Source organism: Micromys minutus (genome assembly GCF_963924665.1).
Source record: "Micromys minutus genome assembly, chromosome: 21".
In the NCBI taxonomy this organism is placed as follows: Eukaryota; Metazoa; Chordata; class Mammalia; order Rodentia; family Muridae; genus Micromys; species Micromys minutus.
Genome location: NC_137956.1, coordinates 37530643 through 37674821, shown reverse-complemented (window position 1 = coordinate 37674821; position 144179 = coordinate 37530643). Strand labels below are relative to the sequence as shown.

Sequence of the window (144179 nt, the reverse complement as noted above, 5' to 3'; positions counted from 1 at the left end):
TTCAAAATCTTCAAAACACAAAGGTTAAGAGAAGATATGAAAAATGAATGAAGGACAAAAAGAATGGTTTATATGTCAAGATCCTTGACAAGATTTTTTTTTTTTAAGTTCAAATGTAAAAAAAGAAAAGTGAATTAAAACTCTTTACTATGGAAAGAAATCTTTAAGTACTGATATAATGATGCTTTTGTTCAGGTTTCTGATAAGATGTACCTGGTCAGACTCAGGCACCAAATACGCAACAACTCATTCTAAGAAGGTCCTTACCAACTGTGAGTTTTCATCTCTGTAGTTGGCAGCAATATCTTGATTTTCCATAGCACCTCCCAACAGTCCGGTAGAATATGTCCTAAGCGGCTGATCAGCCTCTCTGGCCCATTTGAAAAGATTTTCAACAATTCCTTCCTATAGTAAAGGACAAAAAAATAACACAATTCAGAAAGGGCCTATTTTCATGATTAAAATTATAAGCCAAAGTTTCTACCTCCTGACAAAAAAGAAATTAATGGATTGTTTCAGTGGTGGACTAGAGTGGCATTAAGAGAGCTTGTTACAGCCAGGTGGTGACAGCAAGAGCTTTTAATCCCAGCACTTGGGAGGCAGAAGAGACCAATCTTTGAATTCAAGACCAGCCTGGTCTCCCAAGAAAATTCTAGGACAGCCAAGGCTGCAAAGAAAAACCCTGTCTCCAAAAAACAAACAAACAAACAAACAAAACCAACAACAAAACAGACGAGATTCTGAAAAATATTACTTAACCCATATAGCAAATTAATTATCCAAATAACAGGGTTTTGTGTTCATTTACTTTTGCTTTTGTTGTTTGCAGAGAACACTTTGTGTGTTGTATGGATTGTATTAACTGTCAATTAAAAAAAAAAGCCTACAGCCTACTTAGGCAGGAAATAGAAGGTAAGAAATCTGGGAGGAGAAAGAATTCTGGGATAGAGCCTGGTATGAGATTCACCTAGAAGATGTGATCAGATGGACACATGGTGCCTGAGCACAGGTAAGCAGCCACGTGGCAGAATGTAGGCTGGAATAAATGAAATAATTTAAGTTATATCTGTCAGAGAGGAGCCAGCTATAAGGCCAAGATATTTCTAAATATATTTTGAGTCTGAGTCTTACTTCTGAGAGCATGGGGCTGGGAGGAAGAACCAACTTCAACAATTGTTTTAGGAGAGAGGCATAGATCAGGGTGGCCTTGAACTCCCATTCTGAAATTGCAGCTGTATAATACTGCTTCAATACTGCTTTTTGCATTTTTCTTTTTCAGTCTATAGCATACCCTGCCACTTGAATAAGAAAAGGTTAACACATACTGTAGTAACAAACACAAATCTAACAATTCAATACACTCAATTCAAACAGCAATGACTTTTCTACTACCAAGTACCTTTTCTTGAAAGACAACTGCAGTTTCTAGACCCGGCATGATGTCCAGTAACAGTCTGCAAGCTGCAGTATTTAAAGGGGGTTCTCTACTTGTCATCACATACGCATTCACCAGCTGCGAAGAAAAGGGAGGAAAGGAAAATAAAAGGAGATGAGAAAAAAAAAGGACGATTGACATGATCTTTATATTATATATATATATACACACACACACACACACACACACACACACACACACACATACACACACACAGAAATGTTAACATGAATTCCATCAACTTGTAAAATACATTATCTGTTAATACAAGTTTTAAGGAAGGCATAAAGGTGTACTATTTATCTGAAATTCAATTCAATCAAATTAAGGAAGTTTAATAAATTCTTAATATTGTCCCTATGGCTCTTCTGGAGGTAGGGAAGGGTTGAAACAGGACTTATGTAGCATAATATGACCTCAAAACTACATCCTTGCCCTTCTTCAGCCAAGTGCTAGAATTGTTTACAGACATAAGCCATCATTATGGCTTCCATCATTTTCCACCTTCAACTAATATCCACAATTTCTTGAGTTAGTCCTTTTGAGAAACTAAAATACATCCATAATATGTATACACACATACACTCATTTACTCTTCAAGACAGGCAGAAAGTACCTTCCTATCCACTCATACCAGAGCACACAGAGCATTCATGCAGAATCATACAATATATGTCACTCTCCCTTTTCCATTCAAGAATCTAAAAGAAAATTACATTACCAATCAACACAGACCTGAAGAATACCCTAGAGCCTTTACCAATACTTCACACTAAACACAGTACACACCAAACAGAATAACTGTATTACAACCAGAACTTTGTCAAGAAAGAAGCTCAACTACCTATTCAATAGCCAAATTTTAAAAAGGGAGGTTGAAGAGATGGCTCAGCGGTTAAGAGCACTGACTGCTCTTTCAATTCCCAGCAACCAAGTGGTGGCTCACAACCATCTGTAATGGGATCCAATGTCCCCTTCTGGTGTGTCTGAAGACAGCTACAGTGTACTCATATACATGAAATAAATAAAATAAATCTAAATAAATATATGTGTGTATGTATATGTGTGTATACATACATATATTTTTTTCCTCTACGCTCAATTTTCACAAAGTTTTACATTACAGAAAACTATTAAATAATTGTCTAAAAATCTTCTGACAAAAATTTCTAGAAGAAAAGAAAAAGCAAACCTACCGCATTCATGAAATCATCATTCTTAAAGAGTATTCTCAGCAAATGGCCCAGCATACACTCTGGATCAGCTCGACCTACAAAAATAATATGACACAAAAGAACAGGTAAGCCAACCCCGTCAAACAAATTAGACCTATGAAATAACATCTGTGTTCTTGTAACTATGGCTAATAACTGTCAGCAAAAATAAACAAAAAAAATCTTTAAGATTCTTGTGAGTAAATTTAGTAAGAAACATTTTTAGGGCTAGAAATGGTGGCACACACCTTTAGTCCCAACATTTGGGAGGCAGAGGCAGGCAGATCTCTATGACTAAGAAGCCAGCCTGGTTTGCACAGCCAGTTTTAAGTTATCTAGAACTATATTATACCCTGCCTCAAAAGGAAGAAAAATAAGCAGCAACAATATTTTTTTTCTGTTCTTTTGAGACAGAGTTTCTCTGTGTGGCCCTGACTGTACATCACCACCATTCAGCAATTCTTAAAAAAAGACTCACTCTCTAGGGGCTGAGTAGATAATTAGTCATTAAAGTGTTCCCATGCAAACATGACTGCCAGGACCCTGAGAGTGAGTTACCCATGGAAGGCAGCAATCAGGGCCAAAAGCTCATAACTTTTGGTAATTTGACTCTCTCTCAACTACTCAGGGCCAAAAGCTGATGGCTTCTGACAATTCCTGTTGATAGCAGCAGGAGAAAAGAAACTTAGTTACTTGGGTTTTTTTCTCTGATTCAGGAAGCTCTACCTAGCCAGGAAAGAAATTTAGACTCATTAACTTTTTGTTGAGTCCGAGAGAAGAGAAAGGAAAAGTAAGAGAAAAGAAAGTCAGGCACACATAGACACATGCATAATGGATATAGCAGAAAAAGGCTCTACTTCACTTTTTTATTGTTCTTAATTTTTATTCCTTCTCAGGATAATTTAACACATATTTTAAAGCATTTTTCCATTCTATAATTTCATAGTAAGTTTAAGCCATAGTTCATTTTATAAGTTGATAAAGCTTAAGGAATTAGAGCAGAACTGTTTACATCTTTCCATTAAGACTAGTACCAGGGATGGAGAGATAGTTCAGCAGTTAAGAGCACTGACTGCTCTTCCAGAGGTCTTGAGCTCAATTCCCAGCAACCACATGGTGGCTCATAACCATCTATAATGGGATCCAACGCCCTCTTCTGGTGTGTCTGAAAAGCTACAGTGTACTCACATACATAAAATAAATAATAAAAAAAATGACTAGTACCTGACTAAACATTTATTATCTGTTTTCTAGCCTCCCAATAATTCCATTATAAGTTTAAAACAATAATTTTTATGTCAAAAGTTAGCAGTATTTTTATCAGGAGACAAATCATTGTGTATTATTATTTTGAAGTCTTGTATAGATAAAACTAGTCCATCATTTATTTTCTGTCCTTACACCTACAATAACTCATTCCCAGTTTATGACCTTTAGTTACCAGAGAATGGCCTTATTCCCAACCTAGAAAGAATGTTTTCCTTGATGTAAGTTTGTTCCAAAACTTTTCTTTTCCTAGTGCAATTAGCCTATGACAGAGCTCTATTTGCAGCTTTTATTCTATAAACAGCTTGAAATTACTTGTATCAATTTAGGAGTTCAATAAAGTCATTATCAGAAATTATGAAATCATCAATTTGTCTACACAGCATTACTACATAAAAGTACATCTTCATATTGATTCTGTGGGAAACCTGCCCAATAGGGTGAGTAGGCTGATGCCCAGGAATCATTAGGCTATGTGCAAGAAAGGCATATCAACAGTGAGAAGCAATCCTGGGATAAAATCTTGAGGACCCTGTATTCTCAGAACTCATCCATCAAGCCTTGTAAATCATTGGGCCAGCTCCAAAAAACTCACTTGCTTGCCATAGCCTTTCCTAGATGGCTTCTGACATATGACAATCTGAGTTTGATCCCTAAAACCCATGTAAAAGAACAGGTATGGTGGTACACACTTGAAATCCCAGCAACTGGTAGATGGAGATAAAGTAAATCCTTGGGGCTTGCTGACCAACCATCCTAGCCAAACTGGGAGCACTGGGTCCCAGTGAGAGATCCAATCCCATAAAGAACCAAGTGGATGGCTCCTGAGGGACCACATCTTAAGGTGACTTCTGGCATACACATGCACACGTTCCTCAGGACCTCTGAAAGAGCACTCAGTGCTCTTAACCGCTGAGCCATCTCTCCAACCCCCCAGGTGACAATTTTGAGGAATGGTTCTCTCCTTCTACCTTTATGTGTGTGCTCCAAGGATCAAACCCAGAATTCAAGATTTCAGGATGATAGCAGGCAGTTTTACCCACCAAACCATTTGTAAGGCACAGCAATTTTCTAAGAAACAACACATGAGCACAGTGGAGCATGCTTGTATCTAAGCTACACAAGGGCTATGTAGAATGAAGAGTTTTCGACCTGTCTGAACAACAAAACATGACCCTCTTTCAAAAGAAATAGAAAATATAGAGTCTCAGATGTAGAAGTATGCATCTTACCAGGATGTCGATCGTCAAATGGATCTGGATCTCCTTTACGATATTCTTCAGTTTCTTTTTCAATTAGTTCAGACATCCTAGTACAAAAAGAATCAACAAGTTAACTCTGAACAAGAACACACAAAAATACCAGGTATAGTAACACATACCTGTAATCCTAACATTCAGAAGGTTGAGAATGGAAGCCTGCTTTAAGTTAAACATCATCAGGACAAAGCCATATAGTAAGACTATGTCAGAAAAGAAAAAAAAAGCTAAAGTAAAATTCAAAAAAGTATACCATTCACAATCAATCAATAGTGAAGGGGCAAAACACAAAGTTAGAAAAACATAATTTTCCTGATGAATAACAAAGTCTAAATAATCACATCATAAAATTATTTACTCAGTCTCCTTGCATTACAAAGCACCACCACCTCAGAAACTTAAGCCAACAAATCATCATTAAAACCTTCATTTCCAGACAGGCATGGTAGTATATGCCCACCACCACTATCTGAACTTTCTAATACCAGTTTCTCAGCTCGTTTCCTACTTCTCTGCTTCACCTGGTCTCCAGCTTCCAGGAACTAACTATATTCCTTAAATTAAGTCCAAGTAGTATGATGGCCTGCAATTCTCTGGCTTCTACCAATTTTCTGAAAGCTTCTTCTACTCTTCTATCTCTAATATTTTATTAAATTTCAAACACATGGCCCTCTCTGCTATTCAAAGAATCCAAATTCCTTCCTGCTTCAGAGCCATGCTCTATTTTGTTACTATAAAGTTCCATCCACCCTCTAGGCCTCTATTATGGTCCCAAGTAAATATCCTTTTGCTTTTATAAAAGATTAGGTTTGCCTGTTCCAGAATTTCACTAAAGAAAATCATATAAAGCCTTACTATGCCATGCTCCTTTTAAGAACGCATCCATGTTATGATAACAAATTCCTTTTTATTCATGAACTCCTTATTTTTCTTGTGTATGTCCAGGTGTACATGTGTACATATGTGTAGAGGCTAGAAGACAATCTCAAGTGTCATTCTTCAGGAATACAATTCATGTTGTTTTTCTTTGGGGCAAGGTCTCTCACTGGACTGAACTCACCAAACAGGAAAGGGAGGCTAACTAGCAAGCCTCAGAGATTGTCCTGTCTCTACCTTCCCAACAATGAGACTACATATGTACATCAGCATGTCGAAATTAAAAAAAAAAAAAAAAAGAACCAAGAGGTGTTGGCATACGCCTTTAATCCCAGCGCTCCAGAAGCAGAGGCCAGCAGATCTTTGAGTTCCATCAGCCTGGTCTACAGACTGAGTTCCATGACAGTCAGGGCTACACAGAGAAACCCTGTTTCAAAAACAAAACAAAACAAAACAGTAAAGAGAAGAAAAAAAAATCAGAGTCTGTCAAAATATTCTTATATTTCCCTCCAAAACCTTTTTAAAATCTGTGTGTGTGTGTGTGTGTGTGTGTGTGTGTGTGTGTACACATGCATTAGGGTACCCACAGAGGTGAGAAAAGGGTATGAGAGCTGGAGTTACAGGCAGTTAAAAGCAGCCCAACATGGGTGCTATGAAACAAACTCTATATGAATAACAAGTGTTCTTAACTAATCAGTCATTTTGTTAACCCCAACACATCTACTTTTTAAAATACAGTTTTGTGCATATGAAAAGACTGATATGATTTTTATGAATAAAAACAAATTATTCTTACCTGGTAAGGATAGGTACCATATCCTGCCCACTGCCATGGTCCTTTTCCCACTGCTCCAGCAGGGTAGTGAGCTCAGCTTTGGAGTCCACATGTACCACTACTGTAGTCATGACTTGGCCTAAAGAAGTCAAAACAGTAAGAAATGAACACAACAAACATATTTGACATAGTTCCCACAAAAAGTGTGAGAGTAGGTAAGGGATAAGCTGGACTGGGGAGATGGTGCACTTGTTAGAGTCTGAGGCTAGTCTAGTCTATATCATCAGTTTTACTCAAGCTAGGGCCAAACATAGACATGTCAGAGTGTAGGGGAAAAAAATGCCTGCCAGGCAGTGGTGGTGCACCCCTTTAATCCTAACACTCGGAGGCAAAAAAATTTAAGTTCAAAAGCAGCCTGATCTACCTACTGAGTTTCATGGCCGGCAGGGCTATACAGAAAAACTCTTGTCTGAATAACCAAAGGGGGGGGGGGGGGCTTGAAACTAAAAAAGTGAGGCTGAAACGCATTGTGAATTTACTAAATGCAACTGGACTAAAAGATTTATAATATAATCTCAGCAAGTGCGGAGACAGACTGTCCCTTGTAACTCCAGCTGACTTAGGTATTTCTATGAAGCCACCATACTAGGTTTACTTTTTTTTTTTTTTAAAGACAGGATATGTATCACAGGATACTTCTGAACTCACTTTGTACCCAAGAATGACCTTGGTTTTCTTACCCTCCTACCTCTCTCCCAAGTGCTAAGGATTAAAAATATGTAACCATCACAGTAAGTTATGCAGTCTGAGGCCTGAACCCAGAGCTTCATGGGTGCTGGACCATGTAATAACTCAGCCCTTTTCATTTTTCCATATTTTCAAAGAATTATTTATGTATATAAATACATGGTAGCTGTCTTCAGACACACCAGAAGAGGGCATCAGATCCCATTACAGATGGTTGTGAGCCACCATGTGGTTGCTGGGAATTGAACTCTGAAAGAGCAGTCAGTGCTCTTAATGAGACATCTCTCCAGCCATTTCTTCCACATTTTTAATGGAGGTTTAAGAAAAAAAAGCAGATGTGATATCACAATGTCTTTAATCCCAGCAGGAGCATCTGTGTAAGTTCCAGGACAGCCAAGAAGGACTAGATTAGAGAAAGATCCTATCTCAAAAATAACAAGCTGGGGGTTCGGGGGTGTGTGCATTTAGTTCTGGCACTAAGGAGGCAGAGGCAGGAAGATCACTACGTCTGAGGCTACAAAGAGAGTCAAGGACAGCCAGGGATACAGGACTATGCAGAGAAACCCTATCTTGATTTAAAAAAAAAAAAAAAAAAGGAAAACTATGAAGGAATGCCCCTAAGCAATGAGCCTTCTTGAACACACACACTGTTAGTTTGTGCTGCTTTCACTTGGCACTTTTGTTCTTGACAATGACAGCGATTGAATCCAGGGCTTAGTTCATGTTAAGAACTCTATTATGGAGCTACATCCCTAACCCTGGGTTTATTTGTTCTGTTGTTTGATACTAGGAATTCTAGAGTCAAACATGGAAAGCAATCACTCTAACACTGAGTGATTTGTTTAGCATTGCTGAGATCTTGATTTGGGGTGTGTGTGTGTGTGTGTGTGTGTGTGTGTGTGTGTGTGAGATCTTGATTTGAGGTGTGTGGTGTGTGTGTGTGTGTGTGTGTGTGAGATCTTGATTTGGGGTGTGTGGTGTGTGTGTGTGTGTGTGTGTGTGTGTAGTTGCTCAGGTTGCCCTTAATCTGTCCCCCAGGTAGACCTTGACCCTTCAAAATTCCTAGTTCAGCTTTCTGAGTCCTGGGCCCTTTGGGCCTGTCACACAAGGATCATGTATCCATGGGGTTGGTGTCACTATGCAACTTGGACGTAAACTCAAACCCATGACTGTTCAACTTTAGCCTCTTGAGGACTGGAATAACAAGTGCTGCATTAACATTTCTATACAATTTTTAAAAAATGTTTTCAAAGAACAAGAAAGTAGCTGTAATAAATGTGAATTCATGGGGATTAAAACAGTAAAATTTGGGGCTGGAGATCAGCTGCTAAGAGCGCTGCTTGCTCTTCTAAAGGTGCCAAGTTCAATTCCTAGCAACCACATGGTGGCTCAACCATCTATGAGAGCTGATGTCCTCTTCTGGTATGTAGGTTTACATGAAGATTCAGCACTTATACACATTAAATAAATAAAATCTTAAAAAAGAAAAAAAGCAAAATATTAGAACTCAATTTAGAAACACACACAGGAGTTGCAGATCTAGCTCCACTGTGATAAAGCATTTACCTGTCACCACAAAACCCCAAGTCTGAGCTCTAGTGTATGTGTGTGTGTGTGTGTGTGTTTTTATGTATACTATAAATACATTTATGCATGTAAGAATGTGGTATATTTATATATTATAAAAGTTTATACATACACACTCAGTCTGGTGGCACCATATACCTTTACTTCTAGTACTAGGAGTCAGAGACAGGCAGATTTTCTAAGTTCAAGGACAGCCAGAGCTACAGAAAAACATCTCAAAAAACAAACAGAAAACAGGCTTGATGGAACACACTTGTAAGAGAGACAAGATTATAAATAGTTCACAGTCAAAAGAAACACACATGCAGAAACACACACACAAAAGGAGTACTAAGGAAAACACACAGGAGGAAAGAGTCAAGGTTATTTTTTGACTATATAGTGAGTTTAAATAAAACCAAGGCCTGCTAGGTAACTCAGTAGGTAAATGTGCCTGCTACTGAAACTGATGACCAGTTTGATCCCTGAGATCCACATGGTAGATAGAAAGAACTGAAGCCCAAAAGTTGTCTTACAATCTCTAAAAGCAAGCCACAAATACAAGTGCCCTCCATTACACATACTAAAACCTTTTTATGTGTATGAGTGTTTACCTATATGTATATACTTGCAGAATACAGTGAGCATAGGACATCCTAGAACTAGAACTATGGAGTGGACTGCTGTGAGCTATGAGTGCTGGAAACAAGTGCTTTTAACGCTAAGCCAACTCTCCAGGCCCAGAACTTTAAGAAAAGCTAGCTTTTGACTGCTATAATTAAGTGGGTTACCTAGCATATGGAAAGCCCTGATTAAATCCTGAGTCTGTGAACTTGTGGTATTTTCATAATTTCTAATGATCCGGGTCCAAATGTAACCGTAACTGTGGAAAAATGACTTTTCCGTGAAAAAATACGAACCTAACCTATATTAATGGAAGAGGAAAACGCATATTCCCAAGTTGTTCTCTGCCCTCTACATAAACATGCTCATTCCCATCCGCATAGAAATCCTAAAATATTTTTTAAGCATGAATGTGTTGTGGTAGTGCACACCTTCAATTTCAGCACTCAGGACACAGAAAAACATGGCCAGCCTGGTCTACATAATGAGTTCCAGGACAGCCAGTACTATGTAGAGAATTTGTCTCAATAAATACCTAAATAATACATACATTAAGTACATACATAATAAATATAATAAAGATAAATACTATGAATGTTAACTCATCTTACTATCATCAAGAGGCTTTATTAATATAAAATTTACAAAGTATCATTTTGTTTGTCATAATATAGTAAATATGCATTTCATTCCTCCTTTGTTTTGGAGGGCAAAGGTCTAACTATGTGCTCCTAGCTAGCCCAGAGCTCTCTATAGAACAGGCTAGCCTTGAACTCAAAAGATCTGCCTTGTCTCTGCCTCCCAAGTACTTGAAGAATAAAACACTTAAGTTTTTTGTTTGTTTTAAGTATCATACAGAGCCTGGAGAGATGGCTCCATGGTTAAGAGCACTGGCTGCTCTTCTAGGGGTCTGAGTTCAATTCCCAGAACCCACATGGTGGCTGACAACTATCTGTAATGAGATCTGATACCCTCTTCTGGTGTGTTTGAAGACAGCTACAGTGTACTCATATGCATTAAATCTTTAAAAAATAATAATAAAATAAGGGCTGAAGAGATGGCTCAGCGGTTAAGAGCACTGGCTGCTTTTCCAGAGGTCCTGAGTTCAATTCCCAGTAACCACATAGTGGTTCACAACCATCTGTAATGAGATCTGATGCCCTCTTCTGGTGTGTCCGAAGACAGCTCATACAATAAATAAATAAATAAAATGAGAACCATACAAATGACACATTCCAGAAAAGAATTAACAACTTCAAAGAACTCAAATCCCAATTTTGCTGAAATGTCTGTGAATTCTTAACCTCTCTAAATATCAATTTAAAAAAAAATCAACTTCTCTTTCTATTAAATAGAAACAGTTATGGGGAGCTAATGATAATTCTATATAACAAAATATAAATTTTTAAATAAGTTTAAAATATGTATTTATACACATGGAATTTCCTTACTCATAAGACTATGTACCAAAGTATTTAGAGGTGATGTGCCTACCAGCTCAAACTCACAAAATTAACACAGAAAGACACACCAAGCAGTTAACTGTTGAAACTGAAAGATTATCACTTACTTTCACATTCCTACTTAAAAAGTTTGAGGGGCTTAAGATGTAACTCAGGTATAAAAAGAACTTAAGTCAAGAATCCATGGGTTCCATCTCCAAAACTATCATCACCAAAAAAAAAAAAAAAAAAAAAAAAAAAAAGATTAAAACAAAATGTTGGAACTGAACTCTTTGATCAAACTGATTCGCAAATATACTAAATTTTTGGTTTTGTTTGCAGGTTTTTTGGTTGGTTGGTTGATTGTTTCGAGACATGGCTTCTCTGTGTAGTCCTAGCTGTCCTGGAACTAGCTCTGTAGACCAGACTGAACTCACACAGATCCTCCTGCCTCTGCTTCCTAAGTGCTGGGGTTAAAGGTGTGCACCACCACCACCCAGCTCAAATCCATTGTTAAATTAAAAAAAAAAAAAAAGTAAAAAACATTATGCAGGATTGCTATGTATGAATGAATTTTAAAGTGTATGCATATCCCCCTGAAATGAAAAAAAAATACCCAAGAAATAAGTATTGTATGACAAGAAGTAACTATGTATATGATAAATGGTTTTCATTACACTTCACTCCATTCTACCATTTCTCCCCACCATTTTTCCACTTTTAAGTTAAACCACAAAATAGTTCCTCTTCTAATACACTACACTAAATGGCCAATTCAACAAAAATAATCCCCCTGTCTAAAACAAAAACATGTTAAAATAGATCCTGGGCAGGGGAAAAAAATGTTGGAGGAGCACTCCTTTAGGAAAGTTTCAAACCTTACTTAAAGGGGAAAAGCTGAGAGTATGTATAGCTCAAGGGCAATGCCCTTGCCAAGCATTCTTCCAGGACTAAGGCTTTAAATTCAATTCCTAGTTAAAGTAAGAAGAGAAGGGAGGGAGCTGGAGAGATGGCTCAGTGGTTAAGAGCTTTGGCTGCTCTTCTAGAGGTCCTGAGTTCAAATCCCAGCAACCACATGGCAGCTCATAACCATCTGTAATAAGATCTAATGCCTTAAGACAGCTACAGTATAACACACACACACACACAAAATTTCATATGTGTGTATGTGTATATATACATATATATATATATATATATATATTAAATTTTAAAAGGGGTGGAGGAAAGAGAAATTGAGTAAGCCAATCAGTGCTCAAAGTGCACACCTTCAAGCCTCAAAAGGCTGAGTGTGAAGCATTCACAAGTCTGAGGCCAGCTTGGGCTACACAAAGACTATTTAAAAGGCCTTAGGGAAGGGAAAGAAAATGTTCAACTGCAAAAGGGAAAAGGGGGTAAATTTCAAATTTACAGCTTCAAGCAGAAAGTTAACACTATGATATTCAATTATATTTAACTTTATTATTGCCAATGACTATCTCCTTTACAAAAACAGTGGTAATAAACCAACTCCAATCCCTTTATCAGAGTTCGTTTTATCACATTTTATTATTAAATTTAACAAATAACAACACTATTAACAGTAAATACTATGCTCAAAAAATGTGTAAAAATTCCTCAAATTACCTTAACACCCAAAAATATATCTTTGTTTGAAAATGGTTAATGAATAACTGTTACATACAAACACAAATCTTAAGGTGGACAGTGCTGGTTTACACCTTTAACCCCAGTACTGGGGAGGCAAAGGAAGGCAGATCTCTTGAGTTCAAGGCCAGCCTGGTCTAAGCTGAGTTTCAGGGCAACCAAGGCTATACAAAGAAATTCTGTCTCAAAACACAAAAACACAAATCTTGACAATGGCCTGAAATGTACATATACTTATAAAAAGCCTTGAAGGTAGTAAATGCCAGTAAACCCAAGAGGGTAAAGCCTTCAAAGCCCTTCAGTGACACTATCAATGAACTTCCTACTATACATTAACAAAGATCCTGCAATAGGAAGATAGTGCTACCATAAATTAAAACGTGCAGTCTACTTAAAAGGCTTCGCCACAAAAATTAAGAAAAACAGGGCAAACCTGGCAGTGGTGGTGGCAAATGCCTTTAACTCCAGCACTCTGGAGGCAGAGGTGGGAGGTATCTTAGTTCAAGGGCAGCCTATTCTAAAATGAGTTCCGAGAAGAAAAAAAAAACATAAGATAAACAAAAACGAGTCATTTGTTACTCAAAATCTACTACTACACACATTTCCTCAACAAATGGAAAATCCAGAGAGCTATCACTACAGTAAGAGGAAACGGACCGACACCTTCTAGGAACATTGGACAAAGTATGGCAAACGCCCTACAAAGCCCAACAAAAAACAACCAAAAGCCCTCGAGAAGACTGGCAGGCAACCTTAAGTCAGACTCCGCGTCTGGGCACTCACGTACCTCTCTCCCTCCACTCTACAGCATTGTAGAAGTGGGAGGGGTTCCCGGAGAGCTCCGCCCCCTCGCACGGTCCAAGAGCCCGGAGTGTGCAAGTGGGAGGTGACACGGAGCCGAACTAGAGAAAAGCCCGCCCAGGTGACTGAGGCTGGAGGCGGAGACACAGTCAGGGAAGGGGTCTGTGGTGCGGCAAGGAAGAGCAAGCCCCCTCGTCTCGTGAAGAACAGAGACTTGGAGGTGACGAGAGAAATTCAAAGAGCACCTCCTTCAGGTAGAGGAGAGCACACCCTGCCCCCCCACACACGCCCGGACGGAAGAGTTACTGTGAAGAAGCTTCTTTACAAGACTGAAGGAAGAACCTGGAGGCCCCGCCCCCAGGCCAGGGATCTGATAGAGAAAAGTCTTGTCAGGCCCCCGGCCCAGCTTCCCCGGTGGTCCTGCCCGGCCCCTCGCCGCCCGCAGCCGAAGCAGGTGCCACCCCTCCCCCAGCGCGGCGCCCACTCTCCCGCCCAGCGGGCCGCGCGCTCGGTCTCCTCGTGCCCAGCCTGAGAGCCGGCTCCTTCCTTACTCCGCTCACCTTCGCGAGCGGCTCCGCCGCTTCTCCCCCGACCCCTCCAGCGGCCACGGTTCTCACACACCGCCTCTGGTCCCGCACTCACTCTCCCTCACTCACACACACACAGCGCGACCACGGCTTCTGAGCGGCCCACATATTTTGCGTCACTCGCATGCTACGTGCTGTGCGCGCGCGTAACGTTGGCGCGAGGCTCACAAGCGGGGAGGGGGAGGAGCAGAGGAACATCCAAGCGCTCCTGGGAAATAAAGTTCCGCGTTTAAAGGCGGGGTTGGTGGGGCTCGACCTACCACTAAGCATCACCTCAGCGCAGTGACTTCTGGTATTCGTAGTTTTCTTTAGTAAACGTGAATTGCTGTGTATCCATTGGCTGCCGCCAAAGGCGGAAGTGAAAAGGAAAGACTGAATCTTTCTAAAAGCTGGCCGGATAACTTTGTCCATACCTAATTCTACCCTGTGTCATCGGAAAGGCTCAGTAAGACTCTGTCACATCAGCCCTAGAAGATGCCAGGGTGAAAGAATGCATTTCGCACAAATGTATCAGAAATTACTGTACTCGTTAGACCGAAACTCATTGGTTATTCTTTGTCTTTCTGTTAAAAAAAAAAAAATCGGCAGGAATCAAAAGACATGTTACCATGTATTATATGTGAAGCAGAAAAATGGGGGTGGGGGGGCGGAAGCCCTTCGGCGACAATAATCACGGAGGCCATCTAATTCAAATTAACAATTTTAGAGTTGAGGAAAGTAAATGACTTGCCTAACTTCACAAACCAAAGGGAAGCAGCATCAGAAGGATCTGATTTTGACCCAGCGATTCTGTGTGAGAGCACGGAACATAACGATAACTTCACAGTTGAGCAGAATCTTGACAAAACCTACCCAGACGTCAGGACTCATGCAACTCACTATTGTTCTTGGCGTTCTGAGTGAGTTCTGTGCGTTTCCATAGAGCTCTCATAGAGAGTTTCACTACATTCTTGTGGAAATAATAAGACCCTGTGGACCGATCTATTGTCATGATCAGATTCTATGGCTGTTACTAAGCCTATATCCGAGAAGTGGTAGTGGCAGTGGCGCATGCCTTTCATCCTAGCACTTGGGAAGCAGAGGCAGGCAGATTTCTGCGAGTTCAAGGCCAGCCTGGTTTACTGAGTGAGTTCCAAAACATCTGGGGCTACAAAGGGAAATCCTGCCTCAAAAAAACAAAAAACGAGAAGCCAGTATCTTAGGTCCCAGCTTAAGTCCACCACCAGCCTACCCCACCCACCTGAGCACTCTGTTCCTTCCTCACTCAACTGTGTTCTTGGAGTAACATCTGCTCCAGAACAAATTCTAGAGGGTGATGGCAGTGCTACAGGCATGTGACCCATCTTCACTCTCTTGCTCTTGAGCTATAATGGCCACTATTTAATTAGACTTTATAACAGACTTGAATACAATTACACTCGTTATTCTCATCACCAGGGCAGATAAAGCTAGCCAAGTTTATGGAGGAGAAATAAAAATTAGTAATGTTGAATGAAGAGTTTTGCTGGGTTTAGTGTCATGTACCTTTAATCCCAACACTTGTGAGGTAGAGGCAGGTGGGTCTGTAAGTTAGAGGCCATCCTGGTCTACACATTGAGTTCTAGGATAGCTACATAATAGACACTGTCTCAAAACAAGAAGACAAACAAAAAAGATATGGATTTGGGACCTGGAAAGGGCTCAGCATGAAAAAGCACTGGCTGCTCTTCAGAGGACCAGGATTTGATTTCCAGCACCCATATGGCAGTTCACAACCATCTGTAAATTCAGTTCCAGGGGATCAGATGCCCTCTTTGGGCCTCTGGATATCATGCATGCATGTAGTGCTTGTACACATAAAAATAAATCTTTAATTTTTTTCTCTTTTTTTTCAAGACGGGGCTTCTATCAACATCTAGCTCTGGCTGTCCTGGACTCTCCCCTCAACCCCCGCGCCTCCATGTAGACAAGCTCTGTGATTGAAATCACAGAGATTCACCTGCCTCTGCATTCCAAGTGCCACAATTAAAGGCGTGTACCACTAGGGCCAGCTACGTTTTTATCTTAAAAGAGAGTTCACAATGCCTACAATGCATTTCAGGCAGCTTTCCTGCCATATCTCTCTGGGCTATGAACCCAAAATGTAGAGGGATGGATCCTCTAGGTATGTTCCTCAATCCCTTGGATTCCTTATCTCTGCCTGTGGCCATCAATACAAGAGCCCTTGTGGGAATCCAAAGTACAGTTCATCAAAGCAGGAGTCGCTTCCTCATTCTGTCACCAGATGGCACTACTCCACTTTGGGGGTACTGGGTTGGTGGCCTTAAGGGCCATCAAAGGGAATTAGGAAGCTAAATCTGGGACTTTGTAGTAGAGGAGCAGAAATAAAGGGCCTGTGTAGGAGCAACTCCCTCACGAATCTCTTTCATGCCAGGAAGTGGTGACACACATCTTTAAACCCAGCACTCAGGAGGCAGAGGCAGAGGGATCTCTATGAGTTTGAGGCCAACCTGGTCTATACAGAGAATTCCAGGACACCCAGAGCTACTCACAAAGAAACCTTGTCTTCAAAAACCAAAATCATCATCATCATCACCTCCACCCTAAGCTGGATATGGCAGTGCAAGCCTCCAATCCCAGCACTTGAGTGGAGAGATGGGTTTCAGAAGTTCAAGATCAGGCTGGAGAGATGACTCAGGGGTTAAGAACCAACCACATGGTGGCTTCACAACCGTCTGTAATGAGATCCAATGCCCTCTTCTGGTGTGTCAGCATGTACATATGTGTTCATGTACATAAAATAAATCAATCTTTAAAAAAAAGAAGTTCGAGATCATTCTTGGCTAACACACCTTTGAGGCAAACCTACGACACATGAGACCTTGTCTCCAAAAATAACCAGAACCTCTACCCTATAACTTTTGCAGTCCTCTTTCCTTCACTGTAAACACCATGTAAAACCACAGTCACATACCTTGCAAGCAGCTCCAGACTCCCATTCTGAAAAAGCAGCACACAGGCTTCCCTAGCTACATATTCCACATGTGATCATTGGCATATTTCACAGGAGGAGCATTACCCACATTGCTAGATATGAAAGCACATACATGTGTGTGTTCAGCACCTGTGTTTACAGCCAACACTTTCACACCTAAGCACCTAAACACACAAAACCACAGATAACCCAGGCCTGTACATCTAGCTTAATTCTGGCTCATTGGATCTTAATCCTTAAAAGGAGCATTTTGTCCTGGGGTGTTTGCTTTGGCTTCTTTGTTAGAATATCTGCAGGCTTTGTCCTGCCCTGCTCAACTCTTTCCTCTCCTTGCTGGGACAACTGAGGAATCCCCAACAGAAAAAGGAGAAATCATGCTTACTGAGCTCCCCAGAATCAGAAAGGGCAAGAGGAGCAGGGCATGGTGGTAGGCAGATCTCAGAGTTTGAGGCCAGCCTAGTCTACAGAGTTCCAGGACAGCTAGGACTATTACACAGAGAAACCCTGTCTCAACAACAAAGATAGTTTTAAAAATAAAGGGTTGTGGGGCTGAAGAGATAGCTCAGTGCTTAAGAACACTGGCTGTTCTCCCAGAGGACCTAAGTTCAATTCTCAGCACCCACATGGCAGCTCATAACTCTAATTCCTGTTCCAGGGATCCAGCACCCTCACAGACGCACATGCAGACAGAACACCAGTGTACATAAAGTTTAAAAATTAAATAAGTTGTTTTTAAAAATGATGGGCTGACCTGTACTCTCATACACACACGCATGAATAGAGACAATAAAAGGAAGAAAGACAGGACAAGAGGATCCCCAGCTCCTGCCCCAGGATCAAGAGTAACAAACTTAGACAAACTCTACCTGCCCATTATTTTTAGAAAAATCCATAGTAGCATCCTCTGGACTTCAAGGTCCACCTCCTGTAACTACTTTTCTCCAAGTACCTCTTCTCTATGTTTACCCAACCCAGGTGTTCCTACCCCAGTGCTACCCAATACCTCCTGCTTTCTTCTGGAACTCACTGAAGATAGATGAGTCTTTGATCTGCTTAATGCTCTCCTGTTAATTGAACAAAACTAAACTACCAGCATCACAGTTGTTTCTGAGAGTAGTATCAGTATAACCAGGCTCTGGAGACCCCAGCCTAGGCAAATAAAAACAAAAAACAAAACAAAAAAAATCTCAGTCATGCACTAGTTGACCCACCTAGTAAGCTCCAGCTGGCCTCCAGTTCCCCCAACTCACCCATCCCTCTCAAACTGTGTGCAGAGTGGACACTCCTGCCCAATTATATCTGTGTCCACCACTTCATTTGACAGAGAAATAAACTGAGGTTCTACAAAGATAATAGTTTACTTATTATCTGCCTTATCTGATGAGTTCAACACCACTCCACAGAGGCCAGAAGGAAATAAGACAGTGACCTCTATCCAGTTCTCACATCCATGGGCCCCAGACAGTGAGGAGAGCTCTACATAATTATTAAGCACAATAATAATAAATAATAATTCATTTTCCTGACATTCAAATTGAGTTGACCAACCTGTGCTTTTTAAATTTATGAATTTATTATTGTATGTTGCTGTCTTCAGATACACCAGAAGAGGGTGTAGGATCCCATTACAGATGGTTGTGAGCCACCATGTGGTTGCTGGGAATTGAACTCAGAACCTCTGAGCAGTCAGTGCTCTTAACCGCTGAGCCATCTCTCCAGCTTGACCATCCTATATTTTATCTGACAGCCCCGTGTTGGAAGCTCTACTCAACCACAGACTCCCAGGGACTCCCACCAGGAACAAATGAGTGCCAGCCGGGTAGCACCTACCAGAAGTATGAGCACCAAGGCTAAGGCAAGAGTTCAAAGCTCGGCAGGTGGGATGGCTGAATGGGGGAAAGCTCTTGGTGATAAACCTGATGGTCTGAGTATAATTCCTGGGACCCACATGGAAGGAGATGAACCTAGTTGTCCTCTCCTTTATAGCCATACACGCTCATTTTTTATACAATGTAGTTACATTTTTAAAGAGTTAAAGATAAGCCTTGGCTGTGCGGTAAAACCCTGGGCGACAAGCCTAGGCGATAGCACACGCCTTTAATCCCAGCATTCTGGAGTCAAGGCAGGTGATTCTCTGTGACTTCAAGGCCAGTCTGGTCTACAAAGAGAAACAGGCTACACAGAAAAACCCTATCTTAAAAAAAAAAAAAAACTAGTATAAGGATATTAAGTTCAAAGCCACCCTGAACTATATAGAGAAGTTTGAGAATAACAGGCTGGGTAAATAGCAAGATTCCATCACAAAACAATCCAGGTCCCGTATCAAAAAACTGGGTGATCAATATTCAGGGTCCAATCCTCCTCTCTGACTTAACTATGTCACTATTAGAAATAAGGAAGCTGTTTAGGAGAATTTGAAGAAGTAGATGGCTCTATGATCCCATGCTTCTTTGGAGACAAACAGACTGGTTCCAATACTTCTTGTGCTGGTTAGTTTTATGTGAGCCTGACACAGTCATTTAAAAAGAGGGACTCCTAATCGAGAAAATGTCTCCAATAACGGTGGGCCGATAAGTAAATCTGAAACTTTTTTTTCTTAATTATTGATTGATATTGAAGGGTCCAGCCCATTGTGGACGGTGCCATCCCTAGGCTGGTGGTCCTATAGTTAAGCCATGGGAGAGCAAGACAGCAAGCAATGTTTCTCTATGGCCTCTGTTCATGTTTTACTTCCAGGTTCCTACCCTGATTTTCTGCTCTGGCTTCCCTCAATGATAAACCCATATGCTGTAAGGTAAAATAAACCTCTTCCTCCCTGTTACTTTCTGTCAGGGCGTTTTATCACAATAGAAAAGCAAAAATGCTTTTCTTTTACCAGCTCTGGGGCTTTAAGTTACTTAATCTCTCTTGAGCCTCAATTTTTCTAGCTGAAAAATAAGACTATCTCTTTCCCAGCACTGTTTTGAAAATTAAGTGTTTAACCTGTATCGCATTAAGTACCAGCTCCCTAATTCCCACAACCTTTGCTCTACTTGCTTACTTTGCCCCCTTTGATTACTAAGAGGAGTGCAGGCTTTTCATATTTAAATGAGAAACAAGCTCCATATCAAAATAATTCTAGATCATATTTTCAGCAGCCCTGGGAAGTAGTAGAATGCCATTTTCTTTTGAGGGGAAAGTGGATTTTGAAAACAGCTCTCAGAGCCACCCAGACTAGCCTTGATCTTGTTCTAGATAGATAGGTGATAGATAGATAGATAGATATATAGATAGATAGATAGATAGATAGATAGATAGATAGATAGATAGGTGGGTGGGTGGGTGGGTGGGTGGGTGGGTGGGTGGGTGGGTGGGTGGGTGGATGGATGGATGGATGGATGGATGGATGATGGTGAGTGATTGATAGCCAAGGATGTCTTTGAACTCCTGATCCTCTTGCCTCTACCCCCAAAGTTCCGGGATTATAAGACCACATCCAGCCATATAGAATAGCCACTTCTTGGCCCGTTTCTTCACTCTTTGTCCTAGCAAAGAACTGGAAGTAAGCAATAGAGTCAGAAAGCAGAAGAAAGCCCTCTCTGAGCTTTCTCACCATTGATAGCCACACATCTAATCAAAGTTGAAGAATAAATAGTAAAGGCCAAGGAGTCTCTTGGATGTGAACGTAGACCTGCTTACTCTTCCCACAAACCAGCCCATTCAAAATGATTTCCTATGGGATTGCTGTCTATATTTGGACTCTTTGCCTAAAGCACACTTAACTCCTCCCCTAGGGTTCAATATCAGAACAGTGATGTAGTAATCAGAGAAGAGGCCAAAGGGCATGGCCTGAGATAATATGCCATGGGCCATTCTTCAGTGTACTTGCCCAACACAAGGCAGAAACTGTAGCATGACGAGGACCAAATGCCCTTCCAGGTCCTCCCTCATTCCCACTCCACCCTATTTGATCCCCTTGGGAAGCTATCAGTAATCATGCCCCTGACTTCTGGATTTTGGGCATCCCAGAAACCATGCTGCAGGTGCAGGTTTGGGAGAGGGGTACAGAGAAAGTTAAAAGCAATCATTCCCAATTTCTTTAGCCTCAGGTTCCTTTAGGAGGAAATAGCGGCGGGGTTGACATCAAACAGGCAATACAAGCCTTGCCTTCAAGATCCCAGAAGATTTTGAATTGTTAACAAATATACTTTTAGCTGTAAGATTTCTACAGGACACAGGAAATCACTGGTCTGGCCCATTGAGAAGTACTGTGGGGTTTGTTTGGGCAGACCCGATGGAAGACTCACACCATACGTTCTTGCAATTCAAAGGAATAATAATGTCCAAGGAGAAAACATCTGGATTTACCTGACCTCCCCCTTCATTCCCTGCCCCATTTAGAGACCAACCACCACCATCACCCAGAGTAACCACCACCTGCCTTTCTACAAGTCTGAATTCTATGAGCCTGGATCCCTGACATATTGCCAAATATAGGCTAGAATACTTCCTTAGGCCTGGAAGCCAAAGCTATGAGGAGAGACATTGCTAGATGCAAAGAGTATACTGGCTCTTACCGTAGGGACAGCTCTTTTTCATTCCCTAATTAGTGGGGGTGTACCTCTATGAAAAGTCACATGATGTTCCTGAGGGGAGCCTCTTGTGCCCAGCTCCTGATTCACTGGGTACAGACTTGTCACAAGAGATTTTTGTGAAGTCACAAAGCTAACTCCGCCCATACAGGGCCAAGGATCAGGTCAACCAAGAACAAGTTACAAATGACTAGGACTTCAGAAAACAGCCTTTGGACTAAAAAGAGAAATGTGGATCCTGGGAAACCTCACTGGACCAGCCTCAGTTTGAAGTGGGTGAGGGGATCTGTCAGAGACTTGGGGTTGAAGACATATTCTCAGGGTTCATCAGTAACTTCTGGGAGCTTGGGATTATGAGTCTTACCTGTGTGTCTGCTTCTTTACACTCCTTTGGGGGACTCTTTCCCCAGTTGAATACATATAAGGATCCTGATTACTGGCATTTAGGGTATTCCATGGGAAAGGGAAGTTTAAACTTTGATCCAGAACCACTTCATCCCTTTAATGAGATCCATCTATGATTATCAATTTGTTTGGTCTGATCCCCGGGCAAGCACAGGCCACCATATTCTGCTACATTGAAAAGCAACTCTGCTGATGATGGAAGTGCATACCTATAATCCCAGCACTTGGAATTTAGAGGCAGGAAGATCAGGAGTTCAAGGTCAGCACTATTTGCATAACCATCTTTGGGGGACTTCAACTGACATCAGTCTCTTGTATTTCCAACTTTTACTCTTCAGACCCACAATTCGCTACAGCCCATGAGTCAGTGAACAATAATACATCTGGCCATTTCTTCTTCCAAACAAACTGTAATAACATGTGTACTACCTGAAGTTCTGCCCACTGTGAAGATTTTCCTTCACCTGTATCTTTCAGGATTGTCCCAGAAAGGGGTTGTAATGCTGCAGCTCTCTACTTATGGGTGGTACCTACATATTGTGCAGAGCCATCTTTTCTTCTTCAGTTCATAGGGAACACCCCATGAGGCAATAGGCACATACTAGGCAGCAGATGGCATTGTAACAGGAGTAGAAACCATAGGCATTTGAGCAACTTCTTCATGTAACTTACTTGTGCCTTCAGGACCTGCTGAGGTCCGATCACGTATGTACCACTTCCATTTGATAACAGACTACTGCTGTGCACATCCTACTTTATGCCTTGAAGGGTCTGATAACACCCAGCTTATCATGTTCAGGTCCCATGGTAACTTGGTGTCCTATTGTCAAATGTTCAGTTTCCATTAAGGCTCAATAACAGACCAGGAGCTGTTTTTCAAAGGGAGAATTGTCTACAGATGATAGAGCTTTGCTCCAAAATCCCAAAGGTCTCTTCTGTGATTCATCTACAGGGGCCTGCCAGAGGCTCCAAACAGCATCTCTATCTGCCACCAACACCTCAAGTACCATCCAGTCTGCTCCAAGGGTCATATGCTCCAAGGGGTAGGGCAACCTGAACAGCAAACTGGACTTGTTGAAGAGCCTTCTCATGTTCCAGACCCCACATAAAGCTAGCAGTTTTCTGGGTCACTTGGTAAATGGGCCTGAGTAACACACCTAAGTGCTGTCTCCAGAATCCAAATAGACCCACTAAACATTATGCTTCTTTCTTGGTTGTGGAAGGGGCCAGGTGCAATAACTTATCTTTCACCTTAGAAGGACTATCTCTGCATGCCCTACACCACTGAACTCCTAAGAATTTCTCTGATGTATATGGTTCTTGAATTTTGGTTAGATTTATTTTCCATTCTCTGATATGCATATGTGTTATCAATGAGTCCAAAGTGGTTGCTACTTCCTGCTCATTTGGTCCAATCAGCATGATGTCATCAATATAGTGAACCAATGTGATATTTTGTGGAAGAGAAAAATCATCAAGATTTCTTCTAAGTTATGACACAGGGTAGGAGAGTTTATATATCCTTGAGGCAAAACTGTAAAGGTATACTGCTAGCCTTGCCAACTGAAAGCAAATTGCTTCTGATGGTCCTTATGGACACCCCACTTCTAGTACCAACTTCTGTATTAATTAGGGTTCTCTGGAACCTACATGTTGGAAGGAGAGAACTGATTCCCACAATGTTTCCTTTCATCTTAACATGTTTACAGCGGTGCACATACATGTGTGTGGAAGCACAATACAAAATACAAAATAAATAAATAAATACTGGTTTGTTTTGTATGGTTTGGGTTTTTGTTGTTGTTGTTCATTTTTATTGTTTGTTTTGTTTTTTCAAGATAGGGTTTCTTTGTAGCCTGTCTTAGAACTCTGTTCTAGGCTGGCCTTGAGCTCATAGAGAGCTCCACCTGCCTCCACCTCCCAAGTGCTGGGATTAAAGTTTTGTGCCATCCACCACCCAGCTATAAGTGAATAATGTAATTTTTTTAATAATACAAAGGTTGGAAGTTCAGTTGTAGGATGTTTGCTTAGAATGCTTGATTCCCTTGGTTTGATCGCTAGCATTATATAAAACAAACATACAAATGTACTACTACAGGATGTTAAAAATGGCAATGGCATCACCCTGTGGGAGCAAAGATGGTTACAATCTGATAAAGTCCTCTACAAGATTACATGTGGGTTTGCATATATCATATTAGATAACGGATAGAAAAGGTTTAATTTGGCTCAGATGAGTTTTCTAAGAGGATGGATACTTTAGCTTGGGATGGAGATGTTGCTGTTACATACAAAGCCCTGATTCTGACACACAGAACTGCATAATCTGTTTGTGGTAGTATATGCTTGTAGTCTCAGAACTCAGGAGGTAGAAGCAAGGAGGATCAGAAACTCCAGATCATCCTCAACTCTTTATCAGCTTGATGCCAGCCTGAGATGGCTGAGACTCTGTCTCAAAAGAACAAGAACAAAAAGCTATGGTGGCAAATGCCTTTAATCCCAGGCAGAGGTGGGCAGATCTCTGTCTTAGTTTGGGTAATTTTGCTGTGAGGAGACACCATGACCATGGCAACTCTTAGAGAGGCAAACATTTAATTGGGGCTGGCCGGGACCATATCAGCGTATGGGGCTGGAGAAGAATCTGAGTTCTACATCTTGATCTGAAAGCAGAAGAAGGAGACTGTACCACATTGGGAGTACCTTGAATATAGGAGACCTCAAAACCCAGCCTCACAGTGCCACAGTTCCTCCAACAAGGCCACATCTCTTAATAATGCCACTCTCTATAGGTGAAGCATTTAAACACACAGGTTTATGGGGGCTATACCTATCCAAACCACCAGACACCCATACTGAGTTCCAGGATAGCCAGGACCATGTAAAGAAACTATCAAACAAACAAAAACACAAGACAGAGTATCATCAGACATTGTGGTGCACACCTGTAAATTTCAACACTCAGGAAACTAGGAGGATGGTGAGTTTGAGGCCAGTTGGGAATATATATATATATATATATATATACTATATATATATATAGTAATACACAGTTTTTTTTTCCTTTCTTTCCTTTTTTTTTTTTTTTTTGAGATAGGATTTCTGTTTGTAGCCTTGGCTGTCCCGGAACTTGCTTTGTAGATCAGGCTAGCCACAAATTCAGAGATTCACCTGCCCCTGCCTCTGACATGCTGGGATTAATCCTACCACCATCTCCCATCTTAAGACCTAAAGTAGAATTTTCTGGTTTCTTTGGAGACTCAGTGTGTCATGTGATGTTTTTCTGGAAACCATCTTTTCAAAAGATGTTTTTCCTGAAGCAGGCACATGGGAGGATATTATGCTGCAAACGGACATGTGTTGTTTTTCTGGAAACAACCTGGAAAGAGGGCATGTGATGTTTTGCTAAAGCGGATGCTTGAGAGAACACATGATGTTTGGAAAACCAACAAACAGTGGACAATGCTGGATGGTATTGGTTCGCCTTACCATTCTTTGCTGGTCATTGTCTCAACTTCATAGAGAGAAATGCACCAAAAAAGTTTTTGGTGGTGTTCCATCAGCTTCTTGCCACTTCTGAGGACTCAGGCTGATTGGCAGAGCCTTGAGGTGTCTTCCAGATCCACCTGCCATTGCTGATTCGTGAATGGTGTTTTTGAGTGGATCAAACTGTTACTACTGATTCATCTACTGAATTGATCTGATATCCTGACAATGCAGATTGGATTTGCCCCAAAGATCTATTTCTAATCAGGTACCCATCCTCCTTTGTTCTATTAACCTTTCCTTTTCACTACTTGTGGTGAGTGGTGGACTAGAAGAGAGATTAAAACATTTATGAGCCCTCATTAAAAGTAGGGTTTGAATAATCTAAGCCTACAAAAACCCTTTTCAAAAGAGATAAACAGAAACAGACAAACTACACACACTCATTTTGCTGCCAAGGCTGGCTTAGAACTCTTGAGTACAAAGCAATCCTATCTCAGCCTGCCAAGTAGCTAGGATTACTGGTATATGACACTGCGCCTAGCTGGCTTTTTGTTTCATTGCCCTCTCTGACCCATGTTTACTCTCAGCTGCTACCCATGGGAGGGAAATCCAGAGAATCAGCCTTTTCTCTCGGTATGCTGAAGCATCAGAGCCTTTGTCACTAGCTCAGCTGCAGGGCTTAGCTGGTGCTATTGCAAGCTAGGCCTCGGAGAACAGCCACTGGATCTCTGTCAGGACCAGGGCTCTATACTCTCAGCTCAGATATCTAAAAGGCATGTGTACTTACCCATTCTATGCCATTTCATGCACAGTGTTATGGCTTGACTGTGAAGTAATATCATAGTCTCCTGTATCCATCTTTAATTAATTGGTGATTGAACTAAAGACACATTGCTCTACCATGCTCTCCTGGTCTCACCTCTGAATGGGTGGGTTGTTTTATACAGAGGAGAATGAAGCCAGACACAGTAGTCTAAAAGTGTAATTTCAGAAGTCTGGAGGCTGAAGCAGGGGTACCATGAGTGCTAGGCTAGACTGGATTACATAGTAAGACCCTGTCTTAAACAAGAGAGGGAAGAAAGAAAAGCAAACCCATTAATACAGGAAGTTCATTAGCTTTTTATTCTTACTCAAGTGGTGGCTGTGTTTTTTCCCCATTGGCAGGAATCCTCCCTCATACTCTCATTTGATTATCTAGTTTAAAAAGAATTGGCTCACAGGCTAGAGAGATGACTCAGTGGATAGGAGCACCGACTGCTCTTCCAGAGGTCCGGAGTTCAATTCCCAGCACACCAAATGAAGGATGGGAAAGGGATCACTACTTCTGGGAGAAAAGATCCCAGCTCCAGACCATCAGATTCCAGAATAGAGCAGTGGACCTCTGTATACACAAAGGGGAGAGGGATTGAAACTTTTGCATAAAAGTCTTGCAAGTTCGGGGAGATAAAGAGTGTACTTCCTTGTCCTAAGCACAAGCTTTAGAGTATTTGAAAATGCTATGACTTCTGTTTGACATGTCTTACACTGTGTAGCCAGGGCTAACCTTGAAGTTTCAGTCCGCCTTCCTTAGCATCCTTAACACTAAGATTATAGGCATATCCACCATATACAGACTTAATATGAGTCAAGTGTTTCCTCCCTTGAGTTCCTGCTGATAGTTAAGGTTTTATTATAATTAACATGTGTGTGTTTGTCTCACCCAGAAGCCCAAGGGGTTGTGTGGGTTGTCTTTGTATAACAAATCCCCAGAGTGTTTTGACTGAAACAGAATCCCCTTAGGCATATGAGGGACCAAAATCTCCCCCGAAATACATGCTGTATGGATCCAACCCTGTACCAAACTTTCAGGCTTTTGAGACTGACTCAGCTGGTCCTATCTAGAGCCGACAAAATTCTACTAAAAATGAGATGTTGCAACTAAGATAATTGCTCGTGTGCGCTGAGTCTGGGGAGGTACAGGCAGCCTTACCCTGATTTCATTTTCATTAAGAGCATAGAGGTTGGCTACATTTTATGTGAACTAATAGACTTGTACATACAGTTATCAACCCAAACATCACATTAAGAACTCTTTTAATTTTAATATTGAATTCCACAAACCTACAACTGATAGTTTCGTACCCTTTTAGATATGGAATTAGATACTTAGAAGTACTAACAAAATAGTATTCAAAAGGTTCATTTTTTTTGCTTATAAGAATAAGTTGGTTGAAATTTCAGCTTCGAGCTCAAAGGCTTTCTTTTGATTTAATTTAATTTATTGTCTCTCAACATAGGTTCTAACTCTGTGATCTAGGTTAGTTTAGCCTTTGAACTCATTATGTAGGCCAGGCTGGCCTCAAGTCATAGCATCCTTCTACTTGTGCCTTTTAAATGCTGAGATTATAGGCATCAGGTGTAAGCCACCACGCCTGGCATTGTTGTGTTGTGTTATGTTTTGTTATATTACTTACATTGTTTGCTTGTTTGTGTGAAACAGGGCATCACAGCATCCCTGCCTTGCCTGGAACTTGTGACGTACCTGAAGATAACCTTGAACTTTGACCTTTCCTGATAAAGTTATGTTTTAAGTTTAAAATACAGTGCAGTGCTTAAGATATCTATAAAACAAAGTCCTTCTAACCAGTAGTGCAAGTAGGCTGCACTGCCAGACAGGCAAAAAGAACCAGTGAGGTGGGATGTGCTCAAACCCCAGGAACCTCAGAGATCTGAGAGTAGTAGGAGGGGAGCTGCCCACTCCTACCCTCTCATGCTTGCTGTGGAACACACAACCATAACCACCAACTAGGAGGACCATGGGCAGTCATATAATGCAATCCTTCCCCATGCAAATAGAGCATCACCAATATCCCAAACTCAGCCAATAGAAAACAGTTACCACCCTCCCGAGTCCCATCCCACTCTCAGGATTCATATTGTCACTGTGCAGAGGGAATAAAGCACACAAGCTAATTCACTGAGGATCGTCTGAGAGTGGCTGTCTTTACTGAGCTGTAACACTTGGGGAAGATTCTCTCCTGAAGTATTCCTCATGGATCTTGGACTCGCCTGACTGGCCAGGTTCTCCCTACCTGCAGAGGCTCACATTATAGCAGTGGCTACACAGCCACGATTGCCACTTTCAAGGGGCCCTGAACCTGCCCTCACTGTCCTGAGAGGCCATCCGAACCTCTTTGTTTCTCTTTTAAAAACTCTAACACCTCCAGCATTCCAGGCTCCACTGGAGTCCTGTGGAACCTATTCATCCCAGACTCTGTTTCACCCTCCTCCATCTGGAGTCTCACACCGCAAGGAAAGTGGGCAGACTGAGGACCACACTAACCTGTAAGCCCCACTTCCCAAGAACAAATAACTTCCTGGAATGCAGGAGACTATTCATGTAAGATAACAAGCCACGTGTTTTCACTTCTGTAAACAAGCTTGGTTGCCTCAACTCCACAGGATGAGCTTGATCACATGTAGATGGGAGGTACCTAGGCAGGAAGTACATCAGGATGTATGCTTTCTTCCAATTGGACAAAGGCAGGAGAATGATACCCTGGTGGGTTTTGCCTTTATAAGCACCTAACTACAGTGGTTCTGGTCATTCTCTGAGAGTTCTCGGGGTATGGGCCAGTGAGGGTCCGTTTTCCTGGCTTGTACTAAATAAAGCTTATTTCAGATTTTGTTTAAAAACTCTGGTAGTGGCCTTACTTTCTCTTGGTAAGATTAACAATGTCTCTATCTCCTAAGTGCTAAGATAAGGATCAACCCCTTACTGCAGTACCATAATGGTCCAGGGTTAGAAAGGAAGGAAGGGTCAAGGGGGCTTCAACCCTAGATACCTCAAACATGAAGATGGCAGGCATTGGCTTCCTCCCTGTTCCCAATCTGGCACCATAAAGCCAGCATCAACTCTAATAAGACTTTATTACCCTACAAGCCCCTAAGTATGTAGATGAAGCAACACCCCTGCCCTAGCCAATGGTATATGGCCACACAAACTTTGCTCCAGAGACCCTAGCCACCTCCCCAGGGGCACAGATACCTCCCTGACCTGGATAAATGGAACCAGTTCTCTGAAGCTGTTCCCAGGTGTGTTCACTGCCCACACATTGTCAACCAAAATTCTGCTCCATACTCTCACCTTCACCCAGCTAAGCTTCCCCCTCGGTGATAGGTGAGTGTCCCTGTCCCAGCCTTCTGACATTTGCCCAAAGGCCCTAAGCCTCCCCACACTGAAGGCTTTCAGTCTATCTTTTCCTTCTTTGATTTTGGTTTGCACAGTGACATTGGGTTTAGGCATGTTGAAAGGGCAACTGATGGCCAAGGCTTCTCCTTGGCATTGGTAAAAGGCTCCAAAACCTCTGTCTAAACCTTGACAGTCCATATGGATATTGGCAATAACCCCTGTCTTTTATCTCCACACACACACACACACACACACACACACACACACACACACACACACACATGAACAAAGCAACCCTTAAACACCATCAAAGTAGTTACCAGAACTTTAAAAACTGCAGCCAGGCTGTGTCTGGGACTTTGAAGAGTCCCCTGGTAGCAATAAAGCTATAGGAATATTCTCTAGCCCTGGAGTTTCTTTTCCTCTTCTGTCATTGGAAATACCTTATCCCATCAAAAGAAACCTCAAATCAGGGAAACATGGGTCCTCTGGAAATCCCATAGAATAAAACTTGCCAAAAAAAAAAAAAAAAAACAAAACAAAAAAACAAAAAAACAACAACAACAAAAAAAAAAAACCTCCTTGTTTTGGGAGGAAGTCCTTGAAATAGCACCATGTATGGCCACAGCAGATCCTTACAGCTGTGACTCTCTGACACCAGTCTCTTAGCTCATCTGGTGTGAAGACACCCAGGAAGAGAAAATTCACTCCCCCTATTTTCTGTCTATTTTAGCTCCTATCTGCCCAATGCATATGAACCCTTAAAATGGGACCCAGCAAGGATGCTGCATTCCTCTCATCCAGACACATCCAAGAATGATGGTCCTAAAGACTGCCCTGTTTTTGATCTCACAGCCCTTGAATGGGAAATTACAACCATAGATGAAGCCATCTTCTTCTCAGCCTCTCCAGCATGTTCTTGCCAGGCCCAATCCAGTTTATACCCCACCCCCACCGTATGACTCCTTGGAGAAAGCCCAACATAAGCCCTTGGCCTCATCTATTTTTCTCCTCCTCCAAGTCCCCCCACCCTACCCTTACCCTAACACTCTTGTCCTTACCCATACACTAACTGTACCCTTATCTCTAACCCTAATACTAATCCTAACCCCAACCCTGCAACACTGAAGGAAATGTCTCATAAGCCCTCAGCCTCCTCCCTTCCACCTCATCATACAACATCCCCTTTAATCTCCACGATTCTGTTACAAGGAGAGAGAAAACTCCACTTAAGCATCTGGCTAACTCTGCCTCTCCCTTTACTGTTCATAAACTTCATGATCCTCCCATGAGTCCGGAATTTCAGACATTTCCAGTCAGTGTCCACCCCATGTGGACTAAACCACTTAATTAGTACCCCTATCAAACTACAGATTTAAAAGAATTCAGACAAGCAGTCAAGGAAGATGGTGTTCACGCCCCTTAAACTAAGTCTCTCTTCCAAAGTAAACTTGCCAATCTAAACATGCCCCAAGATTGGCTGGGCTTTTCCCTGTTCAGCCTGGTTTTTCATCTTTATGTCCTAGTAGCAGTCACCGAGGCCATGCACCCTCCACAAGCTTCCCTTTCATCTGTTCTTACGACTGTTTTTGTTATTCTCTATTCTAACTTTGCTACTACTACCCAGCCTCTTCCTAACCCTTCCCATACCCACCAATGGAGATTCTTTGCTAGGGAGCCCTATAATGGATACAAGGAAATCATAGGAATCCAGGACTGCCCATGTGAAGGATGCCAGACCAAGACCGAGATTCCTTGACACTCTGATTCCATCTCCACTGCCCCCAGCCCTTTCCTCTGCTTTCTTTACCAAAACAAAAACAAAAACAAACAAAAAACAAACAAAAACAAAAACAAAAAAAAAAAAAAAAAAAAAAAAAAAAAAAAACAGGCAACTGCCTCCAGGAAGCCTGTCAGAGATGCCAAATTGATGTTAAAGATGCCAAATTGAATTCACCAGTCATGGTGGTGCTATTTTCGCCAATCTTAATACTCATTTTCAGCTTTCCACTGGAGATCCCTGGGACAAATGATGGTGAATGGGAGTCATAGGTAAGCTCTACCTGAATGGTTACAGTGAATACCTCATGGCCGACCTGCACATCTCTCACTTGCTTGTCCCTGCCTCCAAGTTTGTCTTTAACAACGTTAACATCCCTCAACAGGAGCATCAAACTTAGAAGGAGTTCCAATCCACACTCTCCTGGCTACAATACATCCAATATACAGCCACCTTCTTCCCCTGACCACCCACCGTGACTCCTCCTCCCAATGCCTTTTCTTCTGTGCTTCCCTCTTCTAGCCACTATTGGCAGCTATTCCCAATAACATCTCATGAACCCTGTGGACACTTACTCACACAAAACTTATAAAACATTTCTCTTTTTAATCTACCCTTTCCCCACTGCCACATAGGGCTGTCTTCAAGGTCCCATTCTAAAGATCCCATAAGATCACTGTCACCGAGCCAATATGTTACCACCACCACCCTGCTTTCCTCTGGTGCAATATTTACCAGTCCCTGCATTAACAACCCCCGCTTCAAGGTTTCTGAAACCCTATAGTGATTGTTCTCCAGAGATATCTCTGTGAGCCCAGATAACTCAGTTTACAGCTGGGAGGGGACTGGAAGAGAAGGGAGGTCTTCATCCTTCTGTTCATTGGACTGGCTCTCACCATCTCACTGGTTGCCATGGGAACCACTGGAGCAGCCCTTGTCCAAACATACCATCCAGCCTGCCACTTCTAGGATAAGTTTATCCAGGCCATGTTCCCTGTTGAGTCCCCCCAGTGACAATCGCCTCCCTAGCAGGGGTTGTTCTACAAATCTGGAGAGCTCTGAACTTACAGACTATTAAAAAGAGAAGGACTTAAACTGTGTTGGATGCAGGGGAAGAATGTTACTTCCATGTCAATGAACCTGGATTGGTGGAATGAAACATACAAATGTTTAAAGATCTCCAGCAAGATCTCTGGGCATGCTATATGCATCCAGCACCTCTACCCCATAGTGCTCAAGTCCCTATATGTCTTGGTTCGTCCCCTTCCTTGGTCCTGCATTGACTCTTGGGACCCTCCTTCTCTTGGCACCATGCCTCATTGGATTTCTAAAATAAACAAGTAACATTGCAGAAATCTGTTCCAATATCAAACCACCCCCAACATGGATGTTGACTATTATAATACTGCTTCTTTATAAAACAAAAGAGAAGAGCTATGGGACCATGATGGCCCAGGGTTATGGAGGAAGGGTCAGGGAGGCTTCAACCCAGGATACCTCACACATGAGGATGGCAGGAGTTGGCTACCTCCCTGTTCCCAACTTAGCACCCTAAAGCTGGTTACTCCACCATCGCCCCTAGTAAGAATTTATTACCATGACAGTTATCAGGCTCCATTCCTTGTTTGACTTTATAAACCTCACATCATCCTACAAAACCCTGAGTATGTAGAGGAAACAGCTTCCAAGACCCCTGCCCTGGCCAATGGTACATGCCCATACAAACCTTGCCCCAGAGACCCTGGCCACCTCTCCAGGGCCATAAATAGCTCCTTCCCCAGTGAATGGAACCAGTTCTCCAAAGCAGTTCCAAGGTGTGCTCATGGACCTTACACTGCACTCACCTGCAACTCACTAAGCTTCCCTTCTTCCAGTCCAGCTTGGTGCACAACAGGCCTTGATACCCCAAGAGAGAAGCAGATGTGACACAGGGTGGCACCTTACCATGATGGGTGGTTTATAAATCTTTTCCATACCATAGGTTGACATTTCTTTATTAACAGAGCCCTTTGACAGACACGTTTGGTTTTGGTTTTGACAGAATCCAACTTTTCCTCCTTTTGCTTGTGCTTACATTATATATTTTTAAAAGTCTATACATTGTTATATCTTTTTTAAAAAAAAATTGGCTAAATCCAGCTTTTCTCTGTAGTTTTTTTGAACAGCTATTTAGTTTTAGCATTTGTAATTATTTTTCTTGTCAGTTAATGTGATGGTTTGTATATGCTTGACCTAGGGAGTGGCACTAATAGAAGGTGTGACCCTGTTGGAATAGGTGTGTCACTGTGAGCGTGGGCTATAAGACCAACATCGTAGCTACCTGGAAGCCAGTATTCTGTTATCAGTCATCAGGTGAAGTTGCAGAACCCTCAGCTCCTCTTGTAACATGCCTGCCTAAATGATTCCACATTCTTGCCTTGATGATACTAGACTGAACCTCTGAGCCAGTAAGCCAGCTCCAATAAAATTTTGTCCTTTTAAGAGTTGCCTTGGGGGGCTGGAGAGATGGCTGAGTGGTTAAGAGCCACTGACTGCTCTTCCAGAGGTCTTGAGTTCAAATCCCAGCAACCACATGGTAGCTCACAGCCATATGTAATAAGATTTGATGCCCTCTTCTGGTGTGTTTGAAGACAGCTACAGTGTACTCATATACTATAAATAAATAAATACTTAAAAAAAAAAGAGTTGTCTTGGTCATGGTGTCTGTTCAGAGCAGTAAAACCCTAAGTGAGCTGGAGGGATGGCTCAGCAGTTAAGAGCATTGACTGCTCTTTCAGAGGTCCTGAGTTTAATTTCCAGCAACCACATGGTGGCTCACAACTATCTGTAATGGGATCTGATGTCCTCTTCTTGTGTGCCTGAAGACAGCGACAGAATACTCACAGACATAAAATAAATAAATTTCAAAACAAAACAAAACCCTAATGAAGTTAATTTTTGCATGTTGGTTAAGGTAGAGTTCAAATTTGTTTTTCCCATTTGGATATTTTGATTTGCTCAGCTTCACTGGTTGAAATTGTCTGTCCCTTATAGAGATAGTTTAGCTAGCACTCCTCGAGAATTGTATAGGTTTATCTCTGGGCTCTCCATTCTAGTTAATTGTTTTTATTTGGTATCTGCACCAGTATCACACTATTTAGATGATTACAACTTTGTAATAAATGCTCAAACAGAAAATATGAGGCTGCCAACTCTATTTTTTCTAATCTGATATCTATTAATTTATATTGAATTTTTTTTTGTTTCTGAAAAAAATTATGATTTATATAAGAACTGTACTGAACTTTCATATCAGTTTTGGTTAACATAGCCACATTTATGACATCAATTTTCCAAAACTGTAAACATGAAAGTATTTATATCTATGGTCTTCTTTCTTCAGTTTTTAAAAATTCTTTCAATTTAGGGCCAGAAAGATGGCTCAGGAGTTAAGACCATTGACTGCTCTTCCAAGGGACCTGGGTTTAGTTGCCAGCACCCACACATCAGCACACAACTGCCTGTAACTCCAGTTCCCCAGGGGTCTGACACCCTCACACAAACACACATGGAGGCAAAACACCATTGCACATTAAATAAAAGTAAATTATTTTTTAAAAATATTTTAAGTCAATCTCATATTTTTTCAGTTATTATAAGTTTGTTTTCCTGGTTTCTTTCTCTCACAGCAGGTTTTCAAAGCTGCTGTCTATTTGTGTAGTGAATTTTACATCTTGTTACTTTGCTGAAGGTGTTTTTCAGATCTAAGAGGTTTTGGGTATAGTCCATAAGCTCCTTTAAGTATAGGATCACATTGTCTACTTGTCAAGACAACTTGACTTCTTCCTCCCCTGTTTTGGAGGATAAAACCTTACATAACCCACACTAGTCCTGAGCTTGCTATGTAGCATAGCATAATATGATATAGGAACCCCTTACATTTTCCAGGTGTTGAGAGTACAGGTGTGTGTTCCCCAGCATCCTTTTGTATCCTCTTTTCTTTCTTTCTCTTGCCTTATTGCTATAGCTAATGATTCGAGAACTTTTTGGGTTTTTTGCTTGCTTAGTTTTTTATTTATCACTTTTTTTTATGGCAGAAACTCATGATGTAGCTTCAGCTTTTCCGGGACTCATTATGTGTTCCACACTAGCTTCAAACTCACAGTATTTGTCTGCCTCTGCCTCCCTGAGTGCTGAGATTAAAGATGTGCACCATCGTGTTCTGTGCAAGCACTATTTTGTAAAAAGTAGGGGCTGGTGAGATGGTTCAGTGGTTAAGAGCACTGACTGCTCTTCCAGAGGTCCTGAGTTCAATTCCCAGCAACCACATGGTGGCTCACAACCATCTGTAATGGGATCTGATGCTTTCTTCCGGTGTGTCTGAAGACAGCTACAGTGTACTCATATAAATAAAATAAATAAATCTTAAAAAAAAGAAAAAAGATAAAGAGTAGAGAAAGTGGGAACCCTTATTCCTCATCTTAAAGAAATTATTTTAGTAATATTGGCTATGGGTTTGTCATAGATATTATTATATTAGTGAATGATCTTCTTTTTGGTCCTAATTTCTTAATTTTTGTATATATGGAATTAACTCATTTTGACTATAGTGTTATAGTGTGCTTTTGTTTAAAACTGAGTCTCACTGTGTGCCAATATTTATTGAAATTTTTTGTGTCTGTAGTCTTAAAGAGAACATAGGTGTGTAGAGTTTATTTTTTGTGTTATATTCTTTTTTAAAAACATTTATTTATTTATTATACATAGGTACACTGTAGCTGTCTTCAGACACACCGGAAGAAAGCATCAGATCTCATTACAGATGGTTGTGAACCACCATGTGGTTTCTGGGATTTGAACTCAGGATCTCTGGAAGAGCAGTCATTGCTCTTAACCACTGAGCCATCTCTCCAGCCCCTTGTTTTGTATTCTTATTGGTTTTTAGTTTCAGTGTGATAATTGGCTTTTGTAGAATGGACAAATTTGGCAAGGCAGTTCAGTAGGTAAAATGCTTGCTGATTGCTGTCCTTGAATTCATGGAAATCCTCCTGCCTCAGTCTCCAGAGTACAGGCAATAGAGATAAGAGCTACCATGCCCATCTCTCTAGGATGAGTTTGGAAGTACTTTTGTTTCTTTTCTTTCCCTCTCACCCTGTAGTACTGAGGGTTGAACTCAAGGCCGCAAGCATGCTAGGCAAGTAACAATAGCCTGTTTGCTCATTCAGGGTTTATTTGTGTGTTTGTTTGCTTATATTTATTTATTGAGACAAGATCTCATGTTGCCAAGACTGGCTTCAATATTGCTATATAGCTTGAGCTGGCCTTGAATATCCTCCTTCCACTACCTCTTAGACTCTGAAACAATAGGTATCCACCATTAAACCCTGAGACTCTGGAGATTAGAAAAATTATCCTTTGATTTCTTCAATGGCTAACTTCTCATTCAAAAAGTTTTGGTGGTTTTTTTTTTTTGTTTGTTTGTTATTTGCTCTTTGTTTTGGATTTTAGATTTTGGCTTTTCAAGACAGGGTTTCTCTTTGTAATCCCGGCTGTCCTGGAACTTACCTGCCTCTGCCTCCTGAATTCTGGGACTAAAGACATGTGCCACCATTGTCAGGCTTCAACCTTGTTTTCAGTCCCTGATATATATTTTTTTAGTTGATCTACTCTACTGGTGATTCATTCTTTTAAGGTCATCATTATTGTTTTTCATTTTTCTTTTAAGTTTTTTAAGTTCCTTAGTTGATTTATTAATATTCTTGAGCTTTTGGAATTTTTGAGACTGTCTTGTGTAGCCTTTAACTTGAGTATCCACTACTGTCTCCCAAATATTGGGGTTATAGGCATGTTCTACTATGTCTGACCTTATTCTTTTAAATTCACTGATGTCTATGTTTTTAGATTCTCTATTGTTTTGCTGAAGTTGGCTTTATTATTCAGGTCTTTTTTTCCTTATTATTAAACAACAAAATATTGTTAGAAACTCTTTAAAATCTTTTGCCATTGTTTATTAAAGTTACAAGATAGTTTGCACACCAACGCATTTACCAAGGACCAGCCTCATTTGGGAGAGGAGGCCCTGAGAAAGGGGTGTTCAGAAGTGGCAGAAGAAATGACTCATCAAAGTCATGATGGGGTACAAGTTGACAGCTGTGTTCTGCTTGAGATGCCTATCCAGACAAATGTCTAGATAGCTCAGCTCCTGCAGACCAAAATGCAGTCTTTTATTTACATATCAACTAAATCATTACCCCAGGTTCCCTTGTGGTCCCATAAATCAGCATTTTTTGACCTTAGCCCCTTGATTCTTAGAAAAATACAGCAAGGACATCTTTTTTAAAAAATATAGCAATTGTATTCAGAGATCTGTCTGAATTTGTATCTTTCTGACAGGCTGACTCATTAATGCAGCTGTTTTGACCTTTTAGGTCAAAACAAAAACCTCATACAATTCATTATTTCAGCCTTATCTTTTGCATTGGTGGGAAATGATACATTCTTGAACTCATATTTTCAGAGTTATTTCCCACAGCCCATGATAGCTCATAACCATCTGTAATGAGATTTGATGCCCTCTTCTGCTGTGTCTGAAGACAGCTACAGTCTACTTATATATGATAAATAAGTAAATCTTTTTAAAAAGGCATAAGGTATTTTCAATATTACATGATTTTGTTTGTTGAGGGCCTTTAAATGAGATTCATGAGTCCAGAGAATAAAAATCAGTTTCCCCAAAATAGTGTTTCAAATGGTATACATTTTTTTTTGTCTTTTGGTTAGAAGAGTCTTACTATGTAACCCAGGCTGGCCTCAAACTTGGGCACTAACAATCTTCCTGTTTCAGCTGCAGGAGCCTTGGGTGTTCATTACAACATGAATATATTTTGGGCACGCTGTTTCAAGGAGATGGCTGCCAGCTGACTACAAGTAGCTCAGTAAAGACCATGGCATCTTGATTGCCTTTTTTTTTTTTTCACATGTGCACTTTTAGAAATCTTTGGGGTAAAGTGAGTTTAGGTTTGTAACAACTCAGGCTGTACTCTTTGGAAATCTTTAGTCTTGGGGCACTACATCTCACACCAGTTGATGGGAACCATCTGGACACCTGACTCACTGTGGGCCACTACAACTCCTAACTCATTTTCAGCAGTAGTCAGAAGGTAATTGGACTTCGCATCACCCCGGGAGATAACTTTGGCCAAAAGGATGTCATCTGGCCAGAAACTCTTGTAACTTTCTACCTTGTCTTTTTCAGTTGCTCCGATATCTTTTTTGAGGATAGTTTTTAAGTGGTGTGGATCCCACAAACAGGATGTGTACTTTGGCAAAGCTGATGCTAGAGACCTTACAGGTGACAACAGCTCCCACACCTGGAAGTCACTAGGACTCTGTTTGTGCCAGCCATTCTCCGTGATCTGTCAGACAGACTGTCAGCGATGAAAAGATGTAGCCATGCCGAGTGTAGATACCACTGCAGGGGCTGCCTTTCTTCAAGTTACACAGACATTCACCTCACAGGTGGTACCATGCTTGCCAACTATGCACATTCTTATACAAACAAGCACCACGCCCACAGCAACAATCAGCACTGGTGGAGATCCATGTCCTGCTTGCTGGCTCTGCTCTAGGGATGGGAAATGTGTCATGCCGTCCCTTCTACAGCCATGCAGGATGTGGCATAGACTGGTTGCAAACATGGTGAATTTTCACTAAAGAATGAAGTGCTTACTGTAATCTGTTATTTTACAAAAAGTTATTGTAAGGTCTGGAAAGACAACTTAGTGGCTAAAAGTGCCTGCTGTCAATCCTGATGACATGAGTTTGATCCTTGGGACCCACATGGTAAAAATGGAGAACCTGACTCCCACAAGTCATCTTCTGAACCCAGCTTGTATACATCTGCAATAAATAATTTTAATGGTTATTTATGACTTTTCCATAATATTTTTATTATATATCATTATTCTGTGAATATGTATGATGTTGGTGTTAGTGGCATGTATATGTAGAAGTCAGATTCCAAATTTTGGAGTCAGTTCTTTCCTTCAATCTTTATGTGGATTCTGGGGATGAAGGTCATCAGGCTTGTAGAGAAAGCTCTCTACCCATGAAGCCATCTTGGCTGACTCTTACTTTCTTTTCTTTATTTTTTAAAGTTTTATTTATTGATTTCATGTACGTGGGTAAACTGTCTTCAGATACACCAGAAGAAGGCATCAGATCTCATTACAGATGGTTGTGAAGCCACCATGTGGTTGCTGGGAATTGAACTCAGGACCTCTGGAAGAGCAGTCAGTGCTCTTAACCACTGAGCCATCTCTCCAGCCTTAGCCTTTTCTTACACAGTTGTATGCCTTCTCTTCTGCGGCTCTCAGGATTGATATTTCTGCTTCCCTGGCATGGCAATTCTGCTCCTCCCTTGGCTTCCTTGCCCAGGAACCTCAAAGCCCTCTCTCTCTCTCTCTCTCTCTCTCTCTCTCTCTCTCTCTCTCTGCCCACCATGAAACTTTATTTACCAATTAGAGACAACTGGAACAGGGGCCCTCAGTGTCTTACAGGCAGATGTTTGGGGAACTAAATTAATTCAAATAGTATTAGAACTAATTCACAACAGGATTTAGTAAGAATTGTGCCTGGGTTATATGGTGAGTTCCAGGCCAGCCTAAGCCACAAGTAAAATAGTGAGAAAAAAAGGGGTGCTAGAGGGTGGAGAAAGGTAGGGAGAGAAACAGAAAGACCTAACAGAAGTAGAAAATATTCCACCTAGCCAAAAGGAAAACTGCACAACCCTGCTATCATCAAACTGGCAGCTCTATGTACAGATCTTTTGTTGTTTTGTTTTTCTTTTTTTTAGCTCGAGGGCAGTGTATTAGTCAGGGTTCTCTAGAGTCACAGAACTTATGGATAGTTTCTATACAGTAAGGAAATGTGTTGGTGACTTACAGTCTGTAGTCCAACTCCCCAACAATGGTCAGCAGTAGCTGTGAGTGGAAGTCCAAGGATCTAGCAGTTGCTCAGACCCACAAAGCAAAGCAGGTGAAGAAAGAACCTTCCTTCTTCTAATGTCCTTAGGTAGGTCTCCAGCAGAAGGTGTGTCCCAGATTAAAGATGTGTACCACCACACCTGAATTTGGGACTTGCTTTGTTCCAGATGACCTTGAATTCAGCAATCTCCTTGTCTTAGTGTCCTAAGATTAAAAGTCACTATGCCTCAAGATCGCCATGCCAAGATCCCGGTCAGAAACTTGTTGAGAAGACCCAACCAGGACCTCATGATGCATCAGTGGTGGCTACCCAATTTTAGCTTTTTTAAAAAACTGTCTTTGCTTAAGCTATATTAATTTATTTATGTATATGAGTATACTGTAGTTATCTTCAGACACCCAATTCCAAACAACAATGGAATTGAATTCCATTACAGATAGTTGTGAGCCACCACGTGGTTGCTGGGAACTGAATTCAGGACCTCTGGAAGAGCAGTCAGTGTTCTTAATCACTGAGCCATTTCTCCAGCCCCAATTTTAGTTTTTTAACATGGGGTCTTAAAACCAGGTGATATCCCTGCCTTTTTTCTCCCAAGTACTCCTAGTCACAGTTGCTGAGAGAAAAGAAAGATCACAAGCAGCCATCAGTGGGACAAGAGACACTTTTAACAAGTTTGGGGAAACTTTTGGAAGATTCAACAGAAGGTGTAGCTTTTCTTTTCTTTTTCTTTCTTTCTTTCTTTCTTTCTTTCTTTCTTTCTTTCTTTCTTTCTTTCTTTCTTCCTTCCTTCCTTCCTTCCTTCCTTCCTTCCTTCCTTCCTTCCTTTCATTCTTTCTTTCTTTCTTCCTCTCTCTTCTTCTTCTTCTTCTTCTTCTTCTTCTTCTTCTTCTTCTTCTTCTTCTTCTTCTTCTTCTTCTTCTTCCCCTTCTTTTCCTCCTTCTCCTTCCTTCTCCTTCTTCTTCCTCTTTCTTGTTTCATTAGTTGTTTTTGGAATTTTGAGATAAGGTTTCTGAGTAGCCTTAACTGTCCTGGAACTGCTCGGGCTGGCCTTGAACTCACAAAAATCTGCCTGTCTCTGCCTCATGAGTGCTGGAACTAAACAGTATATACCACCACCGCCTGGCTGTGTGATTTTTGGGGTTTCTTTTGTTTGTTTTTGTTTAGTTTTTGTTTGTTTTGGGTTTTTAAAATTTTTAAACATTTGTAAAGATCTCTTTTTTCTTTTTTCTTTTTTTTTTAGGTATGAAGAATCAGTGCCCTGTCTGAATGGAATCAGGACACAGATGTCTGATAAGGCAAGTAGCATAATCATCTGGTTCCCCCCTGCTCCCCACGGTTGCTGTGGGAAAGCTCAGCTGGTTCATAAAAACTTAAAGGCTTAATACCAGAACACCACAGCAAGTCCTCTCTCTGTCTTGTGAAATGCACATGAGAGATTCTAGGCATGAGCTGTGATTCTATGTGTGTCCATTTCTATTTTTTTAAAGATATATATATATATTGTGTGTGTGTGTGTGCCTGTGCACGCTCATGTGTGAGCGTGAGCACGGGTGACTATAAAGGTAAGAAGAAGCTGGACCCCCCCCTAGAGCTAGAGTTGCAGATGGTTTTAAACTGCCCAATGTATGCACTGGGACTAGAACTTGGGGCTGTGAGAGTACTATGTACCAAGCCATCTCTTCAGTACTCATTTCCTTTGCTGAGATAGATTCTTACTATGTAGCCCTACATGGGCTGGAAATCACTGTGCATACCAGTCTGGCCTCAACTTTTTAGTGGACCTTCTGCTTCTGTTTCTGCCTCTTTTGAATGCTAGAGGATTGTGTTGTAGATGTTAGATCACACTATGAACACTTAGATTGTGTGTTAGATTGACTTATAAAAAAGATCACTGTTTCTAGTTGTGGCGTTCAGCAGGAAGTCTCAGACTGATAACATTCTAGACTTAAATTAGATTGTATGGAGGCTAGAAGCTTCCAGGACTAGGCCAAGGTTAGCACAGAAAAGCAGTAAGCTTCTGAGATGACAGTTCCATCAGGAGAATAAAAGATGCTTTTACAGGATTGCAGGCATAAGCCATCTTTCTCGTTTTCTAGTGTTCTTCCTTTCCTCAAACCTCAGCCTCTCCTTCACTATCCTGAGGTTCCTCATTTATGTCACATGGAGGAAATTTCTATTCTACCATCTTCCCCCAGAACATCATCACATCTTTATTTTCCCTTCCAAGCGTGCTTTTTGTTTTTCATGTTTTGGGTAAGACCTCCTCGTCCTTTTCTTAAAACTACAAGTGCATTATTTATTTTTACATATGTGTCCTCCACGAGTGTATATTCACACATGCATCTGATTGTGAGCTACTGTATAGATGTTGGGTATCAAACCCAGGTCTTCTGTGAGAGTTACAAGTACTATTAAGCTATCTCTTCAGCTCCAAAATCCTTATACTAAAAGATCCTTTTTTTTGGCAAGAGTTTTTCCATTGCTCTACACTTCCACCTTGTGCCAGAGAGCCTCTTTCCCCCATTTTCCATGGCCCATAGTTTGAAGCATCCTTAGAGGTATTAGTATCACAATCCACACAGATCTGTCAAGCATGTCCCAGGTTCCAAGTGATCGTCTGCCACATCCACTTCATACCCAGTGCCTCAAAAGCATGCCTCAATAATGGTATTAGCATGGATTCTTTTTTGGTAAATATATTTCCTTTGTTTGTTTTGAGACAGGGTTTCGTTGTGTAGCCCTGGCTGTCTTAGAACTTGCTCTGTAGACCTGGCTGGCCTTGAACTCATAGAGATCTGCTTGCCTCAGAAAAATCTTAGCTGGGATTAAAGGTGTGTGCCAGTACTGCCTGGCTAAATATATTTCTTTCTTTTTAAGATTTATTTATTTTATTTATATGAGTACACTGTAGCTGTCTTCAGACACACCGGGAGAGAGCATCAAATTCCATTACACATGGTTAGGAACCACCAAGTGGTTGCTGGGAATTGACCTCAGGACCTCTGGAAGAGCAGTCAGTGCTCTTAACTACTGAGCCATCTCTCCAGTCCTAAATATATTTCTTGATCAATTTGTAACTGTTCTAGGTGTTGAGGATCTTTATTTGTTTTTATTTGTGGTAATTTATTTGTTTCCAGGGACCTCACAATCTTATGAGAGGAGAGAAATAATGAATAGATATAGAACATAGCAGATATGTTGGGTATGGTAGTCCATGTCTGTAATCCCAGCGCTTGGGAGACAGAAGTTCTACCCATAAGTTCTGTGATTCTAGAGAACCCTGACTAATACAGTTGTTTTGCCAGAAAGATAAAGTTAGAATCAAGAATAGAAAGTACTCTCTCCTTGTAGAATAATAAGTAAAGGCTATATAGGGAATGCAATAAGCTTTCATAAATTGCACTAAGAAGAGAAATAGGCTTGGGGAAGATTTATGATAAAGGAAAATCATTCATTCTAGGTCAGATCCAAGGATGAAACCACCGCATGTGATATAATAAAGCAAGGCCACATGAAACTGTTGCTTTCAACTTATAATGAACTTATAGAATGAAACACTGCTTTGGACTTACTATCATCATTCTTCTGTAACTCCCTTTTGTGTAACATTTTGTCTGTGAGGAAATTTTATAAAGAATTTTTGTTTAGAAGGTATAAAAGAGCTAAAAGAAAAAAAAATAAGTGTAGCTGTTGGGGCTCTGCTCCATCCACTAAATATGTTTATATGATGTAATATGTGTGTGTGTGTATACAATATATATGTCTATATGTCTGTCTATATGTTCATCTCCCTATATGTATGATCATACAAACATATGTAGGTATATGTGTATGTATATAAGTATGAATGTGCACTTGTAAAATCGATGAAACAGGTGGTCAGACCTGGGCAAAGTGTGTGTGAGTGCTTGTTGTGTGCTTGTGCATGTGTGTGTGTGCATGACTTTCTACCCTTTTCTTTCTCATCTGCCTCTTAAGAGATAAAAGAGTTCAGAGTTTCTTGTTGGACATTCTTGCCAACCCCAGATGACTAAGTTTTGTTCCCCTAGCAGGGCTGACCCCTAAATCTCTTGCTGCGTGTGCATGTGTGTGGGCTTCATTGGTGGCTATTAGCACTGACCTCAATTATCCTCACCATACCTTGCTACATTCCTCGGTCACCTGGATGTCAGAACTGGCTTTTGACAGATGGAATTATGTGCTGGAAGAGAGATTAAAATAGGGTGGTGTGACGGTGATGGTAACTGGGTAGCTGCCTCTCTTATTTTTTCAGCAGTGTTTTGGATGGACCCCAGGACCTCATGTATGCTATTCAAGTAGTCCACCACTTAGCTATCATCTACAATGTGCTGCTTGGGCTGCGGGTGTGGTTCACGTGGTACAGCACTTGCCCAGCACACAAGAAGCTCTGAGACACATCTCTAGTGGGAGCAGGGCATGGTGGTACACATGTGTAATCCCAGCAGACCAAGGGTAGAAGCAGGAAGGTGAAAGTTATTCTTGAGTTCCAAGCAAACCTGAGGTATGTGACTCTCAAAACCAATCAGCCAATCAAGATAGCATATTGCTATATTATCCAGGCCTGTCTTAAACTCCTGATTATCTTCTTGGACTCTTGAATAGCTTGGATTACAGGTGTTTGCCATCCGTCTCGGAGACAGATGAAAAACTAGTAAAATTCTTTTTCTTACCTGTTTTGGGGAATTGAACCCAGGATAACAGTACCACTAAGCCATGCTTACCACAATGTTTAAGTGTCTCCCTTTTGGGGGACATTTTTCCCCTTTATTTCTCTCTCTCTTTTTCTCTTTCTATCTTTTTTTCTTTCTTCTTTTTGAAATAAGGTCTCACATAATTTAGGTTAGCTTTGAACTTGCTATGTAGACTAAGTTAGCTTTAAATTCTTGACTCTTCTAGCTCCCAAATAGATTTGTACCACTATGTCTAGCTTTTCAGTTTTGTTTTTTGTTTTTATTTATTTATTTATCTATCTATTTATCTATTTATTTATTTAGATGTGGTCTCATTAATCTACTCATACTGGCCTTGAGCTCTCTCTGTAACCCAAGCTGAACTGGAGCTTCCAGTCTTCCTGTCTCAGCCTGTCTAGCATCTGGGAATAGAAAATTGTACCACTGGGCTATAGTTTAGCTTTTCTATGCTGTCAAACTACAGAGTATGTCAAATCCTCCACTTATTTATCAGTAGTATCTGTACTGTTTCTTTAAAACACTTAAAAGAAAGATCTTTTAAGCACATCTTTGATCCCAGCACTGAGAAGGCAGAGACAGATGGTTCTCTGAGTTTAAGGCCAGCCTGGTCTATAGAGTGAGTCCTGGGATAGCTAAAGATACACAGAGAAACCCTGACTCAAACCCACCCCAAACCAACCAACCAACCAACCAAACAGCAAAAATCAAAACCTATTTTTTTGTAACATGACATAGTGCTGCATGTCTTTAATCCAAGCACCATGGAGGGAGAGGCAGAGGCAGGCAGATCTTTGCATTTGAGGCCACCCTGGTCTTGTGAGTTCCAGGATAATCAGAGCTACAGACAGAGACCCCATCTTAAACAAATAACAACCAACCAGCAAACAAAATAAGAGAGAAATACAAACGAGGAGTCATAACTGATGAATGAGAACCAAGCTGATGCGGAGTTTAGGGTTTCTATTGCTGGGTTGAAACACTATGACTAAAACAGTTAGAGGAGGAAAGGATTACAATTCCACATCATTGGTCCTCATGGAAGTAAGTCATGAAAGCAACCCAGACAGGGCAGGAATTCAGAGGCTGGAGCCAAGGTAGAGGCCATGGAGTGCTGCTTACTGGCTTGCTTTTCATGGATTGCTTAACCTGATCTCTTTCTTTTTTTCCCTTGAGACAGGGTTTCTCTGTGTGGCCCTGGATGTCCTGGAAGCCCTTTTGTGGACTAATCTTATGGAACTATTTTCTCAATTGCAGTTCCCTCCTTTCAGATGACTGTGGCTTGTTGACATCAAATTAACCAGCATAGACAGATCTCCTTTTCTGTCCCCCACTTTTGTGGTAGCGTCTTGCTATAGATAACTCAGGCTGGTCTCAAATCTACAGTCTAGTATGGCTAGCCCCAGACTAGTGATTCCTCCTGTCTCATCCTCCTGGGGTTACAGGCATGAACGCTAATCCCAGGTCTGGAGACAGATTTCTGTTTGTCACATTTTAGAAATTAAATTTCCCCAAGAACCTTTTGGACAGAGCTCTTTGTTTTAGGACATGGTTATACGCATGCGCTCTGAACTCAGATACATTTATACTCCACCCCTCTTGTAACTCTCCAGCTTTACTTTTTCAAACTTTTAACAATGCTGATGTAAGGATTAAACGGATAACAGTTGTAAGATGTATAAAGCTTTGTCTGGCATGCCTTCTGCCTGGCATCTAGCACGTTGTTCAGAGTAAGGAGGAATACTATAGTCTTCCTCTCATTCCAGGGCTTGACTGGATATTGAAACTGATTTTTAAAATATCTGAGTATTTTAAGAGACAATAATCTGAGTAATATAAAATGTGTGCAGCTAGAAAATAGGGGAACAGTAGTCCTTAGGCTGCGGGTGTAGCTCATAGGTAAGGTTGCTTTTCCAGTGTACACAATGGTCCTGGGTTTGATCTTCAGCATGGAAGGCTAAAGCCACTATTTTAGAGGAAATAGACAATGTGCTGGGCTTGGTGGTGCAGATGGTGTATGGCAGTAGTCCCAACTAGTTGAGAGACCTAGGTAGAACTTCTTTGGCTCACAAGTTCCACACCAGCCTGGGAAATGTACTGAGACCTTCCCCCTCTTAGAAAAAGACAATAAAACCCAATAAGGGAAACGCTAAATATTAGTTTTATTATTTTATGGAGTTCTCACACATATACCTCCCTTCCATTTTTTAAAAAGATGTATTTATTTATTTTATGGATATGACACACATGTCTGTGATCCCAGTCCTTGACACTCCAAAAGAAGAAATCAGATCCAACTACAGATGGTTGTGAGTCACCATGTGGTTGCTGGGAGTTGAACTCATGACCATTGGAAGAGCCACCAGTGTTCTTAACCACTGAGCCATCTCTCCAGCCTCTCTGCTTCCCTTCCAATTCTTATTCCAATCTAATTTCTTCTACCTCCTCCCCTCCATCCCCAGCATTAGGTAGGAAAGAAAGAAGTTTAGAGGGGAAAGGGGACATAGACCTCTATAGGCCACTTCCTGCTGACCTTGGGGCAAGTTTTTCATCTTCAGAATACCCATCAGTCCAGCAGTCTAGGAACAGCAAACACAACAGTACTGGGGGGTGGGGCAGCAGAATTGCCACATGTCCTCTTGGGCTCTTGAATTCATACCCTTTTGGGCCTCTGACATTTATACCTTCTCCAGTGCTCCCAGAATTAAACTGTCTGTAGCTGGCAAAACCCACACCTCCCCCAACCCTTACAACTCTCTAGGGCATAAGACAATCCTACACCTGGGATTTATTCATTCACACAAACATATTCATATAACATAGCTGGGGTTTTTAAGAAACAAAAGCTCTCAGTACATGGAATGGCTGTTGAAAACAAATACAATTCTCTGACACCTTGGAACATGTTTTAGAGAGACAATGACTTTGGTATTCAGAAGTGGGGGTGGGCCAGAAGTCTAGCTGGTGTAGGCACTATTTGGATGGGGGTTGGGCAAAACACAGGAAAAGAGGATTTTTTTTTTCTAGGTGTGAGTTCATAGCAATGAAAGCCAAGCTCTATCTCTCCTCTCCTCCTCCTCCCATTCTTTTTTTTCTTCTACTCCTCCCCTCCTTTCTCACCTCCTGCCTTCCCCTCTCCTCTCCTCCCCTGTAGGATATGTGGGACCATGCTACCAGACTGGCATTAGAACCTGTGAAGGCAGTGCTCAAACCCTGAGAATCTGAGATGGTAGGAGTGGAGCTGCCCACTCCCAACCTCCAATGACTACTCTTGAGACCACAAACTGAGAGGACCACCAGCACTTAGTCCCTTAGCTTAGCACCTGGAATTCTTCTCCATGCTAACCGGTATCTAGATAGTCTTAACCTTCGACCAGTGACCTTCCCTTCCTGGGTGCTCTCATGCCCTTCCCCCCAAAGTATATAATCCCTGGCTCATCATGAATAAGGTGTACCCACCCCCCATCAAGCAATATGAACAAGGAAGGATTTTCTTAGAGAGCTACTTCATTAAAGATCATCATGGGGAAGATCTTCACCTAAAGGAGCCTTGACATTAAGACTTGCTCTCAGTCAGACTGGATCCCTCTTTCCACTTTTTCCTTCCTGCCTGGTGTGCAGATAGCCTGAGGGGAAATGTGGGTAGGACCCCTGTTCCTAACTCCTCTCCAGGTGGAACACTGGCAGTGCTTGAGTACTCAGCGAGAAGACAGGGAACCACTGCATTTGTCCCAGATCCCGCTTTCTCCTGGTCTACCTGTGGACTCCTGGACTTTGCCCTGCCTTCTCCAGGCAGGCTGTAGGCGGCAGCTGACACCACCTGCAGGCAGAGAGGCAGAACTCAATACCATACTTCCCTCTCTTCTCTTCTCTCCCCTTTCCTCCCCTCCCCTCCCTTCTCCCCTCTCCTGCCTTTCTCCCCTTTTTCTTCCCTCTCCCCTCCCTTCTCCTCATTCCTGCCCCTCTTCCCTCCCCTCCTTTCTTCCTTTCTTGAGATAGCTAGCCTTAAATTAGGGCTCCTACTGTTGCCTTCTAGATGTCAGGATTCAATTTGGGTTTCTAAAAAGCCCAAGTTATTCTTAATTTTACATGGAAAACAAAGTAAAATTTTCAAAAATAGATCCATTTGTCTAATGCAAGAAAGGTTCCAGGTCTTTAAACCTTAGATGAATGAAGATCCATCAGTAGACACATATATGTATAATCACTCTGGGGATGCATCCTAATCTAATTCATTTCACATAGATGAATTTGAGGGTATTAGGAACCCCAAAGATGGCGGTGAAGATACAACATTATTCGAGGAGTCAGGCAGTTCCAGAAGGGCAAAGCAGCAGTGATGTTTCAGAAGAACAGTGGCTTCCTGGGAGGAAGGAAGAGAAGAGATGTCTATCACCAGGGGAGCCATTGTTGGTTGGCTCTTGTTACTCCAAGCTCAGTTATGGAAGAGAAATAACTTCTTCACATAAGCTAGATAAGTAAGACTCCTTTCTTGGGTCTCTGGCCAGTCTTATTGGTCTCATTTTTGTTCCTCTAGTCATCTATAGGACTATTATCTGTACATATTTAAGCTTTTGTTTTGTAATTTTGAGAGATGGTTCTAATGGCTGGACTGGTACTGCATGCCTTTAATCTAAGAACTTAGACAGTAGAGGCAGGTGGATCTCTGAGTTAAGGTCAACCTGGTTCACAGAGTTAGTTCCTGGAGAGCTGGGGTCACACAAAGAAACCTTGACTTAAAACCCCCACGTACCACACACAAAAGAAAGAAAGGAAGGAAAGAAAGAAAGAAACTCTGGCTCTGTGACAATCTTCCTACCTTATTTAACCCATGCTCCTGCTTTTCAAGAGATACTAGAATGGCTTTAGATATCAGAACCCACTTGTAAAGTCCAGAAGGAGAATCTAAATGAAAATGTATGTTTTTGGCACAGTGATAAAAAACATAGTGATAAATGACTCAGGGCCTTTCAGAAGAGCTGTTGGGGACCAGGGAGAAGGTATCAATGTGTCTCAGAAATCTAGCAGATGAGAGAGAATGGAAATTTGAGAATGTGTTATGGGGGGTGGGGTGGAGAGATGGCTCAGCAGTTAAGAGCACTGATTGCTCTACCAAATCCCAGCAACCACATGGTGGCTCACAACATCTGTAACAGGATCCAATGCCCTCTTCTTGTGTGTCTGAAGAATAAATCTTTAAAAAAAAGAAAATATGTTAAATTTATGTTACTTTTTTTGGGGAGAGTATCTGCAGCATATCTAAATTCCCAAATGAAAGCTTGGGAAAGCACACTTTTACTTTGATAACCTAATTTGTTCTGAAAATAGCCATATATGATATGTGGAGTTTTGAAAGCATAGAATAGAGATTGGCTTGAGAAGGGAACAATTTTACACTCTTAATAAAACTTAAAAAAAAACAACAGATCCGTTTACTCAATATTTTCATCTTGCACCCATATTCTATTTTCGGGGAGTTGGGGTGGGGGTGGAGGAGAAAGCCAAGGGAATGTAGTGTAAAGAGACAATATAGCTCATAAGAAAGAGGAGCATACTTGCTAACAATCTCCAATTTCAGGGAGAAAAATTCTGTAACCTTAACCTGCATTTGAGTGTCAGTGATGCCCCCCCCCCGCAGTCACCCCAATCAGCAGCCGCCTCTGCTAGTCTTCTAGATAATTCTGAAGACAGCTGCAGCCAACTGGAACCCTGGGCAGGTAGGGATGAAGGGGAAAAAGAGTGAGAATTACATGGCATGCATCAATTCAAGGGAGAATAACTTTTGCTGGAGGCAACAGATGTAATAGTATTGACTATCGACAGCACCCGCAACGAACTTACACCTCATATCCGCACTATCTCGTTCCCGATATGTTTTAACGTTATCCCAAATTGAGGAGTGTAGACGTTCAGGCTGGTTAGTGTGTGTTTTTTGTAGTTAGTGAATGCAAATTCTTTCAGTTGGCTCTACCAATTCCAGGCAGGTTCTAGCATGGGATTGTTTTTGTTTTTGTTTGGTTTGGTTTGGTTTGACTTATTCCCGAAAAGGTCCCCTGTAGTAAACACACCTTATTAGTGTCTTTTCCTGGGAAAGAACAGGACTCACAGCGGAACTTTACTGCTGGTAGCTTGTGTTCCCGTCCGGGTGGCTGGGTGAGAGGGCCGGGAGGGGGAAGCTTTCTGGCGCGGACCGCGAGCGGAGGCTGAGAGCGCCGCCGCCGGAGAAGACCGACCCTCGGCCACAGCCAGCCTGAGGCGCCCGGGCCTGGCTGGCTGCTTCCCGCCTCAGCCGCTTCTCCGGCTCCCGCCGCCGCAGACACCGTCCAAGCGGGTGCGGCAGAACGCGAGGTCCTACGGCCCAGCCCGGTCCGGTGCGGCCCGGATCCGTGGCACGGGAGGTGAGAGCCCCTGCGGTCCCCTTACTCCCTGCCGGGGCCGCTGGGACCCGCAACAATGGGGACGCGGCCAGAGTCCCCGGCGTGCTGCAGCCGGGGGGTTAGCAAGCTACTCCTGGCGGCTTGGGCCTTGGGGGGGCTGGGTCCGACCTGGGAAACTCCAACGATTGGAGGCTTGGAGGGGGTCTTGGCATCCACCAGGGACTTCAGTGGCTTGATATTTGGGGATTTCGTTGTCAAGGAAGGCAGTTGTAATTACCAAGACTGAACTACAGTGGCTATGCGCTCTTGATTTTTTTGTTATAACACTGGTACCCCAGAAGCTGACCATACCGTGGCGTGCTTTGAGGGAAAGGGGTTGTGGTTTGAGATTTAGGGGCCTCTGTGGCTTGGTCCCTAATGGACATAGGGGTGCGTCTCTGTACTCCCTCGGGTGGTCTGAGAATTTGTTAGGCTTCGTCGGGTTTGGGGAGAAGAGGCATGGAGAGTTAAGCTTCTCTGAGGTAATTGGTAACTAGTTCCTGGAAAGGCACTAGCTTAGTTGGGCACAAAAGAGTTGAGCTAAGAGCTAGATGGATCCTTCACGGGTAAGATGTATCCGAGTTAAGAGTGGTTATCAGGTAGGAAACTTGTCACTTGAGTAGTGTTAGCTGCCTTGGGTTAGGAAAAGGCCGATGCAAGCTGGGGACGGTGGGAGAAGATGGCCGGCAGCTGCTGGGGTCGAAGAATTGGCTTTATGTGGGTCACGGTCGCTGTCTGGGAGTAGAACAAGAGCACTTTGCAGAGTGGGCTTCCTGATAGAGAATGACCTCTTACTGCGGGGGAGTGTGTGACTCAGATCTGTTAGATTACTGCTTTTGCTGGCGGATGTGGCTGACTGTGTTGCTGCCTGGACTTTGAAGCTGGAATGGGTATTTTGTGGGGGGTGGGGGGGGGCTTAATGAATTCGTTCCAGAGGAGAGGACAGTGTGGACCTTTCCTTCTTATTCCAAAGTCAGTTTGGTGGCTGTCACCGGCGGTCATTTAAGTAAGGAATTTCTTAGTGGTATTTGACTTTAAAGCTTTTCTCTGTTCATTTTTTTCCCCTTTTCCCTCTTTTTGAATTGTGACTCATACTTTGTTTTTAGCACTTTGGCTATTGTTTGTAATGATCCATAAACTTAGACCCCATAGTATGTTGTAATTCTTGGAGCTTTCAGTACAATTCGTTTAAGTCCAAACTAATCTACAAGGCTTTACTAAGTTGTTTTTTGTATATTCTAAAGCTCTTTAGGCCCCTGAATTCATGAAATTTCATATTTCTTACCGACATGAAGTGATTACATTGAATGTGCTCAATCTTTGTCATTATAATTTCAGTGTCCTTGCTCTCACTGGATAATTATCTTCACTACAGATATTATCTGTGTTTAATGCTTTTGATTTGGACATTGAGTTTCCATGTGACAGTCTATGTCATTAGAGGTGTGTAAACTCCACCCCAGAGTCTTATTACCATGCATGCACTGTTCAGGCAGAAGTTGGTGTGGTACTTATATATCAATTAAAGGGAAAGCTATATGAACAAAGCCATATCAGGATCAGTGCACCATCTGAATTTATCTTGTGTGCATAGGATGTGTTAACCTAGTTGCAAGCTAGGATTGTCAAGTGAGAAGTGAAGTAGTTCTTTGTGTGTCTGTACTGATAGTTCTAATTCCCCCATTAAATTTAAGAATAATTTTTTAAATTATTAATTGCCAGGCCATTGTGGTACACACCTCTCGTCTAGCACTCTGGAGGTAAAGGCAGAGGCAGGTGGATATCTGAATTTGAGACCAGCCTGGTCTACAAAATGAGTTCCAGAACAGCTAGGGGCTGTTTATTACACAGATAAACCTTGTCTTAAGAAAGAAAGAAAGAGAGAGAGAGAGAGAGGGAGGGAGGAAGAAAGGGCTTTATTACCATTTAAATTTGCATCTATGTGGGTATGGACATGTATATATGTGAGGGTGTGCATGGAGGAAGCTGCAGTTACAGTTAGTTGTGAATTGTGACATGGGTGCAGGTCCTCTTCAAGAGCAGCACTCTTAACTGCTGAGCCATCTATCCAGCCTGGAGTTCTTTTTAAAACTCCTTTTTGAGACAGGCTTGGGACTCACTATGTTTAACAAGGTGGCCTCAAATTCACAGAAATCTGCCTGCTTCTGTCTGTAATGCCCAGCTCTGGTTTGGTTTTTTTTTTTTTTTTTTTTTTTTTTTTTTTTTTTTTTTTGCGACAGGATCTCAAACTGTAGCTCATGTTGTTGTAGAAATCAATATATTGTCTGGACTCCAGCCTCCAAGTATTGTGATTACAGGTTCATACTTTACAAGTAGTTTGTTTGTGCATAAACTGGTGATCTGCTACCTTATGCCAGTAACTGTTAGGCAGTTCTATAGTGGTGATATTTTGACATTCTAATAGCACTAGTTTATAGTTATAAAGTTGTATTAAGTATAGCAGTTAAGGTTTTTTTTTTTTTTGTTTTTTTTTTTTTGAGACAAGGTTTCTCTGTGTAGACCAGGGTGGCCTCAAACTCAGAAATCCTTCTGCCTCTGCCTCCCTAGTGCCTAGTGGGATTAAAGGCCACCACTTGCCTGGGTTCACTTTTTTTTTTTTTTTTTTTTTTTTTTTTTTTTTTTTTTTAGTAATGATAATTACTTGTCCACATGTTTTCATGCAAAAAGCTTAGCATATATTCATTCTGGTATGGGGTTGCTTTGTGTTATTTTATTTAAATATACTTGTTAACTTTAAAGTACTTATGTAGGGGGATAAAAACCAAAGGGTAAAACATTTGTTTCTGTGTGCTTGAGCGAACAATGATTTACAAATATTATGTATGTATTTAAGGATGCCATCACACTGTAGTTTTGAGAGAATGAAGACTTGCTTACTCTTTATTGATGGCCTGGGGTACTTACTGTTCCCTGTAATAACAAATAAGTTAGGGGCAAGGCCCCATCTTTAATTTCTCCTGTATCAAAACCAAAAGTTTTTCCCTTACTTAACCATCCTAGTAAAAGTTTTTTCTTTGCTCTATTCTGTGTGAGTGCATGCGTGTACTCGAGCGAGCGTGCGTGGGTGTATGTGTGGGTGTGGAGCAAGAGGTCAACCTTGGCTGTCTTCCTTAGGTTCCATCCACCTAGTTTTTTTCAGATAGGGTTTCACCAGGCAGTGGTGGGCACTCTTTTAGTCCCAGCACTCAGGTTCAAGGCCAGCCTGATTCCAGGCTGTTTAGAGCAAGTTCTGAGATAGCCAGAGCTACACAGAGAAACTCTGTCTCAACAAAACAAAACAAAGACCTGGGTAGATGGCTCATCCATTAAGAACATTGTTTGCTGTTCTAGAGGACCTGGGTTCAATTCTCAGTTACCACATGGTCCTGCATAGCTGTGAGTAATCTCAGTTCCAGTGGATATAGTATCCTCACATAGATATCCATGCAGGTAAAGCAACAATATATATAAAAATAAAGCAAAAAACAACAAAACAGAACAGCAAAAAGGAAGGGAATAGTTACAGAGGCCAGACTGTAGTGATATACGCCTTTGATCCCAGCACTCAGGAAGCAGAGGCAGGCCAATCTCTGCATTCAAAGTTAGCCTGGTCTATAGAGCTTGTTCCAGGACAGCAAAGGCTATACAAACACACTCTGCAAGTTAGCATGTGTTAGTACTATATAAGGGCTGTGGCCACGCCATCTCTTTTTCCTCTTCCTCCTTTTTTTTTTTTTCTTTTTGAGACATGTTCACACCGTAGCCTACACAAGCTTTGAACTTGCAGCATGTCACTACTTCAGCTTCTTGAATGCTCAATTGTAGGTGTCAGCCACTGCACCTGGACTCAGGAGCTGCTGTTCTAAGTAATGGTAGTAAAATGTAGCTAGGTGTTATGTAGCAGTGAGGTGCTCAGTTATCTGGTCTCATGGAAGGCAAGCTGTACAGTGTGCATCTGCTGGTGCTCAGGTGGGAGGAGTGGTTGAGATTGTCTTTTTCTATTACTGGCAAGTAGGAGCACATAGAGCTCAAGGTCATTATTGGCACTTGTAGTTTTTCCCCTGGCAATTTCTATGGAGGATTCAGAAGGAAACTGCTTGGCAAGCTAAACTTAAAATTTAGTGCTCTGTTCAGACATGAGTTTTGTAGTTTTATTTTTTAGTCATTGTGTGTGTGTGTGTGTGTGTGTGTGTGTGTGTGTGTGTGTGTGTGTATAGGAGTAGGACATAGGACAGAGGGGTATCATTTGGAGCTGGAGTTATAGGCAGTGTGAGCTACCTGATGTGGGTGCTGGAAGTCCAACTTGGGTCCTCTGTAAGAACAGTATGTACTCAGCAACCACTGTGCCATCTTCCCCAGCCCTTAGACATGCTTTTGATAAGCCAAAGGTTACAGGCTTTGTTAGAAAATTATTCAGATTTATCTGTTTGTTTGTCTGTCTTTTGGGACTGAAGGTGGGTGACACCACTTCCCTGCTCAGTTTTCCTGACTCGGGTTTTCAAAATTCCATTAATATTCAAGGGAAAAATTAAGGAATGACCAGGGTGATTTGAGATAAGTGACCCCCAAGTCCTTTGCAGTCTTACCTTAGTAGAATCATCCCTTCATTTGAGAAGTCTTCAATTCCAGTTAAGAGTAATCCTGTGATCATCTGGCATGTCTGATTCAACATAGTTTGTAAAGATCTTTCGACTTGGACTCATATCTTTTAGTTTCTCTTCTACTGTAATTACCCTGATACTTGAGGCCAAGTTATAATAAAGTTATAAGTGGTTTCGAGACTAGCTGACAGACTTTTCAGAGGCCTAACTGAACTTATTGTTACCATATCCAGGAAGTGATGATTTGACCAGACTTTATTGGGGAATTTGGATTCAGTAATTACGAAGCTACTTATTCTATTGGTCTAATATTGAACAAATGCTGAAATGTTTTATGTTGTAGTGAACTCTGAATGCAACATGCTTTTATGGTTTTAAAGTGTATGGCCAACTTTAAGGCTTGAGTCAAGAATTCATTATCTCCTCTTCCTGCATATACCCCCACCTTCCTGAGGGATTGATTGAACTCAGGCCCTCTGAGTGTAGGACAAATGTACATTGAGCTTCATTCCCAGACTTGTTTTTGTTTGTTTGTTTTTTTTCCCCCTGCATCTGTTCCTAATGAAAGCTTTCCTTGGATGGCTATCTCTCCTTTGTGTATACTGCAGTTTGGGGGTACTTCTAGCAGTCACACTGAACTGTTCAGTTTTGGTATTTTTGCATGTTTTCCATAACTACACAATCAAACCTCATGTGTAAAAAGTGACTATTCAGTTTGTACCACCAGGTCCAGACAATTGTTGTCGAGCTGCTACTTATTTTAAACTACTCATGAATGGGACTTCAAAAAAAAAAAGAAATTTATTATGTTTAAAAAATTTATGTATATGTGTGTATATATGTATATTTGTGTGTACTGTATGTATCCCTGGTGCCCTCAGAGGCCAGAAGAGGGCATCAGATCCACTGGAAGAGGAGTTACAGGTGGCTGTTAGCCACCTAGTGTGGATGCTGGGAATCAAACCTGGGTCCTCTGCAGGAGCAGCAGATGGTTTTAACCACTGATTTCTCTAGCCCAAGGACAGGATTTTTAATGTATTCCCTTAAAAAAAAACATTTATGTACATATGTATGCATGTATGTATTTGCTGTGTATGAGCTTGTGTGTGTACACATGTGGAGGTCAGTGAAAAACTTGTAGGGAACTTGGGATTGTCTTTCCTCAGTCTTCCAGTGCTGGCATTACATGAGTATCACAACACCCAGTTTTGTTTTGTTTTTTAGTCTTTGTATCCCAGGACCTTACTGGTACAGAGAAGCTACTTGACAGTCTGTTGAGTGAGCAATTAAAAGACCTGTGCTTATGAGTGATCTGAAGTCACTTGGTGATGAAATCCTGACTCCGGTCACATGTGACCTACCCTGACACTGAAAGCAATGCCTCTGCTCCTGTGTTTTAGGTTCCTGAAGGCATTACTTTGCTCTGAAAACAGTGTTTATTCCATATCTTTTTCTTTAATGCAGGGGTCTTGCTGTGTGGCTCAGGCTGAATTTGAACTTGCAATGCTCCTACCTCAGTCTTCCAAGTCTTGGAAATACTAGCATGTGCTACCAAACCTGACTGTGTTCATGGGTTTGAGGCTGGGGACTGTTGCCTGCTCTTTTTTTTTTTTTTTTTTTTTTTGGATTTCTATGGTAGCAAATGTGGCAGTTCTTCCTTGATGTTGTCTAGATCTTCCAGGGCTGTTTATTGCTGTAGGCATTTTGCCCTTATGCATTAAAAAGTGACTAGTTTGTCCCACCAGGTCCAGACAACTGTTGCCAACCTGCTACTTACTTTAATTTACTTATTTATTTACCTATTTGTGAGTGGGAAATGAATTGAGTAGTAGGATGTTGTGACTTATATATCTTTTTGGAGGCCTTGATAGATTCATTACCACTTTACTCAGGATTATTTCACTAAGTTTTATCAGTGGCTTTGAAACTATTTGTTCCACTCTGCTCAATCCAGTAGTAAAATTGATAAGATTCTTTTTCCAGATACTTTGGGTAATTTGTTTACTTAGAAGGGTACAGAAATATGTTGTACTTATATTCTCTTGATTATTAAAAAAAACATTCTATCTACCTACCTATCTATTATGTTCAAGCAAACGTGTCATAGCACATGTGTGGAGACGAGAGGATAACTCAAGGGCTTGAGTTGATTTCCTTCTGCTACTATGTTCCACCATGTGTTCTAGGAATCAGCCTCATTTTCAGTCTGACTCGTGATTCTGTCTTACAATCTTTTCTCTTTCCTTTTTTTCCCTTCTTTTTGAGACAGGATTTCTCTTTGTAACTTTGGCTGTTCTGGAACTTGCTCTGTAGACCAGGCAAACCTGGAACTCAGAGAGATTCTCTTGCCTGTGCCTTCCAAGTGCTGGAATTAAAGGCATGTACCACCATCACCGGAACTCTTGATCTGCCTACCTCTGTCTTCCAAAGGCTTCCCAATGTTGAGATTGAAAGCATGTCTCTCTACAAGCGATTTTCTTAGCTTTTAATGGTAAAATAATATATTTAAATTACTGTGATTTGCTGACACGACTATAATCCCAGCAGAGGCAGTTGGATTTCTGAGTTCAAGGTCAGCCTGGTCTACATAGAGAGTTCCAGGACAGCCAGGGCTCTACAGAGAAATTCTGTCTTGAAGAACCTCTCCCTTGAAAGGAACTATTGTGATTTAATTTTCATGGCTGATCAGATCATATAGAAATCTTTCTGAAAGCTGAGTGTTTAACTGCATTATTGACATTTCAATAATCTCATTACCTGTTTGCTTGCAGGTACCAGACTGCAGAAAAAGAAAGGTTGAAAAAAATTACTGTAATTAGGGTAATTATGGAAATCCTTGCCCTCCTATTAAGTTTAGCTCATATATGTCCTTTTTATCTGCTGTGTGTCATTTTGAGACAGTCTCATTTTATTCTGTAGCCAAGTCTATCCTGGGAATCCTCTGGCCTTAGCCTCCTACTTGCTAAGATGATGATAAGCACAAGCTACTACATCTGTTATATTTTACTTTTTTATGGGATTAGGAAGATAGCTTAGCTGGTAAGAGTTACATGCCATTGAGCTTGATGACCTGCTAGAACCCAAACCAAAACATATCTAAACAATAATTTTTATGCATTTATTTTATCTTCTCCCAATAACCCAGGAGACAGGGTCTTACAGTGTATCTCTGGCTGGCCTGGGATTCTTTATGTAGACTAGCTAGCCTCAGACTCACAGTGATCCACTTGCCTCTGCTTTCTAAGGGCTCAGGGATTAAAAGCCAGTACCACCAGTCTCAGCCATAAGTTTAAAAAATTCTTATTAATGTGTATGTATACATGTCTCCAGGTGTCCACTGAGATCAGAAGAGGGTGTCAGATCCCTTAGAGCTGGAGTTGCAGGCAGTTGTGAGTTATCCTGTGAGTTGTCCTGTGACTCACAGCTGCCTGCACCTCCAGCTCTAAGGGATCTGACACCCTCTTCTGACCTCAGTGGACACTTGCATGCTCTGAAGCCTCTCTCCAAATCTTGCCTTTCAAAGGCAAATAGAGGCTGGCTTTTGGGTGCCAGAGACTGGCTGCAAAGCCATTCAGTGTCTGAAGCTTCCAGCAGATGTCAGAGGCAACTTGCTATACAAAAAACAAAACAAAACAAAAACAAACAAAAGCATGTTCTGGATTCTGGTCAAAAGGAGCATAGGTCCTATAGGCTTCAGAAAAGTCTTTATTTATCTAAATATTTCTGGGGGCTCTCATTCTTTCTCTGCATCACCTGCTCACCTTAGATAAATTTGTGGGCTATATCAGAATCTGGCAGTAGACTCGGGGCCTCTCCCTTACCTTCAGTAGTGTTAAAATTCCAGTCGGTTCGAGTCAAACGAAAGACTGCATTCATGTCAGCCTGGACTTGGGTGGGCAGCCATTTGCTCCCAGAATCAATTTCCAGGCAGCTCCCACAATTCTCTCTGTCGTGAAGAGGACCTGGAGCAATTGCTAACAATCATCCCAGGTGGGCAGGTGAGTCAGCATGATTGAATCAAGAAGACCTGTGAAAGCTGATGGTCTTTCTAAAAATAGGGAATTCTGCAACTTCCAACTGTAAAGATAATATTGGCAAGTGGCACATATGTCATGAACGGTCTCCCCTGAGCATATAGAGGGTCCTATTGCCCAGAGGGGTAAGGCTAGCCCTCTGGGCAGTATAGGTTGAGGGTGAGGGGGACTCCAAGAGGAGTCAGGAGAGTCAGGGGCTGCTCCTTCCTCTGCCTATGCTGGCTGGGCAGGGGCAGCAGTGGGAGGAGCAGGAACGTGAGGAGGACAGAGAAAAGGGGAAGCAAGGAACAGAAAGGGGGAGCAAGGAAGGGGGTTGAGGCTGACCTAGCTTTAGAGAAAGAAGGGTGAGGAGTGGAGAGGCTGGTAACGAAAAGGTCTCATCCAAATAGAGGGCTTCACCAGGTATTGCCATGTAGAGAGATATATGGCTCCAGGCCTCATAAACTAAACCTTCACCTTATAAATGGGGAGATGGAAACTCTCCTCAGGCCATCCTACTTTATAGGTAGGCCATTTATTCCTGCAAAAGAGTCTTCTGGGATTGGGCAAAAGTCCTTAAAATGGTTCAGCACTCAATGGGGTGCTTTGTGCCTGTCCCATTCTAAAGAAAAATTTCTACTAGAGGACAAAAGCACAAACAGAACACACAGAGACACAGAAGGAAATTGCCTGGAAAACAATAACAAATGAAAGGCTGTCTCAGATGGTCTTCCTCCCTGTGCTTGGGAGGCCCATAGACCCACAGCCAGTTCAGAATCCAGATGAGAAATAGCAAGTTCTCCTGCTTCTGGTAGGGGGCCTTATCTCTTGGTCTCCAGATTAAACCTGAAATAGAAACCCAGATATAGACAAGACAAAAGACAACCAGGAGCCCAGACTTACTGATTGGAAAAAACACTCCACTTTTTGAGTCAGGGGTTCTCCAATGAATCCCGGACAAGAGCCCCCAAATGTAAGGGTCCATGATTTGCTGGAGAATGATATCCTGGACTTAACTAGTATGTAAAAGCAAAGAGTGTTTTATTTTGCATAAGTCCAGCATGATGCCCAAGTGAGCTAGAAGGCCTGTTTCTGGGGAGAGGTAGGTAACCTTTATCATTGGCTCTACTATCTCTAGGGACATAACAGAACCATTGCTGGGAAAGTCTGGAAACTGCTGCTGACCCATTGTCTTTGCCTCAGGCCAAGTGGTAAGGCAGTTTCTGAGGCCTAGACTTGCCCAGTTCTTGAAAACAAAGACTTAGGCCTAGTTTCCTGAACTGCTAATTTGAAGCCTGTCATGGAATCAGCTTGTTTCAAAATCATTTCTCATCCAAAGTATTTCCTCTTTAACTTTTTAACCAAAATATGTATTTTCATGCTTGTAATTTTTAAATATCTTTTCTACTTGATATTTCTGTTCTTCCTTATTTCCTTTAAATTTGTAATTTGAAACATTGCTTACAAAATCTTCACATTAATTATTAATTATCTTTTAAAGAATAGCCTAGGCTGGCCTAGAACTCCTATTTTTTTCTGGAAGGGTCTTTCTACATAACCTGGCTGCCATGGAATTCAGGCTGGCCTTGAACTCAGAGCTGCTTCTGCCTCCTGAGTATAGGTATACACCATCACATCTAGCAATAAAATGATTTTTTTGTTTATTGTTTTTTGAGACAGGGTTTCTCTGTGTATCCCTGGGTGTCATGGAACTCTGTAGATCAGGCTGGTCTGGAACTCACAGAGATCTGCCTGTCTCTGCTTCTCTGAGGCCAGCAGGAGATAGATACTCCTACAAGTCAAAATATCTAAGCAAATGTTAGGTGTGCTCTGGAGACTTTTTAAGGTAAATATTTTGTGTAAGTTACAATATCAGATAGAGTCCTTTAATGACTAAGGCAAAGTATACTTTCTCTGTTCACCCAACCTGAGGAAAACTCCTTTGTGTTTTCTGAAGTTTTTCCTTCTGTTTTATTAGTTCAGAGCCATAGCAGGTAACCCAAAGAACATGAGAAGCCATAGTGTGTTGGCAATACGGAGAATTCTAGGCATGTGGGACAGAAATTCTTCAGCCTAATAGGAACTTCTAGCCCACAGAGTGGTACCATTCTGCTTGCTCTCTTAGATCAGAGGGGGCCTAAGCAAAAAGCTCTAGAATGTAAAAGTGCAAAGGAGGAAACAATAGAAAAGTTCTCAGGTAAGAGAAACATGGCATGTAAGATAGGATGTGGAGCTGGGAGTAGGAGGCAAGAGGATCAGGACTTCAGGAGTGTCTTACACTGCTTGTGAAGTTCAGGGCACCCTGAGCTATATGAGACCAGCTCTCAGATAGGGTATGAAGATAAACATAACAGGATCTACCAGGGACATATATGATACAGTCCACAAATCTTATGGACAAGAGGTTTTAGGGGGATCCTCAAGGGAGAAAGAAAAGAGGGAGGGATGCTGGAGGGAGGAGAAAAAGTTTATTAGAATGGCTTAGTGTGATCCAGCTAGTCCAACAATGGCTGTCTACTATCAGAAGGTCTATGAATTCAATAGTTGTTCACTTCTGGAAGCTGGATGTCTCAGCTGGTCTTCAGTTTAGGCTGGAATCCCAAAGAAGTAGGCTGTAATGTCAGTGAAGGAATGGACTTGTCAGGGAGAGCAAGCAGGCAGAGAGAGAACATGCTTCCTTCCTTCATGCCCTTTATATAAGCTGCCAGAAGAAGGCGTGGCCCAGATTAAAGGTGGCTCTTTTCACCTCAGGAGATGAGGATTAAAAGTGGGTCTTCTCATGTCATATTAAGAAAAATTGGGCTGGAGAGATGGCTCAGTGGTTAGAGCACTGATTGCTCTCCAGAGATCTTGAGTTCAATTCCCAGCAACTACATGGTGGATTTTAGTTAATTCCATATGTAGTCAAGGCGATAACCAAGAATGGCCACCACACATGGTGAGCATCTTGAAACTTAAAAAAGTCCTCAAAGTAACTAATAGAAGATGACTGTGATAGTATTTCTCTCTCTTTTGGTTTTTTGACATAAGCTTTGCTTTGTAATAGAGGTTACTCCAGACTCTCCTGTCTCAGCCTCCTAGGTGTTGGCTGTAGGCATGTACCACCATACTTGGTTTTAACCAGTTATGAAATATCTTCTAGTTCTGTCTGGTTTAACAAAATGATGTCAGTTAGATAAACAAATATAGTTTCAAGTTCTAGAAAGTGAGGTTCCCAGTCTGGGTCACTTGGTCCCTGGACACAGCTGTCACCTGGTGTGCAGAGGAGGCCTTTGTATTATACTCTTGGATAGCAGATAGACATCTCTTGGTGTTTCTTCTAAAGCACCACTTCTGTTTAAAGAAGGCTTGTACCTTTGTGATTGAATTACCTTTCAAATGTTCCATCTCTAGATACATTTAAGGTATTAAAAATTCAGTGTAAAAACATGAGGGTAGAGATTGTAAGTCCAATTCCAGAGAATCTGATGACTTCTGGCCTTTTAGGCACCTGCATGAAAGAGGTGCACATAAACTCATGTTGGCACTTATATATACACATAATGAAATAAAATTATATAAAAACCTTGAGGGTTGGGGGGAACACAAAAACATTCAAAATGTACCATTAATTATTAGTAGAAATGGGATCTGTGTTTTCAGCAAGCCCCAGATTCTGACACACTTAGGAGAAACAGGCAGTCTTCAGCTTTTGGAACCCCAGCCCTAAGTGCTACTATTCTCTGCAATTCCAGCGATTTCCCCCATCAAATGTACATGCTTTGCTGTAGAATTTGACCCTTTTGAGCATACTCATCTTGCTGATGGCTTTCTTGAAAGCTGCTCTGGGCTCATTGTCTTCTTCCCTCTATGACTTAGTGTAGACTTTTTGTACTTCACTCCTAGGTTAGCTCACCTCTGACTATCCTCTTTCACCACATTCTCCTGAATAGCCCCAGCATTTAAGGCTCCAGCTACCAAAACACAGTGAGAACACCCAAATCTGACCCCAGTCTGTATTTTAGTTGTTTTTGTCATTTCAGTGTTAGCAATCCTGTTGCCATCCTCCTGTTCAAGTTGGAAGCCAGGCTCACAGATAAAAGTTTGGAGTTGGAAATTTGTCAGAATTACATTCTACTGTTCCCTATCTGTGTGTATTTGGGCACATCGAACCTCTTTAACCTCTAGATTCTGTTTCTATGGAAAGACAATAATATTGCTCCCATTCTGGTTTTGTGAAGAGACAGTGGAAAGGCAATTGTTGAATATTTATGGAACCTTTGATATATGCCAGAAACATGGATGCTGGGACTTACTGATGAGCAAGACTGCCCTCACAGGGCTCCACTGGCCACTGAGGTCTTATGTCTCCTTTCTCATTGCCATTATTGTAGTTCAAGGTCTCATCACTTTGTACTCTGATGGCCACAACAGCTTTCTGTCTAATTTAATTTCTGCCTTCATGCAGCCACCAGAGTTCTTGTTTGTTTTTTCTTTTAAATTGAAATTTTATATGAAGCTACTTGCTTGGTTGAGATCCTTCTGAAATGAAAGGGTTGTGGGGAGGATTTTATATATATAGTTATGGAGGCTGCTTAAGAGCTCAACGGCATAGTTGTTAAATCTGCCAGTGCCACAGGCAGGAAAGTGGTACTAAGGACTGCACATTTGCCAGTCTCTGTTCAAGACAAAGCTTAGGTTTCTTAGCAAGCCTGGGATATACAGGCTCAGAATGTTTTGTGGTGCCCTCTGTCTGCCCTCTTTCATTCCTCTCCATTAGCCTCCACTGTCATGAGCAGTGCTTTTGTATATGGTATCATTTCTAGGTCATCCCTCATCAGAGCACTGAATAGTCTGAGTATCACACACAAATAGGATTGTCCAGTGGGTGGCTTTGTGCTTTGTTTTTGTTGATAAAAGTTCACTCTAAGGTAAGGTTGTTCTGGATATTCTCTATGTAGCCTGGACTGCCCTGCCAATTCTGGGATTATGGGCATGAACTACCATGGCGCCTGGCACTTCCTTCTTTTTATTCTTGAATAATACTATATTTTCTGTAGATAGTCTCTATTATTTCTCTATCCTGTCAGTTGATAGAAGATCCTCGTTGTTTTCTGTCAGTGCTGTACTTGTGAAGCACATATTCTCATTTCTGCACCAGTTGACTGGCCATCCTTGGCACCTCCAGTCGTCACTCTGGCCAGCATGCACTCTGTGTATTTTTAGTGTCAGCTAGTTCATAATAGATGTTTAATGTTTATACTCATGAGTAATTTTCTCTTCCATTCCAGAAAACCTATCACTCTGTATTTTCAGCACTTCTCAGATGAGCTTTAGTTCCTGCCTGGAGTTTCCGCCTCTTCTCTTCAGTTGTATAATTTAGCTCTGCCCTGCTTAAGGGGCTACCTCAGAGTCTGTCTCTTCCAGGGGCACTAACCACTATCTAAACCTCAGATTCTCTTGCTTCTGTCACTGACCTCTGGTGCAGGTGGGTTCTGTCACTTACTTTAAGCACTTATAGCCTTGAATTGTTTCCTGAACTAACCTGACATTAAACTCAAGAATACTAATACTCCCTTTTGTACCCTCAGTATAAAAATGTCCTATTTTTTTTAAAAGCAGTTTTGTTTTGCAGTCCTGGCTGGCTTGGACCTCACTTTATAGACTAGGCTGACTTGGAACTTGAAATGATGGATTTGCCTCTACTTTTGAGCATAGAAGGTATAAACACGAGCCAGTATGCTTGGCATGGTGCTCTGGTTATATACAGTACACCTAACGTTTAGATGTACTTAAGTTTTAGTGTGTATTTAAGTGAAGGAAAGGAGAGGTGGGTGGAGAGACAAGATTTTGAGGTTATTTATTTACTTACTTTTTTGATTATTTATTTAGGCAGAATTTTTCCATGTAAACCTCGATGGCCTTGAACTCGCAGAGATTTTCTGACTCTGCTTCTTAAGCGTTGATGCTAAAGGTATATGCCAGCCACTGTGCCTGGCTATTTATCCTTCTGAGACAGGGTAGTGTAGCTGAGGCTGCCCTCCATCTCACTGTCTAGCTTTAGCTTTATTTCCCATTTTCTTGTCTGTACCTCCCTATTCCTGGGATTGCAGGTGATGATTATAACTTTGTGAGTACTGACTGAACTGTTTATGTGGTTAGGTAGTGTTGTGGTTGGCTATTATTCTATAGGAAAAATGAAAAATAATTGAGGCCTATAGAAAATTATTGACATATATAGAGAAATATTGACTTACTAGAATTGATAAAGAGGAGAATCAGGAACTGCTTATAGATTGGAATGTTCCTAAAATTACCATATTGATCCAAGCAGCAAACAACACAAGTAGTTTAATTTCTGAATATTCTTCTGGAATTGCCTTTTCTTTACGTACCTACAGGAATACTTACATAAAGCTATACTGTATTAGTGTGGGCAATTCAGACACTTTTAAAGATTGACTTTAATTTGAATGATGAGTACTCTTTTTTTTTTTCTTGGAGACAATAACTCCCAGGACAGCATTGACAAAGAATGGCTTCTGTAATGACCACTGAACCTTGTTGGCATGTGCCAGCTGTAGTTGAACACTGCATGTGGATATGAGTAAAAGCAGGCACAGGCACAGCCTAAGAAATAGGGTGCTGGTAAAGATGGAGTCAAGGAAGGTTTGTTCACTGGTGACTTGGTTTCATAAATAAAGCATACTTGTATAAAGATAAAATGTCGATTTTATGTAGTTATTATGTTATTCATTTACTTTTTAAAAAAAGTTTTAATTGAAAAATATTTTATATAACATATTTTGTTAATGGCTTCTTTTTTCCTGACTCCTAGATCTCTCCCACCTCCTTATCACCCAACTCCACTCTTTTCCTTTCTCTAGAAAGCAAGCAAGCAGGCAAACAAAAATCCAATAAGAAAAAAAATATGTATGTATGTGCATATAATATATATATATATATATAAAATCACAAAACCCACAAATGATTTTAGGAATATATACATGAAACCCATAAAAACACAAAATGTTTTGTTTTTGAGACAGGGTTTCGTTATTTATCCCTGACTAACCTGAAATTAGCCATATAGAACAGGCCAGCTTTAAACTCAAAGATTCACCCACCTCTGCCTCCCAAGTGCAGGGATTAAACATCATTTAAACATTAGTTATGTGTACCATTCTGCCTAGTCCCCCCCCCCCCCTTTTAAATCTTAAAAAACAAAACAAAACAAAAAAACTTTGCTTCTGGTGCCCTCGAAGCATCGGCTCTCCTGTTTACAGGTGGCTGTATACCATCATTTGGGTGCTTGGAACCAAACCCGAGGGTCTTCTGCCATTGAACCATCTCTCCAGCCCCTATAGGGTCTTTTGTTTTGTTTGTGTTTGCTTGTTTGTTGGCCTTTTTAGTCAAAGGAAAAAGAAAATAATTTATTCACTATGGACACACTAGAAAGAGGGACAAAGATCTAATGACACCCTCCCCCCCGGGGGGGTATAGGATCTTTCTCTGTAGTCCTGGGGTAAGTGGGGGTGGGGGGCTCTTTAGCCTAGTGGCTATCTTTTTATTATTATCCTGCTCCTCTCTAGCACTAGGACTGAAGTCTTCTAACAAAAGAATATAGAAGATAATATTAACTTTTTTTAAGGTAAAACTACCAACCAAAGATAAAAATGGCTTACTTTTTGGATGTATTTCTAACCAGGTTAATACCTTTTTGGCAGAGTGATTTGTTTTAGATATTGGTAATTTTCTTTATGTTTCTCACTAGCTTTGTCTTGCCTGTTCAGGTTAGGGTGAAGTAGGAATCACTGATTAATATAATTGAATGTACCAGTCCAAATTTCTTTCCTTTAATTCATTTATTTAATTTTAAAAAATGTATATGTATATGTTGTATGTGTGTACATTTGCACTTGTAAATAATATACATATCACAGTACAGGGATAAAGATAAAAAACTTGTGGAGTTGGTTCTCTTCTACCTTTATACAGATTCTTGGCTTCAGGGAATCAAACTCAGGTTGCCAGTTAGGCAGGTAACTTTACTGGTTTAGCCATAGTGATATTTAGTATTAAATGCCAACTTGTAGGAATTTTACATCACCCTGGAGAAGGATCTCTAGGTATGCTTATAGGGAATTAGCTTGGTTATATTAACTGAGGAGACAAAGTATGTCAGCTGTGGGCGTCACCATTCCCAAGGCTGTAGATGCATGCAGTTCTTGTTTTCTGATTCCAGTCAGGTTAAGTAAAATAACCAGTTGCTGAGAGCTCTTACTACCAGGACTTCCAGCAATGATGGGCTGTACCCTTGATCTGTGAACTAAAATAAATCCCTTTTCCTTTAAGTTGCTTTTGTCAGTATTTTGTCACAGCATTGTGGAAAGTCTAAGATAGCCATGTTGTTGACCCTGTTCTCCCATTTTAAGATCTCTGGTAGCACAGGTCCACATCTATTATTATTCTAAATAATCTAAATGATCTTCAGGGAACACTTTGCCAAGTATTCACAGGCAGTTATTCTTTAAAAGAAACCAGCTTGAATAGTAGCCACCACCAACAAAATAATCTACTCAATTGAAAAGTGTGACTCTTTCACATTTACAGTTTCTAAATTGACTCAGCTGATGCTTTTCTGAGGTTATATTTATTAATTTACCTTGCTAATTTGTCATGAGTAATCTTGACTCTTAATGTAGACAAAGCATTTAGCTCTTGCTGCTTCTGTAAACTTCCCTTGGCTTGATATAAAAATTATTTATGTTTTAGATGTCTTAAATCATCAGTATCTTGCACTTACTCTTTGCTTCTGGCTTCAGATCCAGTTGATACATTCTGGAACCCCATGTGTAGATTATTCTGGATACTTCCAATTTCTTTATTTCCCCACAGTGTTTTGTTCAAACTTTTTAGAATTGGTTTATCTAGTTTTGTCTGAGAATTTCTGTTTTTTAGTTTTTGAGCCAATTTTGAAACTTAACTTTGGGGTAAAACTGTATTTAGGCTGTTGTTCCAGAGATGAGCACCCTGAAACAAATTTTACTTGTTGAGTAATTAAATGGCACATTTCACAGATTGTCATACATATAATTGGAAATAGAAATAGGTTCTCCTTGACTGGAACATTGGTTATCATAAGAGAACCAACATGCTGGTGTGTACTAAGCTGTCTTATCCACAGGAGTCCCAGAGGAGCTGGTGCCTAGATTATGTGTGTTTTCCTGAGTGACACAGCTCTGTAGCTGTTTCTGTTGTGCTAGGTCATTACATTTTGTATTATGCTGAACTGCCTTCTGCCTCCGCCTTTTTGAGACAAGCTCCCAGTCAGCCCAGGAAGCCTTGAACTCCCTATGTTCTTGTTCCAAAGTAGGCTTGGGAGTATTTTGTAAGTTGTGTCTAGTGTTTCACTTCTCCTGTTGACTTTAAACAAACAATTATATTGTTTGTGACATAGTGTGTGTGTGTGTGTGTGTGTGTGTGTGTGTGTACGTACACATGTATGTGTAACATGTACAACTTAGGACTTGGGTTCTTTTCTACTGTTTGGGTTCTGGGGGTCAAACTCAGGTCTTCGAGGCACGGTGGCAGTTGCCTTTACTCACTGAGCCATTTCACATCCTGTAGTTCACTCTAACTCCTGTCCTACTGCTGTTGATTGTAGGTTGACCCAGTGAACACTAATGAGTCAGAAGTAGGTTCAGGGTACTCTTTTTGTGTTATTGCTGTTTTGTTTGTTTTGTTTTTGTTTGAGTCTCTTTGTGTAGTCTAGGCTGCCCATTTCCCTGCCTCAGCCTCCCACATACTTGAATTATAGATAGGCAAGTGCCAGCCAGCACTCCCAACCTGATGTCACTAGCCTGGGCTGGGGATTGAATCTGGAGCTTTGAAGGTCAAAAACTGTACCCTAGAACCCTCCCCTCCTTTTTTAAAAGATAGGGTTTTGCTTTGTGGTCTAGGCTGGACTCAAACTTGATCCTCCTGCTTTAGCCTCCTTAGTCCTGAAATTGCAGATATGTGCCACCATGCCCTTCCAGATGATGGTTAAACTGTATTAGGATGAATGTGTATCTTTGGGTACCTAGAGGACCAGATGAGAGTGTGAGTATATTCAGGCAGGTGTTTAGTGTGAGAGGGAAGAGACTGAATTATAAATTCTCTAGTGGGGCAATAGTATTGTTTTTCATTTTTCTATTAAGTAAATGATTTTGTATTATGATTAGATGTGATTTGGTATTTATTAAAATGATGCTGGCTGCTTTAGTGGCCCCAAAATGACATTTTTGTTTCTTCTTTGGGAACACAGACTCTTTGCTTCTTGTTCTACATCTGCATTTTCATCTCTGAAGCATATACCTGTCTACCTCCTGGCACATCTTTATATAAAAGGGTTTTGGTTTTGGACGAAATAAATTGCTAGCCTTTTGCTCTTCCTTTTCATCATTCTTTCTCTAAAATAACTGTCAGCCACTTAACCTTTCATCTTGTGTGTGTGTGTGTGTGTGTGTGTGTGTGTGTGTGTGTGTGTGTGTGTGTTTGGGGGGAGGTTATATGTGTTGCATGTGTTCATGTGTATGTGTTACATGTGCTCCTGTGTGTCAGTGTGTGTGGGTTGTCCATGCTCATGTTGGAGGTTGACACTGGGTGTCTCTCTCAATTGCTTTTTCATCTTAGTTGTTGAGACAGAGTTTCTTCATGAAGTTTGGAGCTTGATATTTGGCTAGATTAGCTGTCAGTCAATCTCTGGAGATTCAGGTGTGTGCTGCTGCACCTGACTTAGTTATATGGGTGCTACAAGTGCTTTACTGACTTGTCCCCCACAGCTCCCCTTTTTTGAAATGTATTCTTTGACAGTTTTACATATCTATAGAATGATCATATTCACCCCCATATCCCTCCCCAAATCCTGCTGATTTTCTCACTTCTTCCTAACAAATTGCCCTCCTAGTTTCATGGTTTTGTTTTGTTTTTGTTTTTGTGACCCACTGGGTTTAGAGTTGCTTACATGAGCTTGGATCAGGGGTTATTTACTACAGCAGGGGTAACTCACTAGTGGTTACATTACTGAAGACAATGAATGATCTTCCCTTTCCCACTAGCCATTAACTGCCTTCAATAGCTCCAGAGTGAGGGTAGGGCCTCGTGGGTCCCTTCCTTATCCCTGACGGAATTTTGGTAGGTCCCATCTTGTAGAGGTGGCCACAGCTGCTGTGACCATTTAAGTACAAGATCAGGTCATTCAGAAAACAGCATTTCATGGCATGCTTCTCCAGTTTTTAATGATTTCTGTTTCATCTTTGATGTTCCCTGAGCTTTGGAGAGGTTGACAGTCATTTTACTATGGCTGAGCATCCAACAGTCATTTTTTCTTGTGTATTGGCCAAATGTAGGCCTCTGTATAAGTGAAGGCCCACTGCAAAGCCTAAGAGCAACACTTTTCAATGGATATAGATATATAATAAATGTCTGTTTAGCAAAACAATGGGGTAGTAGATTTCCCTGCAACTTCCCTGGCTATGTTTCTTCTCACTCCCCAGAGGAGGGGCTCTTAGATTTTTGATCAGGTTTATAGTTAGTATTAAGCTTTTTAGTTTGTAATTTTCTGAGAGAGGATCTCATATAGCACAGGCTGGTCTTGAACTTTTCGAGATGCTGAAGATGACCTTGAATTTCTTATCATCTTACCTCTTTCTCCCAAGTGTGGGGGTGTAGGAGTGTGCCACTATGCCTAGATTTATGTGATGCTGAGGATTAAGCCCAGAGCCTTGTATGGGTTATGCAAACACTTTGCCTACTCAGCTATATTTCTAGCCCTAGCTACCAGCTACCCATTTCTTTAAAATATTTTCTCAAGTTATTCAACTTTTACTCTTTGTTCTTATGACTATGACAGTGTCTTTTGTGAACTATTTAATGTCATTCTTATTTGGCCTAATTAAGTTTGGCCTTATCTCTGTGATCTCTATTATGTTAAGCTTAATAGTTGGTGTCACTGGTTTGTTTCTTTAGTATTTATGTCTGTTAAGCACAATGGACAGGTTTATATATCTAGCCTGAGCAGGGAATGAGGGAGGGAGGAGAGAGAATAAGTTAAAGTATATGAATGAATCCAGAGGAAAGGTGAGCCTGGATTAGAATAAACTTGCTCATAAAATAATAGTGACATTTGTAATCTAGGCAAATTATATAAGTCTCCTTAGACTCCTCAGATCTGGGTCACATCTGCACAAAGAAGAAAGGAAGCGGATGAATTCAGTTTCTGCCTGCTTGTGGGATGCCACTTATTTATGTCACTGATCATGCCTAGTGCCTTTCAGAAACAGCCCAAGTGAGATTCTTGTCTAACTCTTGCTGGGCTCAGGGTAAGAAAAATAGACCCATTTCCTAGCCAGAGGAAAGCCTGTCCATGTGTGGGACACCAGAAGATTTGGTTAACCGTAAGCCCCAAGGCATGGAAGTCTGAGGAAAGGAAGTGTTTCCAGTTCTTAGTCTCATCTAGTATTTCAAATCTGTACTTTGAAATATGGTATGTTTATGCTGGTTAATGTGTTTAAACCTTTGAAAAACTAGGAACAGAAAAATATTTCTTCTTTGCTGCAGTTATTTTCTAGTTTTATTGACTTATTTTTGAGCCTGAAACTTTCTGACTAGACTAGGATTGGAGTAGCAGTTCACTTGCCTCAGCCTCCTGAATGCTGAGACTACAGGTGTGAGTTATGATGGTCTGTGTTCTTTGCAATGTTGTTTTGCCTGTGTTGGGGTACTAAGTAATTTTAGCACTTGGGGCAGCAAGGCAGGAGAATTGCCAGTTTGAGATCAGCCTGGGCTATTTAATAGGAAACTGCATAAAAACAACAACAGGGTTATTTATTTTTACTACTAAATTCTACCATCATTTGTTTCTTAAGGTTGTTTGTTTGTTTTTGAGACAGGGTTTCTCTGTGTAGCCTTGGCTATACTGTAACTTGCTCTATAGACTGGCTGGCCTCAAATTCAGAGATCTATGTTGCAGTAAATCTCCAACCCCAATAAACCTGTGCAAACACACACACACTTCGAAAGATACCCACTAGGCAAGAAATATCTATAGACAAAACTACTGTCTGGGAAAAGGACATGCTATATGGAATAGTCTCTGTTCTGCTGTGACTGTAGCCTAGCTGGCCACCAAGCTTCTACGTGAGTCTTCTGTCTCTTTCTCCCAACTTGGGGCTAGGAGTGTTGGGATTACAGACATTCAGCACCGACTTTTTCATGTATGGGTTCTAAAGATCAAACTCAGGTATGAGGCTTGTACAAGTGCTTTTACCCACTGAGTCATCTCAGCAGCCTCCATACTGGTAGTTTATAACGGCTTTCTTCTAGGTCTGGTGTCTAACCCAAGATCCTGTGTTGCATTTGTTTCCTCTGATTTGAAATAATTCTTGAAGGACTCTTTGGCAAACTCTATGGTGCCGTGTTTGCAGTCAGTCTATGGACCCTTGTCTTGCAATATTCATTCTGATTTTGACTTTTTTAAAAAACATATTAGAAGGTCTCACTACTTTGAGAATAAAGGGCTTGCATTTGAATAGAAATTATTCTTTTTTTTTTTTAAGAATTTATTTATTTATTTCATATATGTGAGCACACTGTCACTGTTTTCAGACACACCAGAAGAGGGCATCAGATCTCATTACAGATGGTTGTGAGCCACCATGTGGTTGCTGGGATTTGAACTCAGGACCTCTGGAAGAGCAGTCGGTGCTCTTAACCACTGAGCCCTCTCCAGCCCAGAAATTATTCTTTTAATCCTAGGCACTTATGTATCTGGAGCTGAAGCAGGAGGATTGCTATTAAACATTAAGACTTGCATGGGGCACATAGTGAGTTTTAGGCTGTACTGGGCTGCAGAATGATCTCTTAAAAACAAGACAAATTTTAAAGAAAAATATGGGGTCGATATCAACTAAGGAGCCAAATTTCGTAGTATATAAACAATATAGCTGGCTTGGTGGCACATACCTGTATTTCTAGCACTTAGGAGGTAGGGGGTAAGAGAATCAGGAGTTCAAGGCCATCCTCAGCTGTAAGTAAATCTTGAAATTCTGTCTCATAATACAAAATACTAACAGAAATAACTTGTATACAGTACAGGTTTAGTGGCTTAAAAATAATTATGCTTGGTGAGGAGGGGGTTGCATAGTGGCACATGGCTTTAATCCTAGCACTTAGAAGACAAAACAGGCAGATCTGTGAGTTTTTGGCCAGCCTGATCTACAAAATGGGTTCCAGGGTAGTCAGAGACACAGTGAGACCCTGTTTAAAAATTATACAGGTGCTGGAAAGATGGCTTAGTGGTTAAGAGTAGTTCCTGTTCTTATAGAAAACCTGTGTTCAGTTCCTATAACTTATACTGCAGCTCACAAACACCTGTAACTCCAGTTCCAGGGCATCTGACACCCTCTTCTGGCTTCTGTAACCAAGCACTCTAGTGGTGCACAGGTATTCTTGTGGGTACATAAAGTTTTAAATTGTTTTATATGATTAGTATCAACTCAGAAATCATTGCCTTTTATTTATATTATTAAAGGAGTCATAGATTTTTTTTTTTAAAAAATCACGGTCTTTTAAAGATTTTTATCTTATTTATTTGTGATTGTTTGGCCTGCATGTATGTATATACATCAGTGTGCATGCAGGGTTTCCATGGAGGCCAGAAGAGGGCATTAGAGCCCCTGCAACTGGGTCATGGAGAGTTTTATATAGCTTAGGCTGAGTTCAGACTCACTGTGTATTCTAGGCCATCTTCCTGCTTCAGCCACAAACAGAGATTATGAATGTGAATCTGTACTTGGCTGGTCTGGTGTTTTAATGTGTATGTAATGTGAGCATTTTTTGTTGTTGTTTTTGTTTTGTTTTGAGGCAGGGTCTCTGAGTATAGTTTTGATTGGCCTGAAACTCACTTTATAGACCAGATGGACCCGAACCCAGAAATCTACCTGCCTCTGCCTCCAGGATTCTAGAACTCAAGGTGTGCATCTCCACACCTGACTATGTGAGAAATTTTCAGAGTCTAGGTTTATATCATATCTTCTCAACCCCTGTTGTCATGTCTCCCTTTCTGATGCTTTCCCCTGAGGCCATGATTTTGTGGAGAATGAATACATTCTTCACTGTTTGCCCCAGTGGTTTCCCAGGGTTTTAAGTTGTAATTCATTTAAAATGCTTCCAACTCATAACATTTTAAGTGAAAAATTACTTTTCCAAAACAAACTAACCAAAACTAGAAGAGCTTAATTATTTTGCACTGAAAGTGTCTAGCTAAAGAGAGACAGCTGGGTTCCTAGTTCTTTGTATCTGAGTGCTTTGTTGCTGGCATCTGCATCGTCGAAGAGCATAGGCTCTACTGGAAAAGTGGAGAGGGAAGAGTCTTAATGTATGTGTTCTGACAAGTAGTGGTGGGCTTTTTTGTTTTTTGTTTTTTGTTTGGGTGGTTTTTTTGAAACAGGGTTTCTCTGAATAGCCCCAGCTGTCTTGGAACTCTATAAACCATGTCTGGCCTTGAACCCAGAGATCAGCCTGTCTCTATCTTCGAAGTGCTGGGATTAAAAGTTCTGCCTCCACCCCCTTAAGCAGTGGTTTTCTTTTCTTTTTTTTCCCCAATTTTTTTCAATTTTTAAAAAAATAATTATATGTATGTGAATACACTGTCACAGTCTTTAGACACACCCAAGGAGGGCATCAGATCTCATTACAGATGGGTGTGAGCCACTATGTAGTTGTTGAGAATTGAACTCAGGATCTCTTCAAGAGCAGACAGTGCTCTTATTGGCTGAGCCATCTCTATAGCCCCAAGTAGTGGTTTCTTTCTTTTTTTTTTTTTTTTAATTTATTTATATGAGTACACTATAGCTGTCTTCAGACACACCAGAAGAGGGCATCAGGTCCTGTTACAGATGGTTGTGAGCCACCATGTGGTTGCTGGAAATTGAACTCAGGACCTCTGGAAGAGCAACCAGTGCTCTTAACCTCTGAGCCATCTCTCCAGCCCCAAGTAGTGGTTTCTTTAATGTTAGCTGTGGTGTAGAATTTGAACGTTTGTCAAAGAAATTTTCTGTATTTAGTTACACAAAAATTATTGGTGTGTTTTGCACTTTGAATGACTTTGTAAACTGTGCATGGTTTGACTTTGTGGCTGACTCCAAGCCTCTGGATCACCCTTTGAGAACTACTGTTTTATAATCAGGATGAAACCTTGAGGACTGATGTAGGTCCCTCTCTCTTCTAGGCTGGAATAAGGGCAGTTGAAGCTGAATGAGAACAGACCTCCCTGAAGTCATGCAGCTGGTTATCTTCAGAGCTGTGGCTCCGAATCTTTACTGACATTTATAAATACATCTCTAGTGTTTTTGCTGTGTTTGGTGCCAATCCCAGGGTATTGTCCCACTTTAGAGAATTTAGCCTTTAGAGAATTAGTTGTCTACCATGGCCCTGCTACTGGGAGTCTTGAGTATATTTGTCTACTCTTCTTCCTTATTTTCTTCTAAGATCCAAATTGCCAAAAGTCATACTCTTTTTCCAAGTAAAATATGTCAAGTGTGTCAGTTTAGCTTTATGGCTGCCATTTATATATTAGTGTATTTTCAAGTAACTGATTTAAGCTTAGCAGGAGTTTGAAATACACCTCAAGAGTGAGTGATCAGAGCAGTGTCATTATCCTGTTTGAAAAGGTTTTGAGGTAACTACTGTTCCATAGTGGGCTTTAGCAGGCTGGACAGATTGCTATGATATGCACTAGACTTTTCCCTTGTCTTTGAATTATGTGAATTCTTTGACTGGTGGGTTTTCTTATGGAGTATTGCTTAATGCTATATACTGAATGTTCCCTCAAAAATTATTAAATCCAGGGCTATGTCTATATTTTATATGTGTGTATATAGTTGTGTGTATGTGTATATAGTATATATATTAACTTTTATTGATTTTTTTTTTGTAAATTTCACATCATGTACCCCATTCTCACTCATTTCCCCATTCCTCCATACTTACACTCTGCTCTTGCAACCTCCCCTTCCAAAAGACAACAAAAAATGAAAATAATAAACTAATTAAAAAACATCTCACTGTGGAAGCTGTGGTGCATTATGCTGTGTCACACAGTACACCCTTTTGACCAAATAGTTTTACTTGCAGTGAGCCATTGCTCTGCTTCAAGGCGTCTGACACTACCAGATCCTCACCTGGACTCTTAAGATATCCTGCTGCTGCCCTGTGTCATGGAAATCCTGTAGCTTTGGATCTGTAGAACTGGCCCTTTCATGAGCTCTAGCAGTTCACAGATGGGAAGATGTTGGGGTGGGCCAACTCCAAATCCTAGATCTGGGCATGTGTGGTACCTGAATGCCACAACCAGCAAGGGGCAGGGCAAGCTCTCCTGTACCATGTCACTGGCCATGTCACCTGGGCCATCTCTACCTTGCTGCCTAGGTGAGGTGTGAGGATATTCTGTGGACTGCTGCAGCTGTTGAGGGGTGTGGCTGACTCTCTGAAGCCCTTGGACATTAACACGTTCCCAGGCAGCAGCCCAGACTACAGATGTCAGCATGGCCTTTGATGGTAACATGGGACACAGACACCCCCTCCCCCACGGTTGCAGGGCCAGGGACCCAGATATGGTCCTCTGCAGCTGCACAGGCCAAGACTTCACCATGGCCTCAGGTAGCATCAGACTGTTCTTACCACCCTCGAGTTTTTAGTTCCTCTTTTCTTCACCATGTCTATGTCATTCTGCTTCTTTCTCTCCTCACTTATCTGTTTCTCTAAGTGGTGCCTCAGCTGGGTATCCTCTGTCCCATCATGCTACGTGTGGTGGCAGGCAGGGGTCCTTGTATTATGTTTTTAATGAAGTCACATGCACTTTCTGTGGAATTGCTCTGAGGTCATTTGAGAAAATTTAATACTCAGTCTCTAGACATAATAAGGTCATGCAATGAAAAGGATGTTCTTTCTAATTCAGGGTTTTGTTTGCATCCTAGACTGATCTTGAATTTAGCAATTCTTATGCTTCTTCTAAGTGCTTGTACTATTCACCTGCCACCATGGCTGGTAGAAAGATTTCTTTCGCTTAGATAGGAGCATGTGCTACCATTACTGTACATCTTTGAAATGTTGTGCATTGTCCCAGTGATGGTCCTTTGATTTTAATGTGTGCTTTCCTCCAACAATGCTCTGCTTTGTGAACAGAGGCCTTGCATTCGAGTGTGTGCATGTGCCTGGGTGTAGGCCAGGAGACAGCCTTGAGTGTTGTTTCTTAAACATTATCCACTTTTTTTTTTTTTTTTTTTTGAGACAGTGTCTTGATGGAATGAAACCCACCAAGCCAGCTAGGCTGGCTAGAGAGTCCCAGGGTCTGTCTGCCTCTCTAGTACTGGGATTACAGGTACTACCACCCTGTTCGACTACGTTTATTGGTTTATTTAAAATCAAGAGTTCTGGGGATCAAACTCAGGTCCTGTGCTTGTAAGACAAGCATTCTTTTCTGAGTGAGCTATGTCTTGGTTACCCACTTGTGACCTTTTTGAAAATCAGCAATAGTACCTCTTAAGTAGTTGGTGTGGTTCTAAAGAGCTGAGGATAATGTTTGTTGTGTTATCTCTAACAAAAATTTAGTGGTCTATGGCAGAATGGGTAAAAGAAAAAAATTGATATTCTCTGAGAATTCAGTCACTTTCTATTGTATTCATCTAATGGTCTGGGTATCATTTTACTTTTAAAAGATCCATACATAATGGTACATACTTATGGATAATTTGATACATTTATGCAACATGTAATGATCAGATCAGGGAGTTAACCTTTCCCCTTCTTGAAAGAGGTGTTCTTTGTTTGTATTGGGAGTCTTTGAAATTCCTTTTAGAAATAAAAGTGATGCTGAATTGTGAACTTTAATTAATTTTACTGAACTGTGATACTTGCTATTCATCTTTCCCTGCACTCCCTCCTCCTGCAGCCTTGCCGTGTAGTCTTTGCTGGCGTGGCTGGCGTCTCATGTTTTATCATCATATGTAGTACTTGACTGTTGAACTGATGTTTGCTAGTGTCAGGAGCTTGAGGGCTGAGGTAGTATTTTTTTTTTTTTGTGTGTGTGTTAGTTATTTAGACAGTCTCACAGAGGCCCACTTGGCTTTGCTTGAGTGCTGGGATTAAAGGTGTGTACCACTATACCAGTCTTTTTTTTTTTTTTTTAAACTGAGGTTGGTTTAAGAGGGTATATAGAAGCCTATTCCTTGTTACTGTGATTGTGTTACTCTATTGCTGTAAACCTGATTTCCTAGAATGACAGCCACCTGGGTACCTAAAGTTACTAATTAAAATTTTTCTCTAAAGCCAGTTGTGATGATTCATACCTAGAATCATTGGGCTTGGAAGGTAAAGATATGAGTTCAAGGATAGCCTTGGCTACATTGCCAGTTGAAGACCATGCTGAGCTAATGAGACCCTAACTCAAACAAAACAAACAAAAACAGAGGAGGAAAGAGATGCCCTCTGTATTTAACAATAAAGTTGTGGAGACTGGGAAGGGAAAAAGAAAGAGAGGGGAAAGGAAAGAGAGAGAGAGGGGGAGGGAGGGAGGGAGGGAGGGAGGGAGGGAGAGAGAGAGAGAGAGAGAGAGAGAGAGAGAGAGAGAGAGAGAGAGAGAGAGCCTGTGTGTGTGTTTTGGTATATAGGGTATGGGCAGGGAATGTGGACAAATGGATGCCCACAGTATAAAGATAATTCCCATTTACACCCCTGCCCTGGAGGTTTACTGTCAGTCAGGAGGTGGCCTATATTCCTATATTAACCTGTCAGAGAAGATTTGTAGTGTTTAGTATGGCTAATGGAATTCAGAAGAAAAATATGATTCTAGAAGTTGAGGGCACTTTGCAAAGCTTTTTGGAAGATGTAGAGACCAGCCTAAAAGCTGACATGGCCACTGAGGCCTTCACATGAGGCTTTCTTCAAGCTTGGGCAGAGTGACGGTGTGGCAGTCAACTTCTCCCTAAGTTCAGGGCTTGGTTCAGTTGATTGGAGGGTAAACTGTCTGTCTGTCTGGTGTCCTGTGATTGTAGCTGTCCTGTTCCACACAGGATCCATTCCTTATATTCTAAGTGTTCCCAGTTCCCTCGATGCTCTATACTTCCAGGTGTCTGTGTGGCTTCCCTATGTCCTGTGGTCTCTGTTTAGTGAGGATCTCCTTGACAGCCAGTGTAAAGTAACAGCGCCTCCACACTAGGCTTCATACTCATTCTATATTCATTTTCCTCCTGCTGTAGCTTGAATAGTGCCTGGGATTATAAGTAAGTGTCTGTCTGTCTGTCTGTCTGTGTCTGTCCATTCATCTGTCTGTCCATGTTTTTGTGTGTGCGTGTGTGGACATGCATGCGTGGGCATAGGAGATGGTTTTCAGCAAACGGAAAGGAGCAGCAGGAAGGCATGAACAAGTGGGAATTCTAAGACACCCAGTTTGTATTTTGTGGTTATTACTTTCTTGTCAAAGCAGCCCCTGAGATGCTTGAGCTGGGCAAACTCATTGAAGTGTGTATTAAGGTAGCATTCTCCTAGAGAAGATTGGGATTTGGATTTGGTTAGTTTGCCTTGTTTTAAAAAGCTCCAGGGATTCCTCTTCAGAATGTTTTTTCTTGGGAAGGCTTGTACTCCTAAGTGTAACTTTGGTGATTCCGATTCCTTTTGACCTCCTCTTAGGACCCTACTGTGGACATGAGTCGGTAATGCCCACTGAGGACTTCTGGGAGCCATGTCAGACGAATCCGCCTCAGGGAGCGATCCAGACCTGGACCCGGACGTGGAGCTGGAGGATGCGGAAGAGGAGGAGGAGGAGGAGGAGGTGGCAGTGGAGGAGCATGACAGGGATGACGAGGAAGGCCTGCTGGATGGTAAATATCTCTACTGAAAACAGGGATTGCCATTTCCTTTCTTCTATGGAATTTTTACTGGGAGAACATGGTATTTCTAGTTTGTTTGTTTGTTTGTTTCTTTTTTCTTTTTTTTGGAGGCCTGGGGTTAGAAGGATATTGAGACAGTCTTGCTCTGTATAGCTGCTGCTGGCCTGGAACTCATTGTAAACCAGATTTACTATGAACTGCTGTAATCTTTGCCTCACTCTTCTAAGTACTGGGATTTTAGGTGTATGTATTATGCCAAGGTTCTGGTTGGATTTTGTAGACCTTCTGTAGTGAGAACAGGCTGAGGAAAGGGCCATAGACATTCTGTGGTCGTTCTTGGGGTAGGGGGTGGGGTGGATGGTTGTTCTTTCAAGGAAACCTTGTTTAGTGGTAGAAAGATGAGCATTTAGTCCATCTTTGACAGAAAAGGTAGGCTCCGATCCAGAGATGGAGAAGTCTGTGCTAGAGACCCTCTGCCAAGTCTGCAGCCTTGGAGTGTGAGCTCTCAGGTCTAATGATAGCTGCTGAGTGTCCTGTGAGTTTCCTGATCACAATTAACATTCTGCTTGCATGTTTGTAATGAGGGAATTATGTGCATAGAGTCTCAGAATGTTAATCTTCTGTAGTGCTGGTCACTTGTAAATTGCTCCACCTAGGAGGTAACCGAATTTTTCTCCAGATTCCTCTTATTTAAGTCCTTGTTTCTTTTGACCCTCAACTTTTTTTTGGAAATGTTCTTACTTTGTAACTCAGGCTGGTCTCAAACTGGCAGTCCTCATGCCCGTCTCTTTTCATGGGCTTGGGCATCCAGATTAGACTTGTCTTGCTTGAGCAGCAAGCACTGTGCACACTGGCATTTTTCCAGCTTCCCATAAACCTTTTCTTTTGATCTTCAGTCCATGGTTAGGTTATCTAGTCAATCTTAGACCTTCTCAGTTAATTCTGGCTTTCATGGCCTATAGTACTCACTGAGGAGAAAGCTTTTGGTGATAATAGCCTACCACTCTACCACTTGGTAGAACTGAACAGTGTACTAGACCATCACTTTTGTGAAGGAGTCTAGGGAAGTGTGCTCCACCCTTCAGATTCTGATGCTGAGCAACAGTCCTCTTCCTGCTTTACATTCTTCTGTTCTCATTCTCTCTGACCTCACACCTACCATGTGGTTCAGAGGTCAGATTTTTCTCTCCGTTACACTGCTCACGTTTTCTACATTTAACCTTTGACTCGCTGGGGATCTGCATCACTTTCTGTTTCTCGTCTGAGTTCTCAGATCAGTATTTGTAGACACCCTAAGAACCCTATAGAGTTCAGATGGGTTTTAGATGCTGTGGCTGAGTATGACACATATACAAATATATACCTCTTCCTTTCTAGCTTCTTGGAACATTGCCAGGTCCTCTGTCTCTCCTCTCTTCTCTCCTTCCTCTCTTCCTTTCGAGGCAGGGTCTCTATGAATTTCAGTCTGACCTCAAACTTGACATCCTCCTACTTCAACTTTGTAAAAAGTTGGATTATAAGTCTGCACCTGCAGAAGATCTTGGGACCAATTTCTCAAGGATATCAAAACACGTACTAAAAATTACATGCCTTTGAGGCCATAGAGTTATTTATTTAGAAGTGGCAAGAATTTTACTGTGATTTGTTTAAGAATAAGTTTTAATGCTGAGGTTTCTCCTTTTTTCTCTCTCTGTTTTTGCTGTACCAGGAATGGCACCCAGGCTCTACATTCCTCCAGGCACCCACTCTCCTACCAGCCAAATCAGATCCACAGATACTCAGATCTTATGTATGAAATGTCATAGCAAAGCCGGGTTCAATTTTGTTTGTCTGTTTGCATTAAAAAACAAATTATTTTGCACTAGACATAGAGATATACACCTTTAATCTCTAAACTCTAGAGGCAGAGGCACGAGGACCTGTATTGAAGGCTAGCCAGGGCTACATTGTGAAGCCCTGACTCTGAAAGGTAAAATACTATATTTCTTCAAATTTTGCATCAAGGCTTCTGTGGGCTTTATTATGCTCCATGATCTTCAGCAGCAGAGAACACTGAGAAGTTTGTTTGTTTAGCATTTAGAGTATTTTGTTATTCTGCTGCAGTTTTGGGGAGGTAGGGCACTAGATGTTGAGCCCAGGACTGGGGGAATGCTAGGCAAGTACTTGTACCGGCCAAGATGTATCTCCAGCCTTTCATTTTATTCTTATCTATTTTACACGCCATATCACAGTGCTGGAATTCTAACCTACATACAGCATGCTTAGTCCCTTCTGGGAGCTGCCTCATATCCAGAAAGGTAAGACCTTTGGCCTGAGGTAGAACCACTTCATCTTAGACTACTGAGCAGTGAACGCTGGTCTCCTCTGCCTCTGGGCATTTGGCCCTCCTCGGGAAGTTTGCTTTTTGCTTTTCATATGGTCCCTTCTATTTGTTCTCTATGAAATTTGAAGTATCAGGGATGAAGTGTTCTAAGCAAACAATCAAGGAAAGGCCTCAGAACAAACTTGGTTTAGAATCAATAACAGTGAGACCCATTGTGGCTGGAGTGTAGTGAGATGGTTACAGATCAGGGACAGAGTAGTCTGGGATAAGATAGGCAAGGCGTTCTAGTTTGCTTTTCTATTGCTGTGATGAACACCACTTCCAAAAGGAACCAAAGGTCTATTTGACTTACACTTCTAAGTCACAGTTTGTCACTGAGGGAAGTTAGAGCAGAAGCTTGGTGCAGAAACCACCAAGGCATGCTGGCTTTTTCCCAGGTTCCTGCTCAGCTTCTTTCCTTACACAGCTCAGGCCTACCTGCCGGGGGCTAGAACCACATAATTAGTAATCAAGAAAATGTCCTGCAGGCATGTCCACAGGGCAGTCTAAAGGAGGCAATTTCTCAATTGAAGTTCTCTTTTTCCTCGGTGTATCAGGTTGGCATCTAAGATTAGCTATCACACAAGAGGTATGAAAATGAGATAGCTAAAGTTTTGAATTAATTTATAACTCTCTACCCCCCCAACCCTGTGTGTGTGTGTGTGTGTGTGTGTGTGTGTGTGTTATTTATGTTCTGTTACAGGTATATGTGGAAGTCAGAGGAAGTAAGAGTTGATTCTTTTCTCACAGTGTGGGTCTCAGGGATTGAACTCAGGTGGTCAGGTTTGGCAGCTGGCACCTTTACCAACTGAGCCATCTGGCTGGCTGGCCCTCACAGTTTGGTCTCATGGGTTAGTGATTTCAGACTCTTACTGAATTCTCATCATGTCAGTAAAAGTAAATAGTGACAGTCTACAGGAATGGTCATGCTTTTCAAGTAGTTGGAAGCAGAAAAAGTGTAGGGGGCTCCAGAGTTAACCTAACCAAAAGCAACATGAGTGGGTTTGGTTTTTATAAAGAATTACATGCAATCCCAGTACTAAGGAGGCTGAGGCGCAAGAACCCCCAGGCAAACCTGGCTAGATAGTGAGACCCTATGAACTCCTAAGTCCTCTACCTCACAGGGTAGGGGTAGGAAGTACTATACCTAAGAGGACTGGATATGAACATCAAGTGATTACCTAGCCTGCATGTGTAGAAGGCCCTGGGTTTAGTTCCTAGCACCACAAAACAGAGCAAAAGTTTACTAGGGAATGCAATTCTTGTAATTCCAGAATTTTGGGGACTAAGGAGTGATGATTGGCATGAATTTGAAGCCAGCCTGCTTAATGTAATGAGAACTGTTTTGAAAAACAACAAATAAGAGCTAAGTGTGAGCTCAGTGGAAGACTATTTGGCACGCTAAGGGTCCCGGACTCAGGCTTTTGTGTTACCACCCTCCAAATAACTTTCAAAAAGAACTGGGAAGTTGGCTCCATGGTTGGGAGTACTTCTTGTTCTTGCAGAGGACTGGGGTTTGATTCCCAGCACCCACATGTCATGTCACAACTGTCTGTAACTTTAGTTCTAGTGGTCTGATGCTCCTTCTGACCTAGGGCACCCAGTAGGCATGCACATGATGCAATACATACATGAAAGCAGGATATTTGTAAATTTAAAATAAATCTAAAAATTAAAAAAACAAATTCCCCAAACAAAACTGTACCTGTGAGAGAGTGAGATGTGGCTGTGTATTGGTCTGGGTTTCTTCTTTTGTTTGTTACCTTAAAGTTTGAAGGTTCCTTGCTGTGTCCCAGTGCTCCTCATTCTGGCTAGACTGGCTGGCTGCAAGCCCCCAGGATTTATCTATTAGCTCCCTCTAACAGGAAAGTTACAGGCATGCTTCACTGTGACTACTCACTGTGACCAGCTCTTTACACAGGTGCTGGGAAACCAGACTCAGGTCCTTATTCTCTCACTGTCGGTTCTTGCTCACCAAACCATCTTCCTCACCTCAGTTGCTTTCTAGAACCTTTACATACATGGAATCACATAGTATATCGCATTCTCTATTCTTTCTACCAGTTTAACTTCATTTACTCAGCATAAGTATTTTGAGATTTATATGTGTTTTCTGGTTCAAGATGAAAGTAGGGAAGAATGGGCCTGTTTTTAGGAACAAAAAGAGTGGATGAGCCTGTCACAGTGATGTCCACTTTTAATTCTAACACCCCAGGTTGGAAGCAGAACTCTGACTTCAAGGCCAACCCGACATACATAGTGACTTGTAGGCCAGCCAGGGCTACCTGTCTCAAAACATGCAAACAAAAATACTGCAGAAAAATTGAGTGGGAAGAGCCTTGGAGGATAGTCAAGCCCTGTTAAACTATAGCTGAGTGGAGGCACTAATGTCCCTTAAGGGCATTTCATCTAGTTAGGTTTCAGCATTTCTTAAATTACAGTTTCAAGTCAGTCTTGAATTCTTAATTGATGAGTAGTTGATCTACTATGTGGATGTACCCCAATTTGTTTATACAGTTGGTTCCCCACACCTAAACGGAATTTAAAAAAATTTTTTTTAAAGACAGATTTTCTATAGGCTGGGCTTACCTGACTGACTGTAGTTAAGATTGGCCTTGAACTCCTGAATTCTTGATCCTTTTACCTAAGCCTCTGTAGTGCTAAGGTTATAGACCTGTTATACCACACCTGGCTTTCCCCCCTCATTGAAATAAAGCTTCTATAAGTGTGCAGGCTTCTTATGAAGTTGGGCTTTCATCTAGCTTAGATAATGGGTTCTGAGCCAGGGGTGGGGCTCAATAGTCACACAGCAATTATTGTAGCCCCGAGTTTGTTCCTAGCACCTCCCCTCTAATGGTTTGGATTTGTTACCTCTGTTATCTACCATCCAAGTCATGGGGAAAACTGGAATAGAATAAAACTGAGACCAGAACCTGATACTGTTTTGTTAGAAGCAAACAGTATTTAAATCATTAACGTTTATTGCACATACTAGCTGGACTCATTGTGATAGTGCTGAAACAGGGTGCCAACTCTTATTATACCCACCTCTTCTTCCTCCTCTTCTTCCTCCTTCTTTGGCTTTTTGAGACAAGGTCTTGGCTACCTAGGTTGGCCTTAAACTCGCTGTGTGGTTCAAATCGACATTAAACTCACTTAGAAGTCCATGCTTGCCTTGAACTTGAGATCTTTCCTTCTTAGCTTTCTGAGTAACAAATTCATCATTCTCTTCATTTTCTTTCTGTCTTTGCCTCTTTTTTTTTTAAAGTTAAACTATAATTACATGGGCTGGAGAGATGGCTCAGTGGTTAAGAGCACTGACTGCTCTTCCAGAGGTCCTGAGTTCAAATCCCAGCAACCACATAGTGGCTTACAAACATCTGTAATGAGATCTGATGCCCTCTTCTAGTGTGTCTGAAGACAGCTACTGTGTATTCCTATATAATAAATAAATAAATCTTTAAAATTAAAAAAATATATATAATTACATAATTTCTTCCCCTCCTCTTTCTTCCTCCAACCCTTCCTCTGTGCCCCACCTTGTTCTTTCATTCTGCTCATTCTGTATAATGTTACTTGTATGTGTATGTTTTTGTTTTGTTTAGGCTTTTTGTGTGTTGGGTTTTTTGTTGTTTTTGAGACATGGCTTCTCTCTTTACCTCTGGCTGTCCTGGGACTTGCTCTGTGACCAGCCCAAACTCAGAGATTCTTCTGCCTCTGCCTCTCTGAGTGTTGGGATCAAAAGTGTACATCACCACTGCAAATGTGTTTCTTGTAAATATGTTGCTAAGATGTGCTTTTCCCTAAGGAAGACCATTTATCTTACTCTTAGCATTCCTCATTTGTATGTAGTTCTTTGTCTAGGGCTGAGGCCCCTAGGAGATTTTACTGGTTCATGTTAAAATGTCTGTTAATGCCTTGTTCAGGTCTTGTTAAGGCAGCCATAAAGATGAGATTTTTTTCATAAGTATAGCTTTTCTGAGATCTCTAGGAGATGAGATCACAAAGCAAATTTTCTGTTCCTCCAGCTCTTGTGATCTTTCTATTCTCTCTTTCTCTGTGATTCCTGAACTTTAGCTTTTTACTGATTTAGATGTATTGATTGGAGTTGGGCACCACACAGTCATTTTCTGTTTATATTGGTTGTGGTTTTCTTTAATTATCACCATCTGTTACAAGGAGACATTACTTTGTTGAGGGCTGAGATCTGTATTTATCTGTGAAATAAGGATAAATATTTAAGATCTTTGCTGGTTTTGTAAAGTAGCCATTGTAGGCTTCCTCTGAGATCCATGATCTTAAACACCCTGGGTAGTTGGCTAGGTATGATTCCCTCTTGTTGAACAGACAGTATCATCTTAGAGATCTAGTACCATGCTGATCATTGCTTTAGTTCAAAGATATCATAGCTGGGTAGGACTATTGGTTACTTCTAGTATCATGAAAGGTAGTCCCCAGGGGGGAGGCTTTCATGTCAGAACTAGCTAGGACCCTTTGGAGCCTGTGTGAAGTACATGGTGTCGTCAGCAACAGGGACTTGCTTTCAACTTCTGGGAGGCAACCAAGCAATAGCCTGTGTTTTGGGAGTCCTGTGGATAGCTCTGACGGACAACTCAATGGGGGGCTTCTCATATTGGAGATTTTGTTATATGGCGCTGGGGGAATATTGCCAGCCCAGATGGGAAAATTTCCTTTAAGCTTAAGTCTACCTTGTCTCTTAACCCTAGACTTCCTTTAAAATGAAGCATTACCACTTAGAATAAAGTTACTCTTTCTCCGTGTATCTGATCGACTCCTATCTAGTTTACAAATCACTGTAGACCTTGTCATATATAATAGTTGAGATTAAGTTCTTGTTAGACAGATTTTAATAGTTAGAATCTGTGAGGATTCAGAGTTGCTTAAAATCCCTAGGGACTATCAGTACCTAAAGTGGTAACAGGTCTGAGAGGGGAACAGGAGACATCAGGAAAGGAATATAGTGTAAACGAACAGCAGGGAGGCTGGGCATGGGGTTGCATGTCTTTAATCCCAGTACTTGGGAGGCAGAGGCAGGCAATCTGATCTCAGTGAGTTCAAGGCTAGCTTGGTCTACAGAGTTAGTTCCAGGACAGCCAGGGCCACACAGAGAAACTTTTCTCAATCCCTGACCCCCTTTAAAAATTTTTTTTTCTTCAGTCACTCAGTAATACTTGTAGCACCTCTGCTCTTTGCCAGTCATTGCAATGGGCATTGGGAATGCAGAGAGGACCAAAAATTGGTTTTTCCCCATGAGATTCTCATATTTATAAGGCATTTATGATAAATACATAATGTCTGGTTTTTAATTACTTATCTTTGAGATGTGTAGTCCTGGCTGGCTTAGTATTTACTGTGTAGTCCAGGCTGACCTCAACTCATGGCAATGCTCCTGTCTCAGCCTTACAACTGCTGAGATTACAGTGCGTATCACCATACCTGCTTTATAAATAGTATGTTGGAAGATTTTTAAGTGTTATAAAGAAACAGAAACTAGATAAAATCTAAGAGAAATATGAGTGTGAGAACTGCTACTTTATGTGGGGTGTCAAAACAAACAAAACCCCACAGCCAACTAGAAAACTCTTGAGTAGATAAGTTTTGAGTTGAGATTTGAATAGTTAGGGGCTTGCTAGGAGATTGCCCAGAGGAAAAAGCAATTCAGTCAGATAGACACTGGAGAGTGTCAGCCGAGCAACAAGATCTGTCTTGAGCTGTAAATGATCCTCCTGGCTTTTATGTAGAAACTTAGCTACAAGGAAGGATCAAAGCAGAAAACAGCTACAAAGATTTCACACAAATCCAAGCAGAAGGTAATGATGGTGGCTTGGTGGAGGTGATAGAAGTAATTAGATTTTGGTATGTTTTAAAGAGAGAGTAAATGATTTTCTTCAAGATTTGTTTATCTGTATTTATTTTCTATGATGGGTATTTTATCTGCGTGGGTGTATTATACCATACGCATGCCAGTTGCCCTGGGAGGGTGGAAGAGGACATCAGATCCTCCAGAACTGGAGCCACAGATATTGTGGTCTGCTAGGTCGGTGCTGAGAATCAAATACGTGTCCTCAGGAAGAGGAGCCATTGCTTTAACCTCTAAGCCCAACTAGGCCTGTATTTATCTCAGTCTCTTTGTTGTTTCTTTTTTTCTTTCTTCTTTTTTTTATCTAATGGTTGTAGATTTTGTGAAAGAAATTAAGATGGATTCCAGAAATTGTGAACTGAAAAACTGCTGGAAGAGTCCATGTCTGGTCTTGGGAAGGTTTGGGATCGGGGTAGGGGCAGAAACAAATGAGGGCACAAAAGAGTTTAGTTTTATAAGCATTAAATTCAGTAAAGGTTATACCTTCAAGTTGAATTGTCTGGAAAGCAGATGGTTGAAGTTGAGGGTATTCTAGATTACAGATCAAAGTATGAGTTATATCTGAGTTTAAATTGCAAGTAAAGATGGGTTCATCTTGTTGGGGTCTAGGAGTTACACTACAAACCACACAAATACTGTTTTCAGTCAGTCAGGGATGGTTTATTGAACTCATGCCCTAAGACTGACCCATCAGGGCTGTAGCTCAGAATTTGGAGACTGGGGCCATGAGCCCGAACCCTATACTATGTCAACTCGTAAAGGCTAAAACTGCAAAAGTACAATGAGCTTATATGCAGGTGCTAGAAGTGCCACTCAGTGCTTGGCCACGACTCAAACCATTTTTAGACATAACATTTTATATTGACCTATGATTTGATGGGTCCTACGTGAAGCTTATAGTTATGGAGTTTCTTAAGGTTAACAAACCTCCTAACATACAGAACATTACAGGGTATGTGGTCAGCATGACCCTGCTCTGAGTCAAGTGTTTTTTGTGTGTGTGTCAGTGGCAGGCATATTACAGCAACAGTATGAAATAGCTGGTGGGCATGGAACAACATGGCTACAGCTATGCTGGGGGGCAGGCCTCAACACATCTGAAGAGTAAGAGAAACTGTGAAAACCACGTTGTATATATCAATACTCATAGAGAAGGCTAGAGAAAGATCAGTAGGAAGAAATGCCTACCTAGGTAGAGGAATCCAGACAGAAGTGCTGTGAAGGAAGTCAGGTAACAAGGCATTTCAAAGAAGAGTCTTTAGCCAGTAGAAGCGTCAGACTCCCCAGGAGCTAGAGTTACACATAATTATGAGCCACCATGCGAGTGCTGGGAATTGAACCTCAGTCTTGTGAAAGAGGAGCCAATTCTCTTAACTACTGAGCCTTTGTTCCAATCCCCTACCCCACTTTTAAAGTCAGGGTCTCACTTGCTAGTCTTGCTGTCCTAGAACTCACTCTATCACTTGCCTAAACTGGCCTAAGCAGTCTTCCTGCTTTGACCTCCCACATGCTGAGATTACTCTTAATGTCTTGATGAACAGTTTCAGGGCAGTGATAGAAGCTTAAAGAACAAGTGGTTAGGAGACCCTCAGAACAACTGTGTGTGCCTGTATCTCTCTGTCTCTGTGTATTATTGAAAATTGAACTTAGAGCATCGTTGATGTTAAGCAAGAGCTTTACCACTGAGCTACATCTCTAGTGCTCTTCTTACTTTATTTTTATTTTCATTAAACTTTATTTTTAAAAACAAAGATAAAAGAAAAAATTTAAACATTTTTGCATAAATGTATACAAATACATTTTTGTCAGTGCTTGGCTTTTTTTTTTTCTTTTTTTTTAAGGTTTGATACTCTGCATTAAGGTCTTACTAGTTACAATGAGCAAAAAGTACATGTAAAACAGGATGTAACCCGGAATTAGTCAACGTTTTCTTGGTGTGTAAGGATTGAGCATAATGTTTTTTTTGTTTGTTTTGTTTTGTTTTCTCTTTTTCTTGAACTTCACACAGTCTGTGAATTGTTTCTGGGGCAGTCCGAGCCTCTGGGGTTAGCATCCCACTATCAGTGACTGCATATTATGTCTGTTCTTTTGTGACTGGGTTATCTCACTCAGGATGATATTCTCTAGATGCAACCATTTTCTTAAGAATTTGGTTAAGTCATTGTTTCTGATAGCTGAGTAGTACTCCATTGTGTAAATGTACCACAATTTCTGTATCCATTCATCTACTGAAGGACATCTGGGTTCTTTCCAGCTTCTGGCTATTATAAATAGAGCTGCTATGAATATTGTGGTGCATGTATCTTTGTTGTATATTGGAGTGTCTCTGGGGTATATGCCCAGAAGTGGAATAGCTGGATCTTCAGGTAGTACTATGTCCAATTTTCAGAGGAATCGCCAGACTGATTTCCAGAGTGGTTGTATCAGTTTACAACCCCACCAACAGTGGAGAAGTGTTCCTCTTTCTCCACAACCTCGCCAGCATCTGCTGTCATCTGAGTTTTGGATCTTGGCCAATCTGACTGGTGTGAGGTGGAATCTCAGGGTTGTTTTGATTTGCATTTCCCTGATGGCTAAGGATATCCAGCACTTCCTTAGATGTTTCTCAGCCATTTGATATTCCTCAGTTGAGAACGTTTTGTTTAGCTCTGTACCCCATTTTTTAATAGGGTTGTTTGATTCTCTGGTGTCTAGCTTTTTGAGTTCTTTGTATACCTTGGATATTAGGCCTCTATCTGATGTGGAGTTGGTAAAGATCTTTTCCCATTCTTTTGGCTGCCATTTTGTTTTCTTGACAATGTCCTTAGCCTTATAGAAACTTTGTAACCTCATTAAGTCCCATTTGTTAATCTTTGACCTTAGAGCTTGAGTCATTGGTGTTTTGTTCAGAAAATTTTCTCCTGTGCCTATGTGTTCTAAGGTTTTCCCTACTTTCTCGTCTAATAGTTTGAGTGTATCTGGTTTAATGTGGAGATCTTTGATCCACTTACACTTGAGCTTTGTACAAGGAGATAAAAAAGGGTCTATATTCATTCTTCTGCATGCTGAGTGCCAGTTGGACCAACACCATTTGTTGAATAGGCTGTCCTTTTTCTATTGAATGTTTACAGCTCCTTTGCAAAAGTCAGGTGACCATATACGTGAGGGCTCATTTCTGGATCTTCTATTCCATTGATCCACATGCCTATTTCTGTACCAGTACCATGCAGTTTTCAGCACAATTGCCTTGTAATATAGCTTGAGGTCAGGGATAGTGATTCCCGCAGATGTTTTCTTGTTGTTGAGGATGGATTTCGCTATTCTAGGTCTTTTGTTATTCCAGATGAAATTGCACATTGATCTTTCCAACTCAATGAAGAACTGGGTTTGAATTTTGATGGGGATTGCATTGAGTCTGTAGATTGCTGTTGGTAGGATGGCCATTTTTAAAATGTTGATCCTTCCAATCCATGAGCATGGGAGATCTTTCCATTTTCTGAGATCTTCCTCGATTTCCTTCTTTAGAGGTTTGAAGTTCTTGTCATACAGGTCCTTCACTTGCTTAGTTAGAGTCACACCAAGGTATTTTATAGTTTTTGTGACTATTGTGAAGGGTATCTTTTCCCTAATTTCTTTCTCCACATGTTTGTCCTTTGAATATAGGAAGGCTGCTGATTTGTTTGAGTTAATTTTATATCCAGCCACTTTGCTGAACTTGTTTATCAGCTGTAGGAGTTCTCTGGTGGAATTTGTGGGGTCACTTAAGTACACTATCATGTCATCTGCAAAGAGTGATGTTTTTACTTTTTCCTTTCCGATTTGTATCCCTTTGATTTCCTTTTGCTGTCTAATTGCTCCAGCCAGAACTTCCAGTACTATGTTGAATAGGTAGGGGAAGAGTGGGCAGCCTTGTCGAGTCCCTGATTTTAGTGGGATTGCTTCAAGTTTCCCACCGTTAAGTTTGATGTTGGCTGTTGGTTTGCTGTATATTACTTTTATTATGTTTAGGTATGGACCTTGGATTCCTGTTCTTTCCAGGACTTTTAACATGAAGGGGTGTTGAATTTTGTCAAATGCTTTCTCAGCATCTAGTGAGATGACCATGTGGTTTTGTTTTTTGAGTTTGTTTATATGGTGGATTACATTGATGGATTTCCTTATATTAAACCATCCCTGCATCCAGGGATGAAGCCTACTTGGTCATGGTGAATGATTGTTTTGATGTGTTCTTGGATTCGGTTGGCAAGGATTTTGTTGAGTATTTTTGCATAAATGTTCATAAGTGAGATTGGTCTGAAGTTCTCTTTCCTTGTAGGGTCTTTGTGTGGTTTAGGAACGAGGGTTATTGTATCCTCAAAAAATGAGTTAGGTAGTATTCCATCTGATTCTATCTTGTGGAATAGTTTGGAGAGTATTGGTGTTATGTCCGCAATAAATGTCTGATAAAATTCTGCACTGAACCCGTCTGGACCTGGGCTTTTTTTGGTTGGGAGGCTTTTGATGACTTCTTCTATTTCTTTAGGTGTTATGGGATTATTTAGATGGTTTACCTGGTCCTGGTTTAACTTTAGGATCTTGTATCTGTCTAGAAATTCATCCATTTCCTCCAGATTTTCCAACTTTGTAGAGTATAGGCTTTTATAGTAGGATCTGATGATTCCTTGAGTTTCCTCAGTTTCAGTTGTTATGTCTCCACTTTCCTTTCTGATTTTGTTAATTTGTAAACTCTCTCTTTGCCCTCTAGTTAGTCTGGCTAGGGGTTTATCAATCTTGTTGATTTTCTCAAAGAACTAGCTCTTGGTTTTGTTGATTCTTTCGATGGTTCTTTTTGTTTCTATCTGGTCTATTTCTGCCCTAAGTTTGATTATTTCTTGCCGTCTACTCCTCTTGGGTGTATCTACTTCCTTTTGTTCTAGAGCTTTTAGCTGTGCTGTCAAGTTGCTGATGTATGCTCTCTCCAGTTTCTTTTTGAAAGCGCTCAGAGCTATGAGTTTTCCTCTCAGTACTGCTTTCATTGCATCCCATAGGTTTGGGTATGTTGTGTTTTCGTTTTCATTGAATTCTAGAAAATCCTTAATTTCTTTCTTTATTTCTTCTTTGACCCTGCTATCGTTTAACAGAGTGTTGTTTAGTTTCCATGTGTATGTGGGCTTTTTGTTGTCTTTGTTGTTGTTAAAGACCAGCCTTAGACCATGGTGATCTGAGAGGATGCATGGGAGTATTTCAATCTTCTTATATCGATTGAGGCTCGTTCTGTGTCCAATTATGTGGTCAGTTTTCGAGAAGGTGCCATGGGGTGCTGAGAAGAAGGTGTATTCTTTTACTTTAGGATGATATGTTCTGTAGATGTCTATTAATTCCAGTTGGTTCATAGTCTCTACTAGTTTTACAGTGTCCTTGTTCAGTTTCTGTTTCCATGATCTGTCCATTGGTGAGAGTAGGGTATTAAAGTCTCCCACTATTATTGTGTGGGGTGAAATGTATTTTTTGAGCTTTAGTAGGGTTTCTTTTATGAATGTGGGTACTTTTATATTTGGAGCATATATGTTAAGGCTTGAGAGTTCCTCCTGACAGATTTCCCCTGTAATGAGTAAAAAGTGTCCTTCCTTATCTTTTTTGATAACTTTTGGTTGGAAATTTACTTTATTCGATATTAGAATAGCCACTCCAGCTTGCTTCTTGGGGCTGTTTGCTTGGAAGTTTTTTTTTCAACCTTTTACTCTGAGATAGTGTCTGTCTTTGTCTTTGAGATGAGTTTCCTGTATGCAGCAAAATGATGGATTTTGTTTATGTATCCAGTCTGATAGCCTATGTCTCTTTATTGGGGAGTTGAGTCCATTTATGTTAATAGATATCAAGGAATAGTGGTTGCTGTTTCCTGCTATTATTGCTTGTGTCGGTTGAGTTGTGTCTGTGTCTCTTTCTTCTTTTGGTTTTCTTGCTTAGGAGTTTTCTTGTTTTTACTAGGATGTAGTTCCCCTCATTGTATTGGGTTTTCCACCTATAATTTGTTGTAGTGCTGGGTTTGTGGTCAGATATTGTGTCAATTTAGATTTGTTTTGAAATATCTTCATCTCTCCATCTATGGTGATTGAAAGTTTTGCTGGGTATAGCAGCTTGGGCTGGCACTTGTGCTCTCTTAGGGTTTGCAATGATGTCTGTCCAGGCTCTTCTAGCTTTCATAGTCTCTGTTGAGACATTGGGTGTGATTCTGATTGGTCTGCCTTTATATGTTACCTGACCTTTTCCCCTTACTGCTTTTAGTATTCTTTCTTTTCTTTGGGCACTAGTGTTTAGGCTATTATGTGTCGGGAGGAATTTCTTTTCTGGTCCAACCTATTTGGAGTTCTGAAGGCTTCTTTTATGCTCGTGGTCATCTCATTCTTAAGGGTAGGGGGAAGTTTTCCTCTACGATTTTGTTGAAGATATTTACTGTGCCTCTTAGTTGATATTCTTCTCCCTCTTCTATTCCTATTTTCCTTAGGTTTGGTCTTCTCATTGTGTCCTGGATCTCCTCGACATCTTGGGTTAGGAGCTTTTTGGTTTTTGCATCTTCTCTGACTGTTTTGTCTATGTTTTCAATGTTGTCTTCAGCTCCTGAGATTCTCTCTTCCATCTCTTGTAGTCTATTGGAAATGCTTGCATCTGTGACTCCTGATTTCTTTTTTAGGTGTTCTACCTCTAGGGTTATCTCTTTTAGTGTTTTCTTTATTGTGTCAATTTCCGTTTTAAATTCCTTCCTCCATTCCTTCATCTCTTTGGTTCTGTTTTCCTCTAGTTCTTTGAGTTCTTTGAGTGTTTTTCTTGTTTCCTCTTTGAAAGCTTCTGATTCTTTTGCTTTTCCTCCCGTTCTTGTTTAAGGATCTCTATCATCGTCTTAAGGTATGATTTTAGGTCTGCATCTTCTTTTTCTAGAGTGTTTGGCATTCCGCTGTTTGCTGTGATGGGAGAGCTGGGCACTGGTGTTGCCAGGTTGTCTTGGTTTCCTTGGGATATGCTCTTTTGCTTTCCTCTTGCCATCTTGTCAGTTTTTTATTCTTGCCTTTCCCTTGTGTCTGGTCTGTGTCCCTGGATCTCCGCTGGTCCAGGTGGCAGATGGGCCGAGCCCTGTTCTGCGCCCCAAAGCAGACGGGTGGGAACAGAAGTCCCAATGCTGGGTTCCTCGTCCCTGGATCAGGCAGGGCAGGGGCGCGCTTTCCGTGCGCACTCGGCAGAGATCTCTCTGCCCCCTGGCTATTCGGATCCCCTTCTCACCAGGCCTTTACCTTTGAGAACTGCTGGTCCAGGTGGCAGGTGGGCCAAGCCCTGTTCTGCGCCCCAAAGTCGCCGGGTGGGAACAGAGGTCCCAATGCTAGGTTCCTGGTCCCTGGATCAGGCAGAGCAGGGGCGCGCTTTCCGTGCGCACTCGTCAGAGATCTCTCTGCCCCCTGGCTGCTCGGATCTCCTTCTCACCAGGCCTTTACCTTTGGGAACTCGCTCTTCTTATTTAAAAAAAAATGTAATTAATTTTTTTTCTCCCTCCAAGTCTCTGTCCACCCTGCCCCCAAGATCTTACTGAGTATTTCCAGGCAGACCTTGAACTTCCAAACCTCCTGCCTTAGCTTCCTTGAGTAACTAGGATTACAGGCCTATACTACAAATCTCAACTAAGAAATAGATTGCTGAGCTTTTCCGCCCGCTCCGCCCCACCCCCAGCGCCGCTCTGGCTTCACTGTGCTCGCTCTGCTCTGTCAGGCCAGCGCCGCTGTCCCCAGCCGTCCCCATGATCATCTACCGGGACCTCATCAGCAATGACAAGCTGTTCTCCGACATCTACAAGATCTGGGAGATCGCGAACGGGCTGTGCCTGGAGGTGGAGGGCAAAATGGTCAGAAGAACAGAAGGTGCCAGCGATGACTGGCTCATTGGTGGAAATGCTTCCGCTGAAGGTCCGGAGGGCAAAGGTTCTGAAAGCACAGTGGTCACCGGTGTTGACATTGTCATGAACTATCACTTGACAAGAAACTAGCTTCACAAAAGAGGCCTACAAAAAGTACATCAAAGACTACATGAAATCACTCAAAGGCAAATTTGGAGAACATAAACCAGAAAGAGTGAAGCCTTTTATGATTGGAGCTGTAGAGCAAATTAAGCACATCCTTGCTAACTTCAATAACTACCAGTTTTTTATTGGTGAAAACATGAATCCAGATGGCACGGTTGCTCTCCTGGACCACCGTGAGGATGGTGTGACTCCATTCATGATTTTCTTTAAATATGGCTTAGAGATGAAAAAATGTTACCAAATTGGATCTATCACCTGTCACTGTAATTGGCTGTTGCTTACCATCTATACAACACCAGGACTTAGGACAAATGGGACTGATGTCATCTTGAGCTCTTATTTTTTACCGGATTTATTTGGAGTGGAAGCATTGTTTTTTAAAGAAAAACATGTCACGTGGGTTGTCTAAAAATAAAGTGCATTTAAATTCACTTAAAAAAAAAAGAATAGATTTGCTGAAAACTGTTGCTATATACAGGCACAGATAAAAGAGGCAATAGTGAAGGGGGGAAGTTGAGGTCAACAGATTTTTTTTTTGGTTTGATTATCTATCTATCTATCTATCTATCTATCTATCTATATCTATTATTGTTATTGCTTAAATTGGCTTGCAATCACTTGCCTCTGTAGTGCTTGGACAGTGCGTGGGCCACTGTCCCAACAAGGTGTTTTTTGTTTGTTTGCTTTTGTGTTTTTAGTAGGTAAGTTTTATCCTTTTAGCCACACAATAGAGATGATCAGGAAGGGAGAGAAATTGATGACGCAGGAAAGGCTGGGTACAGTCTGTGCTGCTTTGATCCAGGCCTTGAGTTGCCTTCACTGTGAGATACAAATGCTGAATAGTAGACAGGAACATGCCTCAGGCAAGACAATCCTGTACAAAACTTCTGTGATCTTGGGCAAGCCCTTGAACCTTTTAGTTCCCAAACACACTGGAACACAAACTCTAGGTCTTTTATTTTGTTAGACTGGGAAGAATGTGCATTTAGGAAGAAGAGAACCAAAAAAGCTGATGTAGATGAGCCAGGGGTAGCAGCCTGCTTTGACCAAATGGAAGGTGTCATCAGTTTCCTTGTTGCACTTGAGATAGGCATATGGGTCAGCATATTGGTGTCTCTGTGGGTGGCCTGTAGTCCTTAAGTTACAGTTTCATGTTTGTTTGTTTGTTTTGCAATGGGGTCTCTGTGTAGCCCTGGCTGGTCTGGAACTGTCTGTGAAAATTAGCCTTGTTTCCAACCCATAGAGATCTGTCTGCCTCTGCCTCAGGAATACTGCAATCAAAGGTATGCAGAACCCCTCCCAGCTAAACTAGTTTCAGACCAGGTCTCTGTTCTGAGTTTGTTCTTTTATCATTTTCCCCACTCACTAGGAAGTTATAACACTTTGTTCTTGGGAATGCTTGGTTATTTATTGTTGGACTGATTTTTTTCAGAATAGTATTTGTCATAACTTCTCAGCCTTTTGGCTAAAATCAAATGTCAAATAGCAAAAGTCAGAATTTATGGCAGCCTCACTGTTTGAGATGAAGCAGTGCCAATTTAGATACCAGTTCCTGTCTGTCCTCCCTTTCTTTGCCAGGCTGGAGGCACAAAGGGATGGAGGCACAAAGGGGCAGAGTGTTTTGGCAGCCAGGGGCATCAGAAAAGTACGCCAGACATTGCCCCCATTGTTCAGCATTACTTGGTAGGACCTTTAGCAACCTTTCTCAATAATTAGGGAGGGGAAGCTTTAGTTATTTGTTGTATTTGCATTTCTCTACTTATTTAATATGTTGAGTTCTTTTTATGCTTATGACCGTTTTGACATTTGAGAACTTAACCATTTCCTATTGACTTGTAAACTTTTTTTACATGTAGGTAGAAGTCTTTTCTTTGATATACATAATATATAACTACTCTCTATCACTTGATTTTTTTCCCCTAATCTTCCTTATTTTTTTTTTCTTTTCTGTTATCAGAAATGTTTTTTGTTTTGTTTTTTAGAGGTTTCGGTTCATGTGACCTAGACTGGCCTTAAACTTGATATGGAGCAGAGAGGTTGGCCTTTATCTCCTTATTCTCCTGCAATTCCCTCCCAAGTTCTGGGACACTAGGTGTATTCAGTCCTAGCATCTGTTTTTGATTTTTTTTTTTTTTTTTTGAGACAGCCTTGCTGTTTATCCCAGGTTAGCAGCTGCTGCTGTTCCTCCTTCTCACAGCCTCCCTTTTCATTTCTTCCTCCTCTTTTAAAATAGTGTTTCATGTATTCTAGGCTGACCTTGAACTTACTTCACTACTGTGAAGAGACACTATGGCCAAGGCAATTCTTAAAAAAAATAAGTATGCGTATAGTTTCTAGGGTTAGTCCATGATCTGCCTGGCAGGAAACATGGCAGCAGGAATGACAGGTATGGCAGGCATGGTAAGCAAGGTGCAGAGTTTATATCCTGATCCCAGACAGGCCACCAGAAACACTGGGTCTGGCACGGCCTATGGGCTTGGGAAACCTCGAAGTCTACCTCCAGTGACAGACCTCCTTCAGCAAGGCCACACTTTCTTAAAAAGGCCATACCTCCCAATCCTTTCCAAATATTTTTGGGGACCAAGCACTTTAAACATATGAGCCTATAGGGTTCATTTTCATTCAAACCACTAAAATGACCTTGAAGTCCTAATTTTTTTAGCTATATCCCACATGATGTATTTAAGACTTATTTTCTTTTTAGCATGGCCAATCTGGTCCATATCATTTCCTGTCTTTCTCTAATTAAAGTTTAATTATGTAGCTCTTTGCATTAACAGAGTTAACATTTAGGCTTTTTTGTTTCATGTAATTCTGGCTTTCCTGAAACTTGGTTGTAGACCAGGTTGGCCTCTTCTGCCTTTCTGCTTGCTTCTGCACCCCAAGTGCTAGGATTAAAGGCATCATCACGCTTCGCAACATAGTTGAAAAAGCTCATTATAATAATTAGTTTGTCATTTTTGTCAAGGCATAACTTCAGATGTTGCTCTCTTTAGAGTAGGGTATAGGGGCTTATTATGATTTAGTTTTGTCTTTCATAACATCTCCTTTTAATCTGACCTAGTGCTCCCAAATCAGAAATTCTTATCATGATTAAGGGTGTGAAAGAATCATTTAAACTTTTAAAATTACACCTGAATACTTTAGATAGAAGAACTTGTACCTAGCACAGTGTCTGCTGCCATGGAACCTTAGTCTTTGCCTACTCCCTTTTCTGAACTACAGAGTCCTTCTGGGATCGGTGTGAGAGCTGTTGTGTTGTTTGTAGCTTAATGCTCCAATATGCTCACCAGTAGGAGGAGAAAGTAGCTTTGACTCCTGTTGACTTTTTCTCCTTCCCTTCAGGTTGTTAGAAGAAATAGTTTTACTCTCTTTTGCTGTGCAGTGTTAACTCGTTAACAGATGAACTGTTATAATTTCTCTTTGTCTTTTGTTTCTTGAAAGGACTGTGGTTTCTTTTGATGTTTTGTGGTTACTCTAGCACAGGACCCTAGTGGAGTTTGTGTTATGCAAAGATTTGTGCCCTCTTTGCCCCCTGCCTCTTTTTGGAATGCAAAGGTCATATTTGCTCCTCATATTCTTATCCCCTATGTTCACTTGAGATTCCAGGAGATTTTTTTGGGAGGGTGGGGGAGTCTCCTTGAGAGAGGCCTGCTGGAGCTTCCAAAAGTGGGAAACCCAGGTGGATTGAGGATTGACCTGGCCTTGTATCCTAGCCCTCCCCCCCCCCTGATTCTATAAGAACAGGCAACTGCGAGGTGGGAGACTTTTATTACTTGTAGTATTTAATGGTAAAATTAGAGTATTGATTCTGCAGTTTCTAGTACTATATATGTAAGTCTTCTGTCTTAGTCACTCTTGTGTTGCTGTGCAGAGACAACATGAACAAGTCAGCCCTTATAAAAGGAGACATTTAACTGGAGGCTGGCTTACAGTTTCAGAGGTTAGTCTGTTAACAGCATGACAGCACACATGCCTCCAGTGCAATAGCTGAGAACTTTAAATGCTAATTCACAACCAGGTACACTGCAAGAGAAAGACTGCCCACCCCAGTGCCACACCTCCTCCAACTAGGGTATACCTCCTACAAAGTCACACTTTCTAATCCTTCTAATCCTTTCAAACAGTTCCACTCCCTGCTGACTAAGCATTCAAATATGAGTCTATGGGGGCCATTCTTATTCAAATCCCACATCTTCAGATTTTTTTTCCCTTTATGGTTAGATTGTTCATACTTGGAAGTAAACAAGAGAATACTTTATTGTCTTTGTCTTCCTATTCAAATCCCTAGCCCATTCCATTCTACAAATTTTTACCAAAGAGACAAAGGACCCTTAGAGGTAAGAGTGACAGAGTCACCAATGTCACTACCAGCAAGCTAGCGTTGGGTCATTTGGGTAAGACAAGGGCTTCTCTTCTGAATGAATGAGTGGATGCCACTTTTAGGGATGGCAGTGTAAAAATAAATCATCTTTAATATAAATGTATGCAGTAAATTAATCTTTACTTTTTCTAGTCCTCAATAAACACACAGAGAAATTAAGATTTATTTCAAGTTGCAATTCAATACCTGGACAGGTAAATGATCTACTTTAAGCCCCTATGCTAACCTGTATACCTCTCAGCTTCAGCCCCATGATACTTGCAGTTCAGTATTGTTCTAGCTGTCTCTGCTTCAGATGTTTCTTCCTGAGATGTCTTCTTGGAACCTCTCCAGCACTTCCAACAGCTCTTCTCTCTCCTTTCCTTGGCTGGCAGAAGTCTCTTCTGCCAAGCCATTGGGTGATTAGCATTTATTGTCAAGGCAAAGAATAAATGATATACAAAATAAATGTTTACACAAACTTGAGGCTGGATATTGTTGATTACAATGCTGTGTCTGGATTGAAAGACCATATGAGGGCAGAGAAATCAGCCTTTGAATAACACAAGATGACTTACACAATGCACAAAAACATGCCTACACCTCAGCTCTACACTGCCATGGGCTGTGTTATTTTACTTCATGTGTGATGAAGCTTAGGTGGGCTTGTAGACGGAAAGGAAGACACAAAGTTGTATGTATGTATGATCTTGTATTGGACTCTGGTTAAGGACAGGCAAAACAAGTTGGTCTTTTCTATTTCTTTCTTTTGCAGAGGGCATGGAATGGGGAAGGCTTTTGAGACAAGGTCTCATAGCTCAGGTGGGTCCCCAATTTATTATGTACCTGATGCTGGTGTTAAACCTCTGATCTCAATGAGTTCACCTATCAAATACTTATAAACGTGTTCACTTAACACCATGTAGTCTCCTCTCCACTGCCCATCTTTGTCTTTGTAAAGATTTGTTCATTTTATGTGTATATTTTACTTGATGTATGTATGTATGGTGTATGTGTGTATCATATGTGTGCCTGGTACCTACAGAGGTCAGAAGAGAACATCCCATCTTCTGGAACTAGAGTTATTCATGCATGTGGATGCTGAGAGTTGAACCCATATATATATATTTTAATTCTTTCAGTTTTGTTTGTATATAATATACTTTGATCATTCTCCACATTATTCTCTTAAATCTTCCCTTCTTCTCTACAAGTCCTTCTTTCCCTGTTTCACTTGGTATGTGTCCCACTACCATTTGATAAAATATATTGCATAAGCAGGAGTGAGGATTCCCCCCCACCCCCCAGCAGGTCTCTGGGTAGCCCTGGCTGTCCTGGAGCTTGCTTTGTAGACCAAGCTGGCCTTGAACTCAGAGATCCACCAGCCTCTGCCTCCCTGAGTGCTAGGATTAAAGATGTGTGCCATCACCACCTAGCCAGTCTTCCAATCTGATGTTTTCTTTACATTTATTCCTACACAGTTTTTATGGGAGAGGAGGCCTGCAAGCAGGAAACTGCTTAGGAAAGAATGTGTTGGAGAGGGATCTCACTGATCAGGGTTGGACCTGAATATGCTTCTTCCCACTGAGCCTAGGATGGACACTACCTCACCCTTATATTTCCTTTTCCTGCCCCCACCCTTATGTTTCTGAGAGGTTCTGGTGAGAACAGGAGGCATAATGAGCACTTGCTGCTTAGTTGGAGCCTTGAGCCTGAACCACCATGCTGTCTGTAAAAGGTGTGGTTCTGCAGGTGCGTTGTGGGTGGAGCTTGGTGCTAGGCTTACTTTTGTTTTGGTTAGAGCTTTGTGGAGTAGCAATGGTTTTGCTATGCCAAAAGAATGTCCTTTCCTAAGCTTAGAGCTCCTAAAATGGTTTTTTTGAGGTGAAGGAGTTAATTTCCTATGACTAGGGTATAACTCCTGAAGTCTTGTATTTAGCCTTCACTATCTTGGAATTTACTGTATAGACCCGGCTGGCTTTGAAGTCACAGAGATCTGCCTGCTTCTGTCTTCTAAGTGCTAGAGTTAAAGGCATGCATCACCACACATGTTTGTGGGGGGGGGGCTTTTTACTCAGCAACAATTAATTATAGTTCTTCAGGGAAGTGTGGGACCTTGTGATCCCTTCCTTCATCCACAATGGAATGTTGATAGGCCCAGTTTTGTGATGGTAATCAAAATTCTTATTTTTCCTTAAGTGTGTGTGTGGTCTAAAGGCAGCTTTGTGGAGTTCCTTTTCTCCTTCCACCCTTATGCAGACTTAGATAAAATTCAGTAATCAGGCTCAGTGGCAATTGCCAAACACTGATCTTTCTCATTAGCATTAGCAGCTTTTTTCTTTTCTTTTTCTTTCTTTCTTTCTTTTTTTATTTATTTATTTTATTTTAGAGGTGGGTTTTATGCCAAGATAGCCCACTACATATCTATCCCAGGATGGTACCAGATTCCTGGCAATTCTTCCTCAGTTTTCAAAATGCTGGAATTTGGCCACCAAAAATCTTCATGATGTTATTGGATTAGAGTCAATTAGATCTCTTTACAGCACTGGGCTGAAAAGATCTGTTGTGTTTACAAATGATTGTTTCTTTACTATTTTTAGCCTGGATTCTGCTTAAGCTCACAGGGAGTGACTTTGGCCCTAAGGGGATATTTAGCAGTGTCTGGGAGATACTGCTGGTTTGTTATAGTGGGTAGAAGGAGGAAGGTCATCAGACACACTGTAGTGCATAGCACAGCGTCCAAACCAGCGAGCGAACTGGCAACCCCATAGAGGCACTGGTGCCGAGGCTGAGGAAACCTGTGAGGTTTTGGGAACATTTACAAAGAATTTGTAGTTGTTCCTCTCTGAGAGCTGAATTTAGAGAATGGCTATTTCTTTTCTTGTCTTGTTTCTTGAGTAGTCAGACTTTGCATTGGGCCTTTGCCCCCTGATCTCTTTTTTAAATCTCTTTATTTAAAATTTTGTTTTGAGACAGGATCTCAGTTTTGTGGTCCTGTCTGGTAAGGAACAATCTATGTAGACCAGGCTGGCCTTTAACTCACAGAGACCTACCTGCCTCTGCCTCTGCCCCTGCCCCTGCCCCTGCCCCAGAGGCCCTGAGTTCAGTTCCCAGCAACCACATGGTGGCTCATAACCATCCAAAATGGGATCTGATGCCTTCTCCTGGTGTGTCTGAAGACAGCAATGGTGTTCTCATATACATTAAAAAAAAAAAAAAAATCTTAAAAAGACCTCTGGAAGAGCAGTCAATGCTCTTAACTGCTGAGTCATCTCTCCAGTTGTTTTTAAAAATTTCTCTTATTTTATTTAGATTTCTATATAAGCCCAGGCTGGCATTAAAATTAAATCACCCCAAAGCCAAGGAGTTTAGAAACATTGATTTCTCTGTTTTTGAAGGCTTCAGGAAGATCCTAACTGGCTAACATTCTAGCTAGCCTATTAAAGTTTCTTTTCTTTGTAATTTTGTAGGGTCCCGGGTAGCTCAGATTGGTCTTAAGCCCACTTTGTAGCTGAGGCTGGCCTTCAATTATTAATCTTCTGTCTTTACCTCCACAGTGTTGGATCACAGGCATTCCTCACTATGCACCCACCGGTCTACTTTTTATGATGACATCTCATTATGTTCAAAGAGTTTTGAGTTTCTATGCTGAAATAAATGGTTCTTCTATCTGAGCACCCTGGGTAGCTGGGGCTACAGGTGCACTATGTCTTTTTCTTTACCATAAATCTTATTTTGTGTTTGTTTGCATATCTAATGAATTTTGATTAAGGATTTGGTTGAATATAGTGGCGTACTCCTTAATCCCAGAATTTGGGAAGCTAAGGCAGGAGGATGCCTTGAGTTCAAGGGTAGCCTGAGGGTGAGGCGGGGGCTCAGTCTCAAATAATAACAATAAGTCCTTAGTACAGTTGTATCAGGCAGTTCTTTTTTTTTTTTTTTTCTCACAAGAATGTTGATTCTAATTTGAGCAAGCAGGTCAGTTACTGATTGATCACTTTAGTTTGAGAACCTTTGGGTTTAAACATCATAAAAAAGGTTAGGGAGGGACTAGCCCAGGACTTACTCTAGGGTAGTTACTTCTACTGGAGAGCCTTTCTGTGGTCTCAGCTGTGTCGTAGGGTGTTAATTAGGTGGTAATGAGATCTGGCAAGTCTGGAGCACCCAAATTCCCACTGCTTCCCCCAGCCCTGTTAAATGGTAGTTTCTTCTGCTTTTCTGCTGCTCCTGTCTTCTAAGTTCAGCTTGGTGTGTGCAGGTATAGCCAGGTCTTGCAGTTGCAGACTCCTGGCCTTCTTTCATTACTTCCAGTAGGAAGCTGTCTCCTAGTGATGGACTTCATGGTGCTGTGGTTTCATGCTTGACTGGGGCTCTCTCTATAGCAGCATATCATTTGGTATGTGCATGTGGGAAGTATATGCACCTGTACAGAGGTCTGAGAACAAGTTGTAGGAATTGCTTCTGTCCTTCCATTGTGAGAGTCCTCATCAGCTCATCATTGATGGCAGCAGGCCATGACATCATGTGTACTTCTCCACCCTCCATTTTGTTTTTATTCTCATAAAGTGACATACATACACTTCACTTTCTTATTTAAATGTGTTTGTCAGTATGTTTTACCTCAGTTCAGATTTTATGCACTGTGTATATGGATTAATAAAAATTCAGTATATCTTTGATTGGTAGATTCATGAGCTTGTCTTTGTCCCATATTGGTCTGTTAACTGACTGTCTGGGAGAAAAATGCTAAACAAAAATTGGATTTGGATTAGAACAGAATGTCCAACAACTTCTAAACTGACTGTAAACCTGCCTCTTCTACCTTGTATTAAGAATTTATGTACATGTATTCTCAGCATTTTTTTATAAAATTAAATTTTATTGATCAACTCTAAAATTCATTTAAGATACTCTACATTTTACACTGTTTACTATTTCCACATATGTGTGGAGGCTGGAGGTCAACTTTAAGTGACTTCTTTGTTGTTCTCACTTTTTGTGAGACTGTATCTCAGCTAGGCTGGCTGGTTGGACAGCAAGTCCCTGGGATCCATTTCTTTACTATGAAAGTACATGTTGCCATGTCTGGTTTTTAGGTGGATATTGGGAATCTGACTTGGTTCCTCATACTTTATGCAACAAGTCATCTCCTTGGCCCAAGATTTTGTTCTTCATTTAAAAATAAACAGGTATATATATTTACCTCAATGTGTACATTTTCTTAATTTCTCATAGATATATGTACACAAAAGAATTAAAATTTTAATAGCATATATTGTGTATGCTTGGGAATATCTTTATTATTGTAAAATTTTTTTGGAGATAAGATCTCACCTTATAGCTTAGGCAAACTCTGTAGTCTGGTCTAACCTTGAACTCAATGATCACCCACCTCTGACTCCTCAGAGCTGTGTTACAGGTGTGAACCACCATGCCTGTCCTCCCTCTTTTCTTCCCTCCCTCCTGCCCTCTCAGGGGTGGGGCAGGGTTTCTCTGTGTCTCCTTGGCAGTCCTAGAACTCACTCTGTAGACCAGGATGACCAGGAGAGGGGGGAGTGTTGTCTTTGGAATCACTCTAGAAATCATTGCCAAATCAGTATCAATAAGCTTTTTTGCTGTATCATCACTTCTAAGAATTTTATAGTTTTAAGTATTAGGTTTGCTAGCCTAGAACTATGTGTAGCCCAAGACTGCCTCAGTCTGGCGATCCTTCTACCTGCCTTTTAAGGGCTGGGATTATAGTCATGCAAGACTCTGTTCTGTGTGTGTTGGGCGTGTGTGTGGGGGTATGGTGGTTTCTTCCCTGAGACAGTTTCTGTGTAGCCCTGGCTGTCCTGGCCTTGAACTCAGAGATCCACCAGCCTCTTCCTCCGGAGTGCTGGGATTTACGGCATGTGCCACCACTGCCTAGCTTGACTCAGTTTTAATATATGATCCTTATTGAATAGCTTTGTTATTCTGCATGTGTATTTCTCAGCATTATTAATTGATTGTCATTTCCTCATTGAATGGTCTTGAAACCCTTGTAAAAACCATGATCTCGTCTTATGGGAGTTTGTTTTACATTTTATTCTATTAGTCTTTATGCCAGTACCTCATGCTTTGATTATTGCAACTTTGTCCTAAGTTTTGAAATCAAAATATAAATCTTCCAACATTGCACCTTTTAAAAAATGTTTTTGGTTAACTTTGTAAGTTAAGTATTATTGGAACACTTTTTCTCATTTGGTTATGTGTGACTTTTTGTGAGGTGCAATGATAAAGTTAAATATCTATAATGGAGAAGTTATAGAATTTAAAATTGTTATTATCTGATTCACTATTGAAGATATTTGCAGATACCTGAACATTAAGACACTGTTCATTACTCCAGTGGTAATAGATTAGAATACAAATAAAAGGAAGGGAAAATATACAAAGACATGTAGACCACTGTTGATGCAAGTGGAAGGAAGAATGTGCCCAGCAGCAGGAGAAAGCCACTCTGTGATTTTGTTTACACAAATGTAAGTGGCAGATGTACAATTTCTCAAGGAAACACTTAAATACAGGGCTGATGACAAGGCTCAGTGGGAAAGTGTGCTTACTGTTACGTTTGACAATCAAGTCTGATCCCCAGAACCCATTTGTTGGAAGAAGAGAACAAACTCACAAGTTGTTTTCTGACTTCCACACATACATGCATATTTGCACATGAAGACACATACTCACATACACACAAAATAAAATTTTAAAAAGAACGATTTACATATATGAGGCAGCTAACAGAACACAAGGTATATTCACTAATCATTATATGAAATACATAAATATGTATTAACAAATGTGGAGAAATTAGCATATAGGTAGTTTAGAGTTTAGTGCTCATTTAATTCATTTTCTCTTAAAACTTAAAAAGCTGCACCTACATATAGCTGAACAACAGAGCACTTATCAAGCATGCTGAATACTGTCCGTCTAATTCCCTGCACTGCAAACATTAAATAAGTTACTATTTAAATTATGGAATTCTGAAAGTTAGTAAACACGGTGACAAGATAAACTTGCAGTGGTTATTATTCTGGGGGTTGTTACACCCCTCTTGTTGCCCTTAAATATCTATTTGGGGTTCTACCCTACTTTAGATCATTTAGTTCCCAAATCAAAGACATAGAGACCTTTAGATTTATAATAAACCTTAAAGCACTAGTGCTGGGCAGATATCAACCCTCTGTGCTAGTTTGTCTACTTGCCTGTGGTGATCCCCAAGATATGCCCTGTTCTGTCTGGGCCACTCTTTCTCCATCAGGCCAGTCCTCGTGACCATGCGCTCAAGACCACCTAACCCCATGGCAACCTCCTCCTTTTTCCTCCTTGGTCTCTTGGCCCCTGCTGGAGACCCCAAGCCCAGGAACCTTCACTCTGCTTCCCTCTCTTCTGCCCAGCCTAGGCTGTAGGCATCTTTATTAACCAATCAGGAATAACTTGTGGGGCAAGGTTTATATCTGGTCAGGAGCAACCAGATCTGGGAGGCTAATATTTAGCATTTGAATACTTAGTAGCATTAGACCAACCCCCTACATGAACTCTGTCTGTGTCCGGCTCTCAAAGTAGCTAGCCAGTCTGGCATTGGTTCTTAGATCTTCCATTCTTAATATTATAAACCTCTTTTTTTCCCCTTGATAAGAGCTGGCTATAAATCTCTGTCTTGCTTGGCCAGGTGGACAAGCCTCTCACTTGGTCCAGTGCAAACCTCCTGCTTCTGCCTTCCACTGCTGGGATCTCAGGCATGAGCCACTATGCCTAGGTTCAAATTAAAAAAGGAGCTCCTGGAGCCAGGAAGATGCTTCAGTAGTTGCGAACTTTTCTTGAAGAGGACCTGGGTTCTGTTCCTAGCGCTCCTAGCAAGAGTTTCACAACTGCCTGCAACTCCTGCTCTAGGAAAAATGACACTTCCTCTCTGCAGGCATCCACAGGCTTGTAACATATTCTTCATGAAGATATACACAGTTATTTTTCTTTTAATGTAGTTGCTTATATTATGAAATATTGAGAGGATCCTCAATTATTTTTAAAATTTTTATTGCTAATTTATTTACATTTCTACAAGGACAACATATAGTTAACATCCTTTTACATCTCTTTAATTTATTGATTTTTTTTACCCCCTTATATATTTTTCCTTGAAATTTATTTCTAGAGGAAAAGGATTTATTTACTAGCTCTAAAGTTTTATGTATTCTAGATTTTATTACTTATACCCATGTGGTCTTGTTTAACATAGTTCTTTGTCCTTCTCAATTTTGTAAACTTCAAATGTTAGGTTAGGGTATAAAAATTTTGGTGCATAATAACTCATAGATTGCAGCATATGCATAATCATTTGTTTCTTGAGGAAGTATCTGTCTCTGGGGTGTTTCATTCTCTGTCATTTTGCCTCAGTCTTACAAGTACTGCAAGGATTACAGGCGTGTGCTACCACTTCTGGCCCTGCATTTATTATTATATAATGCATTTATCATTATGCATTTCATCACAGGACGTTAGTACAAAATGCTGAGCCTTAGAGCCACTGGTCTCTCTAGAGCAGAGGGAAAAGGGAAGGAAGAGTTCAAGGGTGGGCCCTGGAAATAGATGTATTTGTGCACTCACTGAAGTGTGGTGTGTCATCCCTCCCCTTACCCCCAGGCAAGGTTTATCAGTCACATTTTTGGTGGTGGTGGTATTTATAACTCATTTCCGAGAAGCTTATGCAAGTGGTCTTTGTTTATATAACTTTTGATTGCTACTCATAGCTGACTTGAGTAAAAGAGAAAGTTCAAGGCATTCAGGTCAAAGAGAAAGTTCAGAGATATTTTGTACCCAGGTCTGAACCTATGATCTTAGCCAGGGTAGTAATAACCATTGACTTTTAAAGTCGTGCAAATACTAATTACATTTGTTATATGACAGAACATAGGACTTTTTACCTTCTTGCTTGATTATAGGCCACCACAACTGACCAGGGTTTGAGCATTTAAAAAAGTGTGTTGCTTTATTCAACCCCCTGCTAGACCCTAGGTAATAGGCCTCATAGCTTAGAATGGATATTTAATAGTGAATCTGTCTGTAACTCTGAAAGACTAGCAGTGGTATTTTCTCCTCCCAAGAACAGCCCATTCTATGAGGAAGCGTGACAGCCAGAACAAGGAAACAGCAGTCAGGAACAAGGAAACAAGTTCTCACTGTCTAGCAGATCAATTTCAGCCCTCTTGGCTTGACCTTGCAGAGCTGTCCCCTATCTGCCTACTCTTTAACCTTGCCTCTAACTGTTCCTCCAAGTAGTTACTCAATAAATTTGCTTGTGAAATAGAAACAAAACATAGAAAGATTTGGAGAGCATCAAAGGTCATTATCTCTGCGTGGGGTTTAGCTCAGTTAGAAAACAACAAGACCATTGGACAACCAGGTCAGAGAACCAGCAAAAAACAAAACAAAACAAAAACAACAACACCAACCCCCCCCCCAAGTTGCCCAGTCCCAGCTCAACTACAAGTATAGTAGGCCATTTTACAATTTTCATCTACTCTACCACCAATAAGCCACCTCTGTAGGTGCTCACTTAGCAGTAGATATCCCCCTCCTAGGGAATCCATTATCTAAGCAACTGTTTATTTGGGCAGGGTAGGATTGGGAGCCAGGATTGATGTGTAAAAAAAAAGTTCAGGGCTTTTCAATGCTTGCCCTTGCTCTAACATAATGACATGGAGACCTGGTATATTTATTAATAGCTTCTTGCACTATAGCTGGGCGGGGTTCTTTCTCATCTATCGTAATGTAACCCAACTATGCTAGTCTGGCCTACTTCCCAGCCACATGGCGTTACCTGCCATCTTGTTCCTGCTCCATTGGTGTCCTCCTCAACTAACCCTCTCGTGGCCACCTGCTCAAGGCAAATTCCTCTCTTGCTAGTCTCTACCAGAGCCCTCTCACTGGGATCAGAAGTCTCTCCTTATTCTCTCTTGCCAGATATTGGCTGATTAGCTCTTTATTAAGCACTCAGAGGAGATGAAAAACAATTTTATACAACATCTGTCGCTCTAGCTGTCCTGGAACTCACACTGTGTTAACCAGGTCAGTCCTGAACTCACAGACCCCTCCTACCTCTGCCTCCTGAGTGCTAGGATTAAAGGTGTGCACCACTATGTCTGGCTGAAAGATAGTTCTTTTAATGGCAGGCAGTTTCCTGGCTTTTCTTCAGAGTTATTTGCAATAGAAACTGGAGAGGACAGACTTAGGAAAGCAGCTAAAAGACTTGGTGTTCTACCTCTACTCCACTCCTCCTTCAAGATAATTCTGTTTATTGTCAGGATTTAAGACAGTGAAGTGGTACAAGCTTCACTTCAATACAATGTTACGAGTCCAAGGACATGGTTACAAGCATGAAGGTACATGGATGATCTTGTTTGATAAGTCCAATCTACTAAACTGTTTTTCATAGAGTGACAAGGCAGATTGACACAGCTCTCCTGTGTAACGTATTTCCCATTCTGCTTCATTACTTTAAGCAGGAGGGTCAAAATTAGTCTGAATAAGCCCCCTACATAAGAGTCTTCTGAAGAAAATAATTTATTTTGGGTCTGGAAAGATCACTTTCTGTTCTTACAGAGAACCTGGATTCAGTTCTTAGCACCTACATGGTGACTTGCTCCTTCTTCAATATTCAGTACATATTGCTGTGTTGCGTCTCAGTATGCATGAGCCATCTCTTATAGAACACAATATTCTTTGAAGGGAAAGAGTCTTAAAACTATCCCTTGATACATCTGGGGCAGAGCTCGCCATTTGTGAATCTGCCCAGAATTTCTGACAAGTTGTTACTCTAAGCACTGAAAGGAACAGTGTGCTCTGTCTCAAAATCCCAAACGCTGGGGTTACAGGCGTGAGCCAGTGCAGCCAGCACTCATGGAACATTCTGAGGCCAGAGGTCTCCTAACTCCTGTCACACCACTAAATGAATGTTGTCATTTGTTATGTGCGCTTTTCTGGTAAGGATTAGGCCTGGATGCACACACTATTTAGTCCTCATACAGTTCTGAAGTATGAGCATCATTGTCTTCATTTCAGGTACATCTGCTGACATTCAGAGATTGAACACTTTGGATTGTTGTCTGATACAGTGCTGAGTTGTAATTTGAACCTTGGGATGTCTGGCATCAAAATCCACCATCCCATCCCCAATAAGCTACTCTCCCCCCTTTTTTTCCTAGACCCATCCCTGGAAGGCATGTGTGGCACTGAGCATGCCCAGCTGGGGGAAGATGGGCAGCGGCCGCCGCGGTGCACTTCAACTACCTCATCTCAGTCTGAGCCTTCAGAGCAGCTTAGGCACCAAGGCAAGATCCTAGCATCCGAGGACCCCAAAAAGAAGCGAGCTCAGAAGCCCTCTCACATGAGAAGAAACATACGGTGAGCTGTGTTCTGGGTAAGAAGACTTGGAGAGACTATTACTAGTAGTTATTATAGAAAAATTAATCTGGGCAAGAATGTTCTTTCCAATGGAGAAAAGTGTCCAACTCTGAACTGTCATTAATAGTGCAGATGGCACATATGGTGGGTGACACATGCTTAGAATACAGGCACTCAAGAGAGTCAGAGTTTCAGACCAGCTAGATTACATAAGGAGACCCTGTCTCAGAACAACAGCTGCTACAAACAAAACAAACCAAATGCAAATCACAAACCCAGTAGTGAAGGGGTAAAGGGGCAGTTCAGACCTACTGTTGAGCTGCACAGAATGTAGGGAAGATAGTGATGGGAGGTAGGGGTGGCAGCGTTTGACCATTCAGAGGCCTTGGGTGGCAGCTCAATGACGATAGGGTCCTCTGACTTAGACTTTTCTTCCTTTATGTCTCAAAACATGAAGTTTAAAAAAGACCAATAAACAATCAGCAACAACAGAAAACTCCCCATAAAACTGAGTTATTGTCTCATTGAAATTCAGTTTCAGATGGTAGGAGACTGACCTTCACCTAAAAGATAACCAAATTTAACTTTCTAAATCCTCGACAACCTTTCCTTCTGCCAAATAACAACTTGATCTATAAGAGAAGATAATTTTCCCTGTTTGTTATACTTTGTTGTTCTTCATTTGTTTGTTTGAGACAGGGTCTAACCCAGTAGCTCAGGCTGCCCTGGAACTCATTATGTAGCCCTGGCATTGAACATGTGATAATCTTCATACTGCAAACTGTCAAGTGCTGGAATTACAAGTGTGGGCCACCATGCTTGGCATTGCCCCACAGCTTTCAAAACATGTAATGGAAACTTGAAAGTATTACTCTAGGCTCAGAAAATAATGATAGAGAATCCCTGTTATCCTATTTGCCTGCCTAACAACCTTAACTGTTCGTGTGTGTGTGTGTGTGTGTGTGTGTGTGTGTGTGTGTGTGTGTGTGTGTATACACACATGCATACTCATGTGCATATCCATATTGTTGTGTATTTATGGCATAGTGCATACACTAGAGGAGGCCACAGTAAGATATCAAAATGTTTTCCTCTATTACTTTTCACCTTATTGCTGTGAGGCAGGATTTTCTACTGAATCAGACACTCATTTTGACCAGAAGCTCTTAGGATCAGCCTGCCACTGACCCCCATACTAGAGTTATAAACATGTTCAGCCATTCCTGACTTTTGACATGGGTACTGAGAATTTGAACTTAAGCCCTTATGTAATCAGAGCAAGCTCTTCTAACTACAGAGCTGTCTCTTCCTCCATCTAATAGAACACATGTGCGCGCTTGAAACACAACTTCCTAGGCTATCCCCTCTACACACACACACACACACACACACACACACACAATCTAGTTTAAACCACACTATTTAACTCTTGGTCTTTTAGTTTTTATTTGTGTGTATGTGTGAGGGTGTGTATGGGGGTGTGTGAGGTCAGAAGAGGATGATAAGTATCTTCCTCTCTTGTTCTCTACATTATACCCTTGAGACAAGGTCTCTCTCCCTGAACCTGGAGTTTGATGTTTTTCAAACAGCACAGGAGAAAAACCAGGCATTTTCTGACCAGCAAGCCCAAGCAGCCCTGTCTTTGTTCTGTCCCTTCTTGTGTCCACATCACATGGCCAAGCCCGGCTTTTTAGGTGGGTGCTGGGATTCCTTCAGGTCCTCATGCTTGCACGGCAGCTGCTCGCACCATCTGAGACATCTTTGATGTGCAGTCAGATGAATGGGGCTGTCTGTGAGAAGTACAAATAGAGTGAAGTATCACAGTGCAGACCATCTGAGCTTTTAGTCTGCTGCCCCCATCACACTCCCTTGCCTTTGAACAAGGCCCAGCCTTACTCATCACACAAGGTGAGGCTTCTCTTCCCTTCTGCTCGGCTCTCAGAATGGACGGACATCAGCAATGGTCAATTCTCTTTTTAGTTTGCTATTATTTAATATTAAACAAGTATTTTTGTTGTTGTTGTTTGTTGTTATTGTTTTTGGTTTTGTTTCTTGTTTGTTTGTATTGGCTTGGTTTTTGAGACAGGATCTCACTGTGTAGCTCTGGCTGAACTGGAACTCACTATGTAGACTCACTATGAAGTTCCATGATATGGAACTCAGAGAGATCTGCCTGTCTCTTTCTCCTGAGTGCTGGGATTCAAAGCTTGCACAACTATACCAGCTGCACTGCACAAATCATAAGTTAACTGAAGGGATCTCTTTTTAATGTTTAGAAAGCTACTCCGAGAGGATCAGTTGGAGCCTGTTACCAAAGCAGCACAGCAGGAGGAACTGGAAAGAAGGAAGCGCCTGGAGCAGCAGAGGAAAGAATATGCAGCCCCTATTCCTACTGTCCCTTTGGAGTTCCTGCCTGGTAAGCAACCCTCTGTCAGAAATGACCAGAGTTCCGGGAGAAAAGGTCCTTAGCTTGCAGAGTGGTCAGACAGATCTGTATTGTGGTCTAGCAGGAATCCTGAAAGCCATTTGCTTGTTGACAGCCCTTCACAGTCAGAAGTGCTGTCATTTAGACAGTGGAAATAGATTAAAACATACTCAAGTTAATTTGGTTGAGACTTGTTGTTCCCTGTTGCTTTAGATCTTAGCATGCCAGGAGAAGTTGGAAGGGAGACTGGGAGGTTTGTTTGGTGTAGCTTTCCTCTGCTTCTCTTCTCAACGGCCACTCCCCCATTAGAGCAGCAAAGGGGAAAGGTGGTAAGCACTTTGGGAAATATGTTTGAGCTAAATGTGTTTTATTTCTTTTTAAATTTAATTTTAGTTGGGGTGTGTGTGTGTGTGTGTGTGTGTGTGTGTGTGTGTGTGTAGAGGCACTTTTGTGAATTATATGTGGAGGCCAGAGGACAACTTGGAAAAATTGGCTCTCTTCCTCGTTCATGTAGGTTCTTGGCAGCAGGCACTTTTACTTTCTGAACCACCTCACTTCCATCTTTCCTTTTCCAGAGGAAATTGTCTTACGAGCTAGTGATGGTTCCCAACTCCCTCCTCGGGTCTTGGCCCAGGAAGTCATTTGTTTGGACAGTAGCAGTGGCAGTGAGGATGAAAAAAGCAGTCGAGACGGTAAGGTCAGGCCAGAGAAGCCTCCATCCACGTCCTCCTGGTCAGTGTTGATCTGTACATTTAGTCTCTTGCTCATTTCGTCCCTCCATCCTTCCCTCCTCCTTCCTTTCCTTTTTATTTTAGTTTTTAGTGGTGGAGGTGTTAAGGTCTTACACTGTAGTCTAGCCTGGAACTCATAGTAATCCCCCTGTCTCTCAGCTGTCGTGAGTGTGGGACTCATTGTACCACCACATGTGACTTGGTATTACTTTTGAAAAACCCAGTCCTTGTTCATTTTGTTTGGAGTCTACCTCTAGCACGTGTACCTGTGTTAGCTTTTTTGTCTCTGAACGAAACTTTAAAAATGTTTCTTTTGTAAGCGGGGACAAGTTTTAGCTAAGTACCTATTCCTTTCGCTCTGACAAACCACAGTACTCTGCTCCTTTGATTTTTTTTTTTTTTTTTTTGTTGTTGTTGTTTTGTTTTTTTTTTTTTTTTTTTTTTTTTTTTGTTTTGTTTTGTTTTGTTTTCCCCCTGATTCAGAGGTAATTGAACTGAGTTCTGGAGAGGAGGATACTCTGCACATTGTGGACAGCAGTGAGTCTGTCAGTGAGGAGGACGAGGAGGAAGAGAAGGGTGGCACCCATGTGAATGACGCCTTAAACCAGCATGACGCTCTTGGACGGGTACTTGTCAACCTGAATCACCCTCCAGAGGAGGAGAATGTCTTCCTGGCCCCACAGTTGGCACGGGCTGTGAAACCTCATCAGGTACAGCCAGTCTTGATCCTATTCTTGTTTCCTTTCCCCTTGATGCAGACATTGCCTGTGCTGGTTGTTAGTGTTATACCCTGTGACGTACTTGTTGGCTCTCAAGAGTAGCTGTTGGAAAACCCTGATCCAGTTGATGTTTGAAAAGAGATAAGCCTCGGGCTAGTGCTGTCAAGTAGAAATCACTATAGGAACTAGAGGGAGGCCTAGCTGTTAAGAACACACACTGCTCCTGCAGAGAACTCAGGTTTGGTCCCCAGCACTGCACAGTGGCTCTGAAACTCCAGTTCCAAGGGATCTGATGCCTCTTGACATCCAAAGGGGACTGTATGCAGATGGTGCATATACATAATGTACTCAGACACACACACATACAATGAAATAAATACTAAAAATGCCACTTACCACATCTTGGTTCTGATGGATCAGCAAGGAAAATCTTTGAGAGGTATAGATTCAAAAGACATATGAAAGTTAGACATTAGGGAATTTCTGAAAATTGAGAACCTTATAGTTTGTATTGATCCAGTGCTAGGACCAGTGAATAAACACCCACACAGTCAGAGATTGACTCAGTTTCAGAACTTTTCACAGCAATAACTATTGGATTGCCTAGAGGAGGTACTCCCTCAAGCACAGAGCAGCCAGGCTGATTGAAAGACCTTGTCAGGAGTTTGATACTGAAGACTTTTTAACTCCTATGGGACTTTATACAAAGTCAGTGCTATTTTGTGTAGTGACTGCCACTAGCCAGAGTGACAGAGAAACTTTTGTAGACCTGTCAGGGTTCTGGGAAACCTCCATCTCCACTCATACAACATCTGCCATAATACGTGCCTACTTACTGACCGTTCCCAAGTGAGTACAGCTATGTAGCCCCAATTTCTGATACTGTTTCTAACATTTATGCCGTTTGTTCCTTGTCAGATTGGTGGGATCCGGTTCCTATATGATAACCTAGTGGAGTCCTTAGAAAGGTTTAAGACCAGTAGTGGCTTTGGCTGTATCCTGGCCCACAGCATGGGTCTGGGGAAAACTTTGCAAGTGATCTCCTTCATTGATGTCCTTTTCCGCCACACGCCAGCCAAAACAGTCCTTGCCATTGTGCCGGTAAGAGCTCTAAACATCTCTGGGCGATTGTTGAGTGCAACTTTGAGTGTGCATGAGTGCGTGCGTGCATGCGTGCGTGTGTTTGGGGGGAAGGGGCAGTTTTGTCTAATGGTAAAAGTGATGATGACTTGAATTCAAGTCTGGGGATCTGTGGAGTGGCAGGAGAGAGAGGACTGGTTTCCACAGGTTGTCCTCTGACCTCCACATGCACATACACAAAATAAATAAAAATGTTTTTAAAAAGAGAAAGAGACAGAAAGAAAAAGCCAACTCTTTTGGGCTTGTCATAGGTGAACACTCTTCAGAATTGGTTGGCAGAGTTCAACATGTGGCTCCCGGCTCCTGAAGCCCTCCCAGCCGACAGCAAGCCTGAAGAAATCCAGCCTCGGTTCTTTAAAGTTCATATCTTGAATGATGAACACAAGTAGGTGGTCTGCCTGTCCTCTCTGTTGTACTCATTTTAGACTTCTCTGGGACTATTGAAGTATGTCTCTCTGCCTTTTCAGATTTGATTTCTTGTTGTTTCTCTTTCTCTGTTCTTGTTCACCCCTCACCCCCAGCAAACACACACAGTTGTCCAGTACAATCAGATTTCTTCAGCCCGGGAAGAGTGAAGTTTCTAGTTCTGCTCTAAGATGCTTTCCTATCTTAAAATGTCTGCAGCCTAGACACATGTTCTGTATATAGCTTTTAATATTGTCTACATCTGTATCCCTGAGTAGGGGTAAAAGCCTACCCATAACAACATGACACAGTGAACTCATCAAAGTCAGGAGACTCTGAGTGGCCCAGCAGGTGGTTGATCCCTGCTTTGCTTTGTCATAGTTTAGGACTATTAATTCATAAGTTCATATGCAGTTAGTGCAACAGAGAGGCTTGGGTGTGAGTAGAGGTGTTGCCAAGGGGCTTTGGTTCTCCATTGTCTTTCGCCTTGTACCTTTTTGTTTTCTTTTGTTTTATCACTGGATTCTGGTCCGATGAAAGGTAGAGTGTTGCCTTCTTTGCCATGGCTTGTGCTTACCATGGGAATTACCTGAAATGCTTTCTGGAATGTTGCCTTGTAGGTATCTGTACAAGATTAGCCTTTACTTTTGTCCTCTTTCATACAATTACTGGTTCTTGCTGTTTGGCCTTTATTAATGATCCAGTCCAGTATAAAGCAGTATTTCTGAGATACTAGAAAAGTCTATGGTTAGCTAATCTACCTTATGCTTACTACCAGATGAAATCCTGTCCAATAAAGCATTCCAGATATAAACCAATGTAGCTTTGATTTAAAGAATCCTTACTGATGAGAGCTGAAACAACAATATTTTTTATGTTTTCCTTTTTTACAAATGAAAAGCCAACTTTATAGAACAGTTTATATCTTACACAGTTCTCTCTTCTGCAGGACGGTGGCATCCCGTGCTAAAGTGACGTCTGATTGGGTTTCAGAGGGTGGAGTGCTGCTGATGGGGTATGAAATGTACAGATTGCTCACTCTGAAGAAGTCCTTAGCCACAAGCAGACCGAAGAAAACCAAGAAACGCTCTCACCCGGTTATCATTGATCTGGATGAAGAAGATCGGCAACAGGAGTTCCGGAGAGGTGGGTGGCTTATCCTGGAGATGGCAGGGCTGAAAGAGGCCAAAAGTGCCAGTTAGGTTTGAAGTCAACTGTTGCCATGAACCAGCAAGCTGGGTGGAAGAACCTTCAGTGCCTCCCAGAAAAGGCTGCATTTTCTGAACCCACACTTGGACTCAAAGGCCACTCCCTGTTTTCATGTTTCCATATTTATGGTTTTATGGAAAGTAACTACTGCCATTACGAGTTCACAGAGATGGTCATGGCTGGACATTGATGGTGGCCATATTTAAATCTCAGCACCTGGAGGCCAGAGGCAGGCAGATCTCTGTGAGTTTGAGTCTATTGCTTTTTACATAGTGAGTTCCAAGCCTTCTAGGGTTACATAGTGAGACCCTGTCTCAAACAAAACAAAACATCCTCTAAAGCTAATATAAAGACAGAAGACTAGTGATATTTGTGAATTTATATTAAAAAAAATCTCAGTTGGCTGTTCATAGTTTTATTCTGTCTTTAAAAAAAAAAACAGTATTTAGGGCTCTAGAGATGGCTCAACAGTTAAGAGCACTTGTTCTTCTAGACAACCCAGTTTTTTCCAGCACCTACATGATAGTTCACAATTGTCTATAACTTCAGTTTCAGGGCATCCAATGCCTTCTGATGTCTACAGGCATCAAGTATGCACATAGTATACAAACACATATACATACAAACACATGTAAATAAAATGAATAATCTAGTAAAATTAAAACATATATATATATATATACATTTATATAATATTTTGGTAATTCTTTGAGAATTTTGTACAATCACTCTCCTCCTCCAACTCCCCCCAGACACGCCCTCTCCACCCTTACCTCCCTACTCCTATCCTCGAAACTCAAATTCAGTTTATGTTGCTCTTGGGAGGGAGTGTGTGTGTGTCTGACCCTTCGGGGGTGGTATCACTAAAGAAAACAGACTGGCTCTCTCCCAGCAGCTCCCAAATACTAGTAGCACCTCAGCTAATGTTGAGAATTCTGCCAACCTTTCTTCCTCTATGCTGAGATTTCACCTGGCTTGAACTTGCCTGGGTTTTTTGCATACTGTCTGAGTCTTTATGCTTAGCTGTTCTATTGTGTCCAGAAAACAGATTTCTTGAAATGATTTACATCCCTGCCTCTTATCAATCTTTCTACCCTCTCTTTCACAAAGATGGAAGGGAGGGAGTGTGGGGGGGGGCTGGAGGGGGAGGGAGAGAGGGGAGAGAGATGTACATTTTATATATGGCTGAGCACACTACAGTTTTTTACTCTGCATGTTGACCCATTGTGGGTCTCTGTGTTAACTTCCCTCTGCAAGGAGAAGGTTCTCGAGGAATGAGAGATGTACTGACCTATGGGTATCTGTCTTATTTTTTTTAAAGAGCCTTTGTTTAATGAAAGTTTTTAAAGATGTAGAAACCATTAAATTTATAAGTCTTCATTCTGTGGTATGTCTGTTCTGAGTTTGCTTCTGTGGCAGGGTGAACGTGTCATTTACCGTGACCAGTGAGTGACTGTGAGGCGTTGTCCTTAGCCAGCCCCTGTCAGCCAGCCTTTAGAAGGACCCAAAATGCTGGATGACAAGAGCCCACTGTGTTGTCTTAAGTTATTCTTACGGAGTTTATCCAGACATATTTTTAATCCTACACTCAGAATTTGTGCAGGACCCTCCACCCCTAGTCCCTGTCTCCTAATTGATTTAAATCCCAGGAATGCAAGAAATTTTTACTTTTAGCTTGGAAAAAAAAAGTGAATAAGTAATGTAAGAAAAGGAATGGAGATAGGAAGATATTAATGCAAGAGTCAGTGGCTAGGTTAACCTCACACAGAACATGTACGAGCTTATCTGGCTGCTTCCCTTTTGTCAATGGGGGCTGACTCTTGCTTCCCTGCTTCCTTCATTTCTTCTGTCTCTTCCAGGGCTCTCCCCTACTTCTCATATTATTGACTAAGAGCAGGCCCTCTCACCCTCTGACTCCGGATCCTCTTCCCTCCTTAGAGTTTGAGAAGGCCTTATGCCGCCCTGGTCCTGATGTGGTGATCTGTGACGAGGGACACCGCATCAAAAATTGCCAAGCCAGCACCTCACAGGCTCTGAAGAACATACGTTCTCGTCGGCGGGTAGTGCTGACTGGTTACCCTCTACAGAACAACCTCATTGAGTACTGGTGCATGGTGGACTTTGTGCGCCCAGATTTCCTTGGTACTCGCCAGGAGTTCAGCAACATGTTTGAACGCCCTATCCTAAACGGACAGTGTATTGACAGCACACCTCAGGATGTCCGCCTCATGCGCTACCGGAGCCATGTTTTGCACAGCCTTCTAGAGGGCTTTGTGCAGAGGTGAGGCCTTGCTTTCTGACTTCTTTAATGGGTAGTGGGCATGCCAAAGCTCTTTTGAAGGGAAAATGTTATCACTAGAGGACTTTTCTGTGAAGCAGGAATAAAACTGAATGGCTAGCGATGTACTGTTTGTAGTCTCTGGAAGTGTAGCTATAAGTTCTTCACTCCAGAGTTGTCTTTGTTGAATGTGAGGACACATTTCTCCTAGCACTCCAGAGACTGAGGAAGGTGAGCCTGAGGCCAGCAACCTCAAGCTAGTGCCATCTAAAGTTGCTTAAAATACCTGTTTTAAATTGTTTTTTAAAAACTAAGAATCCAGCATTCTGCTGAATCTGCAAAAAATATGATTCTAGAATATTGCTTTACCAGTTACAGTATCCCAGTTGATATAGTATAGGCTGCTCTAAAGCAGCTCTTTATTTCCTCCTGGTAGAATGACAAATGTGGAAAAAGCTCAGAGAGGCATCCCTGAATTTGGGCAAGAACCTAGAGTTCCTTTGGCCTTAGTTAACCAGTTAATTGAGACTCAGGACAGGGTTACTTTGTCTGTATCATCCTGCTCCAACACAAGGATGCATTGCATGTCAAGAAATTTCCAGAAGATGGTGCAGCAAGAGTGTAAGGCCTTGTTTTTATTCTCAACTGATCCTTGCCACAGTTTCTGGGTGTGCTTCCTATAGGCCACTTCTGATCTCTTTCCCACTGTAGGAGAGGCCACACTGTGTTGAAGATTCACCTCCCTGCCAAAGAAGAGAATGTGATCCTGGTGCGGCTTTCTCAGATCCAGAGAGATTTGTACACACAATTCATGGACCGTTTCCGGGATTGTGGTAGCAGTGGCTGGTTGGGGCTGAATCCTCTGAAGGCTTTCTGTGTATGCTGCAAGGTAAGTGTGGCCCTTGGGGAAATGGAAAGAAGGGTGATAGAAGACCACTGTGGGATGGAAGTGTTTTTACTACTCCATGATGGAGGCTGGACCTATGGCATGTGCCTATAATGCTAACATGCAAGAGGCTTAGGGAGGGTGTAGTGATTCGGGACAGTTTGAATGCCATAGGGAGATACTGCCTCCAAAAAGTAGAAAACAAAAGAAGTCAAACAAAGTACCTTTTGTTTGGTCTATATTTAATAGGTTGAGATCTTTCTCATTCCTGCTATTGACCATATTTCTTTGACTTAGTGTCTCTGCTTATATTCTTGGACAATCTGTTAGGTATTGGTCCTGATTCATCACTACTTTAGTAAGTTGGCTGAAGATATGTCTCTGGGATCAAATTGGGTTTCTTCAGTGATTCATTCACTCATTCACTCATTCATTCATTCATTCATCCATTCATCCACCCATCCACCCATCTATTATTCATTTAGAATCTCATTATATAGTCCAGGCTATCTTAGAACTCAGATATCCTCCTGCCTCAGCCTCCTGAATGTGGGTATTACTGGTGCACACCTGGCAATAGATAGGATTTCAAAACATCTCTTTTGTCTTTCGAAACAGAGTTCTACCACATTGTCTTGACTGACCTTAAACTCTTGGCAATCTTCTTGCCTCAGCCTTCCAAGTACTATGACACATGGTTTTCAAAATACTGCTTATGTAGCCACTGCTCTGACCAGAGCCAAGAAACAAAAGCAAAACTGTTCTTTTGATAGTTTTCTGGGTTATAGTATCCTTCCTACTTTCTCCTTTGCCAGGAATCTCAACTTTTCCTAGGAGTCATTCCTGAAATCGCACCCAATCGGCTATGTATCAATCAGATATTTTTCCCCCATATGGAGGGATTCATTCTATTTAGTATAGTAGATGAATGAAAACAAAGCATTCTTTCCCCATTTGAGTTAAGAATGAAATGCTAGATGACACAGCCCTTTTGATGATACACCAAACACAATGGAATTTCCTGTTCATGTGTCATGGTCATCAAACTAGCAGTGAAATACAAGCTTTTTGACTAGAGAGGACATATTTGGGCTGTCTGTTTGAGCGTGTCTCCATACTCCTTAGGATACCCTTGGAATGTTCTCTGCTCTATACCTTTCCCTTGTCTAACTTTAGATCTGGAACCATCCTGATGTGCTGTATGAAGCCCTTCAGAAGGAAAACCTAGCCAATGAGCAGGACCTAGATGTGGAAGAACTTGGCTCAGCAGGGACCAGTGCTCGCTGTCCACCACACGGCACAAAAATCAAGGGAGAAGATAGTGCCTTGCCTTCCTCAATGGGAGAAGCAACCAACAGCAAGTTCCTACAGGGAGTTGGCTTTAATCCTTTCCAGGAACGGGGCAATAACATTGTTACGTATGAATGGGTGAGTCAAGAGGAGCCTTTAGTAGCCATAGCTGTTTCTGAGGAGGGATGGTGATCCCACCTGGGGAGAGTACACACAGTGCACTGAGGGGAAAGAACCCTAAAGGTCGTTACCAGGCCACTGCCTTAGAGGAGAGAACTTTATTTCTGCCCATCCAGCCTTGGACCTGCCCCAATCTTCCTTGCTCCTCTTTTGCAGGCCAAGGATCTTCTGACTAATTATCAGACTGGAGTCTTGGAAAACTCTCCCAAGATGGTACTTCTTTTCCACCTGATTGAAGAAAGTGTGAAGCTTGGGGACAAGATTCTTGTATTTAGGTAAGAAGATGCTTGACACCTGTAGGAAGGATGAGTGCAGCATCTACAGATCGAGGCCATGGAGCTTCATACTTGCACTTCGCCTTTTCCAGTGCTCTGTAACCAAGCATTTGTCATTAGGGTTTTCTTAAATCCAGCACCTAACCCAGGTTCAGACAAAACTACGTGTTGACATATCATATTAGTCCTTCAGACTGTGCCCCACAACAAACCTGGCTTTTATTTTTTCCTTAGCATTTATCTGTGTATTTACTTTATTTATGTTTAATTACTTTATTTTACTTTAAATTTGTGATGCTAGGAGTTAAACCTGGGACCTTATTCATACTAGACAAGCACTCTAGGCTTGGTGGAAAATGCTTTTATGTGCTAGTGTCTGGTCAGCTCTCTAGGTTTTTGAGACAGGATTTCAATAGCCAGGCTGGTTTGAATGCTTGATTTTTCTACCTGTATTTGCCAAATGGTGGGATTATAGGTATATGCCACCACCCCTGACATTACTTTTTTAAAAATTTGAGACAGAGTTTTATTAAGTTGTCTGGGCTGATGTTGAATTTACTGTGTAGCCTATGGTGACCTTGAATTTGTATTCCTCTTGCTTCAGCCTTCCACAAGATGAGATTGATTACCAGCCCAACTAGGTAGCCTTTTGTTTTTGTTGTTACACTTTTAGTCTTGTAAAAAGAAATACAAAAAATAAAGAGTATTTGTAGTCAGTTGGATGTGGTGGCTTTTAGTCCCAACATTTGGGAGACATAGGCAGGTGGATCTCTGTGAGTTCTAGGACGTCTTGGTCTACATAGCACAACCAGGACTATGTAGAAAAGTCCTGTCTCAAAAAAACCAAAATAAAACCAAGCATAAAACAAACAAAAGGACCTATATGTGGGCTATAAAACCTAAAATGTTTTGTTTTGCCTTTTTTAGAGTGTGTTTGCTGATCCTACTTTCTCCCACTCTGCCCTTTTAAAAATAAGGTTTTACATATAAGGCTAAGTTAGGGATGCAGTTTTTTTTTTGGCCAGGGTCAGTCTGGCTGGGCCTTTGAGTCTCATCAAGACCTGACTATATACAAGGAAACAGGCAGGCATAAATTAGATTGCTTTTGGCCACAGTATACCCCAAGGACCCTGATTTGTGAGCTTCAGGCGAGGCCTTCCACGTGTGACAGTCGTGATCCAAGCTTGTCCCCCTGACTTTGAAAACAGTCAAGTGGCTCTGTCTCTATAGGAAGACGCTTGAGATTGCTTGTGTCTCATAGTTAGATTCATTTGTATCTCCATGTAGATAGCATTGCTGGGTACTACTGAGCATTGTGTTAAACCCCAGAATTTTCAATTGAGAGATTAAAGAACCAGAGAAATAGTTGTATCATTTGTTTGTTTGTTTATTTGGTTGGTTTTTGTTTTTATGGGTTGGTGCTCATAAATATATGAATTAGGAAGAATATCTTGGTTGTTGTTAGTGGAGTTCCATCTCATAGGGAGTAGGCTGTGGGAACTCCATTTAGAAGGTTGCATAGGAGTATAAGAAAAGGTTTCTTGGGGTTTGAGAGCCATCTGAATCACTTTTTCCCTTTCAGCCAGAGCCTTTCTACCTTGGCTCTCATCGAGGAGTTCCTAGGGAAAAGAGACCTGCCTTGTCTGCCTGGTGCCGAAGGGCAAGCAGCACAGAAGTGGGTTCGAAATGTCAGCTACTTCCGTGAGTTTACCGCTACTTCATTTCTCTCTTCTCCAACTCCCTTCTTCTTCAAGTGTATAGAAATATGTGATTATCCGAGATATAGGGAGGTACTGAGAAGCAGTTTTTAAGAAAGAACCAATACTGTGGCTAGAGAGGTAGCTCACATCCTGGGATGAAAGCATGCATGACCACGCATGGCTCAAAGCTGGGTCAGAATATAAGCCTAGGTCAAACTTCCTCTATGGGGGAGCTAAATACCCCTAAAGATCAAAAGTCTGTGAGTGTGGTGGGAGGAAATCTTGTTTTCAGATGTATAATTTATAGGTAAATATAACCATGTATACATTATATCTATAATATTTATATTCATGGAAGACATGTTGTGATTGAGAGAAGGTATCTAAAAGGATTTCTTAAATAAGTGGTAATAAAAAATGAAATTTTAGAAATACCATGATAACATTTGGGCCAGACTTTGGCTATAGGTGTCTGACCTTATGTCTGTTGAGGGATATTCAGTAATATTTATACGTGTGTGTGTGTGTGTGTGTGTGTGTGTGTGTGTGTGTGTGTTTCCCCCAACCTGATGTCAGTAGCATCTTCAATTTTGAGAACTAAAAATGCTCTAGTTATGCCAGATTGTTCCCTGGAGGTATGAGAGTAGAGTAATTACCCCATGAGCATCACTGGCCTAAAGAATAAAGGTTCAGAGCTTCTGTTTCCCATGGAGTTGTCCAATGGGGCAGCAGAGAGCTGTGTTTCAGTATTGCAAACTCAGTTTGGAAGTAGGCTGGGATCCTCGCTGAGAACACTTAACACCAGGCAGCTAACCTGGGCTTCCTGTAACAGTAGTAAGTCAGCTCCCTGCCTGGGAACTCATTGATTTCTCCTTTACTCCACCTGACAGCTGGTGTTTCTCTCCTCTCACTTAAGTTGCTTCATAACTGAAGGTGAATGTTTCTTCCACTTGTGATGTTTTGTCTTTTTGTTCTTAATGAATGAATGGCACTGCTTCAAGTATTTTTGTTTGTTTGTTGTTTTTTTGTTTTGTTTTGTTTTTGAGATAGGATCTGACTATGTAGCTATGGTTGGTTATTGTTGTTGAAGAAGGGGTTTCTCTAAATAGACCAGGCTGGCCTTGAATACAGAGATCTGCCTGCCTCTACTTCCAGGTGCTGGCATTAAAGGTATGACCCACCACCGCCAGGATGTATTTTATAGTATTGTGTTACATGTGAGAGTTACTCAAGTAACTTCACAGTGCTGATGTCTAGAACATAGACCAAAGACCATGGCATTTAAAAAACACACATATGTAGGGTTGGAACAATGATTGAGTGGCTAGAGCTCATACTGCTCTGGAGAGGGTCAGAATTCAGATCCTACTATTCATGTCAAGCAGATTACAAACAGGTAGAGCTCCAGCTCCGAGGGAATCTGACATGTTACCTCTGCAGGCACTTACACTCAGACACAAACATACATACAATTTCGTTTTTTAGAAAAAGTTTTTTTTTTGAAAAACCAAACATTTGCCCAGTGACTTTGCTGAGTTTCTCTGCCCTCATCTATCTATTTTTGTTTGGTTTTTTTCTTCCTAGGGCTAGATGGTAGCACCCCTGCCTTTGAGAGGGAGCGGCTCATTAATCAGTTCAATGATCCCAGCAACCTCACCACCTGGCTGTTCCTTCTTTCCACAAGGTGAGTTCATGTAATGTGCCATCTGGGCAGGTACCACAAAGGCTTATTATCTAAATCTGAGATGAGATCTGTTCAGCTTTGGTTTTTTTGTTTTGTTTTGTTTTGTTTAGTTTTTTTTTTTTTTTTTTTGAGGTCAGAAAGGGAACCCCAGGAGAAGTTGTTATGAAGGTAGTCACCACAGTGTTATAAAGTTCTTTGAGACCTTCATTAGTAATTGTCATAATTAGATATTCTCTCAGGAACATTCTAGGGCAAGGAATTAGGTAATGTGATCGATGTAAATAAGAATGCTTTAAAAAGAAAGTGCCCAGTTTTAGCAATCAGGAGGCAGGAGGATTTTGAGTTTAAGGCCTGCCTGAGCTCTGTCTGTAAGTCCTGCCTCAAAACAAACAAAATAAAAACAACAAACCAAAACGAAAAATAAATTTAAATATAAGAGGTTGATGTTTTCTGACTTATGACAAGTACCTGGAAGGATCTGAGGCTTTCTACCTCAACAGTGTAAAGGTTATTTTTTCCTTTGTTTCAAATAGGTTCTGATGTAGCCCATGATGGTGGTTATCTCCTCCTGATCTTCTTGCCCCTACCACCCATATATTGGGATCATAGGCTTGTGCTACCACTCCTAGTATATATGAGTCTTTCGTCCCTCTTAGGTGTTAAAGTAAAAATACTGCACACAGTTTATTACAGACATTTCCATTCATTAAGGAATAGCACTCTGGAGCATCTTTACCTTTTACAGAGAGATGAAGAACTATAGATACTGTCAAATTGGACATCAAAATCACACTTCTTAATGCCAGAGGAGCAAACAGTATTTATCAGGACATCAAAATTCTTGAGTCTGTTGTGCTTAAGACAAGGAGTGGTACTGGGGTAGGAGTCACAGAGGGCAAAGCTTATGAGAAAACCATCTTTAAGACTAAGGGATGCATGGTTGTTGGCTTATGTTTTCAAGGGCCGGATGCTTGGGTGTGAATCTGATTGGTGCCAATCGAGTGGTGGTATTTGATGCTTCCTGGAACCCTTGCCATGATGCCCAGGCAGTATGTCGGGTATACCGTTATGGCCAGAAAAAGCCCTGTCACATCTATCGACTTGTGGCTGATTATACTCTTGAAAAGAAGATCTATGACCGGCAGATTTCCAAGCAGGGCATGTCAGGTGGGCCATTTTCCAAGTTAGTCCAGGTATACTTCCTAGCCTTTGTCCTATAAGGGTATAAGGGGAGGAGCAGGGCATGGGAGCACAGATAGGCTTTGAGTTACAGAATGCCAGAAGCTCCCCTCCCATATCATTCTAATTCAAGTCATTAAGGAGGTGGACCTCAAATTGTGGAATGTAGACTTAATAATAGGAGCTAGTAGTTTTCTATGATGTTACTGTTTTCCATGGTCTTTTGTCTGTCTTTTGACTTTTATATGTGGAAGATTTCTTTATTGTCAGTTAAGCCACTTTTTCTACTGACCTTTGCAATTGTATTTTCAGGCTTTTTCATGAGTGCTGACTTTGTTCTTACGTCTTGCCTTCTAGATCGAGTAGTGGATGATCTAAATCCAATGCTGAACTTCACCCGGAAGGAAGTGGAAAACCTGCTGCATTTTGTTGAGAAGGAGCCAGCTCCCCAAACATCTTTGGATATAAAGGGAATCAAGGAGTCAGTCTTGCAACTTGCCTGCCTGAAGTATCCTCACCTCATCACCAAGGTATGCATCTCATATATGTGAAGTCCTTAGTGTGACAGACTCAGTCAGTGAAGGCTTGTTTAGTAAACCTGCTTCCTTCTGAAGTGGCATTTAATACACACAACTGGGACAGAAGTGATTCTTTTGCTAATCCCAGCACCTCCAGTCATTGGGAGTGTTGAGTTTAGCCGGCCATATACAATAATGACCATTGTGGATCTTCCTAACAGGAGGGACAAAGTTCTGAATGCAATTTAATTCTCTGAACTCTATTCCTTTGGTAGAAAGAGAGAGAGAGTGCGTGCGTGCGTACGTGTGTGTGTGTGTGTGTGTGTGTGTGTGTGTGCGTGTGCACATATGAATGCATATGAGTGTCAGGTACCTATGGAGCCCAGATGTGTCAACTGCCCAACATGGGTGCTGAAAACTTAACTTGGGTCCTCTTCAAGAGTGATCTGTGCTCTTAACTCTTAACCAGAGCCATCTTTCCAGCCCCTTTTTAATTTTTGAAGAATGTGTGTATGTGTTTATATGTGTGTGAATTCGTATATCCACCATGGCATTGATGTAGAAGTCAGAGAACAACTTTGCAAAGTTAGTTGATTCTCTCCTTCCTGTATGTGCATTCTGGGAACTGAATTCAGGTCTCCAAGATATATCTCACCAGCCCACGAACTACAGTGTTGACAGAACATGCTTGTTTGCCCATAAGCAAGCTATTTGCCACAGTTAGAGAAAACTAACCTCTTCTCTCTTCTTGGTTTTAAAATAAGGCTCACTGTACGTCAGTTGTATTTGCACAAACACTGGTAATTAAACTCAAATCCCCTGTGTCTCCAGGAGCCTTTTGAGCACGAGTCATTGCTCCTCAACCGAAAAGATCACAAGCTGACCAAAGCTGAGAAGAAAGCAGCAAAGAAAAGCTACGAGGAGGACAAACGCACATCAGTACCGTATACCCGCCCATCGTATGCGCAGTATTATCCTGCCAGCGACCAGAGCCTGACCAGCATCCCTGCCTTCAGTCAGAGGAACTGGTGAGTTGCTGAAGGAAGAGTCTGGCTGCTCTGCACCAAACTCCTATCATTCAGTTTCTATTTCAGCCAAAGAGAGAATCTATAGCCTGTTCCTTGGCTGCTGTAGAAAGAAGGCCCTGCTCTAGGGTCAGGTGTCAGGGCAGTTCAGCTGCCCTAGTGCTCTGAATGGCTGGAGAAATGAGCTGCTGATTTTGCCTCTCAGAAGAGCCTTCTGGGAGAATGGTATAAGCTGGTCTTCTTATGGGCCAGCTTTGAGTCACATGGGAATGTGTACACAAAAAGGGTGTCTTTCTCAGAAAGCTTACTGACAGGTAGGTTGGTGAGGTGTTCAGTGGATAGAGTACTTTGTATGCAAGTCTAAGGACTTGAGTACAATTCTTGTAATAAATCTATGTGTAAGCAGGAGGAGAAAACTAACTCTATATAGAGTTGTCCTCTACCCTCCACACACATGCCTTGGCAAGTATGTATCCACATAAACACATCAAGTACACACATGTACAATAATAATTATTTTTCATTCACTATTTATTAAATACTATGTGTAAAGCATTCACGCATAACCTGGCAGAGTGCTTTTAAGTACAAAGAATCAATGAAGCTGTTCTAAATCAAGTATAGGAACACTCTTGAGAAAGTGTACTGGATGGTCAAAATGTGTTGAGGGAGGAAATACTAACAAATATAATAAAATTTTAAAAGCCCAGGCAAAGGTAGAAATCTGCAATTAAAAGAGCAAATGTGGCAGCACACACCAGTAATCCCAGCATTCAAGATATAGAGGCAGGAAGAGAATTAAGGTTATCTTTGGTGAGCTTGAGGCCAGCCAGGAATACCTAAGTGGTGGTGAGGGGAGGAACACACACAAACACACACACACACACACACACACACACACACACACACACACAGGGTGGATGGGGGGAACGGACAGACATATATGCAGGTAGAGGGATAGATAGGTAGGTGGGTGCCAATATCCTGGTCTTGAATCAGGAGTAAGTTTATTGCAGACCATCATCTAGTTGGAAAGAAGGTGAACCAGGAAGGGTGCACCATTGACCATGGGAAAGATTTTGTTAGCAGGAGATACAGAGCCAGTTTTCTTCCTGGCTGTGGTACTATGTCATTGAGAAGTCTGGCTTTGCGCAAAGGCTTTGACTATTGCTGCTTTTGTGTGGTGGTTATAACTAGAGGGACCAGGATGGAAATGGACCCAAACAGGAGCCAGAAGGAGCATCAAGGAGTAATTTTAAAAAGAGATGGATAAATGTATAATTTACTGAGGTTTGAGGTATGTGTGTAAGAGAATCAGAGTGAGTAGTTGGGCTAGATGTCCCTGATGGTCACCTGGACATGTGACATCACATAGGTGAGTCAGGGTAAAATTTCCCCTTCAGATTTCAACTTAAATGGTATCAAGAACTTGCCCTTCCTTTTACATTTTTGTGTTATCGTATCTTCCTTTTAGATCTAGTTCCTGATGTAGATGGTCCAGGTTCCAGAGAAGCAGATGTTCTATCATCTCTGAGAGGCATTGCTCCACTTAACATCTGACTGCTTCTCTGCTCTTCAGTCATGCCTCTAGTCTCCTTTAGAACTGACTGTCTTCTGCATGTCTTCCAATGCTTTCTCAATGATAGCCAAAGAGACAGGGCATGACAGTCTCCAGTAGGTCAGTAGATACTCTGTCCAAATGTAAATGTGCTTGTCTTTTTCTTGTAGGCAGCCAACACTGAAGGGTGATGAAAAGCCTGTGGCCAGCGTTCGTCCTGTACAGTCTACCCCCATTCCCATGATGCCCCGGCATGTCCCGCTCAGTGGCAGTGTAAGCTCTGCCTCCAGCACAAATCCATCCATGAACTTTCCCATCAACTACTTGCAGCGGGCAGGAGTCCTTGTGCAGAAAGTGGTTACCACAACAGGTTCGGAATTCTTGCTTTCTCTTCTGGGGATGTTGTCTCTACCTACCTACCTACCTACTTACCTCCCTACCTCCCTATCCCACTTACCTATCTACTTACCTACCTCCCTACCTGCCCACCTCCCTACGTACTTACCTATTTACCTACCTACCTCCCTACCTACTTACCTACCCACCTCCCTACCTACTTACCTAACTACCTACCCACCTCCCTACCTACTTACCTAACTACCTACCCACCTCCCTACCTACTTACCTACCTACTTACCTACCCACCTCCCTACCTACTTACCTAACTACCTACCCACCTCCCTACCTACTTACCTAACTACCTACCCACCTCCCTACCTACTTACCTACCTACTTACCTACCCACCTCCCTACCTACTTACCTATTTACCTACCTACCTACCTCCCTACCTACTTACCTATTTACCTACCTACCTACCTCCCTACCTACTTACCTACCCACCTCCCTACCTACTTACCTATTTACCTACCTACCTCTTTTTTTTTTCTTAAGATTTATGTGTATGAGTGTTCTGCTTGCATGCATGAAAGTATAACAAATGTGTACCTGGTTCCTTAGAAGAATATATGCTGGATCCTCTGGAACTGAGGTTACAAGTGGTTTTAAGCTGCTGGGTTGGTGTTCGGAACCCAAATCTGGGTCCTCTGCAATAACAGCAGGTGCCCTTAACCATTTATTTTGTATGCATGTATGTGCCAGTCCTCATGTGTGCCCTGGGGATAAACTCAGGTTGTCAGGTTTGACAGTAAAAACACCTTCATTCACTAAGACACCTCACTGGCCCAGTGTTGTCTTTTGTAACTTGATTTTGTTTGTTCAGTAAGTGATCATTAACCACCTTTTGTGGACACCTTCTCATATTTGGGACTAGTGATAAAAATGAGATTCCCTGATCTTAAAGAATTTACATCCTAGTGAAATCTCTTTCTCTCTGTCTCGCACATGGTGGGGACAGGGTTTCTATGTATAGTCCTGGCTGTCCTGGAACTTGCTCTGTAGACCAGGCTGGCCTTCTTCCTGATCTCAAGATCTGCCTTCTTCCTGAGCGCTAGGATTAGAGCCATGTGCCACTGCCTGGTGAAATATTTTAATCTATAGCTTGGGTTTTTGTTGTATTGTTTTAGAATAGTTGTGATTGGAAATCTATGAATACTACAGGGATTCTGGAAATGTTACTGGAGTATGGGTATGAACTTCAAAGGTTTTCAGAGATGTGAATGTGCCGAGCTCTGCCTAAGTGTTTGCAGAGTGTAATGTGTCAGCGGGGCATAAAAGAGCCAGCCTACAGAGTTAGGAGACCTGAACTCATTTGCTTTTTCTGTGTGTGTCAATTGTTGTAAATTGAGCATGGTAGGCCAGGGAGCAATGGGGGAAGGTGGGCATTTCAGCTAAGCCCTGAAGTTAGTTCTGAGTCTCAGTGACTGGGGAGGAAAACATTTTAAGATTTTTACCTTTCATTTTCCTGTTTAGAAGTATCCCTGCCATATACATTTTAATGAAAACATCTTAATTGATTTTTCTGAGAATGAAAGCAATATATGACATTTATTAAAGATTTTGAAATAACTAAACAAAACCCCTGATAATCTTATTTCTAACTGAATCTAAAAACTACTTTTGTATTTTTAGGAGTTGTGGGGCAGTGCCAGCAAGGAAGATCATACCACTTTTGTTTCCTAAAATGATGTGAAACAAATTTATGCAAATAGTTCGGAGTAGAAAAAAATAGAAACAACTGTTGGGACTGATTTTTATAAAGTAGAAATTCTATGAATATTTTGATTAAAGCAAACAAAATTGGTGAGGAAGATGGTCTGATTTGTAAGCAGCTTTGTTGTTCATGATGTTTTTTGATGAAACATTTGTGAAGGTTTCTGCTTGTTTGTTTCACTCTCTCTGATTCTAGCTCTAAAGAAAGGCTTTGGGATAGTCAGGACCTGGGGTGGATATGAGACTTAAGTTTCCTTCTTTTCTTCAGTTAAGCTCTGTGCCATCTAAAAAAATCGTCTGTTTTTCACTAGATATTGTTATTCCTGGACTCAACAGCTCCACAGATGTTCAGGCAAGAATCAATGCTGGTGAGAGCATCCACATCATCCGGGGGACAAAAGGTGAGAACCTAGAGAAGGGCGTTTGAGAATGATAAGCTATGAATCAGAGTAGATACTTAGGGTTTAAGTTAGAGAGGGTGTAGGTAAGAATTAGCTCACAAGAGCTTTGCATTTCTGAGATGACATTGAACTTAGAGAAAATTGGAGGTCTCATGTTTCTGTATGTTTTGCTTTTATGGGAAACCTTGGGATGGCTATGCCTAAAGAGACCAAAACTGAGAAGAGTTGTGGAGTAGGTTGCAAGCCATTGTGTCATTTATACACAATTTCCTCGAGAGGGTAGTGGTCCCCAGCTTGGAAATGTATCCTGTATATGAATTAGTGCAGATGGGTTGCACAAGAGAATTTTTAGTGTGGTACTTTTTAAAAGCCCAATATGATGCCAGGTGTAATGGTACATGCCTGTAGTCCCAGCCCTTGGGTGGCAGAGGCAGGTGGATTTCTGTGTGTTCAAGGCCAGCTTGATCTGTGTACTGAGTTCCAGGACAGCCAGAGCCACACAGTGAGACCCCGTCTCAAAACAAAACAAACAAATAAACAAACAGAAAACAGTAAATAAGTAAATAGCCCAGTATCTTTCTGGTGTCTGTACAGAGGAAGATGAGATCATTAAAATGAAAAATGTAGGTTAAATAGTGTCAGGGTACCAACAGCTGGGCTTGTTTCCATGGTAGGCTTTTTGGGGCTGAGGTGGTTGTTTTGCTTTCTTGTTTTTGTTTTTGCACCACTACATCCAACCTCATAATAGTCTGTAACTAGGTTCCATTGCTGAATGAGGCTGCTCGAGGCTATATGTTTAGGAAGATTTTTTTTGCCCTAGTCTGCATCAGATCCAAGCACCCTTAGGCTTAGAAGAAAAGTAGCACAGTCACATGGAGCCACAGATGACTTGCCTCAGCCTTACCTGATTCTCCTTAGTGTGGAACCCAGCCTTTTACTGTGCTCTCTCCAGAGCAGGGATCTGCCAACTCTGACATGTGTCACATCTAGCCTGCTTCTAGTACTGTACCTGAAAGCTAGAGCGTATTTTATGTTTTTAATTAGTGGAAAAGAAAATAATATCAAGGGGGAAATTCAGAATAATATTTTGTGATACGAAAATTATATGAAATACACATTTTCTTTTTCAAGATAAGTTTATTTGAAGTTCAGTGATAATGCAGGTGAGGCCAGTGAGCTGACTGAGCCAGTAAGATGACCCACCTGAGACTCATCTCTGGGTCCAACATGACAGGAGCAGCAAAATGACTTCTACAAGTTCTTACACACACAATCAATAAATGGAATAAAAAGATTTCATTTTTTTTAAATGTCCTTTACATGTGTGGGTATTTTGTGTGAATATGTCTGTCTGTATACCATAATGTACCTTGTGCTAGAAGAGGGCACCAGATCTCCTGGAAGGAACTGGTAGATAACTGGTACAGCCTTGAATTCTCCCAGTGGAGCAACAGAGGGTGCTGAAGCAGTAGGGGTCCATTTTCCAGACCAGGAAAAGGATCCAGGCCCAGAGTGCCTGAGAGCTTAGCACTTACTCTTAACAGACCCTCCTTATTCCCTTTGTTGCTTTGGTACTTTCTGGAGTACCTGCATTCTTAGAGGTTAAGCTCCACAAGACAGGTCCTTTAATGTTTTAAGTATTTAAGTATTAAAACTGTCTGGCATGTGGTAGGTTAGCAAATGATGTTTATGGATAGATGGTGAGTCACTATAGATTCAGACTTCAGTTATCCTCTCCTTGTTGTAGGAGGTTTGTGGGGTGGGGTAATTTTACAGGTTTTACCAGCCCATGGTACCTGAAGTTTCTCAGGGGTAGCTGTATTCCATGCAGGCTCCTGACCATCTTTCTCATTTTCTCCTAGGAACATACATCCGGACCAGTGATGGACGAATCTTTGCTGTTCGAGCGACTGGCAAACCAAAGGCCCCTGAAGATGGTCGGATGGCTGCCTCAGGTGTAGTGGCCTATAACTTTTTATTAATCTACACACCATTTGTGTGGCTTATTTATAACTAATGTACTTTTTTCATGAATAACATACATAAGGTTTGGGCTGGAGAGATGGCTCAGTAGTTAAGAGTTTTGACTCCTCTTCCTAAAGGTCCTGAGTTCAAATCCCAGCAACCATGTGATGGTTCACAATCATCTGTAATGAGATCGGATGCCCTCTTTTGGTGTGTCTGAAGATAGCTACAGTGTACTTACATCTAATAAATAAATAAATCTTAAAAAACATACATAAGGTTTATAATTTAGAAGATGAAAAGGGAATAAGGTGGTGAAACATAAGTTTTCTGTCCTTCCTGTCAGCTATTGGTCCTCCCTGGAGGTCCTCCTTCTCCCAGTCAGCTACTGGTTCTCCTTGGAGGTTTTCTTCTTTTTTTGTTGTTGGAAAGATATTCTAAATACATGGTCCAGGGTTGTGTGTGTACATACAAATAAGACTGTATGCATTTTAAATAGATGTAGATTTTTCTCTGTCTTTTAAAAATAAACACTATACTACACCTTATTCCTTTTCACTCCCCAGTGATTGCTCATTTCTTATGCTTTGTGCTTCAGGGAAAGTTTACTATTGGTTTACATTTAGATTATTCGGATTGGCATGTGGGAGTGTGAACATACTACTAGAAGTAGGAATTTTGAGCTGGGTGGTGTTGGTGCACATTTTTAATCCCAGCACTTGGCAGGCAGAGGCAAGTGGATCACTGTGAGTTCATATAGCCAGCCTGAGAAATCCTACCTTGAGATACAAAACAAAATAAAACAAAAAAACAAGCAAACAGAAAATCAGCAGGATTTCTGGTCATGGGTATATTCATGGAAGATGAAAAATGTTAAGGACTCCTGCCAAGTTTTCCTCAATAGAAGTGGTTTTTATGTATCATCCCACCACTGAGATAGGAGAGGTAGACTGTCCCTAGATTTGATGTTCTAGCCTTCACTTGTGGGTTAGAATAAGAGAACTATTGAATATCTACATTCCCTGCACCTAGGCCAAAGATTTTTAATTTTCCATTATTCTTCTGTCTTTTCCTGCCTTTCTTTTATGTGAACCAGTTGTAAATAGAAGATACCATGCTATTTTATCCATAAATACTTAATATCTATCTTTTAAGAGTGAGGAGATTGACCTCCTAGCTACAACTTCATTATCATACTAAAAGAAAAAATAATTAATCTATAATGTTATATAATGTCCAAATTTTATTCAGATTTCTTAGTTTTCCATATTATCTATAATAGCTAGATTTTGTTTTTTCTTAATTTGCTTAGGCTGAATTTTAGCTTTATTTGTATATTTTTATCCCTAGATAAAAATCTGACTAGATAGCTTTATAAAAACTTTCCATCTGGGCATGGTGGTGCACACTGTTAATCCAGTGTTCAGGAAGCAGGCAGACTTGTGAGTTTGAGGCCATTCTGGGCTGTATAGTGAGTTCCAGGACAGTCAGCTATGTACCTGACCTCAGAAAGATAAGAATTTCCCATTATTCCATATCCATTATTTCCTAGGATTCACTTTGTAGAATTGTACCATGTCCTTTCATGAGTAGGCTTATGTGTTAGTTTTGTTGTTGCTGTGACAAAAGACATGAGGAGAGGAAATGTAAGGGAAGAAAGGTTGATTTTAGGGATAGTTTACGGGGATGTTCAAGTTCATCGGGAGGTCACAGCAGCAATTTGAGGCAGCTGGTCACCTTATGTCCACAGTCAGAAAACAGTAAGTAAATGTAAGCGTTCAGCTTACTTTCTCCTTTTTATTCTGTCTCATGCCTTATCTCATGGAAGGATGCTGCCCACAGTTAAAATGGGTCCTTCCACCTCAGTTAACTTATTATACAAGTTCCATCACAGGAATGACCAGAGATTTGTTTCCTAGGTTATTCTTGATTCTGGTTAAGTTGACAGTCAGAATAAACCCTTACAACTTGTTTCTGGAATCAAAAGATTTCTGTCTTTGAGAGTGGGGAAGTTGACTGGATTTAAATATCACACTACAAGTTCTACTCAACAGGATTGTTTTTCCCTCAATGCTTCTTTTCCCTTTCCATTCTGGTTTCAGTTACCTGTATTTTATCTGCAGGTTCCCAGGGGCCTTCTCTTGCGTCCACGAGCAATGGCAGACACAGTGCCTCATCACCCAAAGCCCCTGACCCCGAGGGCCTGGCCAGGCCCGTCTCTCCTGACAGCCCAGAAATCATCAGTGAGCTCCAGCAGTATGCAGATGTGGCCGCTGCTCGGGAATCCTATCAGAACTCCCCAAGCATCAGTGCTGCCCTGCCTGGCGCCCCTGCCCAACTTATGGACAATAGCACCATTCCTGGGACAGCTCTTGGAACTGAGCCATGCCTTGGGGGTCATTGCCTCAATAGTTCCCTCTTGGTGACTGGCCAGCCCAGTGGTGGCAGGCACCCAGTGCTGGACTTAAGGGGCCATAAGCGAAAGTTGGCCACTCCATCTGTCAGCCAGGAATCAGTCCGTCGACGGTCCAGAAAGGGCCATCTGCCAGCCCCCGTGCAGCCCTATGAACACGGGTATCCAGTCTCTGGCGGGTTTGCAATGCCACCTGTCTCCTTAAATCATAACCTCACCACCCCCTTCACCTCCCAGGCTGGGGAGAATTCCCTGTTTATGGGCAGTAACCCCTCCTACTACCAGCTGTCCAATTTGCTGGCAGATGCCCGCCTGGTGTTTCCAGTGACTACTGACCCTCTGGTGCCAGCAGGCCCTGTCAGTTCCTCTTCCACGGCTACCTCAGTCACTGCCAGCAACCCCTCCTTCATGCTCAACCCCTCTGTGCCAGGGATACTACCCAGCTATTCACTCCCATTCTCACAGCCACTCCTGTCCGAGCCTAGGATGTTTGCACCTTTCCCTTCCCCTGTCTTGCCCAGCAACCTTTCGAGGGGCATGTCTGTCTACCCAGGCTATATGTCCCCACATGCAGGCTACCCAGCTGGTGGCCTCCTCCGGTCCCAGGTGCCTCCATTTGACTCGCATGAGGTTGCCGAGGTGGGGTTCAGTTCCAATGATGATGAGGATAAAGACGACGATGTGATAGAGGTCACTGGGAAGTAGCTAGGAAGCCCCTTCCCACCTCATTTGGGGTCCCTAGAGAAGTTTGCCCACCAAACTGGAAGGCAATGAACCTGGTCTTTCTGAAAATAGGGTACTTGGCAGGAGAGAAAAGAAGACAAAGGAGAGTGGTTGGCCATAATGGTAGGCTCTATTGCTGTTCATTAGAATAAGAAAAAAGAAAAAGAAAAACAAAAGACCCCAGAAACTCCGCAGAGCTGTAACAGTGGGAAATCAGGGACCGCAAACAGGGATGGAGTGTATGGCAGCCTGCCTCTTCCTTTTTGCCCTTCTTATGCTGTCTGCTTAGATGCCCATTTGAGTGTAGAAGTGCATCTCCCATTCTGCCTTCAGGAACATCTCTCCCAAGAAATCTTGCCTGAGTTACTTAGTTTGGCCTGAGGATGGGAGAAGAGTAAGGGAGATGAGAATGGGCATGGGGAGCAGACTGAGATTCCACAGGAAGGGTATCTTTTTTAGGAGGTTGGCAGGAAGTGCGAGCGCGCACATGTGTGTGTATGTGTGTGTGTGCGTGTGTGTGTGTGTACGTGTGTACCCATGCACGCAAGAGAGAATATGTATGTAGCAGAACAAGGGTGAAAGTGGGAGGGGAGGGAGGGGAAAAACTAAGGCAAACTAAAAAGAAATGAATTTATTATCTCTTTTGAAGTGTAAATCAGAGTGTGGTGGTCTATGGCTACGAAGTCAAACATCAAAGTGAGTCCAGGAGAAGAGCCATGATGAAAGCCAGTTTCCTTCTGGCTGGTGAACAGAAGGCTGGGTTAACTTGAGTCTCTAGTCCCACATTTGTTTTTTACCTTGGGGGAAATCATGAGAAAGTGAGTGAGTGTTTCCAATCTCTTATTCTCTCCACAGTGGCCATCTCTGAGCAGATGTCCCTTTCAACATGGACACAAAGTACACTGTAGTGTGAGGCTGAGGTTGTGCTGTGGCTGGAAAAGTGGCCTCAGTAGGACAGAACTAAGCTCCTTCGGCTGCCTGTCCTGATGGCCTTTTCTCTTCTTTCCCTCCCTATTAGAGAGCTCCATGTTAATTTATTTCTTATGGGCAATTATTTATTACTTTCATTTGGGGGCAAGGGTGGTGGGTGGAGGGTTATAAAGAAGATAGCAGATAGCAGTAAAGCAAATTCTAAAATATTCCATACCCCCCCAGCTGCTGGTAAAAATAAAATAAAAGAAGGGTCCCAGGTAGATGGTAAATTAATTGACCAGGGAAAGAGAATTAGAATTAACCAAAAGTTAGATTAAATGGCTATATTGTGAGGAAATGACCTCTCAGGAGAATCAGGGAACCCTGAGACTGGCTAGTTGGGGGCGGTGAGACTCATTCCATAAAAACTGAAACTTGGGATCATGGACTTTGCTACTGGGAAGTAAATAACCTCCACATTTGGAACTATTGTCCTCTGATGATTTTACAGGCCAGTTCTTTGCTGAAGAGTGAAACTGTGGATAGGTAGCTGCTGGGTTGAGGTAATAGACTATTGATTTTGAATTGGGATTTGTCTTGGCCTCCCTAGCATATCAGGGGATCAGTATGGGCCTGGTTTCTGGTCCCTCCATCTTCTCTGAAGTATCACAGGGAAGCCCTTCCTCTTAGGAGTCTTACGTCTGGCTTTTGTTTTAAAAGAATATGAACACATGAGTCATTTTGGTCTCCCTTTCCTTGTTCCAAATACCACGGCAGGGGTGTCTAGTACTTAAACATAAACACTGGCTGTTTTCTGTTATTGTTGTGTACTGTGTCTTGTAGCTCTCTTCTCCCTCCAACCCACCCCCCACGTTTTTCCATGCAGTTTTTTGTGATGAATAACTCCTGTCTGGCTTTACCATCTTCCCTTGGCTCCAAACTGAGTGGACAACTGCTAGATCTGCCTCCTAGTCCGAGAAGTATCTTAACCACTGCCTGTGACTCTTGACTAGTAACTTCTCATTATTAGGGGGAAAGGAGGGAGCTTAAAGGCAGACACTATGGGATTGTCCCAGAGACAAGGAGATGGTTGATGAAGTGTGTGTACTGTCCAGTAACACCAAAAGTGGAACTTGAGTTTTCTCTCTGTTTTCATGTGCACCCTGTCAGACACTTAACTCTTCTACTCATAGAAGCCTTAGATCTACAATTTAGCTATGCAAATTATTTTTAATAATTTAAAAATAGCAGTTTCAACCAGTGCTTTCTTGGTCATATGTAGTCCAAGAATTAATAGTCAAGGCATTTAACTGGAGTGGGCTCTTTAGTTGAGGCTGGTGCAGTGAGAGTGAGCTAGTCCAGACCTGTATAATTTGCAGAACACATTTAGAATTTGGGTTACATGGATGCCTCTCAGACCTTGGGAACACTGACTTCCCAGAGTTGTCTGTGTCTGTGTGTCTCTGTGTTACATGCCTCTCAGACCTTGGAACACTGAGTTCCCAGAGTTGCATGTCTCTGTGTGTGTGCCATGCTAGCCAGGGAAAGGAATGCTTCTGTGTTCACAAATAGGAAGTTAGTAGAAATAATTTCAGTAGGGAACTGGAACTGGTTTTTAAGCTGCCCCGAAGTAAATGGGAATCCTGAGAGGCAGCATGTGATGGCTGTATACTCAGTCATTCCAGGCTTGGAACTCACTTCATCTTTGCAGCAGCCATAACTCTAGACAGGTCTCCTGGCTAAAGAAGGGTTTTTTTTGTTTTTTTTTTTTTGTTGTTGTTGTTTGTTTGTTTGTTTTGTTTTGTTTTTTGTTTTGTTTTGGTTTTTTTTTTTTGTGGTAACATGCAGCTTCTCTTATATAAGGATAGGGGTGACATCATAGAAGATGAAATTGCTTATTAGCTCCATGGGCTTTGGCAACCTTCCAACAAACCTAAATATCCTACTTTTCATGTGGACTTTTGGGGAAATGTGCATGTACACCATACATGAGCAGTGGCAAGGGTTGGAAACATGAGGTGGTAGGTGGGTATACCAATTTATGCTTGTAATCCTAGCCCTTGAGAAGCTGAGGCAGGAAGATTATATTGTGCTATGTATACAGTGAGACCGTGGGGAAAGGCAAAGGTCAGGCCCTGCATTTTCTCTATTTGTCTTTCATGAGATGTTTTAAGGGTCTCTCAAGAAGTCCAGTCACTCTGGTGTACTCTAAATTCTTATTATCTGTAACACTACTAAATGATCCAGTATGACACTTAAGATACTTGATTCCCTTATGTTTCTGTGTCCCCTCTGGTAGGGATGGAGTAGCTGTTCAAGAAAGTAGGTGAACCATATTAGGTCAGATCATTCTTAATGGCTTATCTCTGAAGTCATCGGCCCTTGAGTATCTGTATTCCAGACTTAAAGATTTTGTCTGGCCCTTGGAACTCTTCTCAGAATTAATGTGTGGATCATATATTTAACGAAGATTTAACTAAAAATGAAGTTTCCTACTCTGGGAGCACGTCGCAAAGAGCTGGGGTATGTTTTGCTGATAGTTGAAACAGAAGATCAGTCATATAGGTGGGATTATCAGTGGCAAGCTGTCAGTGTCTTTAGGTGTGACATCATTGCTCTGGAACTGAGTCCTTATCCCTGGGGGAAAGTCTTCTGGGGCATTACATTCCTTGTTCCTACATTGATTTTTTTTTTTTGCTTACCACTTCCCTTAAGTTTCCCACATGCCCAGGCCTCCTGAGCCATGGTTTTCTGTGCATTCAGCTAGGTTGCTCTTTCTCCAGTATTGCTGCTGAGAGAAAGGTTCCTCCCCTGAGGGATGACTGTCTGACTCTGCTGACTAGTTCCCAGGAAATCAGCACCTTAAAGGCCAATCTGAAAAGTGCTGAACTGCCCATTGCTCACCTTCAGACTCTTTCCACAGACTCTTCTGCCCCTCTGTATTCGAATTGCTGTAATCCCTCAAAGTCTATTCTGTGCCACTAGCTTGGCTTTAGGCCTTTTTTGAATACCTGAGTCCTATGATGATGAACTAATACGCAGGCAATGTCCACTCTCTTTGCTTTTCAGGGACCCAAGTCTGCGCCTTTCCCTTGCTACAAGTCTGTTTGCTATAGTCATCTAGTGTGCTGGGGAGAGGTAGCCAGGCAGGCTGCATAA

At 41.6% G+C, this 144179-nt stretch overlaps 2 protein-coding genes and 2 pseudogenes across 5 annotated transcripts in view; 2 read left to right on the top strand and 2 right to left on the bottom strand.

The window, feature by feature from the left end:
* The window catches only part of DCAF1 (DDB1 and CUL4 associated factor 1), a 57406-nt gene extending 43086 nt beyond the window's left edge, over nt 1-14320 (bottom strand). For both annotated transcript variants that reach the window (XM_080934138.1, XM_080934139.1), the window contains exons 1-6: nt 14213-14320; nt 6847-6964; nt 5148-5224; nt 2632-2705; nt 1400-1513; nt 268-405 (exon numbers count right to left, since the gene is read on the bottom strand). In XM_080934138.1, the coding sequence (XP_080790264.1) occupies nt 268-405; nt 1400-1513; nt 2632-2705; nt 5148-5224; nt 6847-6956 (513 nt within the window). In that variant the 5' untranslated portion in view covers nt 6957-6964; nt 14213-14320. The remainder of the gene's footprint in view (nt 1-267; nt 406-1399; nt 1514-2631; nt 2706-5147; nt 5225-6846; nt 6965-14212) is intronic.
* A 24298-nt stretch (nt 14321-38618) lies between these two features.
* On the bottom strand, nt 38619-51147 carry LOC308434403 (exosome complex component CSL4-like; annotated as a pseudogene). Its single transcript has 2 exons — nt 51141-51147; nt 38619-39116 (listed from the first exon to the last, which is right to left on the bottom strand). The product of its transcript is annotated as an exosome complex component CSL4-like (transcript).
* Nucleotides 51148-51532: 385 nt separating this feature from the next.
* On the top strand, nt 51533-140278 carry RAD54L2 (RAD54 like 2). Its single transcript, XM_080934461.1, has 22 exons — nt 51533-51697; nt 81039-81229; nt 113096-113294; nt 115571-115710; nt 116295-116411; nt 116934-117160; nt 118088-118270; nt 118561-118694; nt 119664-119860; nt 121862-122204; nt 122913-123090; nt 124264-124515; nt 124714-124832; nt 126415-126533; nt 128117-128216; nt 129178-129383; nt 129753-129925; nt 130745-130941; nt 132667-132866; nt 134918-135007; nt 136870-136962; nt 139096-140278. Exons 2-22 carry the CDS (start codon nt 81091-81093, stop codon nt 140088-140090), a joined length of 4401 nt encoding a protein of 1466 aa, XP_080790587.1. The 5' UTR covers nt 51533-51697; nt 81039-81090; the 3' UTR covers nt 140091-140278.
* Nucleotides 97223-97836, top strand: LOC308434267 (translationally-controlled tumor protein-like; annotated as a pseudogene). The gene has a single exon. The product of its transcript is annotated as a translationally-controlled tumor protein-like (transcript).
* Nucleotides 140279-144179: the final 3901 nt, after the last annotated feature.

Coding starts and splice junctions, on each gene's coding strand:
- RAD54L2 (XM_080934461.1), top strand. CDS start 81,091: ATGTCAGACGAATCCGCCTCAGGGAGCGATCCAGACCTGGACCCGGAC. Junction 117,161..118,087: donor GGGCTGTGAAACCTCATCAG/GTACAGCCAGTC, acceptor GTTCCTTGTCAG/ATTGGTGGGATCCGGTTCCT. Junction 126,534..128,116: donor TCGAAATGTCAGCTACTTCC/GTGAGTTTACCG, acceptor TTTTCTTCCTAG/GGCTAGATGGTAGCACCCCT.